We start from the raw sequence: 121,896 nt of genomic DNA, 5'->3' as shown, positions 1-121,896 counted from the left end.
TGCCCTTTCGTGCCGTCACTGGGCCAGCGCGAGCCAATCCGGAAGCACCCAAAGGCTGTCACACTAGCCCTGGGACGGCCTCATTGGCCGGCGCCTTCCTGGTCCGAGCGCCGCGCGGCTTCCGAGCTCCCTATCAGCCCAGAGAGTCAGGTATAGTGTCCACTGATTGGCTGCTGCTAAGGGACGCCTTTAGGGGCGGGAGGGGGAAAGAAGAGGAGGAGAAGAGAGACGGTTTTAGGTTGTTAGGAGCATCTTATAACAGAAAGGCTTGTAGAAGAAAGGGCACCATCGCAGATAGGTATAGACAGAGGTCCTCAAAGGGACTAGAAACTCTGTCTGGGGAAGGTAAGGAAGATAGAAGGGGTGAATTAAGCCAGGAGACCGGGGGAAGGGGGGGGAGAAGAGAAAAAAATAAGATATATAGGAAGGGGAAGACCTCAAAGGGACTAGAAACCTCTGGAGTAAAGAAGGGGACTTGAGGGGTTGAATTAAGCCAGAAGACAGGGGGAAGAAAAGAATACTGTCAGAGGGGTAAGGAGAGGACCTCAAAGGAATTAGGAGCCTCTAAGGAGGGTAAGGGGAATAGAGGGAGCAAATTAAGGGAAGAAAGTGGGGAAGTAGGCTCAAAGTAGGGTGACTGAGGACCTCAAAGGGACTAGAAACCTCTAGGGCAGGGTAAGGGGAAAAGAGGGGCCAAATTAAGTCAGGAAAGAGGGGAAGTAGGCTCATAGATAGGGAGAGGGTGGATCGAGGACCTCAGAGGGACTAGAAACCGCTAAGGAGGGTAAGAGAAAAGAAAGGTGCCAGAGAGAGCAAATTACGCCAGAAGACAGTGGGAGGTGAAGAAATAAGAAATTGGAGGGGGGATCTTGATTAGTGGGGATAGGAGAGGAAGAAACGACAAGGATCCGGAGAGCGTGGGGAACAGGAAAGGCTGGGGTGGGGTGGGCTTCATTAAAGAGCATCACTATCTACACACACACAGGTGCAAATAGACAGGAATGGAGCTGTTCAAGAACTGGCTGGGTCACCCAGAGGAGCTCTACAACCTTGTGAGGTTTAAGATGGGAGCCTGCAAGAAGGTGATGCCCAAGATGGATCAAGTGAGTGAGCAGCGGTGCATTTGGTCAATCAGCCCAATCGTACTGCTTTTAATGTGGTCAGTTGTAGTTGCTGTTTTGTTGTTAGTGTTTGTGTGGAGAGCCCTGTAGCTCAACCATAGCGCATCTCCTTTGGGTGCAGAAGGTCCCAGAAAGCCTGGAGAGTCGCTGCCAGTCAGTGTAGGCAATACTGAGCTAGATGGACCAACGGCCTGACTCAGTAAAAGGCAGATTCCTGTGTTTTCATGGCAATGTCTTCAGAGTAAACCTGCCTTAGGGATATGGGAGATACAGCCCAGCAACATCTGAAGGGATGAAGGGTGGGGTGGGGGAAGAAATGGGGACTCTGCAGGGCGGGCATCAGCACCCTTGGGCAGCTCCAGTGCCCAAACGCCCCAGCATGGATGCCTATCTTAGCTCTCCCAAACACAGGTTTGTCTGGCAGCAGTGGCTGTGCCTGGGAAGCATATCTGTCCATACAGAGATTGTTGTTGTTATGTGTCTTCAAGTCGATTATGCCTTATTTTATTGATTGATTGATTGAATTTATTAGTCGCCCATCTGGGAGGTTGTCCAACCACTCTGGGCGATGTACAGCCAAGAATATACAATTACATTAAACAGTAACATAAAAACATTAAGAGATTAAAATCACAACAGATCTTTACAGAGCCAACAGAACCTAACCCATCTCAAAAGCCTGTTTGAACGGCCAGGTCTTCAACACCCGGCAAAAACTCAACAGAGAGGGGGCCTGGCGGAGGTCATTTGGTAAAGAGTTCCATAAGGTGAGGGCTACAATTGAAAAAGCTCTCACTCTAGTCCTCACCATCTTAGCTACTTTGACAAGTGGGATAATGAGTAGACCTTTGGAGGCCGATCTTGTTGAGCGGCACCCATAATGGTGCTGAAGGCGTTCCTTTAAGTAAGTTGGACCGGCACCATATAAGGTCTTAAAGGTTAAGGCTAATACCTTGAATTGGGCCCGAAAAACTACCGGTAGCCAGTGCAACTCCTTCAGCACTGGAGTGATATGATCTCGGCGGCAGCTGCCTTTAATCAGGCGAGCCGCGTTCTGTACCAATATGGCGACCCTGTGAATAAGCCACCTCCAACACCATCTGTCGTAAACCACCCTGTTCAGATCTTGTCAGTTCAGGTCTGTGGCTTCCTTTATGGAGTCAACCCATCTCTTGTTTGGCCTTCCTCTTTTTCTACTCTCTTGTTTTTCCCAGCATTATTGTCTTTTCTAGTAAATCTTGTCTTCTCATTATGGGTCCAAAGTATGATAACCTCAGTTTCATCACTTTAGCTTCTAGTGATCTGGTTTAATTTGTTCTGACACCCAATTATTTATCTTTTTCGTGGTCCATGGTATGCGCAAAGCTCTCCTCCAACACCACATTTCAAATGAGTTGATTTTTCTCTTATCCGCTTTTTTCACTGTCCAACTTTCACATCCATACATAGAGATCAGGAATACCATGGTTTGAATGGTCCTGACTTTGGTGTTCAGTAATACATCTTTGCATTTGAGACCTTTTCTAGTTCTCTCATAGATGCCCTCGCCAGTCCTAGCCTTCTGCTGAATTCTTGACTATTGTCTCCATTCCCTGATGGACTCTTAACCCTAGAGCCAGCCTTGGGATTCAGCAGGCTTTTGCTGGTAGAACTTATACGCTAAAGCAGGAGTGAGGAACCTCAGGCCTGGAGCCAAATGTGGCCCTCCAAGCCTCTCTAACTGGCCCTCAGGACTCTCGCCAGCCACACCCCCTCTCCTCAAGCCTCACCAAGCCTGCCTTGCCCCCTCCTTGCGTGTCCCCCCTCCCCTGGAACAAATGTGTCCTTGAACTCTGATAATGGATGGAGGTCAGACAGGGGTCTGCCACTGTACAAAGGTAAAATTTCCATGTATTGCTGTGCCTACTTGTTGCCTCTGGCACTGCCCACCTCCGACATGCCCCCCTACAAAGGTGCCCAGGGGCAGTGGCACCTGTGGCAGCTTCCTAAGGAAGAAAGGCTGGATATACAAAGGAAATATAAAAGTACCAAAAGCCAGCACAGGAAGCTGCTGCAGACCTGCCTGTAGCTTCAGAAGTGTGGAATTTTATTTAATTTCTATAAAACATTGCTGTTACTGCTTGTGTGCCTTTGTTCCCACCCAACCCCTTCCAAATCCTGCATGTCTGACATTAGAAGGCGGACTTTGGGAAACAGTTTTGATCCGCTGTTTCTGGCTGAATGGCAGAGGCAAGTGTTAAATATGTCTGAAAATAATAAGCAGATTTTCAGAGTCCGTCCAGCCGTCCTCTCCTTTGAAACTATGATCTCTCTTTTCCTTGATAAGGTACAGCCGTGGAAGGGGAGGAATAGGGTGGGAATAGAGAAAGTCAGACTCCCCCCCTCCTCTAGCCAGCATCGCCGCAGGCCAAACAAGAAGGCCAAACAAGAGATGGGTTGATTCCATAAAGGAAGCCACAGATCTGAACTTTCAAGAGTGGTTCATGACAGATGCTCTTGGAGGTCACAGATTCAAAGGGTCTCCGTAACTCATAATCGACTTGAAGGTACATAACAACAACAAAAGGAACCTCACCACCAATCCAAAGAAAGTACAAAAGTTATGAATGATAAAAACACCATAGCACGAAGATGCCTTACACCAAGTCCATCTAGCACAATATTGTCAACACTGACTGGCAGCGGCTCTATGAGGTGTCAGGCGGGGGACATTCTCAGCGCTAACTGGAGATGCCAGGGGATTGAACCAGCAACCTTCTGCATGCAGAGAAACTGCTCTGCCACAGAGCTGCAGCCCTTCTGCAAGCCAGCATGCACCGGTGCTAACTTAGCAGATACAGAAATCCTGCTGGGGACAGATGGCAGCTTTATGCCTTCTTAACCTGGCAATAAGCCCCAGGACACTCAGTGGGACTTGCTTCTTAGTAGACATGCGAGTGGGGAGGCCAGTGTGGTGTCGCCGTTAGGGTGTCGGACTACGACCTGGGAAAGCCAGGGTTCAAATCCCCACTCCACTATGGGCCAGTTTCCAACTCCCACCCTCGCAGGGTTGTTGTGAGGATAAGAGAGTTGGAGGAAAGACGGGCTACAGCGATGCAACAGTAAATAAAATGGACAGGAAAAAAATGTCTAGGATTGCGCCGCCAACCTCACTGCGCTTTTCTTCCCACCGCTTCTGGCGCCTGGGATTGGCTATGCAAAACAAAAGCACCCCCACAAAAATCCTGGGAACTGTAGTTTGCCGTTCACAGAGCTACATTTCCCAGACCCCGTAACAAAAACTGCGGCGCTCAGGATTCTTGCTATGCAGGCAGTACAAGACTGGTGCGTCCGAAGCCCAGTCCGGAGTTTGGGACCGGCGCGGTCCTCGGTTGGTCTGCAAGACTCCTGGAGCGCACGGGGTTAACGCGCAGGGCTCGGGGCGGCCTTTCCCTCTGCGCTGCCCCCGGGGAGGCGTGCCTGGCTACGGGGAGCGCGTAGGGAAGGAAACCGAGGGGGAAGGGGCGGTGGGTGTGCCTCCCCCCCCACGAGCACCACTTCGCTAGCAGGGGGAGGGGAAGGCTCCGCTGCTCCTGCCAGACCTCTTTCCCCGCGCCCTATGGCGGGCCAGCCCGCGGGCGCCCTACTGGCCGGCTAAGCCGTGCGCCTCGCCTCTTCATGGCTAGCTGCACCTCCAAGGCCGCCGCGTCCCTGTTCAAGCGCACTCTGGCCCGCGCGGGAGGAGGTGCTGGTGGTGGAGGAGGAGGATCTGGAGGCGGCGGCGGCGGCTGCTGCTTAGGCGGGGGCCGGGCGCGTCCCGGATCCGGCCCCCAGCGCCTCCCCCAGCCGCCGCCCCCGGCCTCTCGGCCCCGCTTTCTGACCGCTCCGCCGCCGGGGGTGCCGGCGCCTGCTCTCCTCTTGCAGGACTCGCTCAGCGACAGCCTCCGCGTCTGCTACAAATACTTGAACCAGACCAGCCGGAGCTTCGCCGCCGTCATCGAAGCGCTCGACGGGGAGCTGCGGTGAGTCGGAGGGGGGCTTCCAGGAAGCTGGGGGGCGAGGGAGAGCCAGGAAGCAGAAGCTGCGTCTGGCCTGGAAAGGCAAGAGCTAACGGGGTGGAAAGAGTTAATCGCTCCAGATGGAGTTTTTTAGGGAGGGGGAGAGGAATGAAGCACGAAGCTGCCTTCTGCTCCGACTGGGCGGGGGAGGCCTTCTGGGAGTGGCACTGCCCCAGCTCTAGCCGGAGATCCCAGGGGTCGAACCTGGGACCTTCGGTGTGTGTGTGTGTGCGTGTGCAAAGCCTAGCACCGTGTGCTCAACCGGGCGACCTCCGGATGTGGCCGGGTGTAAAACTGCCATCGGCCCAGACCACTGAGCCTGCTGGCTGATGGGGAGTTTGGACCCCCAGCGCACTTTGGAGGTGCCAGGTTCCAAAACACTGGCATAGAATATAAGAATGCACAGTGGCTTCCACTAGGTCAGGTTGTTTGCCCACTGGTTCCCCCAGGGCTGTCTGCTCTGACCGGCAGTGGCACTGCAGGGTCTCGGGCAGAGAACGATCTTTTTGCACCTCCCGCTACCTGGCCCGAGTGAGGGTGGGGATTGGACTGGGCCCTTCTGCTTGCAAAGCGCCTTCACCACTGAGCCCTCCTCCCGAAAGGATGTGCTCCGCCAATGAGAGATGGCTCCTCCCAAAAACAAGGCACTGGATTGGCCAAGATGGGGGGGCGGAAGAGAGTGTTTTCTTCCTGTGGCTTTTGGCGTGCAAAACATGTGCTCTGCCCCTCAGGGGTGGCTTCTTGCTGCCCTTGTTATTTTGACTTCTGAGGCTCTTGCTACGAAAAAGTATCTGGAGCAACTTGCAAAGGGTTAAGAGCTGCGTGCATCTGATTGCTTTGTTCCCCAGACAGAGAGAGGTGTTTCCTAGTTCAGCTGCCTGTGATTTTAGGAGACTGAACTTGGCGCATTCATAGCAGGCGTGTATGGGCTCTGCCACTGACTGATGGACCCATGCCTTTGCCAACCTGGTGCCCTCCGGACTCCCAACTAATGGGAGCTGTAGTCCAAAACATCCAGAGGGCACCGGGTGGTTGGCGATGGCTGGGCAAGAGTTTCTTTTCCCAAGTCTGCATCGTGGGCAGAAAATAAATAGGTAAAGTTCTTCTGCAGTCCCCCACCCCCAATATGTAGAATGAAGGTGCAACAATGAGAAAAGAGCATTTAAAATAAAGTGCCTGTATGCCACACCTTTTTTTATCCAATGGCACAATAGCCCTTTTATGTCCAAGATAAAGACATGGCATAAGCAGGTTTTTTCCTCCTTAGAGCAGAAGCTCGTATCTGTCTCCGAATTTGGCTTCTTGGCAATGCCCCCTTGTTGCCTTTTTTGTTATTTTTGTGTTGCAGTTCTTTAGTTCTGTGATTGTGAAGCAGCGTTAGGAGATATCCTTTGAACATTAACAGCTTGAGAGAAGAACAGCTCTCATAGGAGCTCACCCTAATATAAGAGTGTGCATGAGCTATTGTCATCCATAGTTGTACTTTTCAAGTCTCCTTTCTGCACGTGCGTTCATTTTTTCCCCTTTTCAATATATCAGTAGCCAATTAGCTCTTCCTTGTTTGTTTAAAAATGTCTGTGTCGCTTTTGTTTTTTAAAGTCCAAAGCAGTCTAGAAAGATAAAAATTTTGAAGCACATAAGACCGATTGGAACAAGAGTCAGTGAAGCAGAAAACAAACAGCAGGTCAGTAGACTGATCCGCTGGTGAAGAGAGCCCTTGACCCTCCTTTGACATGAGAGTGGGAACGGGCCATGTGAACCACACGGGGGGGGGGCGGTGTATTCCAACGGACTGGGGCCACAGTGGAAACTGCAGGTATGCCTATGGGGAGGGAGGGCTTGTGTGTTGCATGGTTCCCGTGGGGAACCTGGTGTGTGAGATTTCTGCGTGCAACCACACACCAATGACCTTCTTGCCAATGACAGCCCACCTCACTTTTTTGGCATTGCCGATTGATACGGCAACAGCAGCTACGTGCCCTGTGCTTTTCAAGAGGCCAAGGTGCCTGCCTGAAGAGGCTTACAGTCGAGGATTTGACACATGCATGGCATTCCTGCAGAGGACAAGATCCCTACCTTAAGGAGCGATAGCAGACAAATAGTTGCAAAACCGTCTTCAAGGCAGACCTCAGTGGTAGAGCATCCGCTTTGCATGAAGAAGGCCCCAAGTTCAATCCCTAATGGCATCTCCAGGTAGCGCTGGAAGGCAGTCCCTGCCTGAAAGCCTGGAGAGTTGCTGCAATGTGGAGTAGACAATAGATGGACTGATCGTCTGACTCAATATAAGGCATCCTCATATGTTCCCATCTTCTCTCCTTGTTGGAACCCAAGTCACAACTAAGCCCTCTTTTCCCCGTCCTCCGCAGCCATGCGGTATGCATCTTCTATTTGGTGCTCCGAGCCCTGGACACAGTTGAGGACGACATGACAATCAACCTGGAAACCAAGGTCCCCATGTTGCACAACTTCCACTCCTACCTGTATCAGCCGGACTGGAAATTCATGGACAGCAAAGAGAAGGACAAGCAAGTCCTTGAGGATTTCCCAACAGTGAGCAATTGCCAGACCTCGCGTTTATATATTTTTTAAAAAATTCTGCCGTGTGTCCCTGTGGACTCAGAAGTTCAGATGGTATAGTCTAAAGCAGCCTTTCCCACCCTTTGTGTCACCAGGTGTCACTGGACTACAATTCTCATCATTCCTGACTGTTGGCCGTGCTGGCTGGGGCTTGATGGGAGTTGTAGTCCAACAACATCTGGGGACCCAAAGGCTGGTCTGTGGCGACTCTGCTCTCACTTGGGTTGTTTGATACTGTCCTTGTACAGTAGGGCCCTGCGTTTTGGCGTTCTGCTAATACGCCGGCTTTCAATTAGAGTAAGGCCCTACTGATACAGCGCTTGTTCACCTTTTACGGCATTTTTTGGGCGTCAGGCGGCATTTTATTGATGTCCCTCTTTTCGGCGGGTTTCGCTTTTCGGTGGGGGTCTGGAACGTAACCTGCCATATGAGTGGGGCCCTACTGTATCTGTAGAATTGGCATTTGGCTGGCAGTAAATAGGAGCCTGATTTTTATTTCCGTATTTCTTTTCTGAGCCACCTTTTCTAAAGGTGGTTTGGCAGCTGTGTTCACAGAAAGAAAAATGACAATGTTACACCCAAATTAAATATTTCCAAGGACTCTTCGCTCTGCCAGGGATAGCGAATATCGCACACTAGTTTTCTCTTTGGAAAGTTTCGTTATGTGTTTGGACACCCCTTAAGATATTGTCACCAAATTTTGCGTGATGGTTCCTGAAATCAAAGGAAGAGGTTTTCATCTGTATTTGGACACGGATGCTTTGAATCAAGATGGTGGACTGGACCTTTTCAAACTGCACTGATTTCAAAAGTGCAATGGTTTCTTAAAATTCCCGAGCAATGCCGAGTGTGAGGGTGCCAGTTCCCTAGAAGCAAAGTTATTATAATTCCTGCACTCCTAAGGTGGTATTCAGTGCTAGTCCCACTCAGAGTAGACATGGCTAATTTAGGTTCTTTAAGGTGTTGGACTATGACCTGAGAGACCAGGGTTCGAATCCCCACACAGCCATGAAGCTCACTGGGTGACCTTGGGCCAGTCACTGCCTCTCAACCTCAGAGGAAGGCAGTGGTAAACCACCTCTGAATACTGCTTACCATGAAAACCCTGTTCGTAGGGTTGCCATAAGTTGGAATCGACTTGAAGGCAGTCCATTTTCCAATTTCAATGGGTCTTAGGTTCAACGTGATCTTAGGTGTATTAATTTCAATGGGCCTACTCTGAGTAAGATTTAGCTGAGTACAACCTGAAGGCTGCAATCCCATGCCCACTTTCCTAGGAGTAACCCCAATTGAACTCGGTGGGACTTGCCTTCATAGAATCATAGAGTTGGAAGGGGCCTTGTAGGCCATCGAGTCCAACCCCCTGCTCACAGCAGAAAATCCACAGCTAGAGCATCTCCCGCAGATAGCTGTCCAGCCTCTGCTTGAAGACATCCAGCGAAGCTAGTAGTTGTTTGGAGGATTGCGCTGTCAAATCGGTTTGGTTTTGGCCATGGAGAGACAAGTGTAGATCTGTTCCCCTTAACATTTGTGAGTTTCATACTTGCCCCTCTCTTTGGATTAGCTTATTTTTCTTGTCGGTTTGGGATTATTGCCTTAGATCTCCTTGGAGTTCCGCAACTTGGCAAAGGTCTACCGGGATGCGATTGCTGAAATTTGCCACAAGATGGGACTTGGGATGGCTGAGTTTTTGGAGAAGAAGGTGGATTCTGAGAAGGAGTGGGACAAGGTGAGTGCGATCAGAAAAGGATGACGTTCCCCAGCTTGTGGTTGTATAACCTTTGAATTCAGTAAACGGGCCAGAATGATCATCATGAGGTGATGTTCTGTTTGATGTAGTATGAACTACCCGCCCTGTGCTGTTGCAGGTAGGAAAAAGGTATCCTAATGTCAGTAGAAACCGTAGTTATTATTATTTTTTTTTAAAAAGCATACTAAAATAAAAGTGCACGTTAAAATTTATATGTATGTGTGTGGAGCGTTGTCTCATCAGTTCAGAGGGGTTTTGATTTCTGTGAGGGTTTGCTCCCTGTGGGGGTTTGATTTCTGTGAGGGTTTTGCTCATGGAGAAGAAGCGGCTTTCTGTAGAGTTCTGTTACTGAGTGTTTCTTGCTAGGAGGAAAGTGAAACTGCTTTGTAAGCGTGCATGCCTTAATGTCCAAGTAAAGGACTCTTAAACTATCTCTTGCCTCTGGAGTTTCTTGACCGTCTCAATCTCAAGTGTAAGCTGCGCTGATCACGCAAACATCCTCAAACACCAACAGTATTTGTGGAAGAACTTATAAAAGTGAATGGCTCCCTCTGACTTCTACCAGATTTTGTAAAAGTGTTTCAGCTGGAAATTCCCAGACTGGCGTTGGAGGCTGGTGTCTTTGGGCAGCTGCTGAGGCCCCTGTATCCTGAAGGGGCCAGCTCCTGTTGATCTTTGCCGCTTTCTCTGTGAGCAAGCACTTGGCCAATGGACAAGCAAGCAAGCTCTCTGGGCACATTCAGAAGGCAGCAGCTTCTGAATGTCAGCTGCTGGGAATCACAAGCGCTGATGCAGAGGTGCGAGCTTTGAGCTTTGCTTTTGGACCCAATGCCCTTCTAGTGTGTGATGATGTGTGCAGTCTTGGCGGAGGGCGTGGGTAAATGCAAACTATCTGAAAGAGCGCCTCCAGCATCATTAATGTTGCCGCCCAACAAGATCAGCCTCAAAAGACCTTCTCTCCGTCCCCCCAGTTAAAACAGCTGGTGAGAACAAGGGAGAGGGCTTTTTCAATTGTGGCACCCACTCTATGGAATTCCCTCCCAAATGACATCCGCCGTGCCCCTTCCATGATGAGCTGCCGCCGGACGCTGAAAACCTGGCTCTTCAGGCAGGCCTTTGGGGTGGGTTAGATTTTAGTGTTATTGTTGGAATTTTAAGGGTCTAATGTGAATTGTATGTTTTTATGTTGTGTGTCGCCCAGAGTGGCTGGACAAGCAGCCAGATGGGCGACTAATAAATTAAATAAATAAATAAATAAATAAAACAAACGTGGGCCCATGCAGGATCACTAGCCATCCTCTGTCACGTGCACCTTCGCTCACTTGCTGAAGTTGCCTGGAACGTAAGAAGAGCCCTGTGGCTGGATCATCTTGTTCTCACAGTGGCCAACCAGATGCCCTGGGGAAGTCCGCTAGCAGGACCCGAGGGCAACAGTGTCTCCCCACTTGTGATTCCCAGCAGCTGGCGTTGAGAAGCTTCCAACAGGAAGCTCCCCTTGGATTAAAAGTGCCTGCTTGCCACCTCCCTCTGGCGTGGAGCACCTTAAACAGCATGCTGCAACTTCAATTGGAATGTAACCTGTAGTGGTGAAAATACAGGAATGATCCTGCCTTGGGTTAGGGGCTAGGCATGCATGCCAAAGATCTGGGGGGTGAGCTTGCTGCTTCTGGGTGAGGAGGACAGGAGGTCTCTCGTTGCTAGAGCTGGAATCTTCCTACACTAGCATCCACCCATCAACGCTCACAGCATCAAGTAATAACAAATCTGCAAAACAGCGGCTGCAGATCAAGCGCTGCATGGTAGAGCTTTGGCACAACTGTTTGAGTTTTAAGCCTGTGTGTGTGTGTGTGTGTGTGTGTATATATCTATATCTATATATATCTATATCTATATATCTATATATATCTATATATCTATATCTATATCTATATCTATATATCTATATCTATATCTATCTATCTATCTATCTATCTATCTATCTATCTATCTATATATATATAGCTGGTATAGCACAGTGGGGAGGAGAGCCTCGCTGGGAGTCCAGAGTCTGTGAGTTCAAATCCCCGCTCGTGTCTCCTGGGTGTCAAGGGCCTGCTCAAGATCACCTCCAGAGGGAGTGGCTCAGGGGTGATGTGCCCTGCCACCTGTGCAGCCCTGGACAAGCTGCATAGTTCCAAGGAGCCCAGTTGCCCCCCAGCTGGCAGTTGCGGTCTTGGAAGGCGCTGGCTTGTGCAGCTGGGGCAGGACTAGCCTCAGAGGGAGGCAATGGTAAACCTCCTCTGAATACCTCTTACCATGAAAACCCTATGAATACAACCAAAAAAAAGATTCATAGGGTTGATAAGTTAGAATTGACTTAAGGGCATATAACAACAACAAATATATGAGTATACATGTAACTGTGATTAACAAAACAGGTTTTGATTGTATTACTAAAATGTTTCGTCTTGTGCCTTCGTCAGCTGCCAACATACAAATGCTGTTACCAAGGTGGCAGTTATAGAGCTTTGAGGATGGAATGCTCAGAGGTGATGCTGGTACTGTCCTCCAGGTTCAGGCCATGAGATGCCAATGTGTCCAGAGAGTATATCCAAAAGTTCTCCCTCTTGGGCAATGCTGCTGGATCTGTTGGCATCTCTATAGCTGTTGTAGGCAAGTCTGTGGCCCTCAGTGTTGAAATGTCTTACAACTGGTTGCTCCACTTTTTTAGTCAAGATTGCTGATTTGTGGTTTCTGAAGCGCGTGCATAAGTCAGTTGTGGTTTTTCCTACATATTGGATATGACATCCTGGTCTTCTGCATTGGATGACATAAATTATATTTATGTCAAAACTCTATCTGTAAATATATATGTGTGTGTATGTGTATATATATTAAATATAGTATATATATATATATATATAGAATATTGAATATTGAGTATGTATATATTCAATTCACTCACTGCTGGTAGCCACCAAGTGACACGTGTGCTTGGGAGCCCTCCTTAGGCCTGTGCTAGGCTGGTCTGGCATGGGCTCTCAAAAAATGTATTTTTGTCTTGTTTTTAAAAAACCCTCCCTAGTATTGCCATTACGTTGCTGGCTTGGTGGGGATTGGTCTTTCCCGGCTCTTCTCTGCATCCAACCTGGAAGACCCCATTGTCGGCCAGGACACGGAGCTTGCCAACTCTTTGGGGCTTTTCCTGCAGAAAACCAACATCATCCGGGACTATCTGGAGGATCACCTCGAGGGCCGAGAGTTTTGGCCCAGAGAGGTAAGGGAAGTGGTGATGTGGAGGGTGGGTAGTGACATTTGGGGGGCATGGGGATAGCAGATCCTATAGAGAGCCTGCTTTGCGTCCAGGTGGCTCCCTGGCATGTGCAGTTCTTCTTTTGAAGAAAAGAGGCTGCAGTGTCATGAAAGGCCTCTGCATGAGTCCCTGGACAGCCGCTGCCAGTCAAGAGTCGACAGTACTGTGCTAGGTTGGGGGAGAGATCTCTCAGAAATGCTGTAGAATGCAGATCCTGTGTTGATTGGACTAGATGACCTCTGCTGTCCCTTCTGCTTCTATGAAGTAGCATAGCATCCTTGGCTGCTTCCTGCAGAGAACAGGGAAGGGCCATAGCTCAGTTGACAGAGCATCTGCCTCATGTGCAGAAGGTCCACGCTTCAGTCCCTAGCCGCTCCAGGTAGGGCTTGGTCCGTCCCCTGTCTGAAACCCTGGAGGGCCGCTGCCACTCTGTGGGTAGACCAGGTGTTCCCAAACTGTGGTCCGTGGCTTTCATTCAGGTGATCCACCGTATGCCAGTAAAAATACAGTTAATTTTTGGGAACCACATGGACTTGATAGAAGACGACTTCCTATGTTCCTAATGCCATTGTTTCTTTTAGTACTCACTCCTGCAGTCATGAGGACTAGAAGCTTGTTGGTTTTGTTCAAGGAAAAAAAGTGACAGGAGGGTTCCAATTTCTAGTGCCATAATTTATGCATCTCTTGTACTTTCAAACTTGGCTCAGCTCCACCCTTGAAATAATTGAGTTTCTCCCCAGGCCCTGAGGTTGGTAATTGGAACAGAAGCTGGCTGTAACTGATCCTCAACCTGTTTCTTTCACACTCTGGCACAGTTATATTCTGTCAGTTCTTGCAACATTTACGCCCGCAGCCATTCTGCAGAGCACAGGATATGATTTCTTAATCCGGGAACGGCAGCGGGATTTCCGGAACACCAGCTTCTGCTGGACGATTGAAAGTTTCTTGGACTGCAGCATTGCGGGGGGCGGGGGAGTGAAAATAATCAGGCAGGGTTCGGGTTGCTAGACACCAGTGGGGTACATGGGCAAAGCTGCTGTGCCTCCTCCTTCCCCAGTTGGGTGAGGTTCAAAGCTTCTTTTCCCAGTCCATGACAAAATAGTAGGATCAGAGTTCTAGTTTTCTTCCTTCTCGTTGTAGCTGCCTATGTGGCTCTTGGCTAGCAAGTATAGAATGTGGGTTTTCCCAACGGTGTCGCCTAGTTGATAGTCAGGCTTCTGCCAGCAGAACAGGTACCGACGTTCAGCAGTTGCCCCTCCCCTGAATCTGCAGTGGAGGGCCCTCCAACCCTCTGGAGCAGATTTTGGGATGGGGGGACCGCAGAGAAAAGGGGGAATTGCCAGAAATTACTTCCTGTCCCTTACAGTTAACTGAGTGATGCTGTGGGATACAACCCTGCGCGTGTGTGAGTGAGCGGGGAAAGAGAGTCCTTGCTACAGAGTTGCAAAGGTGCCCTCAGCAAGCCTGCCTTGTCTCCTTGGTGTTCCCAGGTTTGGAGCAAGTATGTGAAGAAGATGTCTGATCTGGCTAAGCCAGAGAACCTCGACAAGGCCGTTCAGTGCATGAACGAGCTCATCACCAACGCCCTGCATCACGTTCCTGACGTCTTGACATACCTGTCCCGCCTGAAGAACCAGAGCGTCTTCAACTTCTGCGCTATTCCGCAGGTGGGCTGAATGGCTGGCCAAGTTGCCTCTACGTGGAAGGGCCTCTGCTATTTCCCTCAGAACGCCCTTGAGGCAGAGAGGTCATAAGGTCACCGGGGGGGGGAACGAGGACATGTGCTTTGCATCCAGAAGTTAAAAGACTGCAGATGACAGGAAAGCGCTCTGTCTCTCCCTCCCCAAAATTCTGGCCAGGCATGGTACCCAGTCCGAGGCTAGATTGACACATAGGCACTTTGTTATTTTAAAGTTAGCTCACTGGGTTGCATCCAGCTATGTCGCTGCACGGGCAGAACAACTTATCCCCCCCATGTGCTCTCCTGCATCCCCCCCAATCCGCTGTGAGAGTTCCCCCAACCTTCCAGAGCCCAGTTTCCAGGCATTGCAAAGTGAGGGACGGGAGGTGCTGTTGCGCAGGTGAAGTTGTGCAGCGACTCTGCGTTTGGTCATTCCCGAGCGGTAATGGTAAAGAAACTCAGAGCTGGCTCTGTAGATTCTCGGCTGTCCCCAGTGAGGCTTATGGGGAAGGCATGATACGGGTTGTAACTTCAGGGGGCCTAATGTCTGTGGGATTTTATTTTCTTTCCTGTGCCAGGCTGCAAACAGCTAGCTTGGTGATCATGGAGGGCTGGGGCAGACACTGTTCCACATTTCTGTTCAGGGCTGGTGCTTGCCCCACACAAATGACACAATCTGGTGTTGGGAGAGTTGCGTCTTGAGAATCCTGGCCATAATTTTTCTTTAAAATAAAAGGAATGTGGAACAAGTTTCTCATTCATATGTTTGTGTGTGTGTGTATGTGAATAAACTTTGTGGCAGAGCAGCTTTTAAACTGACTGAGGGGGGAAACCCGACAGGAGCTGAGAAAGGTCCGGTTCGGAATAAACCTCCCCCCTGGGATAAAAACCAAAGAAATGATGAAATTTTAAAAGGGGTAGGCCTAGAAGTAGGCATTGTGAGAGCAGGGGCACAGGATATAAATTCAGAAGAGCAAAATTACCGCAGGCCTAACCACAAGTGCCAAAGACACTTGAAGAGAGACACTGCTTACAAGTGCCTGTACGCTAATGCTAGGAGCCTCCGAAGCAAGATGGGAGAACTGGAGTGCTTGGTCTTAGAGAAGAGCATTGATATAGTGAGCATAACCGAGACCTGGTGGAATGGAGAAAACCAGTGGGATACGGTTATCCCTGGATATAAACTATATCGGAAGGACAGGGAAGGACGTATTGGTGTCAGAGTCGCTCTATACGTGAAAGAAGGCATTGAATCCAGCAAGCTCGAAACCCCCAAAGAGGCAGACTCCTCCACAGAATCGTTGTGGGTGGTGATACCGTGCCCCAGGAGGGACTTAATACTGGGAACGATCTATCGTCCCCCTGATCAAAATGCTCAGGGAGACCTTGAGATGAGATATGAAATTGAGGAAGCATCCAAACTGGGAAATGTGGTAGTAATGGGTGACTTCAACTACCGGGACATAGACTGGCCGCATATGTGTTCCAGTCATGACAAAGAAGCAAAGTTTCTAGATATTCTAAATGACTATTCCCTAGATCAGTTGGTCATGGAACCGACCAGAGGGACGGCAACCCTGGACTTAATCCTCAGTGGGGACCGGGACCTGGTGCGAGATGTAAGTGTTGTTGAACCGATTGGGAGCAGTGACCACAGTGCTATTAAATTAAACATACATGTAACTGGCCAATTGCCAAGAAAATCCAACACGGTCACATTTGACTTCAAAAGAGGAAACTTCACAAAAATGAGGGGATTGGTAAAAAGAAAGCTGAAAAACAAAGTCCAGAGGGTCACATCACTCGAAAATGCTTGGAAGTTGTTTAAAAACACTCTATTAGAAGCTCAACTGGAGTGCATACCGCAGATCAGAAAAGGTACCGCCAGGGCCAAGAAGATGCCAGCATGGTTAACGAGCAAAGTCAAGGAAGCTCTTAGAGGCAAAAAGTCTTCCTTCAGAAAATGGAAGTCTTGTCCGAATGAAGAAAATAAAAAAGAACACAAACTCTGGCAAAACAAATGCAAGAAGACAATAAGGGATGCTAAAAAAGAATTTGAGGAGCACATTGCTAAGAACATAAAAACCAACAACAAATAATTCTATAAATACATTCAAAGCAGGAGACCATCTAGGGAGACAATTGGACCCTTGGATGATAAGGGAGTCAAAGGTGTACTAAAGAACGATAAGGAGATTGCAGAGAAGCTAAATGAATTCTTTGCATCTGTCTTCACAGTGGAAGATATAGGGCAGATCCCTGAACCTGAACTAACATTTGCAGGAAGGGATTCTGAGGAACTAAGACAAATAGTGGTAACGAGAGAGGAAGTTCTAAGCTTAATGGACAGTATAAAAACTGACAAATCACCGGGCCCGGATGGCATCCACCCGAGAGTTCTCAAAGAACTCAAAGGTGAAATTGCTGATCTGCTAACTAAAATATGTAACTTGTCCCTCGGGTCCTCCTCTGTGCCTGAGGACTGGAAAGTGGCAAATGTAATGCCAATCTTCAAAAAGGGATCCAGAGGGGATCCCGGAAATTACAGGCCAGTTAGCTTAACGTCTGTCCCTGGAAAACTGGTAGAAAGTATGATTAAAGCTAGATTAACTAAGCACATAGAAGAACAAGCCTTGCTGAAGCAGAGCCAGCATGGCTTCTGCAAGGGAAAGTCCTGTCTCAGTAACCTATTAGAATTCTTTGAGAGTGTCAACAAGCATATAGATAGAGGTGATCCAGTGGACATAGTGTACTTAGACTTTCAAAAAGCGTTTGACAAGGTACCTCACCAAAGGCTTCTGAGGAAGCTTAGCAGTCATGGAATAAGAGGAGAGGTTCTCTTGTGCATAAGGAATTGGTTAAGAAGCAGAAAGCAGAGAGTAGGAATCAACGGACAGTTCTCCCAATGGAGGGCTGTAGAAAATGGAGTCCCTCAAGGATCGGTATTGGGACCTGTACTTTTCAACTTGTTCATTAATGACCTAGAATTAGGAGTGAGCAGTGAAGTGGCCAAGTTTGCTGACGACACTAAATTGTTCAGGGTTGTTAAAACAAAAAGGGATTGCGAAGAGCTCCAAAAAGACCTCTCCAAACTGAGTGAATGGGTGGAAAAATGGCAAATGCAATTCAATATAAACAAGTGTAAAATTATGCATATTGGAGCAAAAAATCTTAATTTCACATATACGCTCATGGGGTCTGAACTGGCGGTGACCGACCAGGAGAGAGACCTCGGGGTTGTAGTGGACAGCACGATGAAAATGTCGACCCAGTGTGCGGCAGCTGTGAAAAAGGCAAATTCCATGCTAGCGATAATTAGGAAAGGTATTGAAAATAAAACAGCCGATATCATAATGCCGTTGTATAAATCTATGGTGCGGCCGCATTTGGAATACTGTGTACAGTTCTGGTCGCCTCATCTCAAAAAGGATATTCTAGAGTTGGAAAAGGTTCAGAAGAGGGCAACCAGAATGATCAAGGGGATGGAGCGACTCCCTTACGAGGAAAGGTTGCAGCATTTGGGGCTTTTTAGTTTAGAGAAAAGGCGGGTCAGAGGAGACATGATAGAAGTGTATAAAATTATGCATGGCATTGAGAAAGTGGATAGAGAAAAGTTCTTCTCCCTCTCTCATAATACTAGAACTCGTGGACATTCAAAGAAGCTGAATGTTGGAAGATTCAGGACAGACAAAAGGAAGTATTTCTTTACTCAGCACCTAGTTAAACTATGGAATTTGCTCCCACAAGATGCAGTAATGGCCACCAGCTTGGATGGCTTTAAAAGAAGATTAGACAAATTCATGGAGGACAGGGCTATCAATGGCTACTAGCCATGATGGCTGTGCTCTGCCACCCTAGTCAGAGGCAGCATGCTTCTGAAAACCAGTTGCCGGAAGCCTCAGGAGGGGAGAGTGTTCTTGCACTCGGGTCCTGCTTGCGGGCTTCCCCCAGGCACCTGGTTGGCCACTGTGAGAACAGGATGCTGGACTAGATGGGCCACTGGCCTGATCCAGCAGGCTCTTCTTATGTTCTTATGTTCTTAACTTTGAAGTGTGTTCATTGATGAAATCTCAGCTAGTTGTGGGGTCTGAGCAGTGGGGTGAGAAGGAGATACGGGTCTTTCGTACTCTTCCTACAGGTCTCTGCTGCATCCCAGCTACAAGTAAATAAATTAGGCAGAGTCAACTGTTTTTGTGGTTGGTTTTTAAAAATGTTACACTGTTTTATGAGTTAATTTTTCTTTTCGTTGTGACTTTTTTTTAAAGATAATTGTCAAAGGCCAGGGTAAAGAGATGGGTTTGTGAACCACAGAGTTAAATAAATACTTTGCACACAGTTCTGGGATTTTATTTTGCAGAGCAGTGGGGAGGGCGCCTCTTGATTTGATGTGGCTCTTGCTGTTTACATCACGGGTGAGGGCCTCCTGCAGATACCATCTTTTCAGGAGGTTCGTTCTGCACAATATAGGAAACGGGCCTTTAGTGTGGTGGCACCTACCCTGTGGAATTCCCTCCCTTTGAATATTAGGCAGGCGCCATCTCTGTTGTCTTTTCGGCGCCTATTGAAGACCTTCCTCTTTCAACAAGCCTTTTAAGTTGAGACCGATCCCAGTCTGCGTCTGTGTTGGAATTGCTTGTTAATATCTTTTTTAAATAATGTTTTTAACCCTTTTTTGAAATACGTTTTTAAAGCTTTTTTAAAAAATGTTTTTAACATTGTTTTGTTTTAATGTATTTTAAGGTCTGTATTTATGATGTTTTAAAGTGTGTTTAGTGCTTGTTTGCCTCCCTGGGCTCCTGCTGGGAGGAAGGGTGGGATATAAATCCAACAACAAATAAATAAGATAAAAAGGGCCCTGCTGGGTCAGACCATATGTTCATCTAGTCTAGCATCTTGTTTTTGCAGTGGCCAACCAGATCCCCCAGTGGGAAGCCTGGAAGCAGGACCTCAATGCAACAGCAGTCTCCCCACGTGTGATTCCCAGGCACTGGCATTCAGAAGCATATGGCCTCCAACAGCAGAGGGAAAACATAGCCATTGTCGCTGCTAGCCATATGATAATAGCCTTACCCCTCCATGAATTTGTCTAATCCTCTTTTAAAACCATCCAAGTTGGAGGCCATCACTGCATCTTGCAGGAGCAAATTCCATAGTTTTCCACTATGCGACGTGTGCAGAAGGACTTTTGTCTATATGTCTTGAATATTCCAACTTTCAGCTTCGTTGGACGGTGCCAATTTCTAGTGTTATGAGAGAGGGAGAAAAACTCTCTGTCCACTTTCTCCTCGCTATGTGTAATTTTATGCTGCTCTGTCATGTCCCCTCCCCTACCTAACTTGACCCCGTAAATTCCTATCTCCTTTGATAGCTCAGAATCAAGGAGGATTGCTTTTGTGACTTCTCTTCTTCCTCCCTGGTCCCCAGGTGATGGCCATAGCTACCTTGGCTGCCTGCTACAACAACCAGCAGGTCTTCAGAGGCGTGGTGAAGATTCGGAAGGGACAAGCCGTCACTCTGATGATGGATGCCACCAACTTACAGGCTGTGAAAGCCATCATGTACCAGTATGTGGAAGAGGTGAGTTGGGTAGCAGGACCCTGAATAATTGGGCATATCTGAAAGGTAGGTGCCCCTCAGTGGGAGGGTCTTGCTGTTCAGATCTCACCTCCAGACATAGAAGTTACTAACCACAAACACCTGCCTTTTGGCCTCATCTCTTGCATGCAGGCTCTCCACATATACATATACACCCCTTGAATGTGGGAAGATAACACTGGCCAGTGTATGATAGGCTGGACCAGGGAGACCTCTTTTCAAATCCCCGTTTGCACAGAGTTCAAGGCGTGATCTTGGGCTAGTTGTGTGCTCTGTGTTGCCTACCTTGCAGGATTGTTGCGAGGATAAAGTGAGAGCAAGCCAGTGTGGTGTAGTGGTCAGAGTGCTGGACTAGGACCTGGGAGACCAGGGTTCAAATCCCCACTCTGCCATGAAGCTTGCTGAGCGACCTCAGGCCAGGCACAGCCTCTCAGCCTAACCTACCTCACAGGGTTGTTGTGAGGATAAAATGGAGAAGAAGGAGAATCATATGTGCCACCTTGAGCTCCTTGGAGGAAAGGTGGGATATAAATGTAATAAATAAAATTTACTTATTAACAGAATACATAGAGTGGTAGAGCTTTGGCTCTGCATGAAGAAGGTCCCAGGTTCAGTCCCCAGCATTTCCAAGTTGGGCTGGGAGAGCCCCCCCCTCTCAAATGCTGGAGAGCTGCTGCCAGTCAGTGTAGGCACTACTGAACTACATGGACTGAAGGTTTGACTCTGCATAAGGCAACTCCATATCTTATGCATGGGTGGGGACCCGGATCTGGCCAGTGGATTGGATCCTTACTCTCCCTATTCCCAATGGGCCAGCTTTGACAGTGGGTGGGGCTGCCCAGCTGTCAATCACTTGATGTCACAGGGAAGTCAGGCGATCTTTCCTCTAGCCAGGCATTTTGACATCAAACCATGCAGGCTTTGCAAGCACCACCAATTAGCTGATCGTTGCCCCTTGCAAAGCCCTGCTGTGTCCTTGCAAGCACCGCCAATCAGCTGATCATCAGCTCTTGGAAAGGGACAGGGTTTGGGCACTGCTGACTGGCGATGTCTGCAAACTCCGTTTTCAGCGGGGATCGGCATCTTTATCTGTCCCACACCTGACATCATATATGACAGCAGGTGTAAGGCAAGTGAGCGTGGCCTTAGGCGAAAGGGCCTCATGTGTTACGACATGTGCTCTTGGGAACCTGAGTGTGTGCATTTGCCACCCTCATGTCCCATGAAACACACCTCCTTGAGAGGAGGGGATCTTTTGCTAAGGATAAAAACAAGTGCTTTGCCCTGAAATGTGCTTAAATGGTGTATATATTTAACCCAAGAAATGCAGGTCCAAACCAAAATAAAGCAAAGCTTGATTTTATTGAGAGAAAGAGTAGGAAAGCATTACAGAATTACTTGGGTGCGTGGCAGCATTTATCATTAATATCCTAACCCATTCATAACTTTAAACTAAAGAAATCAAAGGACCCTATTACTATAAGAGGTGAAAGGTAAGAGAGATTTCCTATCCTATGCCCGGAATGGGCGGTTGAATACAGCTGAAGCTATGTGGAAGAGCTCTGATCCAAAACCAGGAAGGAATCTCCTGGTCTCAAGGTTTTGCACCGAGACCCAGAGTCTCCCTGGTTCTGTCCCTGCAGTCCTTGATGCGTTCCTTGAGAGCGTAGTACATGTGTGTGTGAGCTCTGATGTTCCTCAGCCCCCCTTCCTCTTTCTTCCTCCCTTCTTTTTCTACCTTCAAGCCTCGGTTTTAAAATACTTTTTCCTCTCTCCCCCTCCTGCCAAGGAGGGTATGAAAGTCTGGTGATGTTGTGTATGTGTGTGTGTATCTGTAACTGACCCTGAAAACTAAGGCTCCTAACAAACAATGGGATTCACTGTGGGTGAGGGAAATTTGCCAAAGAACAAGATAACAATTATGCAGAACATTTATGCCGTAGCTTTAGTTTTGAATCTTAATTTCTGCCGTTGTTACTCTTCGCACAAAACCTCGTGGGAAAGCATAACCAGCCATACCATTAGGTGTGGGGTGTGGGGTGGGAATTGTAGTTTAGCAGGCTCCATGGCCCTGCCTCGTAACAATCTCCCCCTGTTGGAAAGCATCTGTATATACTTATTCAGATGTCTTTTCACACCTTAGACTTCTTAGTCTTGCCTTGGCTCTAATGCATACTTCCCTCTGGTATATCTGTGCCATTTGGGATCGGATCCATATTACAAGGGCCATTAAGACGAAGACCAGAATTATTTGAAACATCAAAATCACCACAATGGGGTGCATTATAAGGGTTAAACCTCCTTTGGCGCCTTCTCCCCAGCCAAAGAGAGAATCCCACCATCTATGTGCCCCTATCTTTTTAATTTTAGCTGCGATATTAGTGATTGCATGACGATCATGTGTTATCTGGAGTGTAGCTTGCTCTCCCATTTGTTTAACTGCTTCTAATTGTCTCTGCAACATAGGATGAGAAAGTAACTTCTGAAGATCAGCTAGGCCATAACCTAATGCAATGGGTTTGAGGTGTTGAAACAAATCTGGATTAACTAATATTCTCTGGATCGTCCATACAGGGACTTTAAATGAAAAATCACATCCTACTATTTCCTCAATACCACAAAAGCATCTGTTGATATATCTTAGCATAGGTTGTATATAATACTTATCAATAACAACATAATCACAAAATGTTCTAAGGAACATGCACCCATGTCCAGAATATACAATAGTTGAACTTGATTCATTTCTTAGCATGAAAGAGCAATAAGATACATTAATCATTTTGAGAGAAAAGCAATCTTGATGGGATTCCAAACTATCATCTTCACAAACAAATCCTAGATTCTTATGGTGTTGACATCCTTTCACATTAATTGTTACTCATCTTGCATACTTAATTATAGCCCACTGGTGCACTTCCTGGGCATAAAGAACTAAATCTTGATCTACAGTGATTCCCAATGGAATAACAGGATAAACAGTAATAATTTCAGATGTTTCTACCATTACAATAAACAATCTTAATGCATGATCTTGCCTATCATATGTGGCATTGACAAGGCTCCACCAATCTTCCAATTTTCTTTCCCCCTTGGACACCTGATGTCGAATTAAGGACCTAATTTCCCTGGGTATGAACCCACTATCTGTCATGTGAATAAGTTCCAAAGCCACTGTATGGGCCCAATTCTGCATTTGGGTGCATGTAATGGCCAAGGAAATATTCTGTTGTAAGGACTGCATGGTGTTTACCATGTCATGATTATCTTTTTCCATTCCCTGTTCCCACATTGGGAGTAAGCTTGCTATAATTTTAGGAGTTTTGGTAGCCTTATCCAGCGCCCTGTTGATAGGTTCTGTCATTTTACTTATTTCTTCAGTGGTATAATGCAATTTGTTGGCTAATATTTCAATATTGGTAGCATCCAAAAAAGCAGCTCCAGTTCCCAGCCACCCTGACAAATCCTGCTTATTTCTCTTCCCATTCTCTCCCTCCCATAATTTAACCCAATTATCCCATCCCCTATTGCTCATCTCTAAATAGGATGCACAGACAGGGAATTCCTTTGCAATATTTAATTTCTCAAGTGAGACTACCACTTCCTTAAGTGCAGTCCCTGGTTTTATCAATAATTGCTGGGGGTGGTTCAATTTAATCACATGAGATCCAACAAGAGGGCTTCTCAAATGGCTTAATTCATTTACCTTTTCAATAAGAGGATTCAATATTATGATTTTCTTAAATGACAAACCTACTTCCAACCTATAAGACCCTGGGGTGCTATATTTCTCAATAATAGAAACATAACCTATTGACTTAAAAGGAATATGATGTTGTCCATAATGGCAGTACTTTTCCTGGATTGGCATTATCCAGTCTGGAGGACCAACAGTATGTATTTTGGTCACATCCATAAGGCCATTGAACCTCTTCCAATGCGTTATAGTTCTGCGATATTCTTGCCCTTTTGATGAAATCAGGACAAGAGCCAGTTCATCGGTGGTTCTTCTTTTCTTGGCACTTGCCATAAAAATCTGGAAGTGTAAAGGTGATCCCTCCCCCCAAGTGACCATAGAAATCCATAAAATGTTGCAAAATTCTTCATGTATCATGTCGCTGCTTTGGGACATTTCACCAAATTGTGGGGTGCAAGAAATCTTGGTGTCAACAGAAGAATCATGGCAAAAATGAACTTGCTGCTTCTGGGGACCTTTGGTGCATTTAATTAATCGTGACTCCTCACAAGCTGCACTCTGTGAGACAGGTGGCTGATGGAGGATATCTTTTTCCAACGTTGTCTCCTGGAAGCATTACTTAGTAACCCTGGAAATCGACAGGCCATCTCCACCTCTGGGTCCTGATAACAGATCCAAGCATTTGTGGGGATGGGCTCGATGCCAGTATTCTCCAGGACACCTGCTTTCCACTCTGCACGTGCTCCTAAGATTCCACATACCATCAACAGGAGAGTGGGCATGTTCTGGTGCTTTAAGAAAATAACACAGAAATTATTCTTTTCCCTCCCCCTCCCATTTTCTTTCTCTTCGCTTTGCTAGATGCTATTTCTTCCAGTCTGTAATGCGCAAGAATGTAAGATGAAATAGGTCACCTTACTGAGAAGCATTTGGAGGCTTTCCTTTCCATTGCTTCAACTGAGAGCAGTGAAAATATTTCCTCCAGGGCTTTCCATTTTTCCCTTGAGGAATTTCCACCTGATATACTGCAGGACTAACTCTGTTTGTTAGTCTTACCGGACCTTCCCATTTGTGAGCCAAAGCATGTTCTTTGACTGAGAATTTTTGGTACATTACAGCTTGTCCTACCTCCCACAGACAAGGGTTACGAACCCACCCCAGTCTCTTGTCCACTGCTTGTTGAGCCAGTCCCAGGTTTATGGCTGCTTGTTTATGGTATTTGGCCAATTCCTCGACCAAAGACTGCACCCATGCGTCAGAGACAACCTTAGCTTCCCAGGAATTGGGCAGTTCTACTCCCAGCCACCAGACTTCTGGCATTCTCATCTGCCTCCTTGTCATGATTTGAAAAGGAGAATACCCATGCACTGCTTTAGCACTGCGCATAGTCATTAGAATGAGGGGCAATTTGTCATCCCAATCCTTTCCTGATGCCTTAATCTGTTTGCGTAAGGAATCTTTCAACACCCTGGTAACGCGTTCGACGCCCCCTGAAGAGGCAGGATGTCGTGCAATATGATATCGTTGTTTGATCCCCAATGCCTTACGTAATTGTTGCATAACCTCCCCTACGAAATGGGAGCCTAAATCTGAGTCTATGATCCTGGGCAAACCCCACCTGCTAAAAACATTATTAAATAATATTTTTGCAGTAGTGGCGGCAGTTGCATTTCTGCAGGGAATGGCTTCCACATATTTACTGAAAGCATCCACAATGACCAGACAAAAGCGATTTCCTCGGGTTGACGTTGGGAGTGGGCCAATGAAATGAATCTGCAATCTCTCCCATACCCCAGTTATTCTCTGATGTTGGATAGGAGCCTTAGTGCCTCCCTGATCTGCATTTACCATAGCACAAGAGAGACAGTTCTCACACCACTGATCTATATCCTTCTTCATTTGAGGCCACCACCCAGTATCCTTAACTCTGACTAGAGTATCTGCCTTGCCTTTGTGCCCCTGTTCGTGAATGAACTGTATAAGATCTCCCCGGGTAGTTTGGGATACGATCCAATGTTTCCCTTGATTTTCACCCACAGCCCACCAAATGCCATCATGCTGTTCTATTTTCAATTTTCCTGTAGGATCCTTCCCCTGTTTCGCTAGCTCTTCTATCTCCTTATCTCCTTCCTGTAGTACAGCCAGATCTAACATAGTGACATCTATTCCCAGTTGTTCCCCACGTGTGATTACAGGTGAGATGGGCTCCTTAGCAGCTTGCTTGGCTATAGAATCAGCTAGCTTGTTCCATTTTGCTGGTTCATCCCATTTTTTAGAGTGGCCTGGGACATGAGCAATCCAAGTATCTGCCTGCCTGGATTGTATTCACTGTAATATGTGTTCCCACTTAGCTACGTGTGCTGCTGGTTTCCCATCAGCTGTGACCATACCTCTGGTTTTCCAGATTGGGAGCCACACAGCTACAGCCCGTGCCACCCAGTCTGAATCAGTAAAAATAGCTAAGGGAGTGTCAGGGGGTTCCGCTTCCAACCCTTCCAAGATTGCCTGTGTTTCTGCAGCTTGGGCCGAATGTGGAAGAGCAGGCCCACTCAGGATCTGGTTATCCTGCACACGTACTGCCCCAAACCCGGTCATAAAATGAGCCATCGGTGTACCACACGGAAAGTCCTTCCTGTATTGCCACTGAGTGTGATCTACCCCACTTTACTGGCCATTCCTCATATTTGGTAATAGGGAGAGGGCAAATATGTTCCTCTCCTTCTACCACCAACCCATATGGAACCGGGGGAACCTTGGTTTCTTTCTGAAAGCTAACTCCCCTATTTACCAATGCCAATGTCCACTGAGCGATCCTGGGATTACTAACTTGTCCATCCTGAATCTTCCCAGAAATGATGTACTTTAAGGGAGAATGTGTTGTCTGGACAATTACTTTAGCGCCACCTATGATGAACTCCCAGTGTTTTAGACTCCACACTAATGCCGGGCATGCCTTTTCACAAGGGCTGAACCCTTGTTCTACGTCATCCAGAGTTTTGGATGCATAGGCAATGACTCTTTTTGTTCCTACCTGTTCTTGCAACAAGGTGGCACCCACACAGGTTTCTGAAGTAGCCAATTGAATAATGAAGGGGACCTTGAGATCAGGGTATGCTAGAGCAGGAGCTGAGGCCACATCCTGCTTTAGTGTCCTAAAAGCCTCCCTTTGTTCTGTTCCCCATTCCCACTTTCTATCCTTCTTGAGCAATTTTTATAAGGGCTTGGCCTTTTCTGCAAACATTTCAATGAAATTGCGGGAAAAGTTTAAAGTTCCCAGCAAAGCCCTTAAAGAGTGCACATCTGTGGGAGCAGGAAGTTTTGAGATTATCTCTACCTGTTGAGCATCAGGAGAATGTCCTTCTTCCTCTAAACAGACTCCAAGATATTTCACCTTGGTCGATACTAACTGAGCTTTTTCTCGACTAGCTTTGAACCCAGTGTCTTGTATGATGGAAAGCACTTCTCGTGTGATCTCCCTAGTTAAGTCCTCTGTGGGTGAATGGACCAAAACATCATCCACATAAGAAAGCACATGACTCTGTGATTCTGTTTTTAGCTTCTCCCACATGCGTGTCACATAGGAGTGGCAGATGGAAGGTGATGAGTTGAACCCTTGAGGGGTCCGACTAAATGAAAATTGTTGCCCTTTGAAACTGAAAGCAAATTTGTACCAACAGCTTGGGTGCAATGGGATAGCAAAGAAAGCATTGGCCAAATCAATTACTGAAAACCAACGGGATCCTGCTGCCACGGCGGCCATTATTTCATTATATTTGGCCACTACTGGTGCAACAGGGGGAGTATAAGAATTCAAAATTCTATAATCCACCGTGAGACGGTAAGTGGGGGTGGAATCCATGGTTTTTTTCAAGATGGGCCGCAGGGGGGAGTTGCATACTGACTGCATTTTTACTATCACCCCTTGCTCCAATAAGGCCTCAATGGTTTTCTGAATGCCTATTTCCGCCTGTATTGGGTATTTATACTGGCGTTGAGGGGGAGGATCAGCCCCTTCTATCAATACACTGGCTTCCACGTTTCCACACTCCGTTTTATTTTTGGTCCACACCTGTGGGAAATCCCATATCCAAGGGTCTTCTTCCACCAAAGCCAGTGGGCATGGGGCCTTAATGGCTGCACACCGTTGACTAGCAGACATTTCCAGTGGACCATTCAAAATTTGCCATAAGATTCCATTAGCCAGGTCCACTGTCAGATGATGTGAACGTAAGAAGGGGACTCCCAAAATGCCTCCCTCTCTACCCCTGTGCACTGCACTCTCCATTTTTCCTTTTAATGTTCCTAATGTAAAAGGAACATCTTGCCAGATAGTTGCTTCCTCTGACTTTCCCCCATATCCAATGAGATTTATTTTTTTCTGTGTGGGCCTGCCATTCGTAACCCAGTCTGGGTCTAGTATATTTACAGAGGCCCCTGTATCAATTAAGAGATGGGCTTCACATCCTGACTCTCCCACTGTAGCCTTCACACTGGGTCTACCCCATTCATCTGGCACTAATTTAGCCACAATTTTTGAGGGGCCAGTGGATGTTTGTGCATGTTCTTCTTTAAGTGCATTAACAGGACTTTTCTCAATAACAGGAGCCCTTTTGGTTCCAACTGTTTCTGGAGTTTCAACTTCTTTAGTCAAAGAAATCTTTTCCTGTGGCGCTCAAGATGGTTCTGCACTGTGATCCATGACACACTGTTCTAGGAGAGAATCACCTCCTCCCGTAGCTACAAAATTTGTACCAAAGACCTCTGGTTTTTGCAGGCTGGATTCATTCAAAAAACCCAAGCCTGGTTTTCTGGCCACTGTTCCCAGTTCCCAAGTGGTAGCCTCCACATTCATTCTGCCCCACAAAGCTGGCGCTAACATTGACACAGTTGTGACTGGAGCAGCAGGAACTGGGCAGCCCAAGGTTCGATCATGAACATCTTGTATGGCCTGCCTCTGCTCTTCTGAGCGAAGCTGGATAGGAGCAGTAGGAGCAAGGGGGGCAGTAGGGGGGGAAACAGAAGCAGAGGTGGAAGGGGCCTGTGTCTGTGCTCTCTTGTTTAAAGCATTCAGCAAAACTTCAGTGGGTTGCTTGTGAAATTGATCCATATTTTCTCCCAAATTTCTAAGTATGGACCAAAGCTGATTACGGAAGGGATCCCCAAAATCCACCAGTTCATTCCCCTGTTGGGTTTGAGTAGGGCCTTGATGGGAGGGAGAAAAGTTGCTGTGATTGTTGCTGGAGTTATTGAACCCAGATCTCCTGTCTCCCCCCGTTGATGTGAAATTACCCCGATTGGAACCAGGGGCTAAAAAAGGGCAATAGTTTCCTCTTCCCTGGGCCCCCCGATTTGCATTGGGTACAACAGATGAATGAGGCCCCTGATTGGTAATATGGATTGGGCTAGGTGGGCCCCTTTAGGCCCACAAGCCACAGGTTCCCTTTCACGGTCCTACGTGTGCTGCCCTGAGCCCCTCGGAAGAAGGTGTGAGAGGAGAGAGAGGGTAGAGTACAAATGCCCTCTGGATTCTGTAATAAATTGTGAGGATAATGTATTGCATTGGTTCCCAAACCTTTTTAGTCCCTACGGACCACTTGAAAATTGCTGAGAGTCTTGACGGACTCCATTGCTTTTTCTGTCTGTTGTAGCAGTTGTAATGCACTACCCTCGATGCTGTTAATATTTTTAATTCTATTTTATTGCTTCTTTTACTTCTTACATTGTATTGCAATGTGCATTCCATCGAATTGGAAGTGTAATGCAATAAAATACAATATTTTATCACTGGAGGCCCTTCGACATGTGCCTCTACCATGGGAGGTTCGAGGGTGGCAACACGAGAAAGGGCATTTTCAGTAGTGGCCCCCCTGGCTGCGGAATCCTCTCCCCAGGAAGGTGCACCGTCTTTATCCATCTTTAGGCACCAGGCAAAGACCTTTTTCTTTTCCCTTGATGTGTAGCATCTTGGCTATGGATGACCTCTTCTAGTCGGGCGGGACCTTTATACCTGCCCTTTGTTTGTAGTGATAGTGTTTTAACTGGTTTTTACTTGTCAGAAGTGTTTTTAGGTTTTATTGACTCCGTTGTTTTTGACTTCTTAACGTAAGCCGCTTTGGGTCGACTTGGTGAGAAAAGTGAGCAACAAATACCATAAATGAATATGAGAAACGAAAGAAGCAATGAAATACAGTTCAAAATCAATATGACAATTTAATGCAGATACGCGTTGGGCCATCGGAATGAAACTTGCGGAAACACTCGTGGCCCACGGATGTAGTGTGCTTGCTCTTTGGACTGGCGCATGGATTGCTGGTCTCCAACTCCTGTCAGACCCACCCAGCATGGCCAGTGGTCCAGGATGAGGCGAGTTGAGTTGCAGTCCAACAGTATCTGGGCTCTGTTCCCAGACATTGCTCCTTGCACCTGGTGAAAAGGGGCCGAACTTATAGAAATTTGGGGTGAGGGAGGGAATGGCCAAAACTCAGTGTCACAGCCCATGTTTTGGATGCAGAAGGCCCCATGTTCAGTTCCTGACATCTCTAAGCAAAGCTGGGAAAGACTCCTGTCTGAAACCTTGCGAGAGCTGCTGCCGGTCAGAGTAGGCTGTTTTGAGCTGCAGTTTGACGGAGCATAAGGCACTTTTCTGTCTTCGGAACAGAGGTATAGTGGTCCAGGGTCTTGGGGGATCTTAGACCCTTTTTGGGGAGCAGGGTCCCTGTGTCTTCAATGTCCTATGAGACAATCAGCATGAAAGGGGAGTGTGTTAGCCACTGAGAAGAGTCTTCTAACACGCTCCCTTGTCCTTCCCTGCTGATTGGAACCAATTGGTGTGAAAGGAGGTGAGTCAGCCACTGAGAAGACTCTTCTCAGCAGCTAACGTTCTCCCCTTTCATGCTGGTTATCCTAGGGATATCTGTTGTTGTGGGAGAAGGCATTAACAAGGATCTCATTCTCAGCCCAGCAGCAAAAAAAGGCGTGCGTGTCCGTGACTAACATGAAGGGACCCTGCACTTCTGAATTTGCCACTGTACTGCTGGTTTTGAAGCATTTTGAGCACATCAGGACACTGCTCTTATAAATGAGAGGTTGGCAGGCCTCAAGTGGTTGATGGATTGGTGGGGATGGAAATCAAGGGTGCACCAATTTGAGGTTTGCCTGTTTTATTTGTTTTGAGGCTACTTCGTTTCCTGTGTATTACAGGCCACACCCACAGCATATATTTAAAGCACTCTTGTGCCACTTCAACAGTCATGGCTTCCCCCAAAGAATCCTGGGAACTGCAGTTTGTGAAAGGTGCAGAGTGCTGCGAGGAAACAACCTATTCCCCTCGCAGAGCTACAGTTCCCAGAGTGATTTAACAGTCAGTCTCTCTTCCCAGAGACACTCTGGGAATTCATTTATTTATTTATTACATTTATACCCTGCCTATATTTGTTCATGGAACCCAAGGCGGCTTACATATGGTTCCCAGGTGGTCTCCTGTCTAGGCACTGACCAGACCTGACTGTGCTTAGCTTCCGCAGGGAGCTGGCCTCATATGCTGTCAGACCACAGCCTGGGAGTTGTAACTGTGGAAGGAATAGGGGGTCTCCTAACAACTCTCAGCACTCATAAACGACACTTTCCAGTATTCTTTGGGGGAAGCCCTGCCTATTTAAAGCAGTATGATGATGCTTTCAGTGTATGGTGCGGATGTGGCCACTGTAATTAAAATAAGCATGGAACAGCACTGTAATTAAAATAAGCATGGAAGCATGCACATATGATCTCGGAGTGAAAAGTTGGTTCTTCTCTCATCAGATCCACCAGAAGATCCCAAGTACGGATCCTTCCTGCAGCAAAACTCAACAGATTGTCACCTCTGTCCGATCCATGAGCTTACCCAGCGGCGCCCTGGTCTCCCGGATCCATTTCTCTCCCATCTACCTGTCCTGCGCGATGCTTTTGGCTGCATTGAGCTGGCAGTATTTGAGCACCGTCTCAAAAGCAGCCGAGGAATATGTGCACACTGGCGAGAACTGAGAGCCCAGCTTCCAGGGACATCGTGCCGTTCTGAAGGGGAAGGGTCTGTTGCTGGTGCTGGTGTTTTTTCCCCCCCCCCAATCCCGTCCTTGCCCTTTTGGAATGGGTGAATTCATCTATATCCCAGGACTGTTAGGAGCAGAGCTCAGAATTGTTAATTGCAAGATTTCACTAGCAATTGCTGCTAGCTTTGAAGCATCTAACAAATAGCAGTTTCCAGATGAGTCACACATGCACACAGTCTCCCTGCCCCCCTTTTGGATGAACTGGTTACAGACAAGTCTCCTGTTTGAGTCTGTCTTAATATTCCCCCCCCCCCGGCCAGGTTATTTTCTGCAGTCTGTTTTGATCTGCAAAGTTTTTTGTTGTTGTTGGGATGTTTTAACTAGGAAGTTTAAAGGTGCCTTTATTGCTTGTAAATGTTGAAAGTAAAACATAATAATGCTGTGATTAAGCCTCCTGCTCTCTCTTTCTCTGCTTTTTAATTTGCTCAGATTCAACAACCAAAGGAGATGACTTTTGTGTTGTTCCATAGATAACAAAGTCCAAGGTGATGGTGGTATCTCCAGCTGGGCTAATTTAGAAGCAGAAACAAATGTGAACAGACCTTCTGACACTTTTTTTCTCCCCAAAACACTCCCCCGGCAAACTTCAACACAGTGACAGCAAAGGTTAGATTTCTGTATGGTAACAAGCTAGGTAAGGGATTTTGTGGTAGTCATGTCAGTGAGTGGCTGAGTGGCCTTATTTTCAAAAGAGGTAGGGGTTGAAGGACCTTCCACAAGCTGAAGTAAATAATGGTCACCAAACTGAACGGCTTTAAAAGAGGAGTAGACAAATTCATGGATGGCTATGTTTTCCTCTTCCCCCCTTATCCCTTTTCCTTTTGTGGCATGTCTTTTTGTTATAATTGTAAACCTGAGAGCAGGTGCTGAAGTTTTTAAACTGCTCTGGTAGCATTATTTGTCTGAAGAGCAGGATATAAATGGTTTATATTATTATTATTAATAATATGATGATGATGATGATGATGATGAACTTGGTGCCATGGAATGTGGAGGCAGGTGTCACGGGCCTAAGATGGCTTTATTTATACAGCCACAAGAGTGGCTGTATACTATAGCCAGCATGGATTTTTCACATTCTGCAATGTTAAATGGAAAATATCCCCATGCCATTCTTAACATTGGCGTCTATGACAAGCGCAGGCATGCTCAGTAAGAACCAACTGTCAGTGTTCTAAAAACCAGCCTCACAGCTACTTTGTTTGGCTAATTGGGACCACACCCAGGCAGCCATTTATTCCACTTTAGACAGTCGTGGCTTCCGCCAAAGAATCCTGGGAAGTGTATTTTATATGTTGTATTTTATCCTACTATGTACGCCGCCTAGAGTCGCCGTTAATTCGGCCAGATAGGCGGCTAAGAAATAAATTATTATTATTATTATTATTATTATTATTATTATTATTATTATTATAGTGTTTGAAGGGTGCTGAGAGTTGTTGTTATGTGCCTTCAAGTCGATTGAGTTGTTAGGAGACTCCTGTTCCCCTGGCAGAGTTCCAGTGGCCAGAATGGTTTAACAGTCAGCCCCTCTCCTGGGGATTGTTGCTCTGTGAGGGGAACACGCATCTCCTAGCAGCTCTCAGCATTCTTCACAGACTACACTTCCCAGGATTCTTTGGGGAAAGCCATGACTGTCTAAAGTGAAATATAGGTCTGGTGTGGATGTGGCCAGGGACAGCTTTGGTTTAAATGTAGGTGGGAGGCTACATGTGCCTGCTGTAGAACAAAAATGTGGAAACGCTGAAAAACAATGATACAGTTCGTAGTGTTTTCCTTTTGGAAAGGAAAGGGGATTCTGCCCAGTGCCCACCGACTCACCTAATCCCCTTCTCTCCTCCCCCATGGTCAGTTTCACTTATCCTAAGCATGACCGCACAGGAGTAAATCCCACTGAACTCAGTAAGTATGTGAATTATTAAACCTGCCTGCCTGCACCCATCCCCCTCCTCCTCTCCCATGGTCAGTTTCACCTATCCTAAGCATGATTGCACCTATCCTAAGCATGAACTCAATAAGCATGCAAATGATCAGTTTATTTTCAGCAAATTTGCACAGGATCCCATTTCTTAATTCCCGGATTAAAAAGCAGAGAAATTCATTAATAGGCAAAAAAGCCCCTTGTGGTTTAAGAATGTACCTATAGCCCACAGATATTTCTATCAAACTTTAAAAAGCAGGGAAATTGGGCAGCTAAAGTGAATGCACCAGGGGAGCAGGAGACCTGACCTGCTCTCTGAGATATTGTACTGCCCTACAAATTTGTCAAAATGCAAACACAATTTGGGTTGGTCTTTCACAGTCCAATTCACTTCCTGTGTAGCTTGGAAGAATTTGGTAACATGTGTCTCTGAGCGTATGGCGAGTGGTGGCAACATCTGCAATCAGCCTGAAAAGGAGAAACATGACATGTGCTGTGCTGATTTTGCAGGGAGGAAGCAACAATATTAAGACAGTTGATATAGTTCCGATAGTCACTTTAAATATGTTTGATTTACTTTGCAATTTACTTAACTCAGCACATAGTTACACTAGAGACTTCCCCCCCATAAGAGTTAATGATGGCCAGCCATCAACTTGAATGGCTTTGTAAGAGGATTAGATACATTCATGGAGGGTAAGGCTATCAGTGGCTAGGTTGTATCTCCACTGTTGGAGGCAGTATGTCAGTTGCTGTGTATCACAGGTGGACAGAGATGCTGTTGTGCTCCTGTCCTTGCAGGTTTCCAGTTATGTACTGGCAAATTCAGAAGTGCAGGGGCCCTTCATGATAGTCACAGTCCCCCCTTTTTTCTTTTTCTGCTGGGTTGAGAATGAGATCCTTGTTAATGCCTTCCCTAGAGTTGACAGGTCTCCGGTTTTCGCCTGGAGACTCCAGATGTTGGTATTCTTTCTGGGTGTCCGGAGGTGAGTCATCTCAATCTCCAGACTCTCAGCTTTCATTTTAATTTTTTAAAAAAAATTCTAGGTGGTCTAGTTCAAGATATATACTCCAAAATGTCAGCCACCACTCCCCACAACTTCTGTTAAATGAGCTCGTAGCTGGCTGCTCTTACCCGCCCTTTCAGGTTTGTATCCAGTAAGTGAAGTCGGGGTTGTGATTGACAAGGGATTTGTTGACCTCCAAGCAGTAGCTAGAACCCATTGCATGTCCAGGAAACTTGTTTTTTCCTGCTTGTCTGAAAATCTCATGAACTGTGGAGGTTTATAGCTTTCAGCAATAGTAAAAGTCTCTCTTTTGTGTGCAGGAGATCTAAATGCCATTATAATGTTTTATGCTTTTCTAATTAAGAGGAGTCAAATAAGTTTAGATTTTCCTGGGCTGTTGAAGAGGGAGTTGTTTTGAAAACCTTCTCAATATGAAGCTTTAATCCTGTACTCGCTTTTCTGGGAGTAAAGCTGCGATGTTAATCCCACATACCCGGAGTGAACCCCATTGAATTCAGTAGGACTTACTTTTGAGTAGACGTGGTTCGATTGTGCTGTAAATTAATGGAGTTTTGAGTGAACATAGCAAAAGATTGTGTTTGTGTTATAAATCTTTCTCTTCCCCCTCCAATCCTATTTTTAAAGCAATTAGGCAGGGCTTACCTAAGGTGTCACTGCTTTTATTTTGTAGGAAACTAATACTAATTTTATTTTATTTTTTAAAAATGTTCTGCAATGACCAACTGGTTTTGACAATAAACTATTATATGGGTTGTATGTCTTTTTACATCTGGGTGTATGTAGGTGTGTGTAGGTACGTAGTCTTTCCACATCCTCCTCACAAGGCTCCTCACAAGAAGAACTAAATCCCTTTAAAATCCAGTAACCATAAAGACAAATATAAAACAGTTGCAAAACAGCCTAAAGTGGCATGGTTTTGAATTTTGGGTTGGGTAAGTGAAGTTCCTTATCATTTGAGGTTGCAGGTCTCTGCATGCTTCCCTATTTGAGTAAGCCTCATTGAATACATTGGGACTTGCTTCTGTAAACATGCATAGGATTGCACTATAAATATTTGAACAGGTTGTGTAAATAATAAACATCTTTTGACAGTCATGCTTATATAAATATTTCTTCACGCTATGCCCCAATAAACACCTGATTTCACACTATGGTCGTACATGATTACTTTCTCTACATTTTAAGTGTGCCCTTCTTCCTTGGGGTGGTCATGGTTCCTCTCTGTTGTTTTCATCCTGAGGGGCAGATAGGCTGAGAGTAGCCTATAGTCACCCAGTAAACTTTGTAGCTCATTTCCATTTTTTAAAAAATAAAACAATTTACATGCAGGCAAAAATTAAGTAGATCCACACAATACATTTAAAGTACATGTAACTCACATTTAAAGCACATGACTTCTCCCAAAGAATCCTGGGAAGTGTAGTTTTCCCCTCACAGTTATAGTTCCCACCACCCTTAACAAACTACAGTTCCCATGATTCTGTGTTGGGATTCATGTGCTTCAAATGTGTGTTGAATGTGCTTTAAATGAATGGTGTGGATCTGCCCTATAGGTATGGTGTGCACTCATTAGTGAATTTAAAAGTACAATTTTAAAATGCATGTTTTTAAACGGAAAGGGCTGTAGCTCAGTGGCAGGGCATATATTCTGCATGCAAAGGTCCAAAATTCAATTTCTGGGGGAAAAAACGATTGCCTGGAATTCTGGAGAGCCAATGCTAGTCCATGTCATCAGTACTGAACTCTATGGTACCAAATGGCCTGAGTCACTATCAGGTAGATTCCTTTGTTCCTAAAAGTGGAAAGAGACCCAAGGGCCACAGTGACTCCAAAATTTATTTTATTTACAACATTTATATACCGCTTTATTGTAAAAAAAAAAAGGCAGTTTACAGAAGGTATGAAAATAACATTGGCAAAAACAGTTAAAGACATTTAAAAACATTCAAAATAATAAAACCAACAATGAGTTAAAAACAGATAAAAAAACATTAATAGCTTCTCCATGCCTGGGTAGGCTTGCCTAAACGAGAACGTTTTTAGCAGGTGCCGAAAAAGACTACAACGAAGGCTTAACATAAGAAGGGCCTGCTGGATCAGGCCAGTGGCCCATCTAGTCCAGCATCCTGTTCTCACAGTGGCCAACCAGGTGCCTGGGGGAAGCCCGCAAGCAGGACCCGAGTGCAAGAACACTCTCCCCTCCTGAGGCTTCCGGCAACTGGTTTTCAGAAGCATGCTGCCTCTGACTAGGGTGGCAGAGCACAGCCATCACGGCTAGTAGCCATGGATAGCCCTGTCCTCCATGAATTTGTCTAATCTTCTTTTAAAGCCATCCAAGCTGATGTCAATGTCAATAGGCAGGGAGTGCCAAAGTAGGTACTGCCACACTAAAGCATTGATTTCAAGAGCAAAACAAGTATTATGTGGAACACAGAACATGGAAAGTGCACCTTGAACTTTGCTTGGTAGCAAACTGGCAACCAGTGCAGATTTCAGAGCAGTTATGTGCTAATAGGGTCTCGTATCAGCAATCATGCTATTCATGCGTCATTGCTCCTACCTTATTTGCTATCTTCATTGCTATGATTCTACACGCCGTCCAGTGGAGCTTTTCCATATTGTCAGGAGTCTGTTGACATCAACGTCAGGAAATGGACCCTTGCCCTTCTTGGCTTCTTAAAGCTCGCCAAGGGGGGTTGACCGAGTGGATCCAGGGTGTGGTCAACTCATCATTGCAGGAGGGAGTGGTTCTGGGCGCCTTGAAAGAGGTGGTGATCTGACCACTCCTGAAAAAGCCCACCCTGGACCCATTGGTTTATGACAACTACTGACCGGTTGCAAATACCCCCTTTTTAGGGAAGGTGACTGAGAGGGTTGTGGCGCAGCAATTGCAAGTATTCTTGGATGAAACACATTATCTTGACCCATCCTAGTCTGGGTTCAGGCCTGGGAATTAATTGGCCTTGGTTGCCCTGATGGATGACCTTTATCGGGAGAAGGACAGGGGAAGTGCGACCCTGTTATTCTTAGGTGATCTCTCTGAGCCTTTTCATACCATTGACCATCGTATCCTTCTGGGCCGACTTGGTGAGATGGGTATTGGAGGAACTGTTTTACAGTGGTTCCGATCCTATCTCCAAGGTCACTCTCAGAGAACAGCATTGGGTGACTGTCTTTCGGCCCCCTGGCAGTTGTGCTGTGGGGTGCCGCAGGGTACCATCTTGTCCCCTATGTTGTTTAACATCTATATGAAGCCCTTGGGAGCAGTCATCAGGAGATTTGGGGCAAGGTGTCAGCAGTATGCTGATGATACCCAGCTCTATTTCTCCATAACATCTGAATCGGGAGAGGCCGTGCAAGCCCTGGACGGCTGCCTGGACTCGGTGGTGGGCTGGATGAGGGCCAATAAACTGAGTCTGAATCCTAGCAAGACGGAGGTGCTGTGGGTTGGTGGTTCCCGAGTTTGGATAATTGGTCAGTTGCCTGCTTTGGATAGGGTTGTACTCCCTCTGAAAGAGCAGGTCCATAGTCTGGGGGTGCTCCTGGATCCATCTTTGTCGCTAGAGGCCCAGGTGACCTCTGTGGCTAGGAGTGCCTTTTACCAGCTGCAGCTGATAAAACAGCTGCGGCCGTTTCTCGACCAGGATAGCCTGATCACGGTTGTCCACGCACTGGTAACCTCCAGGCTGGATTACTGTAATGCGCTCTATGTGGGGCTGCCCTTGAGGTTGGTCCAGAAGCTGCAGATGGTGCAAAATGCAGCGGCGCGACTGCTCACTGGGGCAGGGTATCGCCAACATGTCACCCCGCTGCTGAAAACTGCACTGGCTGCCCATTTGCTACTGGGCCAAGTTCAAGGTTCTAGTTTTGGTGTACAAAGCCCTATACAGTTTGGGACCAGGATACCTGAAAGATTGTCTTACCCTTTATATGCCCAGTCGATCCCTGTGCTCTCTAGGTGAAGGTCTCCTGCAGATACCATCTTATCAGGAGGTCCGTTCACAACAGAGGAAACGGACCTTTAGTGTGGCGGCATCTACCCTGTGGAATTCCCTCCCTTTGAATATTAGGCAGGCGCCATTTCTGCTATCTTTTCGGCGCCTATTGAAGACCTTCCTCTTTCAACAAGCCTTGTAAATTGAGTCCTATCCCAGTCTGCGTCTGTGTTGGAATTGCTTGTTAATATCTTTTTTTAATAATGCTTTTAACCCTTTTTTAAAAGATGTTTTTAAAGCTTTTTAAAAAAATGTTTTTAACGTTGTTTTGTTTTAATGTATTTTAAGGTCTTTTTGTGATGTTTTAAAGTGTTTTTAGTGTTTCTGTTTGCCGCCCTGGGTTCCTGCTGGAAGGAAGGGTGGGGTATAAATAAAATAATAAATAAATAAAGGAAACAAGTTAGAAGACTCTTCTCAGTGGCTAACATACTCCCCTTTCATACTGATTGGCGACACTGACATTGGGACCCTGCTCCCAAAAAAGTAAGGTGTCTAAGAACTCCCAAGACCCTGGATGATTACACCCCTGCAAGCTTCCCATTGGTACCTGGTTGGCCATTGTGGATATTGGACTAGGCCTCATCTGCAGTATCCCTGAGAGAATCCTGGGAACTGCAATTTGTTGAGGCTGTTGAGAGCTGTTAGGAGACTCCTGTTCCCCTCGCAGAACTACAATACCCAGAGCTCCCTGAGAAGAGGGACTGACTGTTAAACCACTCTGAGAATTATGCTTTTGGCCTGATCCAGCAGAACTCTTCTTAACTTCTGCCTCTGAACCTGTAATACCAGTTGCTGGAAGAGTTCGGGGGAAATGCCACTGGTATCAGCTTTACGAGGGTCCCTGGGTTGCCACTACTGGAGGTAAGAAAAAAGAGGTGAACATCCAATTGTGAAAAGGGTGTGTGTGTGTGGCAAACAATCATCATCAGATGTATAGGAGAAAGCTTTGCACCTCTTTTGTTTTGAATTCTTGAACATAATCGCTCTCAGACATAGCCAGTGTGGTGGCATCTAGATGTTGTAGACCAAGTCTTGCCATCCCTGGTCTTCCTAGCTGTTCAGGCTGATGGGAGTTAGCATCTGACAGCAGCATCTGGAGTGCATTTCCTTGGCTATCCTGACTGATCCCCAGGAGGAAAAGGTGCTGAGCACCATTGCCTCATTCTAACGCCTTATTTTGCCATTTCTTAGGCAAGACCAAAATTTGTCAAGAAATATGGAAAACTAAATGGCACACAGACTGGAAGCATTCCATATACCACCCAATTCCAAAAAAGGGGATAATGCAGTAATTATCGAACTATTGCCTTAATATCCCATGCAAGTAAACTAATGCTCAAGATTCTACAACAACGGCTCTTACCATATATGGAATGAGAAGTGCCAGCGTCCAAGCTGGATTTAGAAAGGGAAGAGGCACCAGAGATCATATCGCAAACATACGTTGGATAATGGAACAGAGCAAGGAATTTCAGAAGAAAATCACCCTGTGCTTTATAGATTACAGCAAAGCCTTTGACTGTGTAGATCATGAAAAGCTATGGAATGCCTTAAAAGAAATGGGGGTGCCACAGCATCTGACTGTCCTGATGTGCAACCTATACTCCGGACAAGAGGCGACTGTAAGGACAGAATATGGAGAAACCGATTGGTTCCCCATTGGAAAGGGTGAGAGCAGGGCCGGCTCCAGGCATGCGGGGGCCCTTGGGCATCAGCTTGCCCTGGCCCCCCGGTGTGTGTGTGTGTGCATGCGCGTGTACGCATGTATGCACGTGCACATGCCCCCCCGCACATGCCCCCCGCGGCCACCCTACCTGTCTAGTCTTTACCAATGCCCTTAATGAAGATGGCGGCCGCGGTTTCCCTAAGGGGAATGAAGCCTCCACCGCCATCTTTGTTGATGGCACACGTGTGTGCTACGCGTGCACATCTCTGCCATCAAAGATGGCGGCAGCGGCTTCAGTACCTTAGGGAAGCTGGGGCCGCCATCTTCATTAAGAGCAATTCTAAAAAGCCGGCTGACAGGTAAGTGGGAGGGCGTGGATCACGGAAGGGGAGTGGAGCGGGCTCCTTTAGCTCCGGGGCCCTCAGGCCAGTGCCCAACCTGGCCACCCTTTAGAACCGGCCCTGGGTGAGAGACGGGTGTATTTTATCACCCTATTTGTTTAATCTAGACACAGAACATATACAGAAAGTGGGATTGGACCAAGATGACGGAGATGTGAAAATTGGAGGGAGAAATATCAATAATTTAAGATATGCAAACAATACCATACTACTAGCAGAAACGAGTAATGATTTGAAACAAATGCTGATGAAAGTGAAAGAGGAAAGCACAAAAGCAGGACTACAGCTGAACGTCAAGAAGACTAAAGTAATGACAACAGGTCAATGGGGACATTGAACTTGTCAAGGATTATCAATACCTGATTGTGCCCTCTAGTGCAATGAGTTTCTGGAGCCTGTTGGCACATTCCAGGAAACGAAATATACCTGGGTGTGGGCCTTGCGTGTGTTCTTTCCATTGTTGCACAGTCTGGTGTTTGGTTGCAGAAGTCAGCACTGATTTCCTTAAGCTTCTGCAGTGGCATGGCTACCTAGAGGGAACGGATGGCGCAATAAGCCTGTAGCAATCACAGTCGCTGAGAATGGCTTCAGTTCCTTGTGTGGGAAGTCGCTTAGTCCATTTGGGAGGTGGAACTGTAGATGAAGCATGTATGAGTTCAAAAACAGTTTGCAGTGGTGGAATCCTTTGGGGTAGATCTTTGACTGCAAAATGTACACTACCTCAAGGAAAGATCTTCAGTTCTGGCTGGTGCCAAAGTATACGAGTTTGAGGATTAGTCTTTAAGAGGCAAACTCTCCTGTGTCTCATTTCGTTGTTGACATACTCGTAAAGCATTCTCTTATCACCTCACCTGTAGAAGAAACCTCTACAGCAGTACTTCTCAAACTTTTTTTCCCACTGGCCCCTTGCGACTTGCTGGAGGTCCCAGTGGATCACTTAAGACTTCCTCTTTTCAGGACCAACATAACTGTCAAATTTCATATGTCAAAATCAATGCTGTAGCACGGTTTTGTAGGACCTGTGATTTCCTACAGCAGACTGCTAGGAGAGGGCACTCTAAGTGATATATATCTCTGGTAGGGGAAGGAAAAGACTGCATCAACACTATTATGAAAATCATGGACTCTAGGATCAGGGCTGTTAGCCTGCTCAGTTACAGTAATACCTCAGTTAACGAAGTCCATGCATTCCTGGACATTACTCCTTTAACAGAAACTTTGGTACCAGAAGTAGGAATAACATGGAAAGAATAGGGATAGATTCCTACACCACAAAGAAGAGCAGTTCAACATATTTCAGCAAACTTTTCATTCAGAACGAACAATGCGCATGTCTGAAGTGAAACAACCAGGTCGGGTAAGCCTTGCATACAAACCACTTGAAGGCTTCTTCCAAAACGCATCCCGGGATGCCTGCCTTGCCTTTTTTCTTTTATGTAGCATCTTGCTATCGCAATCTCAAGCCTTGAGCCCAGTTCTCCTCTCTGTACACTTGACCAGGCAGGCAAGGGGCAGCCGCCACCACCACCCTGCACTTGGTCTCTGCCTCTGCCACCCTCCCCTACACTCAAGCAGACGCGTCTGCAGTAAACACTGCTTCCAGGGCACCCAAAGCACTGTTTACTGTGGAGGTCCCTGCGCCACTTGGCAAGGAGCACCATTTCAACCATGCGTGAAAGAGCTGCTTGCAGCAGCTGCAGTCCAATAGGCAAGGAGCCAAAAAACACTTTGTTAAAAGGAGTTTCTTTCTTGGAGGATTTGTTAACGGAGGTATTACTGTATATATGCATGCAGGGCAAGTACAGATATTCTGCAGCCTTACTGCAGACCACACAGTTTGAGCACTTCTGCTTCATATCTTCCATTCCAGGCACATGCAGCTGTTTTGTACTACAACTGCCGTCATGGCTGTGGTGGTTGGGGTTGAAGCAAGTTGCAGGTTCAAAATAGCTGGAAGGCTGCTGTAGAGGAAGCTCTCCATCAGATGTCATTGGACTCCCAGCAACTCCAGCCAACATGGCCAAATGATCAGGCAGGATGGGAGTTGTAAGCCAGCATCCAGAGAGCCCTCTTGTGGGCTGAAGATGATCTAACCTGGTCCTGATCACACTTAATGGCTACTTGCGTTCAGCTTTTTTGACTGTTGCAACTTTATTTTTTTTTAAGGGGGTGGTAGGAAGAGTACTGAAATCAGTTTCTCTCTCCCCAAAATGGGGGATCAGATTGTTAAAGCTGGCTGCCGAAAACTTGACTGATTTGGCCAGTTTCCCAGAACTTAAATATCTGCTCTGTATACCTTATCCCTATTTTCAAAACAAAATGGGAAGCACGCAGTTCTCCAAAACTTTAAGGTGCTTTTGATGACCAGCCAGGTAAAAGATCTTCTGTAATCTTTAATGGTTTAGAATCGGAAGTTGCATAAGGGAAAAAGCTGTAGAGTTGCATAGATGGTGAAAGAGCTACAGCCACAGACCTTGTGACATTGAAGGAGTTGCCTTTGAATGTAATGCTACCTGAGTCTTGATTTTTATGGCCCATGAAGGGCAATGGGCAAGTTAAGAAATTTAAGCTTAAGCGTAAACAGACTGTTGACTGTCTTGTCTGCTGGGATTATTGCAAATAATGCTGAACCAAGCAACCACTTATCTGTTCCCAACTTTTGTTTACATCATATACAGGGCAAGTGGCACCTGCAACAAAATGTTGCAGCATGGGGATGCTGCTGTTCAGGTTTCCAGTCATTACATTCTTCCTTCGTTTATTTCATCCACCCCAAAAGTCAGTATTACATCAGCATGTTAAGCTTGTTTTTTAATGATACTATTTTGGCTTACTTCTAATTTCCTAACCCTAGCCATAAGTTCAGTGGTAGAGCATCTGCTTTGAATGCTGAAGGCCCCTGGCTAAATCTCTGGCCTCTCCAGCTAGGGCTGGGAGGGACGCTTTGTTTGAAACCCTAGCAAGCCGCTGCCAGTCAGTGTTGTCCAAGGGTAGCCAACATGGCACCCTCTCTAGCTGGTGCTAGACTTCCATCTCCCACAATCCTTGAGGTCTGTCGGCCATAGTGGATGGGGCTGATGGGAGTTGTAATCCAGCAACATCTGGTGTAGGCAATGCTGAAGTTATGTTACCAGGTGCAGTTCAAGCTTTTGCACTTATAGCCTTGAACAACTCGGGGCCAGGATAGCTTAAGGAACCACCTTGCCCTCTATCTCCATGACCACTAACTGTGCTCCTCAGATGCCAAGTACCATCAACTGCCCCAGAAGTCTGCTTAGCCTATAGTAGAAACCAGGCTTTTAGTGTTGCAGCTCCAGCCGTTTGGAATTAATGACCCTCCGGAATCAGGCACCAACAGAATACATTTTTGTTCAGGAAGGCTTTTGCCTACGTGTAGCCTATGGAAGATAAATTCTATGTCTAATAAAATGGTTTCTGAGTTTGTTGAACTGCATTTTTCTTTCTTTTTAGAGTTTGTGTTCATGCGCTCTATCTTGTATGCCACTTTAATGGCTTTATGCTGTGAAGCGGTCTATAAACTTTTACAATAACAGATGGCCCAAATGGCATGAGACTGCTTCCTGCGTTTTCCCCCAAACCTACTTCCTCCTCTTGTGCATGAGACAACCACACATGCAGGCAGAACCTTAGCAACGAAAGGGAAAGGAGTGGCACTCCTGGAGTGCTTATCTGTAAGCAACTGTACTTGCTTTTTGCCTTCTAAACTGAAAGCAAACAGCCAGCGGGCACAGGGATTCAAGCAAGACAAAGACTAACCTGGCAGAGGGAACGTGGCCACTGCTTAATGAGAACACACAGAGATCTAAAACGGAGGCTGCCAATTAACAGTCAAAACGCCAGTGGCTGCAGCCTCTTCACTGTATTTACTGAACAGACTTGGTTTTTGCTTGCGATATTTTGAGTTGTTCAGCCTCTGCCAATCTGCAGCTGTCTGGGACGATGACTCCCACCAGGCCCAGCGGGAGGTGTATTCCAATATGGCTCCAGGTTGGCTTAGTTCATTCAAGAGCCTTCTAGGCAAAATGCAGGCAAAAACCCTGCTTGAAGCACGAACTATATTATTCTGCGTGTATGGAGCTGCCGCCACCATAGCCCCCCCCCCCCCAAAAATCCTGCAGCTGTGAACATTCAGGAGCAACTTCCTCATGCCAGAATTTATTAACATACCAATTGCTGCACCTGCACCAGTTAACTGGGCAGATACACGCCCAGGCAAGTGTGCCTGAACATTTTAGCCCAGAGTTGCTGCTGAATGCGCAACTTCCCAGAAAAATACCACAATGCTATTTCTGGCCACTAGGGGGAACAGTAAGAGACCTTACTATACAGTCAATTGCTGAGGCCTTTATTGATGACAGAAAAGACATTGATAAAAGTTGTGATTGCAACAGCACCCAAATCTAAGGACCTTTTTGCATTTAACAAGAACCACGTTTTTGAAATTGGAAGCCAGTGAAATAACCGAGTTGCATCTATTTGCTTTATTCCCTAACGGCAGGCTGCATGCTTGGATCATATAGGCTTTTATTTAACTATTGGCTGGTCATATACCAGCTCTCCTCACAGAATAGGAGGATAAGAAAAACAAATTGAATGTCATCACAGAGGTCTTTGCTTTTTTTTTTTTAAAAAAAGGGGCAGACACCTTTGGTTGCTGTCCGTTCCTGCATTTGTTAAATGCAGTTATGACAAGTTGGTTTCAGACACCAGTGAACATGATGTCACTGCACTCCAATAAAGCCAAACTAAAATAAGGAACTCAAATAAGAGTTTAACACAGAGGCAGTCTCCGCCAGAGAAGCAGGAGTGTGCTTGCCTGTCTGTTGCACTGTTGGGGTTGGATCAGTTTAAAAACAAGGCCCTGCTTTGAAACCTCTCCTGTCCTTCCTGTGCTCAATTCAGGCACATGTTGAGACGGAAGAAGAGGACCAAGGATATGATGTTCTGCCACTTGGCACTAGGTTATACAGCCGACCAAGGAATTGCCACTCATGGGATCAACTATATTGGCTCTGCAGCATTACTTAACTCAAGAGAAACTCCAGAGGATCATGGCAATTAAGGCTTGGAGGAAGCTTCAGGTATCACAGAGGTGGTACAGAATGACTGGGGGGTTGTATTCGCTTCCACTCATAGAAGACTCCTTGATACCTTTTGAAAACCATCCCCAGTCACCCCTGCACACGGCCTGCCATTTGGCCTAGCAGCCCTGGAAAGGTTTGTGTTGAACACACGCATCTCACACTTCTCGTGCAAAGGCAAACTGCTAGAGGGGGCAGGGCGACACAAGGTGTGTCTTGTTTTGCTTTTTAAAAAATTTTTTTAGAAGGCTTTAATGAAAAGCTGAAGTCTAAAATGTCTTGCATGGAACTTTTGCAACCGCAGCTCCACAGTCTCCACAGGTATGATTATTTGTAGGACAGGCAACTGGCTGGATTTAGAACAGTGTTACAGCTGCTTCCAGTATTGGCTTGTCCGAGGGATTCCAGCGACGATTTCAGATTCAATCCCACAGTGATCCTGCCCACGGAGGATTCTGAATAAGCCTAGGAGAAATGGAGAGGAACGCCTTAGTGAAATTTCTCCAAGCCTGGGAGCTCTTGGCTAGGCAAACAAAGGCAATAATTTAAGCCCTCAAGCCTTTTCATGCACAAAGAGGTAGACTTAACATTAGCAGTGTTTGCTAGTAAAACCAGACCTGCATATGCTGGATCCTGCAGGATGCAACACTCTGAATGGAAGCTAGCTCCAAGGATTTCAGGTTTTGTTGTTTTTTAAAAATCACCCTGTTAATTAAGTCAAGTTTCTAGTCCTTATGGACTGCAAAGAGTTGTTTATATAAAAAAGGGGGAGGCAATACCCACTGTGATTTTCAGAAGTCATTGAGTAGCTGTGTTTCCACTGACAGGCACTTGTGTTCTGTACAGCTCTTGGCTCCATCCAGGAAAATGCCAAAATTATGCAAAACAACTGTGTAAATCTGAAGTAACTGACACAATAACTTTACAGTGCGAAGTTTACACACAGATGCCAACATTCCATTTGTGTTGGTGCAGGGTTTGAATTTTATTTATTTGTAAAAATATTTGTATACTGCTATTTCTTTAAAAGAGAGCCAGTGTGGCGTAGTGGTTAAGGTGCTGGACTATGACCTGGGAGACCAGGGTTCGAATCCCCACACAGCCATGAAGCTCGCTGGGTGACCTTGGGCCAGTCACTGCCTCTCAGCCTCATGAAAACCCTATTCAGAGGGTCGCCATAAGTCGGAATCGAAGGCAGTACATTGACATTTTGTTTTGTTAAAAACATCAAACGTTTAAAAAAACCAACCATCACAGAATAAAAACATTACAAGTACACTAAAAAACAAAGGTCAACTGTTGCAAAAAAGGCACCTTCTTAATTAATTGATTTATTTATTATTAGATTTTTATCCCGCTCTTCCTCCCAGTAGTTGCTCTGGGCAGCAGACACATTGCCTGGGTGCAGACGTGTTGGCACCATGGATTCAGGCCGAAGCTCTGGCAGTTCAGGATCTGTGGGCCAGGCATTCTCATAATGGTCTTGGGCACTGAACAGTTTATAAGGAGTGGGGTACTAAAGACCTCCCTTTGAAATTCAGCCTAAGTTTGTCTCCGCACACACACGTTAGCCTCTGCAGTACATCGATCTGGCAACAGGTGAGACAACCCTGTGGGGTTAGTGTTCTCAGCGCAGAGAGCATGGGTCTCTTTCATGGATGGGAAACCTGTGGCCCTCCAGATGATGATGTTGGAGTCCCAACTCCCATCAGCCCCAGCCAGCTTGGTCCATGGACAGGGATGCTGGGAATTGGAGTCCAGCAACATCTGGAGGGCCATATGTTCTCCCCATCACTGGTCTACACGTACTTGCATATATCTACACTGTATGCTTTAATCTGGATTCCTGTATTGAGCAGGGGGTTGGACTAGATGGCCTTATAGGCCTCTTCCAACTCTATGATTCTATACAACGTAATCGCCTTAATTAGCCAGCCCTAAGCTGGCCACCTACCATCCTCGCCCCAGTCTGTGTTCCAGGAATTGGCTACCAGCCAGTAGGGGGTGCCATTGTCAACGCCCCAGCCAAGGATTCGGATTGCGTGACCTCCGACTTCCTCTCCGGAGACATGTTGGTAGACACCTGCAGCGAAGAAAAGGAAGAGAGCACCAATGGCGACGTCGAACGACAAAAGGGGCGACCCAAAATGATCAAAGGGAAAGGAGCAACTCCCCTATCAGGAAAGGTCACAACATTGCAGGGGGTTCAGTTCAGAGAGTAAGAGGAGACCGCCCCCTCCCCTGCAGACCCCCTCGGGTGCAGAGAGGGCCGTCTTGGCAGCTCCGCCACCCTCCGAAACTCAGGGGTGGCAGCCTGGGAGAGGGCTTTCTCTGTGGTGGCCCCTAAGTTGTGGAACTCCCCACTGAGGTGCGCCTGGCAACTTCACTGTACAACTTCTGGCGAATGCTGAAGACGCACCTCTCCACCCCGGCCTTTGACACCTGAGACGTGTCGTTTTTAGGACTCACCCTATTTTCTATGATGTTGTTTGAGTTGCTTTTAAATGTTTTTAATTATATGTTTTTAAATTTTTGCGACCCACCCTGGGACCTTTGGGTGAAGGGCAGGTAATTCTAGTACTACTGCTATAAGAAACAACGTAAGAAGAGCCTGCTGGTTTAAGCCAATGGTCTATCTAGTCCAGGATATAGATGCCTACCAGACTGTGCATGGTGTGCAGAAAGGGGAGAGACAGAAGCTTCTCTCCTCACGCTAGAACTCATGGACATCCAACGAAGCTGAATGTTGAAAGAGTCCGGGCAGACAAAAGAAATAAAGGACATCTTCACACAGCACAAAGTCATGCTGTGGAATGTGCTCCCACAAGAGGCAGGGACATCTACCAACTTAGAGGACTTTAAAGGAGGATTAGATAAATCCGCAGAGGGCAAGGCCATCCCATGGCAAGCAGCCACAAGAGCTACTGTCGGAGGCCGCATCCCTCCGAATACCGTCTGCTGGGCATCACAAGTGGAAAGAGCTGCTGTTGCACTCAGGTCCTGCTGTAAAGAAATAGCGTGCGGCATCTGGTCGGCCGCTGGGAGAACAGAGTGCTGGACTTTTGGCGTCATCCAACAGGGCTCTCATGTTCTCCTGTTATTTATTCAAGTTATATCCCGCCCTTCCTCCCAGAAGGAGCCCAGATACTAAAAGCACTCTAAAACATCTTAAACACAATTTTAAAAAAAATATATTAAAACAAAACATCCCTCTTTTTTAAAAAAATAAAAACATCTTCAAAAGCAATCCCAATACAGATGCAACCAGGATGAGGTCTCTACTTAAAAGGCTTGTTGAAAGAGAAGTCTTCAGTAGGCACTGAAAAGATAACAGAGCCTGTCTAATATTTAAGGGGAGGGAGACCCATTCCTGTTGGAGCCCCCATTCAAATGAATATGCCTACACGGGATGGGACCGCAATACGTGGTAGAACGCCTCTCCCAATATGAACCTACCCGTACACTGCGCTCAACATCTAACGCCCTCCTCCGGGTGCCATCCCATCGAGAAGCCCGGAGGGTTGTGACTAGAACTAGGGCCTTTTCGGTAGTGGCCCCCGAACTGTGGAATAGTCTCCCCGATGAGGTACGCCTGGTGCCGACGCTGCTATCCTTTCGGCGCCAGGTGAAAACCTTTTTATACTCCCAGGCATTTTAAAGTGTATTTTAAATTGTATTTTATAGTGTATTTTATCAGTATTTTCATTATTGTTGTATTTTGACGTTGTTGGTTCTTTGTTATTGTTTGTTTTGATCTTTGATTTTGTTATACTTATTGTATTTATATATTGTGCTTGTTTTATCTCTTATGTACACCGCCCTGAGAGCCTTTTTGGCTTAGGGCGGTATATAAATTAAATAAAATAAATAAATAAATGAATATCAGGAGGGCAGGGCCAGTGCCTAGTGTGTGTGCGGGGGGTCAGCACAGTGCCAATGATGGCCTACTCATCAGCCATGTTTTCTGGGGCTGATGAGCACTGTAGTTCAGCAGCAGCATCTGGAGGGCCAAAGGCTCCTGAGACCTGCTCTAGCCAGTCAAGCAAGAGGCACCATCAGAGTTCAAGGAGACATTTCAGCTAGGCAAAAACACTATGGGTGCAAAGCAGAAGCAGTGAGGGGGTGTGGCCTGGGAAAGGGGGTGTGGCTAGTGAGGTGTGGCCTGAATAGACTCCCAAGGGCCGCATAGAAAGGTTTGGAGGGCCACATTTGTTCCCCACCCCAGTTATAAGAGCTGAAAATGTCTGGAAATCCACGGCATTTTTCACATGGGAGTTTAATCTTAAAAAAAAAAAAAAGGAACAGCTAAAACCAAAATAGGCTTACCTGACTTGTACATGAGGAAGTCTGAGAAAACAACAAATGCTCCTTCCACGGGGCCGTTCTTATAGATTTCAGCCATTATCTCCTCCTCGCTGCGAGGGACACTGTAGGAGGTCACTCCTGTACAGACAGAGGAAGTGAAGTCAGCAAGCGTTCCAATGATTTAGAAGTCACCAGATATGCTGAGTTCCCACTAGGCTCTGCCTCCATGGTCCAAGGCAGCATCTTCAGAATACCAGCAGCTGGAAACCACAGGAGAAGAGAGTGTTTTTTGCAGTCAGGGCCTGCTGGCCACTGTGAGAACAGGATGCTGGACTAGACGGATGACTGGCCTGATCCAACAGGCTCTTCGTATGTTCTCCCTTCTTCAGATGGCCACATAAGCAATGGTGTAACAGCTTTGTTTTTAAGCCTTTTTAAAATCACAGGGACTAGAAGCACATTTAAAAAAAAAAAAGGACAGGATGCCAGGGATAGCCAACGTGGTGTTCTCTGGAAGTTGTTGGATTGCAATTCCCAATTCCCATCAGCCTCAGCCAGCATGGTCAATGATGGGACAACATCTGGAAGGCACCAGATGTTGGCTACCCTGGCCTATGGACTGCATGTAAGATCAGCTGCTCACCATGCAAGATTGTGCCCCGAAGGGGGAAGCCCACGTGAGCTCTAGCTTTAAATTAAAACTTCAGGTTTTGTAATAATTGACAACTAGTCCACATTAGGAAGACCAAGTTCTCTTCCTCGGGCTGCTTTCATTTTGAATAAGCTGCCCTGCAAATCTATCCAGGATCCTAAAATGGGATACAAATCTTATAAAGCATATTGCACCCCTTTAAAGCTGCCGTGCCTCTTATAAAGCCAAAGCATGCCATTTGCAAGAGCCTTTTTAAGTTCCCACCATCTCTGCTGAGACACCAGCTATTTTTTTTTCTTTTTACTTCCTCTCCTTTAACTCCTTCTATTCCAGCTGGTTATTACAAGAAATCTGCTAAGAACTAGAAAAGTCTGGCCTTCCTTTCTTCCTCCTCCCTCCAAACCCTTTTCCTTTTGTGCCATGACTCTTAGATTTCAAGCCAGAGAGCAGGAATTGTATTATGGATTTTTGTTAAGAGGAAGCCCAAATGAATGTTGTTACCGTAGTGTTTGTCATCCTGATAGGAGGGAGAATAGCCCGCTTCACATTGTTTTGTGCATTTTGGGGTATCACCGCCTTCTCCAGTGCACGGGGGTCGAGTTCCATTGGTGTGGTGCTCACAGGGAGGGATGGAATAAGGCCTACAGCCTGTTGGGGGCAGGAGGAAGCCAAGACATGAGAATCAAAGACCATACAAAAATACCTTTTCACAGGAGAGTAAGCCAAGAAGCCTGCAGAAAGTACACCTGAACATCTTCCATTTCATGCACATCTATAGAATTTTTTTCCCGTCCCTCGATTCCAGATCAAAACCATATTTTTGGCAGAAAACAGCAGAACAATTTGTTTTTAAAATATTTATAGCCCTTCCCTTAATAATAATAATATTAAAAAAACAGCCAACAGTACGTTAACAGATAAATAAAACTCAAGAGTAGTTTAACAATCAATCCTTCTTCCTAGGGAGACCATGGCCATGGCACAGTCAATCCTCAAGCAATCGTTTGTGACAAATGAAGGGTCTGGTTTCCAAGAAAAATCCCTGGTAGCATTCAACGTCATTTATTACCTCTAGTGGCTGGAGAAGCAGTATACCTCTGAACACCCATTTGTTGGAAATCACAAGTGGAGAGCACACAAGAGGGAGAGAGAGGAGGGACAATGACAGACCCGGGGTAAGGTGGAGGGCTACCACAAGGTGCCACAGAGGACATTCAAACCCCACCAAATGCCATCTTGATATGGAAGACCACTTACCGATGTGCGAGTCATAAAGTCCACCAGATACCAGGCCCTTTTCAGTCCAATATCTCCATGCAGCTGAAGGGTAGCCCCCATTACACCTGCAAGGAAACAAGGATTACCTGCAAAGCTACCCTCAGAACGAGCGGGGAAACGAAAGGCAAGGTGGAGATTGTCAGCGATGGAGGTCTGCAAAATGTTTGGGGGGGGGAGGGGAGGGCAGGAAGAGAATGTCCTTTCAAAGGACCAGGATGCTGAATGACTGGTAGAGGGCTGTTCTGTTTTTGTTTTGGCCAAAGACTGCACATCCCATGCCCATCGTACTTAATGTACAATTAGTCATCCTTCTCCATGCTTGTGTCCTTAACAAATGGCTGAACAGAGAGACTTGGGCAAACTCCTGAATGGAGAGACTTCTGATGCAGAGGGAGGCCTGGGTCACTATTCTGAAGAGTCAAGACGCAGGGGCCACTTACCCCATCCCGCACTCAAAGCCGCAGCAGGACAGCAGGTCTTCCGCAGAGATTTCCACATTTACTTTGGTGTTGGTATGAATGCAAACCCGGTCTGAAATGGCTTCCACTGCACCAAATGCCTAGAGATCGCAATCCAAAGCGTAAGCTGTGGCACAGGCAGCTCCGGAAGTACAACCCCTTGTGCTTCACCCCAAAACCAGACCGTAATTAAGCAACTGCAATTGCATCCATTCTCCATTACTGTCACCTCTCCTGTCCCTCTCCACTTCTCATTAGAAATTTCTCAGGGAGAGACTTATTTTTGCAGATGTACACAGATGCTGCGTAAGGAGCTAGGATCTGTTCCAAGGGTAATTACGCACTTGTTAAAGCACCACTGGCCATAGAAGAGTACAGTTGGAAGGGGCCTATAAGGCCATTGAGTCCAACCCCCTGCTCAATGCAGGAATCCAATTATTATTAGGAGAGGTTCAGCTGGCACTTACCCTCCCCAAGTCAGATCTATGGAACTTTATAAAAATAACTTCAGTTTTGTTTGGACTGTACCCAAACAAAGTACTAGGGAATTAAATGAAAGTGGTGTTTTCTTAAAAAATGAAAGCGCAGAGGCCATGTTGTACCACACGCATCTCCAAGGTTCAGTTCATGCACCAACTTCTGTCTCCAAGGCCATCCATTAATTTCTATGAAATCTGAAGAAACCACTTTGTTTTCAGCAAACATTTTAAAAGAACGCAAGAAGAGCCCTGCTGGATGGGGCCAAAGGCCCATCTAGTCGGGCACCCTGGTCTCACTGCGGCCAACCGGATGCCCTGTTGAAGACCACCAACCAGGCTTGGGCACAACAGCGCTCGCCCCTCTTGCGATTCCCAGGAACTGGTATTCGAAGGCATACTGCCTCCGACCGCGGCCTGCAGACTCCATGAATTCTCTCTTAAAAGCTATCCACGTTGTGGCCATCAAGTAGATAGGCCCTTGGCCTGATCCAAAAGGGCTCTTCTTGCGTTCTGACCCAAACGACTTGCCCTTCAGCAGACAGGGGAGAGGCAGACCCTGCTGCTAATCCTTCCAACCTCCTGTCTGCTGTCCTTGAGGAAGGCTGTGACAGGACCCTCCAGGCCAAACTGGACATTCATGCACATCAGCAATTGTGTGACTAGCATTACTTTTAGCTTTTTAACCCATCAGCACAGCAGAGGACCAGAGAGAGAGAGTCCCGTCCCCCAACACAGACTGGATGGATGGAGTTGGGAAAAGGCAGGCTCCTAAAGGAGAAAAATACAGGCATACCCTGCTTTAACGTTCACAATGGGACCGGAGAGTATACTTTAAGTGAAAATCTACTTTAAGTGAAGCAATTGTTTTCACTTGTACTGCACGCAATCACCAGTAGATGGCAGCGGCGTCACGCCAATAAAATGTACCACACACAAAACCAGGGACATTTACTTGTATCCAACTAAATCCTTACGCTAGCAGAACTAATGCAAGAATGTAGAGCCCCTCTCCCAAAAAACTTAGCAGAGATTGGGGGGGGGGGTCTTTAACACTTGGCCTTACCCAGCAGGAGCCGCAAGATCCCTGGTCTCTGATCTCACTGATGGTTGGACAGCCTGGCCACTGCTTCCGCGAGTCAAAGCTTTTGGGTAAAACCAGGTCGTCAGCAAAGTTGAACCTTTTTGCGTTTCAGGATTGGGAGCGCAGGAAGAGAAATGACAGATTAATGCTCAGGTTCAGTGTTTGTTGCTTTTTCCAGACCAAGCCACAAAACGGTGTGATGCTGTACCACAGTGGTTCCCACCCCAGCCACCCCAGTCCACATGAAAATTGCTGAAGGCTTTGGCAGACCACTTCAATGATTTTTCTGCCTGTTGTAAGAAGTGGGCTCCTACTAGAAGAAAGGGCGGGGCATAAATCTAATAAATAAATAATCCAAAGAATTCAGGTCATAAGACAATAAAAATACAATGTGAGAGATAAAAGCAGCAATAATATACAATTATTTCTCCTTTTCATCTTCTTCAGGTGAGGCGGTCAATGTGCTGAACCGGTGCCTGGCTGCGACAATGGACTGGATGAGGGCTAATAAACTGAGGTTCAATCCAGACAAGACTGAGATGCTGTTAGTGAGTGGTTCTTGTGGATGTCCAACCTGTCCTGGATGGGGTTGCACTCCCCCTGAAGGAGCAGGTTCATAGCTTGGGGGTTCTCCTAGAACCATCTCTGTCACTTGAGGCTCAGGTAGCCTCGGTGGCACGGAGTGCCTTTTACCAACTTTGGTTGGTAGCCCAGCTACGCCCCTATCTGGACAGGGATAACCTGGCTTCAGTTGTCCATGCTCTGGTAACCTCCAAGTTAGATTACTTCAATGCACTCTCCGTGGTGCTGCCTTTGAAGACGGTTCGGAAACTGCAGCTTGTGCAAAATGCAGCGACCAGATTGGTAAAAGGGACCAGACGATTCAAACATATAAAACCGATTCTGGCCCACTTGCATTGGCTGCCTGTATGTTTGCGTGCTCGATTCAAGGTGCCGGTTTTAACCTATAAAGCCTTACACGGCTTGGGACCACAATACCTGATGGAACGCCTCTGCTGATACGAACCCAACCGTACACTACGTTCAACATCAAAGGTCCTCCTCCGGGTGCCTACTCCAAGGGAAGCTAGGAGTCTGGCAACAAGGTAAAGGGCCTTTTCAGTGGTGACCCCCAAATTATGGAATGATTTCCTTGACGAGGTGCGCCTGGCACCCACAGAGTTATCTTTTCGGTGCCAGGTCAAGACTTTCCTCTTCTCCCAGGCACTTTAGCATGTGTTTTAAATTGTTTTTAAAAGATGTGTTTTTAAAATTTGTTTTTAATGTTTTTAGTCATTGTAAACCACCCAGAGAGCTTCGGCTATGGGGCAGTATATAAATACAATAAATAAGTAAATTAAAAATCAACATGAATATTTCACGTGATGGATGTGCTGTCTCTTATCGCCAACCACAAATCCACAGGCATGCCACAAACCTCCTGCACACAGCGCAAGGACTACTGGTGGCCTGTGGACCACATTTCGGGAACCCCACCCCTAGCAAGTCACATCAAGGCTTTCAAGAATGACTTCCTGCACATGCAACCTGCCTTCAGAACAGGGTTGGTGAACCTGCTTTCCCTCCAGATGTTGTTAAGACTCCCAACATCATCTGGAGGAGCACAGATGTTCCTCACCTGTGCTCTAAGAAGAGCCTCCCCAGATGTTTCTAAAGCAAGAGCGGCTCTCCAGATTATGCCTGTTACTCCAGCTTGTAAGCATGGCCAATAATCAGGGACGATGGGAGGTGTAGTCTAGCCACATCTGGATAACGTTGTCGCACTGCAATTCCTATCATACCTGACCAATGCTAAGCTGGCTAAGGATGATGGGAGTTGTAGTCCAACAACATCTGGGGACCCAAGGTTAAAGAACACTGGCTTAGACATTTTCTGTCAAGTAAGTGGCATCCAAGTGTTAGCAATACCGGCAGTTTCTTATTTAAGAAGACAGTTTTCTAGAACTTACTAAGTGAGCAACATGAAGTCGCTGAGAGAAGCTGTTATTTTTTACATCACCACACAGTTTTCTATTAGTTGAGATTAGCTACGCTGACATCAACTATGTCTTTAGAATTCACTCCCAGCAATCTGTAAAGCCAGGAAAACCCAGGCGGTTCCCCCACCCAACCGTTAGGGTAAAGGGCCGCAGCTGGGTGGCAGAGCATCTGCTGTGTGTGCAGAAGGTCCCAGGTTCAATCCCCAGCACCTCCAGAGAGGGCTGGGAATGTCTTCTGCCCGAAATCCTGGAGCGCCAATGCCAGCCAGTGTAGGCAATCTAGAGCTAGATGGATCAAAAGGTCCGATTCTAGGCAGCGTTCCTATGAAACCGCCCTACAGAGTCAAACAATTGGTCCAACTAGTCTAGTAGGGTTTATGCCGACTAGTTTCCTGCACTGAGCAGGGGGTTGAACTCGATGGCCTTAGAGGCCCCTTCCAACTCCACTATTCCATGACGGGCAAGAGCTCCACAATGTTTTGAGCAGGGGTGTAGTTGTGTAGGGTCTCTGGGGGTCTTAGACCTTTTACTTCTTTGGGAGCAGGGTCCCAATGTCTCCAGCATCCTACAAGCCAATTAGTCACTTAGAAGAGTCTTCTAACATGCTTCCTTGCCCTTTCCTGCTGATTGGTGCCAATCAGAGTGAAAGGAGGTCAGTCACACACTGAGAAGACTCTTATTGAACTCAATATTGAACCAGCAAACAGCTTCGCTGTAATAAATGCCTGTCGCCCTTTTGCCTCTCGAGAACTGCCGCCCCTGCTAACACCACCTCCTCTTTCTGGCGGTGCAGATAATGATCATGTTGTTTCCATTTAATTTAATTTTTGTATATTGTATTGTTTATATTGTATATTATTGTATTTTTATACCTGTGTTTATTTTTCTTGTAAGCCGCCTTGAGGGCCTTTGGCCGAAAGGCAGAGTATATATAAACTAATAATAATAATAATAATTCTCAGTAGCTAACACTCTCCTCCTTCATTGCTTATTGATTCCTAGGCATTATTTATTTATTTATTTATTTCATTTCATTTTTAAACCGCCCATAGCGAATAGCTCTCTGGGCGGTGTACAAAAGATTAAAAGTACAGAAATACAAAATATCACAATAAATAAACTGAAACAAAGAGATTTAAAATTGTAACATTAAACGCTTTAAAATGCCTGGGGGCATAGCCAGGTCTTAACCTGGCGCCGAAAAGATAGAAGCGTCGGCGCCAGGCGTATTTCTTCGGCGAGGCTGTTCCACAATTCGGGGGCCACTATAGAAAAGGCCCTAGATCGAGTAACTGTCCTCCGGGCTTCCCGATGGGTTGGTACCCGGAGGAGGGCCTTAGAGGATCTCATTCTCAAACCCACAGCAAAAGAAACCGGCAAAGGGGGCATGGCTGTGATTAATAGGAAGGGACCCTGCACTTCTGAATTTGCCACTACACTACTGGTTTTGAGACAAAGGATCTTGCCCGGCACTACCTGGGAGATGCCATGGATTGGATCCTGATGTTTTTGCACGCAACCCGTGCTCTACACCACCGAGTCGTTCACCAAACCTCCAGCAGTAATTTAAGAAGATGGTAGCAATCAGGAAGCCATCTCCAATATAGACGCTGCCTGGAAAAGTCCAGAATTGCAGTGAACACACGCAGCAGGATTAACAAGAGCAGCAAAAAGAAATCTCCTCACCTTTCTGGTAGCCTGGGGCCATGCATGAACGTGCCACACAGTTTTTTCACGTAACTCATATCCACGTTGTAGAAATTGTGCCCCGCCTTTAAGCAAAGAAAAGGTACAATTAGACCCACAACACATGCCGGCCCCGCTGGAAGGTTTGTCAGACAGACCTTGCAATGGGGACACAGCCCACCTCTCCCCCCACCCCCAAGTTTAATTCACAGTTGAATATTTTGTGGAAGGGCTGGTATCCTTGACCGAGAAGCCTCAGGACTCTGGAGAACAAACCTTGCAGCTGGCTGAGTCAAGGTTTGTTTTTCAGCTCAGCCATGCAGCCTTTCAGATGTTGTTTGACTCCAGCTCTCACCAGCCCCAGCCAGAGGGACCAAAGGTCAGGAATGATGTGAGTCGTAGTCAAGCAACATCTGGGGAGGGGGGACTCAGATGTTCCCCATCTCTGGTTTAGCTATCAGCAGTCATAAGAACATAGGAAGCTGCCTTACACTGGATCAGACCATTGGTCCACTTAGCTCAATATTGTCTACATTGACTGGCAGCAACTCTCCAGGGTTTCAGGCAGAAGACGTTCCCGGCCCTACTTGGAGACGCTGGGAACTGAACCTGGGACCTTCTGCATGCTAGCCAGGGGCTCTGCCCTTGAGCTGTGGCCCTTCCTTTGCTGCGGGTAGTAGAATTAACACTGCACCGACCGTAACCCCAACGCAAGATCCAGCCCACCACAGATGAATTTAACTAGACAGGGAACACAGTAACATAACCTGCCAGCTAAGCAATTAGCTTCACTTCTAATTTAGACCTTCATGCACACAGAAAATCACAAGGCACCCACAACAGATCACACCAGCTATAAGCTTTACATATAGTTTGTCAAGCGGCAACTCAGCATCATGTGTTAACTGTTCCTCTAGGATAATCTATGGCAGGGGTGTGCAGCCTCGGGCCAGTGGCCAAACCTGGCCTGCCAGGCTTCCCTAGTTAGCCCACATGGCTATTTGGGGTAAGCCCCACCCACCAACCGTACATCTGGCATTGTACATGGCATCAGGTGTGGGGCACGGCTTGGCTGAACGGGGCTTTACAAAGTCCCCTTGTGCACCTTCTGAAGCACTGAGCAAAGATGTGAGGGGAGGCCAATCCTCCTCAGTTCAGGTGCACAAGAAAGGTCCCTGCAAGGAACCCTTTTGTGCAGCCAAGCCAAGCACAAAGCAGGATGGTAGCCCCTGCTTAAATGAAGGCTTTCTTCCTTTGTTTTAGCAGCGGTTTCCATGAAACCTCCTTCCTGAAATCCAGCTGAGTTGGTCACGCTTTGAAGTCCTGAAGTCGGGACTTCAAAGCACCTCAGAGGCAGCACAGCAGCTGTTCCAATGCAATCCCCTTTCAAGACCAGGAGGAAGCTGACCACCAGCACGCTGGACTGGTTATAAGTAAAGAGGAAGGTAGGTGGGGGCAGGATGAGGGCAGAATGAGGCTGGTGGGGCAGTGCCCCATTCACTGTAGTGGCCCAGCCTTCACTGGTTGAGAAGTAACAGCTAAAGAATGGAACACTTGACTTGTTATCCCACTGGACAAATTAACATCTCCCTCGCCCTCTCTCACCATACACCCGGCCCCCACTGGCCAGCCAACAGTTTCTACTCACCTGCCAGGTGGTGTTCAGCTTATTGATGTAGTTTATCATGTCGTGAGAGAGAGGGGGAAAGTTGTGTACATAACGGGCACTTGTGAGGGCCACCAGGAGACACAGAGAGGCCACTGACTGCCACATTTTGGACTGGATCCCAAAAAGCTACCTGGAAAAAAAAAAAGAACAGAAAAAGACTTTGATTTCTATAATTGCAATAAGTTGCCAAATATGTGTTAACAAGAAAGCTGTAAACTCCTACTTTTATAGAACTGTATTTAAATATTAAAAAGTCATCGCTGACAAGTGGAAAGCACCCCATTTTGAGTAAAGCTTTGCTGCCTGGGAGCAGTTTTAGATATTAAAACCAGGCAAGCGAGTGATCTTAACGATTATTTACTAGCCAGAGTTTTCAGCTCATTTAAAGCAAAAATGCATCGTGTAATTTGGACAGGTAACAGAGCTTTCATTTTCGTAGGTTTAAGAAAGGGTCCAGAACAAGACAGTTCTAGGTTCTTCAATAATGCATCCAGGAAGCCAGCCAGACCAGCTGAGAAAAAAAGTGATGTCAGATCAAGACGCCCCTCTGGCCTACAGAAGGTGTGCATGGCAAAGTATGGCTTTGTTTGCTCTTCCTGCCCAGTGCTTGATTTGCACTGGCTTCGCCTCTGCTACAGTGAGCACGCCCCCTCAAACATGCCCACATTTCAATGGATGCCATCGTTGGATACCTGCCCTCCCTTTCGTTCTGAACAGAGGAGAGGTTGGGTGTGGCAGTGGCTGATGCAAGTGCCGATCCCCACCCCGCCACTGATGGGAGGTGTGCCTGTGCCATTTTGTGGCCCTGCCTCTTCCTGCTCTTGAGGACATGGCAGCCATTCTGTGTCAGGCCACGGCCCCAGAGCCACCATGTCGTGTTACGCCACACAGCACTTCTTGCAAGAGAAGGATGCACAAGGGTGCTAATCCTCTCTAGTGCTGAGCTCTGAAGCAGAATCTCACCGCCCCCAGAAACAAGTGTTTGCCCTCCCTCCCTGCGAAGACACCAAGAAACACTCCAGCCACTCAGAATACTTTTTGGCTTGAGGGGTTCTCTTCCATCAATTTACATTTCACAGAAGTTATATGCCACTTAGTAATCAAAACCCTTCAGCAGGATACATAAAATTGCTGATAAAAATCAGATGTTAGAAGAACGTTAACCTAAAAATGCCCTGTAAAATAAAATTACATATTAAAATCAGTGTCAAGTTTACATGTCTGGGTAGGCTTGCTTAAAACAAAAAAAGATTCTCAGCAAGCGCCAAAAACAATTCAACGAAGGTGCCTGCCTAATATCAATGGGCAGGGAGTTCCAAAGTGTAGGTGTGGCCACACTGTAGGATCAATTTGTTTAAAAAGTGCCTGTTCTACAGATCAGAGCAGCATATATAAGGGTAAGATGATCCTTCAAGTTAACTTAAAGAAGATAGAACATTCATGTACATTTCAACATTAATTTTAAAAAAAATGGACTGTACACCTGAAATGCAGGAGGAGTTCACATGCAATTATGTTATTCTGCACCCACAGGGCTGGTCAGGGCTGTAGCTCAGTGGAAGAGCATCTGTCTTGCAGGCTTGACAGTCCCAGGTTCAATCCCCACTGGCATCGCCAGGTAGAGCTGGGAATGTCCCCTGCTTGAAATCCTTGGAGAGCTGCTGCCAGTCACTGTGGACAATAAGGAGCTAGATCAGCCTTTCCCAACCAGTATGTCTCCAGATGTTGTTGGACCACAACTCCCATCAGCCTCAGCCAGCATTGCCAATGGTCAGGAGGATGCGAGTTGTGGTCCAACAACATCTGGAGGCACACTGGTTGGGAAAGGCTGAGCTAGATGGACCAACAGTCTGGCTGAGTGTAAGGTGGCTTCCGATGTCTCACTTCCAAAGAGCAGATGGGGGCTCATGTGACTGAATGCTCCTCTACACACAAAAAAACTCTCCATGTAGGGAAAAAAGCCAGCCACATGCACCAAAAGGCCTGTGGGCCAGAGAATTTTGTAGGAAGGACCATTCAGTTAAGCGAGCCTCCAGCCCAGAATGGTTCAGCTGAGACACCGATTTACAGCCTCAGCGATAACAAGGCCAAGACCACTCCGCCATGGGAGTTCTGTTTGACCAGCCAATTCTCACGAGCATTTGAGCATTTGTAGTCAGGCAGCAAGGAATCTCTTTCCCACACAAGATGAGGTGCGGTCTTGCTTGTCTGGCGTAGGGACCAGGAAGTGGTAACTGCAGGCCTCGTTGTGGCCAGAGACGCTCTTATCTCAAAGGCAGGCACATTTTGCAATTCCACCGGCTATCAGCTGAAGCACCTTGGGCTTTGTGTTATCGCAAAACCCAAGTCACATGCAGGAAAAGAGCCTCTTTTTTTTAAATGTCTGACTTGACTGTACCTGAATGTAAGTACAGACACCAGAGACCAGTTTGGATATGACGCAGGTTGTATGTTTTCAGCACTAGAGGGTCTCAACAGTAAATGGAACATGCAACACCTGTGCCCGCCATGCATGCTTTTCCATGGCTTTAAAGGCATTTCTGCCTTGAGCCAGACTAGAAGTGAGCCTGGTGGGCGAAAGATGCCTTAAAAGAAGTAGAGTCCTGGGGGGTAATTTGGGGAGGGTTTCCCGGTGCCCCCCTGCACGTTCTGCTTAGTACTGGAACTTAGCCCTCACCACCTGTACTTCACAAGCAACCGGCAAGGGAACGCTTCAGTGAAATGCAGACGTCTGGTTTTGGCCGTTCAGTTTTGCACCCCTATTAGAGCAATGGGGTCCAGAAGTGCCAATTCCTCAAGTACTTTACCGCTGGGGTGGGGGAGCCTGTGGCCCTCCAGATGTGGGTGGACTCACAACTCCCTCTGAAAAACTCAAACAGGCTCTGTGACATATCTCTGAGAACACCTCAAGGATTAAATGTGATTTAAATATACAATAGCTAGCAATCATAAAAATAGAAATAGCATGCCTTCAAGTCGATTCCGACTTATGGCGACCCTATGAAAAGAACTGTCCCTGCTAGCGGCTATCACTTGGCCTGTGTTCAGGCTGTTCTGGAGATGTGCTTTCGCAACTGGGCACTGTGATGTCCCTGTATATGGAAATGGACAGCCTTCAAGTCGACTCCGACTTATGGCGACCCTATGAACAGGGTTCTCATGGTAAGCAGTATTCAGAGGGGTTTACCATTCCCTTCCTCTGAGGCTGAGAGGCAGTGACCAGCCCAAGGTCACCCAGTGAGCTTCATGGCTGTGTAGGGATTCGAACCCCGGTCTCCCAGGTCGTAGTCCAACACTCTTACCACTACACCACACAGGCTCTCAATCATAAAACATTATTAAAAACCATCATATATGGCAATAAAATATTCTTAATACATCCCTTGCATTTTATTTAGGATAAAATAAGTAATTCTATTGAATTTGAGAGGCCTGCATCATCAAGGGTTCTTATTATACATTCATCAGTCCAAATTAAAAGACTGAGCAAGATACACATCTGTACAATATATGGTGTAGATCAAATTTATTATTTACCAAGATCTAAAAATGCCAAAGGATCTCAGGAACATCCAGCCAACAGAAATCCAAAGTACCCACTGAAAAAGACCTTTACAAGTTGAAACATGTTTGGGAAAGATCTAGTACAAGATTTGAATTCAAGGAATGTATTAAGCACATTTTATTGCCATAGATGATGGCTTTTAATAATGTTTTATGATTGCTAGTTATTATATATTAAAATTACATTTAATACTTTAGATGTTCTAATACAGTGCTTCCCAACCTGGGGGCCGCGAAGTAATCCAGAGGGGGCCGTGAACAGTAAAGAAATGAATTATGTATTAATTTTTTTAAAAAAGTTTTCACTCCCTCGACACTGTCTGCTTCCCACTGCCGCTGCAGATGACACCTCCCCCTTGCTCCAAACGAGAGGGGAGGCCTTTTCTGAAGCTCCAGAGCGTCTTTCAGGAGCACTAAGGGCAGGCATCTGCCTATAAAATACATGGCAGGTGCCAAAGGAGGCTCAGGGTGGAGCTACCAGGAAGAAGAGGGGATTACTATCACTGATTCCCGTCTCCTTGCACTGCCACTACTGACAACGCCCTTGCTTAGAATGAGAGGAGAGAGCTTCTTGTGAAGCAAAAAGAAGCAAGCCTGCACAGAAAGGCTGCTTTCCCCCTTCCTTCCTGGCAGCCAGCCTGCCTCCCTGGGGGGAGGCGGTCACAAAAAAATTTCAGCTTATAAAGGGGGTCCCGTGCTCATAAAGGTTGGGAACCACTGGTCTAATAGATACATTACTGAGCCCATTTGAGTTTTCCAGAGGTTGTTTAGGTTGGTTTTCTACCCTTTTTGGTTGCAGGACTCACAACTCCCATCAGCCCCAGCTGTCTTGCTCAAGATGGTCAGGTGTAGCCACTATCAATTTCCCCATTTGCCACACGTTAATGAGCTACGGTACCGGGGGGGGGGGGACACCTCCGCAAGCAGCCAAATAAAAGAAACTCTCTGGCCACAAGATCAAGAACATGAAAGTTGTACAGCCTGCCAGTTTCATTTCTTCTTTGGAGAGGAAATCTTCTTCCTTTTTCTTAAGCTAGGGACTTGCTCAACTTTGCTATGATACTTTAAGCAGCCAAGATCCAACACAGATGGAGAAACTCTGGCTGTCCAGAGGTCATTGGGTGCCATCCTTGGTATTAACGAAGAATCGTCACCAGAGGTAAAGGGGGCTACTAAGCTAGCTTTAATTGTTACAAAAAACTAAACACCTCTGTGGTTTGGTGGGCAAGAGCTTTTTTCTCATCTACCCACCCCAGATCTGTGCTAACTCTTGCATAGCTAGACACACAGCTGCCAGCTGTTTCATCCACCCACATCCCTGAAAGCTAGATTCTCATGACTAAAAAACCCCCACACTTTAATGTCACGCAGGCTTACCCTTGCACCATGGTCCTGAATGTGCTTACAAACAAGTACGTTCACAATAAAACCAGTAGTTGCATTGGGAGAGTGTCTTATCCAGGCGAAACAGGTATGTTTCGAATGGAGGCCCCAACTTAATTCTCACCTTCCTCAAATGAAAAGGCAACCTCCATCCCACATTTCTACCTAGGCCTTCCCCCCCCCATCAGCCCCCATCTCTCTCTCCTCTTCCACAGTATCTCTACTGCCTGACTTCCTCTCCATCAGTTTCTGTGTCACACAACTAAACCACGATTCACGAGTACTAGAAACTTGTCTCCCACGGTGCGCTAGCTTGATTTTCTCTTCCCATGCTGTACACGTCGAAGACGCAACATCTCTTCACCCTGGCTTTTGACACTTGAGAGAGGCACATTTGTAGGCCCCTATCTAGTTGCAACTACGACCATACTACCCTGAACATGCCCGATCTCGGAAGCTAAGCAGGGTTAGGCCTGGTTTGTACTTGGATGGGAGACTGCTTGGGAATACTGGGTGCCGTAGGCTTAGAAGAAGGCAATGGTAAACCACCTCTGAATACCTCTTACCATGAAAACCCTATGAATATATCCAAAAAAGATTCACAGGGTTGCCATAAGCTGTAATCGCCTCGAAGGCATGTAACAACAGCAGCAACATCTAGCTGAGATTCCAATTTGTTTTAAACTGTTTTTAATAATGTATTTTTATATTGTCTTGACCAGGCCTGGGACCTACTGATAAAAGACAGGTAATAAATTTAATCATAATCATCTGGACAGTCACCTGTCGAGGATGCTTTAATTTGGATTCCTGCGTTGGGCAGGGGGTTGGACTCAATGGTCCTGTGATTCTATTATCATCGTCTCAGTAAGTATTGTATACACCTCAATTACAATATTCCATGTTAATATAAAGAAGACTCTCTCACCTTCCCTGCCCCCAATTTCTGAGTTCTGAAGAATGTTTAAATCTTGCGTGTAATGCCCAACTCAAATCCTTACTCCCAGAGAAGGGACCACCCACCATCTGCTCCACTCTGAAGTCTTCTCCCTCACCTAGCCAAGAAGTCTGAACAGAAGGTGACAGCTCCCTGCTTATCTAGCCATCACAGGCTGTAACCTATGAAGCTTAACAGTCTTCCAGGCACATACAGTGCTCTACAAGAGACCCAGATGACCTCTGTGCTTTTGCTGTCAGCTTGGCACTCCCAGAGCGTGGTTTGTCAGGAACCTGGTAGACCTCAGAATTCACCAACCTGCTCTTCCAAATACCTCCCATTTCTGTGTAGGGCGGGCTACATCTTGCATGAAATCTGGATCCAAATCCCACCTTAGCCGACATTCAAAGATGGTTGTCTCCTAATCTGTCCTGCAGTATGCAGGGGGAAACTAGTGATCACATGAGAGGCAAGTAGCTATGATCTGAAGGTTCCCCACACTTGCACCCTACACTGTATTGCATGGAAGAGTCCCTAAGCCCCACCTGCACTACAGATTGAAAGCAGCAACATACCGTTTTAAAAGCCACGGCTTCCGCCAAAGAATCCTGGGAACTGCAGTTTGTGAAGGGTGCTGAGATTTGTTAGGAGACCCTTGGGAAGAGGGAACAATTGTTAAACCACTCTGGGAATTGTAACTTTGTGAAAGTTTGCCCCAGCTATGATGAACTTCCGTCGGGCCTTGAAGACCTGGTTCTTCAGACTGGCTTTTGGGGTTAGGTTTTATTACTACTGTTTGAGATTTTAATGTATGTGTATGTCCTTATTCTGTACGTCGCCCAGAGTGGCTGGACAACCAGCCAGATGGGTGAATAACTCTAATAAATAAATAAAATAAAAGGAACAAAGGCCTCCTGATAACTCTCAGCACCCTTAAACTTTAGTCCCAGAGAGAAGCTCTGATTGTTACTGCTTTAAATGTATAGTCCGGATGTGGCCTACCTGTGGGCTCCAGAAAAGTCTCACCCTAACACACTAACGCATCACCGGGACCTTTAGCCAGTTTGTTAAGCGTTTAGAGCATTTGTTAAGCATTCCGAGTTCATCATAAACATGTACTTGGGATGCCCTCTTTTTGCACACAGAAGTGGTCAAGACCCATCCAAAGCTGCACCAAAACAGCAGGAAAGGGCTGTGACTTGGTGGTTCTGCTTTGCACGCAGAAATTCCCAGGTTCAATCCCTGGCAACTCCAGGAAGGGCTGGCAGTGTCCCCCATCTGAAACTCTGGAGTCAGCACAGACAGTAGCAAACTGGATAGACCAACGGTCTGATTTGGTACAGGGCAGCTTGCTAAATGTATTATTTGCCAATGCCCACCGATGAAAATAATGCAATCAGAACTCAAGGTCATTTTCTTAAAAAGCTCCAGTTATATGCAGGGCTGCCTGTGGCCATACTACCCTGAACACGCCCAATCTCATCTGATCTCAGAAGCGAAGCAGGGTCAGGCCTGGTTAGTACTTGGAAGGGAGACCACCTGGAAATACCGGGTGCCATAGGCTTAGAGGAAGGCAATGGTAAACCACCTCCAAATACCTCTTACCATGAAAACCCTATGAATATATCCAAAAAAGATTCATAGGGTCGCCATAAGTCATAGTCGACTTGCAGGCATATGACAACAAAATATGCATAGTTAACAGGGTTGAGGTGGGATGGGGGGGGGAGTTGGGACAAGAGAGACAAGACACAAAGCTTTTTTTAAAAAATATGTTTTGGTTTTAATACACTTTAAAGTCTGTTTTTAAGATGTATGAGAGCGTTTTTAGTGTTTTCGTTTGGGGCCCTGGCCTGCTTCTGGGAGGAAAGGCGGGATATAAATTTAATAAATAAAATAAATAAATAACCATCAACACAAGCCTCAGGATAAGGCGTGCAAAGCCTCACACAAGGGATCCAGGAAGAGAAGCAGTGCAGCACACGCCACAAGGACTCTCTCTTCAAACCTCATTCCTCTTCCCAGGCTCAGTCACAGCCAACTTGTGACTCTGCCACAGACAACAGGAGCAAGAAAACTTTGGACTGTGCTTGCAGTTGTGGGTGATCCTTCCAATAAGGCAGTTGAAACTGGTCTATGCAAGCCTCTCTCTTCCCTACTCCATTAAAAAAAAAGAGCATAAATCCTTCTAACACACACACACAAACACACAGAGAGAGAGAGAGAGAGAGAGAGAGAGAGAGAGAGAGAGAGAGAGAGAGAGAGAGAGAGCTCTTCAGAAAGCAGACTGAGCTGGAAAGGCAGCCAAAAACTGGGTCAGAGTCCAGACCAGAGGCCCTTGGAGACTCTCATAACAAGTTTGTTCCCTACCCCACCATAAATTTATACGATGCCATTATGATATCAGCAGGTTTATTTTCAATACCTTCACAGGGGTTGATGGGGGGGGGGAAGACCTCTTGGACTACGACCTGGGAGACCAGGGTTCGAATCTCCACACAGCCATGAAGCCCACTGGGTGACCTTGGGCCAGTAACTGCCTCTCAGCCTCATGAAAACCCTATTCATAGGGTCGCCATAAGTCGGAATTGACTTGAAGGCAGTCCATTTACATTTTACCTTCATGGGGATTGATGGGGGGAAAGACCTCTGACAGTCTCAGCAGACAATATTGAGCTATACAGGACAATCAGCCTGGCTCGATATTACGGTATCCCTGGGTACAGTTCCTATTAAGGGATGGCATAGAAAGCACCTTAAGTTGATGCCCGCAGGCATTAAACACAGATCAGCATTGGCCTTCTGTTGTTTTTTACTTTGCTGTGGGAAGCTCCAGCCAGACTTTTTGCAGATAACATCCCCCACACTTTTCACGTGCACTTCTTGGAAAATTACATCACAGCTTGTGTGCTTGGCAGAGGACCAGATCTACCCCTAATTCAAGTCTCTTTAGCGCAAGCAAAGACAGGCCACACAAACTCCCACTTAGGACACAGGAAGCAGAGTCAGATCACCGGTCCATCTAGCTCAGTACTGTCCACACTGACTGGCAGCAGCTCTCCAGAGTTTCAGAAAAAGACATTCCCTGCCCTACCTGGAGATGCCTGGGACTGAACCTGTGACCTTCTGCAAACAGAGCAGATGCTCTACCACTGTATGACAGCTTCCCCCACCCACCCCCACTTCTCCCCTACTTATCAGTCCCTTGCAAAACTTTCCACAGAGGGCAGAAGCATCTCTTAACTATATTGATGAAAAGCTGACATAAGCTCCTCTTCCCCCATATACTTCTGTTGTACCCATCTCTAACACCAGCCACCAGAGTTACCTGCCCCTAGAAGTACCATGCAAAGGGTTACATCCCCTTTGGCCTGCATTTTTTACCCTGGCTGTTTATGGGGAAACACCTGGCTGGGAATCCAGAGCCTGTGAGTTCAAATCCCCGCTCGTGTCTCCTGGGTGTCAAGGGCCTGCTCAAGATCACCCCTACAGTGAGTGGCTCAGGGGTTACGTGCCCTGCCACCTGTGCAGCCGTGGCAAGCTGCATAGTCCCAAGGAGCCCAGTTGCCCCCAGCTGGCAGTTGCAGACAAGGAAGGGGCTGGCTTGTGCAGCTGTAGCAAGCTGAGCAGGCCCTAGCCAGCTGGGGAGGACTAGCCTCAGAGGGAGGCAATGGGAAACCCCCTCTGAATACTGCTTACCATGAAAACCCTATTCATAGGGTAGCCATAAGTTGGGATCGACTTGAAGGCAGTCCATTTCATTTTCACCATGTGGACTAGCATGCCTACTTTGCTTTTAGCTTTACAACATCAAGAGCGGACAAGGTTTTTCCATCTCCACTATTAACTGTCCTGCTGGCACATATGAAAGAGCAACCGAAAAGTTCTTGAAGGTGACATAGGGACAGAATTTGGTTCTCAAAGTTAACCCCCCCCCCAAAAAAAATAAGGACTGCACTGGATAAGTAAAGACAACTCAATCATCTGGCTAGAGTTGCAAGCCTACAAAAGCTTATCAGCACACGGACAAAACACCACTGAGACCTTCTTGTAAGTAGACCCATTTAGGAGCAGGCCCATTTGTTGCACATTCAGAAACATAACAAGCCTCACCCTTGGATAAATTTCCCCTTCTTCCTTATTTGAGGAGGACAGGAGTCACTTTTCCCTTATTAAAGCATCTCTCTCTCCCTCTCATACCCCTTGAACACACATCTTCATAAAGAGAGCCCTCTGTGACAATAATGAAAATCCAGTTTGTTTGTTTTTCCATCCAAACATGCCTTCATTTATTTATTCATGGAAGTGTACGTAGGGAGTGGCACTAGTGACCTCATCTAAAACCAGCTCACACAAGCTGATTACGGGGTCCCTGCCTGCAAGTTGAAGACCGATGCCCAGAGCAGTGGGGGCTGTCCAGATATTGCTGGATGCGCAAGTATGAGTTGTACTCCCGCCACATCTGGAGGGCCGCTGCCTGTGGTCCACAGGCAGAAAGGACTTCACAATATTGGTGGGATGCGGGTAAGCGAGGCAGGCATGGAAAGGTAGGCCACGAAGGACAGCCAAGTTGCACAGCCTAGGGTCTCACCTACATCATCCTTTAGCAGCCGTGGCTTCCCCCAAAGGATCCTGGGAAGTGTAGTTTGGGAAGGGTGCTGAGTAGGGTTGCCAGGTCCATGGCCTGAGACTGATCCTGTATCTTTAGGAGAAGAGAAAGTCAGCCAAGTGCATGTGTTCTTGCAACTCTGTAGTGAGAAAAACCACAAGGTGGAATTCTCCCTTCCCCCTGCACAACTTTTAAAGATACAGAAGTCCTCTTTGTTGCCAGGCCCGGCCTCTAAGAGATCTTTTATATCTTTAAAAGTTGTGCAGGGGGGAGGGAGAATTCCACCTTGTGGTTTTTCCCATTACAGTCTTGCAAGAACACGTGCACTTAGCTGACTTTCTCTTCTAAAGATATAGGATCAGTCTCAGGCCATGGACCTGGCAACCCTAGTGCTGAGAGTTATTAGGAAACCCCTATCCCCCTCAGAGCTACAATTCCCAGAGTTCCCTAGGAAAAGGGATCACGTCTTAAACCACTCTAGGAAACAGGGGCCTCTTAACAACTCCCGGCACCCTTAAACTATGGTTTCCAGCATTCTTTGGGGGAAGCCATGGCCATTTAAAATGGAATAATAGTGCTTTAAATCAGTGGTTCCTAAACCCTTTCCTCCACAGACCACTTGAAAATTGCCAAGGGGTCTTGGCTGACCATTTAATATTTTTTTCTGCCTGTTGTAGGAACTGCACTGCACTGTGGTAGCGGTGGTACAATTTTTAATAGTATTTTTACATACATACCGCAGACCACCTGAATGAAGTACACAGACCGCCGGCGGGTCCACGGACCACAATTTCGGAACCGCAGTTTTAAATATATGGTGGAGGTGGCACATAGAAACCTGTGGCCCTGCACAAGATGCCACTGGACTCCCAACTCCTTTCAGCCCCAGCCAGCATGCCTAATGGTAAGGGACGATGGGAGCTGTTGTCCAACAAATATGGAGGACCACAGGTTCCCCACCACTGGTTTAGAAAATGAGAAGGTTCATGTTATTATGAGCATCATAAACACTCCTTTAACCAATTGATAGGTAGTAGAGTAGGACTGGCCCCACCCATTCAAGATTAGGTACACATGTATGGACTGCGTACACACCATGCATTGAAAGCGCATCATTTACCAATAAAGCACCCTGGGAACTATAGCTCACCATTCACAGAGGTACAATCCCCATTGCCTTGAACAAACTACATTTCCCAGGATTCTCGCAGGGGAGGATCCACATGCTTTCAATGAGCTTTAAGCGCATCGTGTTCTAAACAGAAATCCTGGCAGACGAGAGCGCCTGGAAAGCCAAGCCTGCTGTGTTCGTGCGCCAGAGTGGGTCGTTATTCCAGATTAGTTGCCCCCAGGCCGGAGAGAATCATCCGGACCCCAAGCGCCCCGCTCTCTGACCCATCCCCCAGATCCGTCGAAACCTGCCCCACAACTCAATTGTTTCCTCTACGGAAGGAAGCCGCTCGGATTCCGCAAAGCGCCTGCAACTGTTGCAAGCAAAGAGGGCTTCCGATCGAGACAGGGAGCCTCACGCCGCCTGGCTCAGGTCCCGAGAAACGCACCCCAGGACCGGTTTTGGTCTGGCCACTCCCGCGGCGCGATTGGCATCTTCAAAAGGTCACCGATCCACGCCCAGGCTTTGCCAGTGAGCAAAGAAGCGTCCTAGGAGAGACCTCACCGGGGCTCGCTTGAGAGAGAGAGAGCGCGCGCGCCAGAAAGGCCCGATTCTGTGCGCAGTGGAATGCCCTTCCAGATGCCAGCCAGCCCGCCCTCCCTAAAGGGTAGGAGACTGCTCCCTGACGCCCGGCGAAAGCGCTTGGAATCCGAGCCAGGCGCCCGCCGTAAAGGTGCAGCCTCCTTACCTGAGATGAAGCAGCTGTCCTGCCACGACCCTCTGGCCTCCGTCTCCGAGTCCCCCCCCTTTTATGGACAGCATCCGTCAGCAGCCTGGCGAGGCTCCTCCTGCTGACTCACCCCGCGTCAGTGCGCCTCTCCCCACCAGCTGCAAGAGCAGCGGCTGACCCAGCACCACGTGACTTCTCTCCCCCCCCCCGTCCCATGCCCTGCCCCTCCTTTCTTCCGCCCCCCCTTCCCAATAGCTAAAGCTAAATCATGTGATTCGTTTCCCTGGTTGGAAAGCCGAGAAGAACCAGACCACGGGGTTGGGCTTTTTATTTTACTCCCAAGTAAATCCTGATGTGTGCAGAGAGGTTTGCTTGGAGGGAGAGGCGAGGGGTTGCAGCTGCGGAGCCCGATCCGAAGCATTCCTCCTTCCCCTCCCCCCCAGCCTTTTTAAAATTTTATACATGCATTTATTTCTTTATTTCTTTGGTTCCGTTTATGAATCACTTCCCATAAAATAGCTCAGAGATTTCCTAGCAAAAACGTCTCTGCAAAAACGATTCGATATATAAACAGCAGTGAAAAAGAATCCCAGATATACAAAGGCTGCAATGTAATACACAAGTAACCTGAGAGTCAGTCCAAGTTCTTCTGAGTAGACATGGATTGCAGCCAAAAATCACATCCATATTTACAAACGCAATTAATGCTTCCATGAGCAACAACAATTTCAAATCCAGTACAGGGTGGGCTAAAGGTCTCTGCTTACAAGGCTTGTGGGAGGTAGACTGCAAAAAGGAGAATGAATAACCAGTGGCCTCCTTTGAAAACTGGATGATGATATATTTCAAGGCTTGTTGGAGATGGAAGGCCTTCAACAGATGTGGAAAAGACAATGTAGACGGTTCCTGTCAAATAATGTGAGGTGGCTTAAAAAGCTAGGTTCTGCCACTACAAACTGAAGGCCTGGTTCTGGACATCTTACAGAACAGACCTCCTCAAGAGATAGTATCTGTCTGTCTGCGAAGGATGCAGTTCTGTAGGCACAGTTACTTGGGAGTAAAACAACTTGTATCCAGGAAAACTTACTTCATGAGAACATCAGCAAAGCTCTGCTGGGTCAGGACTAGGATTGCCAGGTTCAGGGCCTGAGACTGTATCTTTAGGAGAAGAGAAAGTCAGCCAAGAGAAAGTCCCACAAGCAGGACCTGAGCGCAAGAACTCTGTCCCTTCCTGTGGTTTCCAGCAACTGAGATTCAGAGGCATTACTGGAATGTAGCCATTATGGCTGGTAGCCATTGATCATCTTAGGCTCCATGAATTTATCTAATCCTCCTTAGATGGCCACCATTCCATCTTGTTGCAGGGAGTTCCAACTATGCCCTATGTGGAAAAGTCCCTCTTTTTTGAGGTCCTGAATCTTCCAAAATTTAGCTGCAGGTAAGACAGCATGTAGCTGCCAGGGACTTACTTGCAGCATTTGCCTATTCAAAAGTACGGCTCATTAAGTTCAATGGGACTTACTGCCAGGTAAGTGACTGCTGTATAGGATTGCAGCTTTCACTTACTCCTTAGCAAGGATGTGTGGAACCCAGTGCATGTTTACTCAGAAGTATGCTCCACTGTGATAAATGGGTCTTATCCTCCAGCAACTGCACTCAAATTATTAATTTTTAGGCTGTATGCTGATTAATTAGCTCCATATCTTCTTATATATATATACACACAGGCTTGAACTGCAAATTATTACAGTTATTCCTCCCAGGACACAGAAGTTAATCTCCATTTTATTCACACTTTCTTGGCAGTAAGTGCCACTGAACTTAATGGGACTTGTGTCAGAGTAGACATACAGAGGATTTGCACCGTTGTAGCGCACTCCTGTTGAGCTCAGGGGGACTTACCCCTAGGTAAGCGGATACAGAGTTGTTGTGTAACCTTAGCCTTACAACAACCTTGTGAGGTTGCCTGGGCTGCAGTACAGCAGCTGGCCCAAGGTCACCTTGTGAGCAACTGGGGAAATTTTATCTCAAGTCTCCCCAGTCTTACCTAGTACATCACATTGTCCCCAAATTGAACAGGTTTTTATTCCCTGATAAGATTGTGTAGCATTGTGCTCTCCTGCAATCTGTTTGCCTGCCACCCCCTCTGCTATCCTCTAGACATGAGGTTTAAACTCTCTGCAAGCTTTTGAAGGGATGTTGCGACACAGAATTGCTTTATTGTGTTCAGTGGCTGCCTATTGTGCAGTTTCACCTGTTTGTGGCTTTCTTTTTATCTTAGATTTATTTTAAAGCTGTTGTTTTTTATCGTTAACTTACTTTGACATTCATTTTAGCATGTGTTTTATACTGTTTAAATTTTTAAATTGTGTTTTAAATTGTTTTTATAAGATCTGTTTAAAATTGTATTTGTTTTAATGTTTTCAGTTACTGTAAACCGCCCAGAGAGCTTTGGCTATGGGGCGGTATACAAGTACAATAAAATAAATAAATAAATCTGTAAGCCACCTTGAAGACAGATTGGTGGAAAGGACTGACAAGGTGGTGTGGGTGTGTGTTAGACATAAATAAATGAAAATACATCAGATTTCCTGGATCTCTTAGGCTGCAATCCTGTGCACATTTATTTACCTGGAACTACCATGGAACTCAATAAGGGCTTACTGCTGAGTAGAGTAGACAGGTATAGGATAACAGTTGGAAACCATAGGAGGGGAGACTGCTCTTGTACTCAGATGCCCATTGGGGCATCTGGTTGACCACTGGATTGACTGGATTTTTTCCCTCCTGGTCAGGACAATAATAACAATATTTGTGGCCACCATTTTTGCAATTTCCCTCCTTTCTGCACTATGTGCCTAAAAAGGAAATGATTCTACTTTGCACATGCCCAAAGGTATTTTGTCCTGAACTGATTCTTCATAAAGTGCCCCGCAGGGGAAAGGAAAGGCACTCTGCATATGGTCAGGAATATCTGTGGTAGTTCCACTACCCTTAGAAGCTCAGGGGGTGGCAGGAGAAGGGATTCCCTGTGACATCTGCTAAGCGGTGTAATGCCTTCCCCACAAAACTATGAAAGCTATTCATTGTACAACTTTCATAATACTCAGTAGATGCTTCTCTTTCTCCTGGCCTTCGATATCTGAGAGAGATATTTTTAGGACTCAACATATTCCCTTGATTGTGAATTGTTTTAACGGATTTTAATATTGTGCTGTTGCACTAGCGTGACTTGCCCTGAGACCTTGTGGCGGAGAGCAGGTAAGAAATAATAAATAATACTTTGTTCCTTTCAAACAGATTACACTCCTGCAAAGCAAACTGGGAAGCACTCAGTAATCTGACACGCTCAGAATTTTGGAACCCAAAAAGTAGCATCCATCCGAGCATCTCCTTGAACTCTCTCCCCCAAATGGATACTGTGTTGCCAACTGGTCCAAACCCATCATGGTCCTGTGTCTTTTAAGAGCAATTTGATAATACAGAAATGGAATCCTTGCACTAAGTAAGCCATATTGACCTTGGTGGGGGCTTGTTTCTGAGCTGGCAAGCACAGGATTGCTCTGTGAGCCTCATTTGCGCAGCACGTGAGACTGTTTGTGCAAATACGCACTTCCTGCTGACCTAGTAGAGTGCCGGCATGTCTTTCAGAACATAAATGGAGCAGTTATGACCTCAGCAAGGTTCTGTTCACACCAGCTATTTCCTACAAGAGCTGTCCTTTCCTGGGGGAGACTCTGCTGTGGTTAAACACGGGGTCAAGGAAAGGCAGACTCCCAGGGCCCCACCAAGTGGACTATGTTCCATTTAGCAAAGCATAATAAAATGTTCCTCCAGCTGGTATAGCACAGCAGGGAGGATAGCCTGGCTGGGAGTCCGGAGTCTGTGCGTTCAAATCCCTGCTCGTGTCTCCTGGGTGTCAAGGGCCAGCCAAAGATCACCCCTACAGTGAGTGGCTCAGGGGTTACGTGCCCTGCCACCTGTGCAGCCGTGGGCAAGCTGCATAGTCCCAAGGAGCCCAGTTGCCCCCAGCTGGCAGTTGCGGACAAGGATGGGGCTGGCTTGTGCAGCTGTGGCAAGCTGAGCAGGCCCTAGCCAGCTGGGGAGGACTAGCCTCAGAGGGAGGCAATGGGAAACCGCCTCTGAATACCGCTTACCATGAATACCCTATTAGTAGGGTCGCCATAAGTCAGGATCTACTGGAGGGCATATAAGAACAACAACTCTTTAAATGATGGATGACACTACTTTATGACTCAGCAGAAATTGGTTTTGCATTCAAAGTGCAAAAGGCCATGTGATTCCTTTGTAGCATTTCCACACACATGGGCGTGTACATCCCTTTTCTATTTTCAAATTTTTTAAAAAAAACCAACGTTTTGTAAGACTTATTTTTCAACTTGTCCCTCTAGCTATGACTTTAACATGGCAGCCAAATGTTTTGTCTCTGTACTGCAGATCGCTTCATCTGCGGATCTCTGCAGACCGAACTGCTGCTGAAAGCACATAAGCAGCCCTGGCTGGGTGTGTTGAAGGGTTGCCTGGCAACCTGATGTCAGAAGAGCAATACCAACCCTGGAAACTGCAAGGGCAATTAGTTTCTGTTTTGGACTTTAGAAAGAAAGAAGATTGTAACTGAGGCTGCAACCCTTCACCTGCTTACCTGGGCGTATAAAATGGAAATGGACTGCCTTCAAGTCGATCTCGCATTTGAGGACCTTTTCTAGTTCTCTCACAGCTGCCCTCCCCAGTCCTAGCCTTCTTCTGATTTCTTGACTATTGTCTCCATTTTGGTTGATGACTGTGCCAAGGAATTGATAATCCTTGACAAGTTCAATGTCCTCATTGTCAACTTTAAAGTTACATAAATCTTCTGTTGTCATTACTTTAGTCTTTTTGAAGTTCAGCTATCCTGCTTTTGTGCTTTCCTCTATAACTTTCATCAGCATTCGTTTCAAATCATTACTGTTTTCTGCTAGTAGTATGATATCGTCTGCATATCTTAAATTATTGATATTTCTCCCTCCAATTTTCACACCTCCTTCATCTTGGTCCAATCCTGCTTTCCGTATGATATGTTCCGCATGTAGATTAAACAAATAGGGTGATAAAATACACCCCTGTCTCACACCCGTTCCAACGGGGAACCAATCGGTTTCTCCATATTCTCCTTACAGTAGCCTCTTGTGCAGAGTATAGGTTGTGCATCAGGACAATCAGATGCTGTGGCACCCCTATTTCTTTTAAAGAATTCCATAGTTTTTCATGATCTACACAGTCAAAGGCTTTACTGTAATCTATAAAGCACAGGGTGATTTTCTTCTGAAATTCCTTGCTCCGTTCCATTATCCAACGTATTGTTATGAGCATGGGTGTTAGAATGGATGATCTCTGGATGATCCAGCCCCTGATTTGGAATCTTATGCCTTGTAAATGAGGAACTCACTCTGCTGGTCAGATGAATCTCTCCTCTGTTAAACAAATAGAGTGGCCAGGTAAGATAATGGGCCTATGAGTTGCCCAGCAATGGTGAATGGGCCAGGAAGACCCTTTTGTCATTGAAACTCTTCAGGAGAGCTGACCCCCCCCTCCTGGAGCCCAGGAGAGGCTTGTAGTTTTTAGTTGTGACTGGAGAATGCTTGGAGACTGGAGGCAGGCAGAGAGGCTGGCTCTCTGTATCATGGCTATAGGATGCCTCCTGTAACACTGCTGGAAAAGCTGGATATTGGATTGCTGATGCCTTGAACCCCTCCATCCTAAACTCAGGTTGGAATGTGTGTAAATAAATAAACCATATTTCATAAAGACACTGCAGTCTCTGCTGACCTTTTTCCCAAAGGAAACCAAACCCTGGAGGAGTGCAGGGACCCCTGAAATCTCACCGCTTGGAGATTGGAGAGGCGCGCAACAGTGTGTTTGCAATATGGTCTCTGGTGCCCCTTCCCTTTCTAAATCCAGCTTGGACTCTGGCATTTTTCACTCCATATATGGTAAGAGCCTTTCTTGTAGAATCTTGAGCATTACTTTATTTGCGTGGGGTATTAAGGCAACAGTTCAATAATTACTGCATTCTCTGGGATCCCCTTTCTTTGGAATTGGGATGTATATTGAATGCTTCCAGTCTGTGGGCCATTGTTTGGTTTTCCATATTTCTTGACAGATTTTTGTCAAAATTTGGACAGATTCAGTCTCTGTAGCTTGTAGCAGCTCTGTTGGTATGCCGTCTATTCCTGATGATTTGTTTCTTCCAAGTATTTTAAGAGCAGCTTTTACCTCAGATTCTAAAATTACTGGTTCTTCATCATATGGTTCTTCCATGAATGAATCTGTCATCCTAGCATCTCTTTTATAGAGTTCTTCAGTGTATTGCTTCCATCTTCCTTTTATTTCATCTCAGTCAGTCAGTGTGTTCCCCTGTTGATTATTCAACATCCCTACTTGTGGTTTAAATTTCCCTTTCATTTCTCTAATCTTTTGGAATAGGGCTCTTGTTCTACCCTTTTTGTTGTCCTCTTCTATTTCTATACAATAACTACTGTAATAGTTCTCTTTGTCCCTGCGTACTAGTTGCTGTATTGTTGCTTTTAGGGTTCTGATTGTTTCTATCCCCTTTTGCTTTTGCTTTCCTTCTCTCTTTAACCATTTTAATAGTTTCTTCAGTCATCCATTGAGGTCTTTCTCTCTTTTTAACAAGAGGTAAATTTGTGGATAAGGAATTGGTTAAGAAGCAGAAAGCAGAGAGTAGGAATAAACGGACAGTTCTCCCAATGGAGGGCTGTAGAAAGTGGAGTCCCTCAAGGATCGGTATTGGGACCTGTACTTTTCAACTTGTTCATTAATGACCTAGAATTAGGAGTGAGCAGTGAAGTGGCCAAGTTTGCTGACGACACTAAATTGTTCAGGGTTGTTAAAACAAAAAGGGATTGTGAAGAGCTCCAAAAAGATCTCTCCAAACTGAGTGAATGGGCGGAAAAATGGCAAATGCAATTCAATATAAACAAGTGTAAAATTATGCATATTGGAGCAAAAAATCTGAATTTCACATATACGCTCATGGGGTCTGAACTGGCGGTGACCGACCAGGAGAGAGACCTCGGGGTTGTAGTGGACAGCACGATGAAAATGTCGACCCAGTGTGCGGCAGCTGTGAAAAAGGCAAATTCCATGCTAGCGATAATTAGGAAAGGTATTGAAAATAAAACAGCTGATATCATAATGCCGTTGTATAAATCTATGGTGCGGCCGCATTTGGAATACTGTGTACAGTTCTGGTCGCCTCATCTCAAAAAGGATATTCTAGAGTTGGAAAAGGTTCAGAAGAGGGCAACCAGAATGATCAAGGGGATGGAGCGACTCCCTTACGAGGAAAGGTTGCAGCATTTGGGGCTTTTTAGTTTGGAGAAAAGGCGGGTCAGAGGAGACATGACAGAGGTGTATAAAATTATGCATGGCATTGAGAAAGTGGATAGAGAAAAGTTCTTCTCCCTCTCTCATAATACTAGAACTCGTGGACATTCAAAGAAGCTGAATGTTGGAAGATTCAGGACAGACAAAAGGAAGTACTTCTTTACTCAGCGCATAGTTAAACGATGGAATTTGCTCCCACAAGATGCAGTAATGGCCACCAGCTTGGACGGCTTTAAAAGAAGATTAGACAAATTCATGGAGGACAGGGCTATCAATGGCTACTAGCCGTGATGGCTGTGCTGTGCCACCCTAGTCAGAGGCAGCATGCTTCTGAAAACCAGTTGCCGGAAGCCTCAGGAGGGGAGAGTGTTCTTGCACTCGGGTCCTGCTTGCGGGCTTCCCCCAGGCACGTGGTTGGCCACTGTGAGAACAGGATGCTGGACTAGATGGGCCACTGGCCTGATCCAGCAGGCTCTTCTTATGTTCTTAGGTATTCTTTTTGCATTCTTCCGTGATAATGTCTCTGACATCACTCCATAGTTCTTCTGGTTCTTTGTCAACTAAGTTTAAAGCCTCAAATCTGTTCCTTATTTGATCTTTTTATTCTTCTGGAATGTTATTTAAATTGTATTTTGGCATTATGATTGCTTTGTTCTTCTTCTTTAGCTTTACACTGATTTTTGATACGACCAGTTCATGATTTGTACCGTAGTCTGCTCCTGGTCTTGTTTTTGCAGAAAGTATGGAACTTCTCCACCTTCTGCTACCAATTATATAATCAATTTGATTCCTATATTGACCATTTGGTGATGTCCACGCGTACAGTTGTCTTTTTGGTTGCTCAAAAAATATGTTTGCAAGAAACAAATTATTGGCTTCACAGAATTCAATAAGTCTTTCTCCTGCTTCATTTTTGTCTCCTAGGCCCCATTTTCCCACAATTCCTTTTTCTTATCTGTTTCCTACTTTTGCATTCCAGTCCCCCATGATTATCAGAACATCTTGTTTTGGTGTGTGATCAATTTCTTCCCGTACTTCTGCATAAAATCTTTCCAATTTCTCTTCTTGGTCCGCCCCCGGAGACTCATGGATCCAGATGGTTTCCTGAATGCTCTGGGGGATATTCCCAGCATGGCTGACGATACTGCCGAAGCCCTGGTCAATCTCTGGAATATGGAGGTGACCCGGGCGGTGGACACTATTGCTCCAAAGCGTCCTCTCCCACCAGGAAAGGCCCATAATACACCTTGGTTTACGCAAACCTTGGGCCTGATGAAACGGCAGGAGCGACGATGGAGAAAAACTCAGTCCGCTTCCGATCAAACACAGGCTAGAGCTCATTTTTGAGCCTATCATGTGGCGGTGATGGCAGCGAAGAAAGTGCACTTCTCTGCCTCCATTGCGTCTGCTCAGTGTTGTCCGGCGATGCTTTTCCGGGTGGTCCAGGGTCTTTTGGGCTCTGGCCCTACATTAGACTCTGAGCCCTCAGTCGCTCGCTGTGACATGTTTATGAGGCACTTTGCAGATAAAATTGCTTGCATTCGGACTGATTTGGACTCCTCATTAACTACAGTTGTGCCAGATGTCCTCGAAGCGTCCTCTGGTCATTTTTCTATGGATACTTTTCAGCTTGTAAAGCCTGAGGAGGTGGACAGGATTCTGGGAGAATCGAGGGCCACTACTTGTTCCCTTGATCCTTGCCCATCCTGGTTAATCAAATCTGCCAGAGGGGGAGTGGCTGACTGGTTGGCATATTAACACCTCCCTAAGGGAAGGTTCTATGCCAACATTGTTGAAGGAGGCTGTGATAAGACCTTTGTTTAAAAAGCCTTCATTGGACTCTGTGGATCCTAACAACTTCCGCCCAGTCTCTAATCTCCCCTTTCTGGGCAAGGTGATTGAGAGGGTACTGCCCAGCTCCTGGATGAATTGGATTATCTAGACCCTTTTCAATCAGGCTTCAGGCCTGGTCATGGGACAGAGACTGCCTTGGTCGCCCTTGATGACCTACGCCATGCATCAGACAGGGGGAGTGCATCCCTGTTGGTGCTGCTGAACCTCTCGGCAGCCTTCGATACGATCGACCATGGTATCCTTCTGGGCCGTCTAGCTGGGATGAGATTGGGAGGCATTATTTTACGGTGGCTCTGGTTCTACCTGACAGACAGGACCCAGAAAGTGGGAGACTACTGCTCGACCACCTGGCCGTTGGCCTGTGGGGTACCGCAAGGTTCCATTCTGTCTCCCATGCTCTTTAACATTTATATGAAACCGCTGGGAGAGGTCATCCGGAGATTTGGAGTACAATGTCATCAATATTCTGATGACACTCAGCTCTATCTCTCCCTACCCACTGATTGCAGGGAGGGAGTGCTCATCCTAAACCGGTGCCTGGATGCTGCGAAGGGCTGGATGTGGGCTAACAAACTGAAACTTAATCCAGACAAGACAGAAGTACTGCTGGTCAAGGGAAAAACTGCACCAGGGACGGGGTTGCAACCTGTTCTGGATGGGGTTGCACTCCCCTTGAAGGAGCAGGTCTGAAGTTTGGGAGTCCTCCTGGATCCTGCCCTGCTGCTTGAATATCAGGTGGCTGCGGTAGCCAGGAGTGCTTTTGGCCAACTCAAACTGGTCTACCAGCTGCATCTGTTCCTGGAGGCAGTTGACTTGGCCTCAGTGACACATGCATTGGTGACATCAAGGCTTGATTACTGTAACACACTCTATGTGGGGCTGCCTTTGAAAATTACAGTTGGTTCAAAATGCAGCAGCCAGAATGTTAACTGGAGCACGGCGCAAGGAGCATATCACCCCTGTGCTTTATCGACTCCGCTGGCTCCCAATTTGCTTCTGGGCCCAATTCAAAGTGAGCATCCTTGATTGGCCTTGCTGGGCCTCAAAAGCTGGCCCACCGTGCTGTTTGGAGTCAATGCCACCCACTTTTCCTGTGCCTGATGTCACGTGTCCCTGATAAGGCCCATCAGCTAATTAGGTCCCCCGCCATTGCAGTAAACAAGCCTTTTAAAAGCACCTCATGTTTATTTTTCTATCCCAAAGCACCACAAGTATTTAACATGAAATGTTTGTGGTTAAAATAAAAATAAAACAATGTGGTTTAAATGTTTTGTAGATGTATTTATTGGAATACTTGTTAAAAAAATGTTTAACATGTACTTCGCTGACATTGTTTAAATGTAAGAGTTTATACCCGAATAAGGCGTAGGCTTGTTGAAAACAAAATATGACTAGACTGTGAAGTGCAACGAAGTGGGAAGCATGTTGATTGAGGCTTTCATCCGCTTGAAAAGACAGCGAGGAAAGAAAGCATAATTGTATGCCATGACTCAGTGTGAAAATGCACCTTCAAGAGCCAACTTGACATTCAATACATATTGGACTGTCTTCACTCTTCATTTTTGACTGATGTCTCTTGGTGCATAAGGAGGCTGGATTTTGAAGCCACAGCTCTGCTTGCCAGCTTTCTGTGACATCATAAACTCAACCAATAGCTTAAAGGCACCAAGGTAACTTTCTGGCCATGTTTCCTGTCATTATTTGGTTCAGGTCTATGGAAAAATGTTTTGGCATGCTTGCAAAACCAAGCTGATTGGCTGGAGATTCAGGACAGAGGAAAGGACAGGGAAAAAAAACAAGGGTAGCCATGTTCATCCACAGTAGAAAATAAAAATCCATATTAGGGCAATACTTTTACAAGGCTATGCAAAATATCACAAAGTAGTGTGTAAGCTTTCAGGTTATCCAGAACTCTTCATCAGGATAGATGATAAACAGCACAATTGAGGGTGGAGGCAAAAGTGTTTGGCGGTTGTTGTTGAAACTACAGAGAAAAGAAAGCCTTTCTTCACATAACCCATAGTTAACTTGCAGGATTTGCTGTTGCAACATGTGATTGTTATTAATTTAGACAAATCAGTGAGGGATTAGTCTATCAATGGATACATAGGGATTGGGGACAAATTCAATTCAGCTGGCATTTAACAGTGAATTTACCTAATTTGCACTTTCCAAAGCAATATGAGAAGTGAAACACAGCCATCCTTCAGTCTTCACACGTCCACAAATTTTGCAATTTTGCAAAGAATGTTGTACAAAACTGCGGATATGTAAAGTGTTCACGCAAATTGCATTTATTAGTGAAAATAATATACAAAATGTATGATATGAGGGAGAACCGCTTTGGAAAAAAATGTATGTTAGCCAAAACTGCGTGCAAGGACATGCCTGCTAGGAGAAAGTTGCACCAAAATGCGAATTATTTTTTAAAAAAAATGCTGACTGATATGGATATGTGAACTGAATTTAAGATTGGGAAAGCGAGGAAGGGAGACAGACTGAAACTGACATATTCTCCCAGCATAGCTCCTGGTCATGACACCCATATGCTACTTACAAGACCAGAGGCAGCTTGCCTATACCAACTACTGAGACACAGCAGCAGGATACGGCTCTAATTTATTTTTATTTTTATTTTATTTTATTTTATTTATTTATTTATTTATTATTTGATTTATATCCCGCCCTTCCTCCCAGCAGGAGCCCTGGGCGGCGAACGAAAATGCTAAGTACGCTTTAAAACATCATGACCTTAAAATACGTTAAAACAAAACAACATTAAAAACAAATTTTTAAAAAAGCTTGCCCTCTTCTCCTTCTCACAAGCTTCCTGTAGGGTGACATCTGGTTGGTCATGGCGGGAAACAGAATGCCAGACTGGACCGGACACATCTTTGGTCTGATCCAGCAGATATGCTCTTACGTTCCCTTGGAGGCCTCATTCATATATTGGCGACAACAGTAAGTGCCTTAAAATGGGGCTCACAGTATAAACCCCAGGTCTGTTCCATCTGGGCATATCCTCAGTGGTTTCTTTATCCTTTGCTAAAATTAATGGAAATGCGTTTCAAGGTTAGTTCTTTGTAACTCCTCCTGTGCTTCTATGCCCTGAAACTAGGGGAAGGAATTACTGAATTGTGTATTTGGAGGGTTTTTTGTAGGCAATCTAGTCCAACCTCCGCTCAGTGCCCCTGCCAGAAAATTAGAGCTAGACCATCCCCAACAGATGGCCCTCTGTCTCCTTCCTGTTAGGCAGTGAGGTTTTAGGGTAGGAAGGGGAAGATGCACAGAAATGGAGCATGAAATGGCAAAGATCCATGCCATATATTTATAGCACATTTAAAGCACATGGCTTTCCGCAAAGTATCCTGGGAGCTGTAGTTTGTTAAGGATGCTGAGAACCATAGCTCTGTGAGAGGGTAAACCACAGTTTCCAGCATTCTTTGGGGGAAGCCATATTTGTGTAGTATCCTACTTTGTACACACACACACACACACACACCCCTCTTTCCTGCATCCACACAAACAACGCAAGATTGCAACACCTGGCCACCCATTAACTGACAATGTCAAACAACCCTGAGAGGCTACTTTTCTTCAAAGCTAAGCACACCCATCCAGAGTTTTATGATCCCTTTCAAAGAAGAGATCATCTCCACCCCTTTTTGTTTTTCCAGAACAAAAAAAAAAAAACACTTCACGCAGAAACACGGAGGACGCTTCCAGGCTGTCGGTATTTTGCCGAAGGGATGCAAGCACATGCCAGGAAATTTTGGGTTGCAAAATTAATTAAAGCTCACTGTTGCCCCAGTGCAACAAATCCACTAAAAAAAAAAGAAAACCCAGACTTTCAGCGGTTAGGAAAGTGACGGGGAAAACTATTGAAAAGTGCAAGATGAGCAAATGATTAATGGAAAATTGTATAAGCACCCAACAAGCAAATCAAGATGAATGCAGGATGAATGCTCATTGTCATATGTGACCTCCCTGCAAACAAGTTAGAATGAATGCTCAGTGCAGACTGGATATAATCTCACCTCTGCATGAGCTTTATGCAAGAACATCAGGATGAATGCTCAACAAGTAAATAAATAGGTCATCTGGAGGAACCCTGAATTTTGTTTCTTCATGCTATACCTTCTGGGGATGCTATACAAATCAGGCACCCAAAGTTACCAATGCTGTACTCCTGTTAATTTGGAAATCGTGCTAGTTTCTTGACTATCTCAACCAGACTGATAGCAGTCTATTGTCCAGGTAAAATACAAACAGAGACCACAGAGGGAAGAGTAAACCTTGGTGTGGAGAAGTCCTAAGTCCAGCATCCTGTTTTCACTCTAGTTAACCAGATACCTCTGGGAAGCCCAGAAGGAGGTCACAAGCACATTAGCTCTCCCCCCCACCACTTGTGACCCCCAGTGGCTGGTATTCAGAAGCATAGTGCCTCCGATACTGGGAGTAGTGAGCAACCATCATGGCTAGTAGCCATTGATGGACTTAGCCTCCATGAGTTTATCTAAACTCATTTAAAATGAGTTTAAAATGGCTGCAAAAAAGGCAAATGCTATATTAGGCTGCATTAACAGAAGTATAGTTTCCAAATCGCATGAAGTATTAGTTCCCCTCTATTCAGCACTGGTTAGGCCTCATCTTGAATACTGCATCCAGTTCTGGTCTCTGCACTTCAAAAAGGATGCAGACAAACTGGAACAAGTTCAGAGGAGGGCAACGAGGATGATCAGGGGACTGGAAACAAAGCCTTATGAGGAGAGACTGAAAGAACTGGGCATGTTTAGCCTGGAGAAGACTGAGGGGAGATATGATAGCTCTCTTCAAGTACTTGAAAGATTGTCACATAGAGGAGGGCCGAGATCTCTTCTCGATCGTCCCAGAGTGCAGGACACGGAATAATGGGCTCAAGTTACAGGAAGCCAGATTCCGACTGAACATCAGGAAAAACTTCCTAAGTGTTAGAGCCATACAACAATGGAACCAATGACCTAGAGAGGTAGTGGGCTCTGCAACACTGGAGGCATTCAAGAGGCAGCTGGACAGCCGTCTGTCAGGAATGCTTTGGTTTGAATTCTTGTATTGTGCAGGGGGTTGGACTTGATGGCCTTATAGGCCCCTTCCAACTCTACTATTCTACGATTCTATGATTCTAAAGCCATCCAGATTGGTGGCCTTTTCCGCATCTTGTAGGAGTGAATTCCACTACTGCGTGAAGAAGAAGTACTTCCCTTCATTTGCCCAGAATCTCTCACCCTTCCGATTCAATAGATGACCCTGAGTCATGGCTAGATTGCAGCACAACTAACCAGTACCAGTCATAAGCTTTAAAAAATAAAATCTTGTGATGTGCAATAGATTTTGCCTCCTCAGCTTTCTTTCTCCCTTTCTGCTGTTTTGCTTGTGTGTCCCTTAAAACTGCAAAGTCACTGGCAAAAGCCAGCTGAAAATCCTTCTCCCTGCGCCCTGGATGTGGTTTAAAGCTGCACTTGTGGCTCCTCATCGCAGTCTCAGTGCTGAGATGGCAGTCATGAGATGCAATCAACTTGTACATTTGACAGAACACGCAAGCGAAGCATCAAAAACTGCGCGGTAATCACTGATGGACATCACAATGCATATTAGTAGTAGTATTTATTTTGAAACTGCCTTTCCACCTTAAACGGAAAGGAGGACTTGTCTGGCAGGCAGGGCTTGGATATGATATATTTCTATTGCGCCTTTCCTCCAAGGAAGCTGTGTTTCACCCATTTTGCACTAGCAGCAGCTTCTGAATCAACCTCAAAGGCTGCCCCCCAAGAGCACATTGCAGTAATCCAGCTCTGCTCATTACCTCTCCAGAACGTCCCACCACACATCTTTTCTTAGGGCTCCTTCCAGGTTTTTGCTGAGTCCGCATAACCCTCTTAGTTCTCAGTTGTCAGCATCAGACCAGGGCAGCAGATCTTCAAATCATCGACCCACGGTACATCACCCATGCCTTCTTATGTCATATTAACTTTGAGGTTAATTTGCTACACAGATTCGTAAGAGTTGTTATTTTATTTTATGTATTGCTGTTGTTATTTTAATTGTATTTGAAAATGAGGACATTAAACTTGTCAAGGATTACCAATACCTTGGCACAGTCATTAGCCGACATGGAGAGAATAGTCAAGAAATCAGAAGAAGGCTAGGACAGCTATGAGAGAACTAGAAAAGATCCTCAAATGCAAAGATGTATCACTGAACAATAAAGTCAGGATCATTCAGACCATGGTATTCCCGATCTCTATGTGTGGATGTGAAAGTTGGACAATGGAAAAAGCAAATAAGAGAAAAATCAACGCATTTGAAATGTGGTGTTGGAGAAGAGCTTTGCGGATACCATGGACTGCAAAAAAGACAAGTAATTGGGTATCAGAACAAATTAAACCAGAACTATCACTAGAAGCTAAAGTGATGAAACTGAACTTATCATACTTTGAACACATAATGAGAAGACATGATTCACTAGAAAAGGCAATAATGCTGGAAAAAACAGAAGGGAATAGAAAAAGAGGAAGTCCAAACAAGAGATGGATTGACTCCATAAAGGAGGCAACAGACCTGAACTTACAAGATCTGAACAGGGTGGTTCACGGCAGATGCTGATTCATAGTGTCACCATAAGTTATAGTCGACTTGAAGGCACATAACAACAACAACATTTTAATTGTATATGTTTGGTGTGCCGCGCTTTGGTGGAAGGGGTGATATAAATAAACACTGTTATTGTTATTATAGCAATGGCTTTGTTCTTGCCAGTCCAATGAGGCCTTCTCAATGGTGGCCCCTAAATGCCATAGCTCAGTGGTAGAGCATCATGCTTTGCATGCAGAATGTCCTAGGTTCAATCCCCAGCATCTCCAGGTAGAGCTGGGAATGTCCCCTCCCTGAAACTTGGGAGAGCTGCTGCCGGTCAGTGGAAACCATGGACAGCTGCTGCCAATCAGTGTAGATAGTACTAAGCTAAATGGACACCAATGCTCAATGTAAGGCAGTTTCCTATGTTCCACTGCAAGATGGACAAATTATTTTGTCGAATGGGGGGACGGACCTCAGGCATGAGGTCCTAATGTGGCCCTCTAGCCTGCCTTATCTGGCCCTCAGTACTCTCTCGAAGCCACATCCCTTCTTCTCAGACCTCTCACCAGGCCTGTTCTGCACTCTCCTCAAATGTTTTCCCCCAACTGGATTATTAGTATTAGTATTATTTGTTAAATGCTCTTCTCAGTGGCTCAAAGTGACTCACATTAATAAACCAGATAAGAACACAAACAGTTGATAAAATCTAAAACTCATCAATACTGTAAAAAACCAAACTAAGATATACATGCCAATAAAAGCGTACTGAACTTTCTGAAAGCTTAAAACCCATTGAATACAGAAAGAGTAGCTGGGATGCCACACATAAGCGACAAAGGCCAGGGTTGAAGAGGAAGGTCTTTGGCAGCTAAAGATGGCACCAGGCGTGCTTCCCTGGGGAGAGCATTCCACAGTCAGGGAGCCATCACTGAAAAGGCCCGTTCTCGTGTTGCTGCCTGGACCAAGCCCCCCGTGGAGGGAGCAGACGAAGAAGTGCCTCTGTTGACAACATGTCCTTGACTGTGAAGAGCCTCTTCCTTGCCTTGATGGAGGATGGAGAGAGGTCTGTGTTGCTCTGTGTCTGCAGAAACCTGACTTAATGCGGCTGGAATACAGCTGGCTGTTTTTTTAAACAAATGAAGCACATCTGTTACCCCGCCCACTTTTTGCCTCTGGCTCCGCCCACCTCTGGCATGTTGCCCTTGGAAGGCTCCTTACAAAAGAATGCAGGCCTGAGGCTGAAAAAGTTTCCCCAGCCCTGTGGGAGAATCAATTCACTGGAAGGTGTGTGTGTTCACAAATGGTTGTGATGATTTAAAAAAGCTCACCCCATTTTCTCTTCTAGGAATGGAAAGACCTGTCAGTTTTCTGGTTCTCTCCGTTTCTCATTTTTTCCAATCTTCACTTTAGTATGGTAGCAATTTGTGAATTTCTTTTTTTAAAAAAAATCCTCATGAAAATTCTTCATTATTTTAATGCAAATTTCTCCTACTAAGCGTTTTTGTATGTTTTGACTAATGTACACATTTTTGCAAGCAATTTCTCCTAATATGATGCATTTTCATATCTTACTTTCACTAATACATTCATTTTTATGCACACTTTCCCTTAAAATATGCATTTTTGTTAACATTGGTGCTTGGAGAAGTGCACAGGAAATTTTGGATACGTGCAAATTTAGAAGGATGGCCGTGTTTTGGTTCACAGATTGTTTCGGAAAGTGCCAATTTGATAAATTTGGCATTAAATGCAAACCACACTGAATTTCTCTGCCAGCCCTACTCTCTTCTAACAAAGCCGTTTATAAATTACACTTAGTGCAGCTACTAAGAAGTGTTTTGCACCCTTTACATTATCAAGTCACCTGACTGGCTCCCTCCATTCCTGTGAAGAAGATGACTTTTCCATTCTTTCTGGGGGAAGTACTCTGTGTACTTTGAAAGCTTGCATACGCATGCGGAAGTATGACCTGGCACTGCAAAACATAGCTGGGCACCCATTTTGGATGTTGACAATGTAGTACAATTTTCTCTCAGATTGATTTGCAGTACCATCTAGTGGCCACATTGGGATTGGATACCTGTGATTCAGTCCTCTCCTCAGCTCTACATCCTCAGTTGTCCCAAGCCATCAAAGCAGTAGTGTAGTGGCAAATTCAGAAGTGTAGAGTCCCTTCATGTTAATCACAGCCATGTCTCCCCCCACCTTTTCGCTGATGGGTTAAGAATGAGATCCTTTTAAAACCTTTTCCCACAACAACAGACATCCCTAGGAGCCAATCAGCATAAAAGGGGAGTATGTTAGCTGCTGAGAAGAGTGTTCTCAGTGGCTGACTCACCTCCTTTCACTCTGATTGGCTCCAATCAGGAGGAAAGGACAAGGAAGCATGTTAGAAGACTCTTCTCAGTAGCTAACACACTTCCCTTTCATGCTGATTGTCTCATAGGATGCTGGAGACGCAGGGACCCTGTTGAGACCCTGCTCCGAAAAAAGTACAGGGTCTAAGACCCCCCCCGAGGCCCTGGACGACTACACCCCTGCATCAAAGATATAGTACAGTGTGGTGTTCTGCCGCTCTGCTTGTGGATGAGATCTGTGAGTTGATAGTGTATCTGGATAGAGCTGAAGTGAGGACCCTTTTTTTCCTGTGGTAGTGGCAAACATATTTGAACAGCAAGGGACTTGTGGCCCTCCAGATGTTGTTGGATTACAACTCTCATCAGCCCCAGCCGGTATGGCCAGTGATCAGCGATGAGGGGAGTTAGAGTCTAGCCCTATCTGGACAGTCACAGCTTACCTATGCCTGGTTTAAGTCCACATCTGGTTTTGGCTCACGGCAAGAAACTGTGTCAGCAACGTTTCCAGAATTTGGGACTCATGTCTGCTTTGGGGATGCTGGTCACTGGCAGACAACCTGTTTATTGAGCATTCAAGCTAATTTCTTTGCATGGAGGTTATAGGAGGATGTCAAGCAATTTCCAATGCATTTCCTTGTAACTTACCTTATCACAAAAAGTATGATTTTGTGGGGTAGTGAGTTTGTTGCACAAGAACTCCAAACCAACTTGATTGATTGATTGATTGGATTAGATTAGATTAGATTAGATTAATATCCCGCCCTTCCTCCCAGTAGGAGCCCAGGGCGACTTTACTTGCACAACCAGAATTTGCCGGTATGTGATTGAATCCCGCTCGAAAGTAGTGACAGACTGGGGGATCTGTGGGTTTATTTATTTTTCTGTAATATGCCCTTGATGCAATTGTAGTGCATTAGTGATGGATTTATACATCATTCTGTTTCATTAGTTCTTCTGCAATACTTCTCCAGTGTTATTGCATTATTGCCATCTGGAGGATCACTCTTGCATGACAGCGCAACAAACATGGAACAAAAAATATACTGGAACATTTGAGGTATAAAAAAGTTTTGGCAGGAAGTTACAGGACATGCACTGATTGGAAATGAAGCGGTGTGCCTGCCGTGAAAGGTCTGCAAACTGTATTGAAAGTGGGATCACATCTAACTGCCCTGTTATCATCATGAGCACAAGTCCTCATGAATGCACAATTGAAAGGGCATCTGGAAGGGCCCTGGAAGCTTCCCATAATTCCTGTCCAAAGTCCTCCAGACTCATTCCCTTTTTTCAGGGAATCAGATATTTTCAGACAAAAACAACCAGCTCATCAGCACAACCTTGTCAGAAAAACACCAAGGCTGCTTTCACAGCGCACTTTATTCTGTTATTTCAATGATTTCTTACCTGGTAATTTGTGCATTTTATTTATTTATTTATCTATCAATTAATTGATTGATTGATTGATTTCCCGCCCTTCCTCCCAGCAGGAGCCCAGGGCGGCAAACAAAAGCACTAATAACACATTAAAACATCATAAAAACAGACTTTAAAATACATTAAAACATCTTTAAAAACATTTTTAAAAAACGCTTTCAAGACATCTTTTTTAAAAAAGGTTAAAAACGTATTGTTTTTTTAAAAAAGGTTTAAAAACATATTAAAGTGCAATTCCAAAACAGACGCAGACTTTGACCTTTCACACAATGTAAAAGCTACTTCCAAAAGTGGAATATAGTGAAAGTTTAGTGCTAATTTTCATGCTAAATAATATCAGACACAATCCGTTTGCAAGCCTGGGAACCTGGAAGATCGCAGGAGCTTTGCGTTAACTGCAGCAGCTCATGACAGACATCCTGGCATGCAATGCGTCCCTGCCCTTTGGGTGCACACCAATTCATTTTGCCAGATGAAAATTGTACTGGTATTCTGCCGTAGGTGTGGGTAGGAGAGCTCCCTTCCTCCTTTTCCCACACAGGCCCCTGTGTCCAGACACTAAGTCAAGCAGTGCATTACGGGGGAACTACAGTCTGCATATGTATAACTGTTGAGGGACGGAAACAAGGCGCTGCTTGTTGTAGCTGTGTGAAAGAGAGTTGTGCGAGTTGCACAAGTTACACGAAATGCCAGTATATCAGCCAAAAAAGCCACGGTTCCTTAATGCAACAAGTACTGCAGAGCAAAAGGAATTTTAGAAATTGGGAAAGAGGCGCTACCATTTTAATCCATACGACAATGGAACCAATGACCTAGAGAGGTAGTGGGTCCTCCGACACTGGAGGCATTCAAGAGGCAGCTGGACAGCCATCTGTCGGGAATGCTTTGGTTTGGATTCCTGCATTGAGCAGGGGGTTGGACTAGATGGCCTTATAGGCCCCTTCCAACTCTACTATTCTATGATAATCTGTTAAACAAATGCAAGAAGCCTCATGTCTAAATGCAGGCCAGGGCATGCTGAGAAAGAAAGAGGACACAGTGAAGCCAAGAGATGAACAAGCAGCTGACATTAACCCCCTCTGACCTCCCCCAAAACGGTATTGTTTTCCTCCTGTTACTTATCTCCAGTTATATTTTTATATGTTGTTTGCCTCTCCGCAGGGATATTCCTGGCTTCCAAAGCCTTTAACCTCATCTGTTTGGCTTTCCCATTGACGTGGCCCTTGGCCATAACCCTTTTCCTCCAGGGCTGTGTCAGCGGCCAATGGCATGTGGATGGAGGGATCCCTGGAAATTTGTCCTCAGACTGCCTGTCGGTTGCTGTATCAGGGAGTTCATTCATCCCAGGAGGAAATGTGTCGGAGAAAGAGCCAATGGGACCCCACGCACATCAAAAAGGGTGCTTGGTTAAGGAGGAAAACAGGAAAGTGGAAGAAGATAAGGAAAAAGTGCCCGGAAGGGAAGGTTTTAACAAATAAAGAGGACACCAAAAATCCGGTATTTTGCAGAACAGGCATCATGCTGTTGGTGGAAACAGCCAAGACGGATTGTTTAGCCAAGGAAACATCTTTGCCCTCCTGAATCTCTGTCTCTCAAAGTAATGGGAGCCAAGCCTTGGTTTCTAAAACTATGACAATTTCATAAGTGCCTTAATAATTGGGTAGGCCAATACTTACATTGCAGGTATAGGAATAGGGGCTGAGAGACAGTGGCTTGCACGTTGCCTTGGAACAAGTTTGCTGTTGAGGCAGGAATGGAGCATCTCACATTCTTAGCTGCTGTGTTGTTCTGAAACTTCTGTGGGGATCTGGTATGCCATGACGCTATGCCACTAGCAAAGACAGCTTTCCTTTCTCTAAACTAGGGATGGGGAAACTGTGGCCCTCCAGATGTTGTCAGACTGACTCGCATCAGCCCCAGACAGCCTGGCCATTGTTCAGGGATGACGGGAGGTAGAAATGGAACGATCTGCCAATTTTTCCAGTCTTAAATTCAGTCCTCCAAGTTTCTGCAGTGATTTGTGATTATTATTTTTAAAGAAAACTCCTCATGAAGATACTTCTGCATTTTAGTGCAAATTTCCCCTAAGAAACGCCTTTTTATTTTCAGTTTTGACTAACATACACATTTTTGCAAGCAATTTCTCCTAATATTATGCATTTTTGCCTGTTGCTTTCAGTAATATATTCATTTTAATGCACACTTTCCCCTAATATATGCAGTATTGTAAACACTGGTTGGTTGGACAGCTGCATTTCAAAATTTGGATATGTGTGAATTTGGAAGGATGGCTGTGTTTTGGTTGTCATATGGTTTCAGAAAGTGCAAATTTGATATATTTGATTTTAAATACAAACTGAATTTAATTTTTCTCCCTCCCTGATGAGAGGCACAGTCCAGCAACATTTGGAGGGCTGCAGATTCCCACTCGCATATCTGTCTGTCCGTCCGTCTAATCTATCTATCGTCTTTATGCAGAAGGTGTAAAACAGGCTTTCTCCTAATTACCTCCAAACCATTTGTTGTTGTTATATGCCAGGGGTGGGCACTCTGTGGCTGTCCAGATGCTTCTGAACTACAGCTCCCATCAGTCTCAGCCAACACAGCTCATGGTCAGGGATGATGGGAGCTGTAGTCCAGCAGCATCTGGACAGCCACAGAGTGGCCACCCCTGTGTATGTGCCTTCAAGTCAATTACGACTTACGGCAACCCTATGAATCAGCGACCTCCAATAGCATCTGTTACAAACCGCCCTGTTCAGATCTTGTAAGGTCAGATCTGTGGCTTCCTTGATGGAATCAATCCATCTCTTCTTTGGTCTTCCTCTTTTTCTTCCTTCTGTTTTCCCCAGCATTATGGTCTTTTCTAGCGAATCATGTCTTCTCATTATGTGTCCAAAGTATGATAACCTCAGTTTCATCATTTTAGCTTCTAGTGATAGTTCTGGTTTAATTTGTTCTATGACCCAGTTATTTGTCTTTTTCGCAGTCCATGATATGCACAAAGCTCTCCTCCAACACCACATTTCAAATGAGTTGATTTTTCTCTTACCCGCTTTTTTCACTGTTCAACTTTCACATCCATACATAGAGATCAGGAATACCATGGTCTGAACGATCCTGACTTTGGTGTTCAGTGATACACCTTTGCATTTGAAGACCTTGTCTAGTTCTCTCACAGCTGCCCTCCCCAGTCCTAGCCTTCTTCTGATTTCTTGACTGTTGTCTCCATTTTGGTTAATGACTGTGCCGAGGTATTGATAATCCTTGACAAGTTCAATGTCCTTGTTGTCAACCAAACCATATGTATTGCTTTTTAGATTTATTTATTTATATACTGTCTTTGTCACACAGTTAAACAACAACAACGCCTCTATGTCTTAAGCAGCTTTGAGCATTTCAGAAAGACAGAGTTGATATTGTTGTGCGCCTCCCCCAATCTCCGAGCAGTGAGATTTCGGGGGTCCCTGCGCCTCTCCAGGGTTTGGTTTCCTTTGGGAAGAAGGTCAGCGGAACCTGCGGTGTCTTTATGAAATATGGTTTATTCATTTACACACATTCCAACCTGAGCTCAAGGATGGAGGGGTTCAAGGCATCAGCAGTCCAATATCCAGCTTTCCCATCTGGGTTGCAGGAGGCACCCCAAATGCCATGGTGCAGAGAGCTAGTCTCTCTCCTGCCTCCCAGTTCCCAGCAATTCTCTAGACACCCTCAAACTGCAAGCACACTTCTGCTAGCTCCCAGGAGTGGGGGGGATGCTCTCCTGTAGAGTTTAAATGACAAAAGGGGTCTCTCTGGCCCATTCACTGTTGCTAGGCAACTGATCGGCCTATTATCTTACCTGGCCAAACTATTTGGTTAACAAAAGACTCATTTTGCAGAGAGTTCCTCATTCCAAGGCACAAGATGCCGAATCAGAGGCTGGAAAGGGGACCCACAGGAATCATCCATCCCAGCCCTCATGCTCATAACAATATGGTTTTACACAAATAAGGAACACAATACATTTAATTGACTCAAAGACACAATGTTAAATTGAAGAAAAGCTCTTTAAGCAGTCAAAGCTCCACCTTTTTTTCTTTAAGAAAGGAGCCTGAATTAGCCCTTGCAGATCAGTGATGTACAGTTGCTGTGGTAGATGGTGGTCCCCACGGCCTTATGCTGGGGCCCACTCAAGGCCATCTCCTGAGCATCCCGGCAACACCACAAGAGACCGTGGGAGTTTTGCTACCATTTTTCCATTCTTATCGCTGCTTAAGTGCAACTTTTCACTGCTCCTGCTCAACACAGCGACTGAGGTGCGACCTGCAGGTCAAACCTGTCTCCAGAGAACCGGCACTATCTCCCTGACCTTCCAGGATGCTGGCAACAATCCCAGTTTTCTGACGACAGAGACCTCCCCCTTGTCCCCCACTCCCTAGCCTCCTCGGTGTCTGGCATGGGTTCAGGGGAAGGCTCCACTCTTACTTACTGAAATAGCAAACCTGATAACTGAAGTGCCCTAAACAGAAACGGCTGATAACTTTCCGTTCAGAATCACCCCTCTGCCCCCAACCCTTCCAGCCCCAACTCTCTGGGCACCTCATAGAGCCATCCATCAAATTCACAAGAGGCACCATCTCCAGTAATCACAAATAGCGACTGTGTGTGGGGGGTGGGTGGGCCAAAGTCTACAAAGTCTACGAAGCCGACAAAAACAGCTAGATTGGCGGGAACTAGAGAGAGGGCATTCTCAGCGGCGGCCCCCACTCTTTGGAACTCCCTCCCACAAGATCTACGGCACGCCTCTTCCCTAAATGCATTTTGCAAAGCCTTAAAGACCTGGCTCTTTCAACAGGCCTTTGGGACCCCCGGGGAGGGTTACCTCTTATGATTAAATGCCTCGTACCCTGCATTATTATTACTTGCTGCTGCACTGTTTTATTTGTAATATTGTATTTTACTGTATTGTATTTTAATTCTTTTATGTACGTCGCCTAGAGTGGCCATTGGCCAGATAGGCGACATATAAATTAAATTTATTATTATTATTATTATTATTATTATTATTATTATTATTATTATTATTATTATTATTATTATGCAGGTGAGACGTCTGGAAATTAAGGCAAAACAGCACAAAACCCTAAAAGCAAGGTGTTTAAATCAGAGCTTGGAAAAGTTACTTTTTTGAACTACATCTCCCATCAGCCCAATCCAGTGGCCATGCTGGCTGAGGCTGATGGGAGTTGTAGTTTTAAAAAAGTAACTTTTCCAAGCTCTGGTTTAAATTAAGTATTTAATGGTATTAAACATACTGAATACCTTTCTGAAGTGCTCCACAGCAATATTATTGAATTTCCCCTGCAAAGCACCATGGAACTGCTTTAAACAGCCATTGCTTCCCCCAAGGAATCCTGGGAACTGTAGTTCATTCAGGGTGCCAAGAGTTGTTAGGAGACCCCAATTCCCCTCACAGAGCTACAATTCCCAGAGTTCCCTGGGAAGTAGGACTGGCTGTTAAACCACTCCACGCACCTGAGGCAACATGCTAGTTTCTGGCGGGGGGTGGTGGTGGACAGGCTGTGGGGCATATGCATCTCTGTCCGCGGACAGAGTGGAACGGCTGGAGCGTTCAAGAGGAATGGCCAGGGGTTGCCACTGCCTCATCTCAGAATCTGTTTCCTGAGGTGGTTGCCTCATTCTGCCTAATGGCGGGGCTGGCCTTGACTAACTGCAATGGAAAAGGGGCTGGTGGGGTTTCATTATATGTGGTTGAGGGTGGCATGTAGGTTCCCCCTTAGCATCCATCCACAAGGCAGCTTTGCAACCTTTCTAGACTCTGTATTGGCAAAATCCTTGAAACTTGGGGATGCTCATGTACTTTTAAATTATACTCCTGTTGTATGGGGACTGACGGCCAGGATTCTATGTGCCCTTATGGTCACAAAGAGCCTGGAAGGATAGATATCCACCTTAAAGTATGCAATAGTCTGAAGACCTTAACACCTTTGCTGCGTTTGATCACACATTCTGTAAACATCAACTTCGCTTGGATACCTATTCGAACATTTGGATGGCATATATTGATCGATATGTGCAAATTAAGATTGATGCATTGATGTTTCATGGACTGCTAATGTGAGCTGGTAGGGTTTCCCCCCTCTTTTTCCCCTCTAATAAATTTGTAGTCAAAAATCAATAATAATAATAATGATAAGACTCCTTTCCAAAAGAAACCAAGGAGATAAAGAACAGTTCATTGCGAGGAAAAAAGCATAGTAGACACAATCATTAAAAATAATAATGAAAATGGTCTTAAAAAAAACCCAGTCAGATATTATTTATTTAATTTATTAAACTGTTCATATACCACCCTTCATGATAAAAATAAAATAAAATCTCAGGACAGTGGGATAGTTCAAGGCTGTACTGCTCTAAGCTGGAAGTTTGTGCAGTTTCGAAATGGCTTACCTATCACGTCAAGCAGGCAAGCCACTTGGAAGTTCTGGGAGCACACCTGTCTCAAGCCAGTTGCTTAAAAAAGAGGAAATGCATCACACAACACACAAAAAATACTAAAGAGTTGCATAAAATTTGCATATGCTAACTGATATGCCTAGAAGCAAATTTAGCAATGATTGCTATAACTTTAAATCAAAATACATCTCATGATAGCAAGGAAGACGGTCACCAGGTGACTTGCATGCAGCGGTGGCTCAGGGGAGTGGGGGGAACAAGTGCATAAAGGCAGCAGTGTCTTCCTGGTCATAGCACTGTCCCTGGCAGGACAGGGATAGCTGAGGCCACGGTGACATTGGGGGAGGTCTGGGTTGGTGGTGGCTGCTTGGAGGCCCCAGGGCCTTACTACCATTTTGTCAGAGCCAGTGCTGGGAGGATGCCACTGCCTTTGCCTGAACCCCCCCCCCTCCGCCCCATGAGCTATTGTTGCTTGTCTAGCTGGAAACTGTTAGCTGGGCAACATCAAAACCTCTGTTACTCTTCCATTTTAGGATTCTTTATCCCAGGGGGTCCCAAACTAATCTGCAGACCACCAGTGGCCCCCAAGCGTCCGTTTGGCAGTCCACGGCATGTCTGTTAAAATACACTTTAAAATCATACAGCATTTAACACAGAGCATTACCACTGCTGCAATAGGCAGAAAAATCATTAAGTGGGCCACCAAGACTATCAGCAATTTTCAGTGGCAGGGAGTTTGGGAGCCACCTTTTAACCAGGCATAGGCCAGGCAGCTCTTCAAACAGAGGACTGTCTTCTGTAAAACAGGCCACCAGCATCATCCCACAATCGGAGAGGCGTGTTTCCAGGTTTCTTGCAACATTGCACGCTATTCTGGAGTGCAATTCCTGCATCCTGCTGAGTTGGAACATGTCTGCTGCTGAGCCAAGGCTGTTGAGCCCTGGCTTAAATTAAGCCCAGTGAAGAGTTTTAAGATTGCTGAATTCATCATCTGGCTGGTCCTGGACCAATGCCTGAAGACAGTAACGGGCAGGATGTGGGCCAAAAAACAAACCGTGACAAGACAGAGGCTCTGCTAGTGGGTGGTTCCTGGATCTGGGAAGTGGAGAGAGGAGAGAGATGGCCTGTTATGGGTGGGATTGCACTCTCCTTGAAGGAGCAGGAATGTGGCTTGGGGGATACTCCTGGATTTAGTTTTGTCACAGGAGGCCCAAGTGGCTGCAGTGGCTTGGAGTGCCTATTTACCGCTATGGCTGGTTCACCAGCTATGGCTATTCCTGGCCTGGGACAGGCTTGCTCCAGTGATCTATGCCCCGGCAACCTTGTGTCTAGATTACTGTAATGCACTCTGTGAGGGGCTGCCCTTGAGGATGGTTGCAATTGCAACTGGTAGAGCCTGGAAAGGTTTTGGTGGGTCAGAGGGTGGCTGGCAGCAGCTGTTCAGGTTTTCTGGCAGGGGACTCTCCCAGGCCTACCTGGGGATTGAACCTGGGACCTTCTGCATGCAAAAGAGATCCTCTCCCCAGTGAACTTTTAGTGTATTTTTAGGTATTTTTAGGTGATGTTTAATTGTTTTAATGCTGTAATGAGTTTAATTCTATTTTAAATGTAGATTTTTATATGTCCAAATTATATGTACCCATTTTTAGTTGTAAGCCGCCCTGAGTTCCAGTTTTGGAAAAAGGGTGGGGTATAAACAACAACAACAACAACAAGTAGAGCCATTCCCCAATGTGACTTGCTTTTGAGCATCTGGAAGCATCTGGCTGTCCATTGTCAGAGTCGATGTGTGGGGTTTGAGGGACTTTTATTCTGAGACAGCATGCTTCCCATTTGGTAAATATTGTGCAGGCTGAAAGTAATTTAAAAAATGGGGCTGATGCCTGCCTGCCTTGTTTTTTTAACACAATGCCTCATTTTGATATTATTATTATTTATTTATTTATTTTAAGAATCACTGTTATTAAATGAGCAGCCCTTGTTATTTCTAGCCCACTATTTTTCAGGGCTGTTTTCTATAGAGAAGCGATAACTTGTGCACTAAACCTCTTTCAAAAGGAGCAGAATGACTTTGTTTTGCCACATGGGATAAATTTGGGTGGAAATGACAAGAAAATAAATAACTTCTTTCTGTCAAAAAAAGGAGGGGGTGAGAGCCGGGATGCCGCCGCCTGCCGGAATGTTAATAGATTTATCTCCCTTGAGGAGGACAGTTACAAATCAGCCTTCCTTCTCAGCTGACATACGCTGAAGGGTGCATGCGCGCATGCGTATATGTACATAACCCTCACTGTGTGAGAAGGAAATCTTTCAAATGTTACATTTGTCGCCAAAGCAGATACAGAGATATCATTTTTCTGGGAGCGTCTGGGAGTTGAAATGCCCCAATACTTTTTCTGTGTGTGTGGTAGTAGGCCTGTTTTTGTCAGGCAAACCAGTCATTCTTAGCGGCTGACACGGGGTTGCCGTATGACAACCAGAAGGCGGCAGGATGGCACCCTCAGCCATGAGATTAATGTGTGGGGCTGATCAACGGGCGCCGTTCCAGGTCCCTTGGCCAAACCCTTACAAAGCCTGGGCAAAGGCCTACACAGGCCTTTCTTCTACAATGGCTTTATCTGTTCATGGCTGACGAGCCTCAGGAACAGTTCATTTGTATTGTCACGAAGGCAGCAATTTGCCTCCTCGGTGTAACCAGGCCATCCTCTCACAGCCCCCATCTCCGCATCGCCATGGAGACTCTGGAGCTAGAAACTTCCATATTTTCCAGTGTTGTCGATGGTATCTATCCCAGTCTGTAAATGTAGTCCCATCTGTACATTTGAAGCAGTATCATGCCACTCTACACAGACATGGCTTCCCCCAAAGAATCCTAGGAACGGTCATTTTCCAAGGGTGCAAAGGGATGTTAGGAGACCCCTATTCCACTCACACAGCTACAATTCCCAGAGTGGTTTAGCAATCAATTTCTCTTTCCCAGAGAACTTTGGGAAGCCAGGTTTTAACTGGACATCAGGAAAAACTTCCTAACTGTTAGAGCCATACGACAACGGAACCAATGACCTAGAGAGTAGGGTTGCCATATTCTAGTTCCACAAATCCGGGCAGGTTAATTTGCATATTATGTAAAGTATTTGCATATTATGCAAATATTTGCATATTAATACTTGGATTGTCCAGTTGTTTTGTTTTTGTGCCTAGGAATTACCACCAAAAACTGGGGAAAGATGTGAGAAATCTTTTTTTTAAAAGCAACATTTTTAGCCTTAAATGCCTAGACTCTAGTTTCCAACACTATGGAGTATTTATTGATTAAGAGAATTTATATCCTGCCCTTTTGCTGTTAAAAACAGAGCTCAGCACAGCTTACAAATATAATAAAAACAATAAAAATACACAATCAATATAAAAACATAATAAAAACACAAAATAGCAACAAACATAAAGTAAGTCAGGGCAACAGTACGGTTAACCATATACGATATATTTCAAAGATGTGGTGGGTGGAGAAAAACAAGAAGCCAAAATGTTAGGAAAAGGAGTCTTTCACACCACATGCTCAGTTGTAAATACTGTTGCAGCAAGCTTTACAAGTTCCTCCAGTATTCCACTGGTGCAGGCACTCAGACATTCAAAGTATCTGTATGTTTCTTAGGTTTTATAAAAGCAGAGCTTTGCTTAACTCAAAATTTCTTCTCCCTTTGATCAACCACATCTACACAGGTTCCACCTCCATACTCAAAATGAAACTGGGCCTGGAAGTGTGCAACAACCCCACACATACCTTGCTAATTAGATTACCAATGCCAGGATGTCTGTCTTATGGACTACTCTCCTGCTCCCCCCCCCCGGGCATCATGAAAGACCCAGTCCTGGGCTCAGAAAGAAAATAAATATCTGGTCCTCTTCAAAGTATTGATACGCCTCTTGTTTTAATTGAAATAATAATTATAAATTCTTGTTCTTATCACTAATGGGAGTTAATTATGTTGCATATGCTGCTGTTGCTTCTATGGCTGTAACGGAGTGAGGTTAAAGATAAGTGAAATGCAAGTAGGAAAAAAACAACACAAAAGGCAGTAACACTTTCCTAAGTGTAACACCATACCAACCACAACAAGATTCCTGTGAGTAAGGCAGAAAACTAAGCATCTCACAACCAAAAATATGATAAATGAAGAAATATTTATATAAAAGCATGACTATCAAATATATTTATTATTTACACAAACTGTAAAGATATTTATAGTGCAATCCTAAGTTTATTTATTCAGAAGCAAGTCCCAGCGTATTCAGTGGGGCTTACTCAAACAGGGACAGAAATGCAACTTCAAGTGATAAGCAACTTCATTCACACAACCCAAAATTCCGAATCATGCCACTTTACGCTGTTTTGCAACTGTTTATACTTGTTTTTATGGTTATTGGATTTTAAATGGCTTTATTTCTTGTTGTGAGCTGCCTTGGTTTCCAACCCTACCTCGCAAGGGTGTCGGAAAGATTCCATACACGCACACGCAGACACTGCAGATGTACAAATACATACAGCCCATATAATAGTTTATTGTCAAACCAGTTGGTCATTGCAGAAAAATCAGTATTAGTTTTAAAAAAATCAGTATTACTTTCCTACAGAATAAAAACTGTAATACCTAAGTAAGCCCTGCCTACTTGCTTTAAAATAGGACTGGAGGGCACAAACACAATTCTTTTTTACATTCACTCCAAAGTCCCATTGATTTTCAGCACATTCATAACCATGTCTACTCAAAAGTAAGTCCTATTGAATTCAATGGGATTTACTCTGGGCATATGGGATTAGCATTGCTTTTACAAAAAGCAAGCATTGGGAAAGTTTTCAAAACACTGCCCAAGATCTGACTCCTGCACACAAGAGGAAAAAAAACTGAAATGTATATACTTACCCAATTTATGAGATTTTCAGATAAACAGGGGGTGAAACCACCATTTTGTTTTCTAGACACTGCCTCAGGTCAATGAAACTGAAACACAATCCCTGATTGGCTGCAATCCTGAACGGGCGGGGTTAAAGCTACCAAGTGCTATAAGTACTGTTTAAAGAAAGATTTAACAGTCGGGGGGGAGCGGCTGACGTTTTTATGTATATCTCGAGAACCGGACCACCTAGAAACTTAATTTTTTTTTAATTAAAGCTGAGAATCCGGGCCACCTAAAGGGCTAGCCGGGCGCCGGGTGGCATGCATAGAATCCGGGTAAAACCCGGCTAACCGGGCAATATGGCAACCCTACTAGAGAGGTAGTGGGCTCTCCGACACTGGAGGCATTCAAGAGGCAGCTGGACAGCCATCTGTCGAGAATGCTTTGATTTGGATTCCGGGGTTGGACTTGATGGCCTTATAGGCCCTTTCCAACTCTACTATTCTATGATTCTATAATTGTAGCTCTGTGAGGAGAATAGCGAATGCTGAAGAAGCACCGCTTTACCCCGGCCTTTGACACCTGAGTCATGTATTTTTAGGATCCATCCTATTTTGGGATTTTAGGTTGTTTTTAAATTGTTTTTAATGTTGTATTTTAAAATGGTTGTAACCCACCCTGGGACCGTCTCCTACTGGGGTATAAATCTAATAAATAAATAAATAAAATAGTAAATAAACAATAATAAATGATGGTGATGGTGATGTTAACAACAGGAGCAACAACAACAATAGTCTCCTAATAACTCCCAGCGTAAACAACAACTCCCAGGATACTTTTAGGGAAGACATGACTGTTTAACTTTTCATGGTACAGTTGTAAATGTGTAGTGTAGATGGGGCCTGTACTGGATTTGGATTGGATCTTAATCGCAGTGTGTCACAGGCTGCGTATACACCATACATATAAGCCCACCCCCAAGTCCTGGGAATTATAGTTTACTCCTCACACACCTACAATTCCCACCACCCTTAACAAATTACAGTTCCCCAAATTCTTTGTGGGGAGGGGAATGTGCTTTACAGCAGCAAGAATCCCATTAGACTGGGTTGGAAATTTATCACAGTCTATATCTGTACTGGATATGGAATGGTTTTAACATATGAAATTGTTTTTGATTGCTTTTAATGTATGGGATTGTTTTTAATTTCATTTTAATGGTTTTGGTTGTTTTTCTACACGGAATAGCATTTAATTGCTTGGCTATATACGGCATTGTTTGTATATAGGGAATTATTTTGTTGTTGTTCTGACATATGGAATTGTTTCTCATTGCTTTTATTGTTGCAAAATCACTCTTGAGGAAATGTATGGGAAGCGATGCATAAATGGAGTCAGATAAATAAACATTTTACCTGAACCCATTTCATTCATAACTTTTGCTTCAAGTTCTTTACTTGGGAGGCTTTGCTGGGCAGGTCTGAGTGACAGTGACCATCACAGGGTCATCCTGTCTACCTCATGGCTAAGTAGGGATTCTAACGCAGGCCTTCTGGCCTGCTTAAACTCCAACTACTACAACACACTGGCTAGGGCTGCCAGGTCAGAAGCATCCCAAACCCTGAGATTTCAGGGGCAGGTCTGAGTGATGTCATAGGGGGTGGGTCTGGTAATGTCATAGGGGCCAGTGCCCTAGTGATGTCATGGGGCAGGCTATAGTGATGTCATTAAGCATGACACATTAAGCATCAACCACAGTTGCTTGGAGCATACCTCTCAAACAAAAAAAAATTCTCTAATTGAAAATTAAGATAGAAATGACGGTATCTCCAGGACGAGCTGAAGTGACGGGTTCATTCCTTCTTACCTGCTTAGAGATCCTGGATAAGGAACATTTAATCTAGCCTACTTGCTTCTGGCAAGAAGGGGTTAAGTGCCCTCAGGCCAGAAGACTGTTGTAGGAAGAAAGCCTAGTGTTGTGGAGATGTTAGATGGGAGCACTCAGGAGTAAAGATGAATGCCCCTGAAGGCTGCAATTCTAAACGCACTTATAAACAGACTAAGCTCCATAACAGGGCTTACTTCTCAGCATATATTGTTAGGATTGTGCTGTTGGTAAGGCTTGACTAGGAATCTTCTGCAACAATACCTATATCAAAGCATGGTTGGCAACCCCCTGCTGGAATGCCCTGCCTGCCTTTTAATGTGGCTGCTCCAAACGTCTTTATAGACTTGATCCTTCACTGCAGAGAGAGGTTTGAGAAATGAGAAAAAGTTAAGAAGATTGTCTACTCTTTCCTGCCTACTCTGTGGGCTGCTATAAACTCACTTTGACAGCCAGCCAACCCAATTCCAGGGAATAATAATTGACAGAGAGAAAACAAATATGGTTTGGTCTACCTTCACAGGCAGTCGATTGGGAACAACAGCAATCAAGCCATATTTTCCAGTATGTGAATTCTCTTTTACCACTTTTGGGCAATAATAATAATAATAATAATAAATTTAATTTCTTCGTCGCCTATCTGGCCAATGGCCACTCTAGGCGACTTACAAAATTATTAAAATACAATTAATAAAATACAGTAATACAATAAAAACAATAGATCTACAAGAACAATATTAAAACTGGGTAGGAGGCATTACAATTATATCGATTAACCCTCCCCGGATACCCTGAAGGCCTGCTGAAAAAGCCAGGTCTTTAAGGCTTTCCGAAATACATTTAGGGAAGAGGCATGCCGGAGATCTTGTGGGAGGGAGTTTCAAAGAGTGGGGGCTGCCACTGAGAATGCCCTCTCTCTTGTACCCACCAATCTGGCTGTTTTTGTTGGCGGGATTGAGAGAAGGCCCTGTGTGGCCGATCTTGTTGGGCGGCATAATTGGTGGCGTTGAAGGCGCTCCGTGAGATAAACTGGGCCGAAACCATATAGGGATTTAAAGGTCAATACCAACACCTTGAATTGGGCTCGGAAAACAACTGGAAGCCAGTGTAGGTCGAACAACACCGGTGTGATGTGATCTCAGCGGCGACTATTCATAAGTAGTCGAGCCGCCGCATTTTGTATCAGTTGTAATTTCCGGACCGTTTTCAAGGGTAACCCCACGTAGAGCGCATTACAGTAGTCCAAATGAGAGGTGATCAGGGCGTGTACCACCAGTGGGAGCTGATGAACAGGAAGGTAGGGTTGCAGCCTTCGTATGAGGTGTAGTTGGTACCAGGCTGCCCGGCTCACTGCCGAAATCTGAGCCTCCATGGACAGCCTGGAATCAAGCACAACCCCAAGGCTGCGGACCTGGTCCTTTAGGGGTAAACTCATCCCATTGACCTTCAGGTCAATGTCACCTAACCTTCTCTTGTCCCCCACAAGTAGTACCTCGGTTTTATCAGGGTTCAACTTCAGCTTGTTCCTTCCCATCCATCCACTCACGGATTCCAGGCAGTTGGACAAAGTCTCCACAGCCAACTCTGGTGAAGATTTAAACGAGAGATAGAGCTGAGTGTCATCCGCATATTGATGACACTGCAGCCCAAATCTCCTGATGATTGCTCCCAGCGGCTTCATATAGATGTTAAATAGCATGGGAGAGAGGATAGAGCCCTGTGGCACACCACAATTGAGAGGCCAAGGGTCTGATACCTCCTCCCCCAACGCTACCTGTTGGTACCTGTCGGAGAGAAAGGAATGGAACCACTGTAATACAGTGCCTCAGTAACAAACCATCATGCAAATAACAAGGTGCATCATCAGTGGGTTTAAGGGGGTTGAGCTGACCACATGGAACCACTGTTGTTGCTTCTATGGATATAAGGGAGTAAGGTCAGAGGTAAATTAAATGCAAATAGAAAAAGAAAAACAAAAGATAGTGATGATTTCCTAAACGCAATACCGTATCAACCACAACAAGATTCCTATGAGTGAAGCAGAAGACTCAGCATCCCACATCCAGTCAGGTTTCCTAACCAAAACTAAAAAAATCCTAGCAGCCAGTCAGCCAAGGTCAAAGAAATCTCCATGCAGCACACCCTGACACCAGGGCTGTAGTTAGTGTAGAATGCTGCAGCGGATTGCTGACATGAGTCAGACCCTCTTAGCACATAATATCTCTGCTCTGATTTGCTACCAGGCCAAGTTCAAGGTGTGCTTTCCATGTTATGGGTGCCACATAGTACTTGTTCTGCTCTTGTAAAAAATTGATCCTATATGCTGGCAGTACCTACGCTTTGGAACTCCCTGCCTATTTACCTTAGGCACACACCTTCATTGTACTCATTTTGGCACCTACTAACAACATTTTTGTTTAGACAAGCCTACCCAGGCAAGTAGAAACTATTATATTTTTTCTGTTTTTCTCATTGTTGGTTTTATTACTTTGAATGTTTTTAAATTTGCCCCTACCTTCCCAATCATCTGCTCCCATCAGTGGTACATGCCCTGGTCTCCTCTCGGTTAGACTACTGTAATGCGCTCTACGTGGGGCTACCCTTGAAAACAGTCCAGAAGCTGCAACTGGTACAGAACGCGGCGGCGCACCTGATTAAAGGCAGCCGCCGGCGAGATCATATCACTCCAGTGCTAAAAGAGTTGCACTGGTTACCAGTTGCTTACCAGGCCCAATTCAAGGTGTTGGTTTTGACCTTTGAATCCCTATATGGTTTCGGCCCATTCTATCTAAAGGAGCACCTCCAACATCTTTAGCTATGCTGCCCAACAAGATCAGCCTCAAAAGATCTTCTCTCCATCCCATCAGTCAAAACAGCCAAACTGGTGAGGACTAGAGAGAGGGCTTTTTCAGTTGTGGCCCCCACCCTGTGGAACTCCCTCCCAAATGATCTCCGCCATGCCCCTTCTATGATGAGTTTCCGCCGGGCCTTGATGACCTGGCTGTTCAGGCAGGCTTTTGGGGTGGGCTAGGTTTTATCCTCATTGTTTTTAGATTTTTAATGTCTATGTATTGTATGCCTATTTTGTACGGCACCCAGAGTGGCTGGACAGCCAGCCAGATGGGCGACTAATAAATTCAATAAATAATAATAATAATTAAATTGTTGTTTTTGTTATGTGACTTCAAGTCAGTTACGACTTATGGAGACCCTATTAATCAGCAACCTCCAATAGCATCTGTTATAAACCACCCTGTTCAGATCTTGTAAGTTCAGGTCTGGGGCTTCCTTGATGGAATCAATCCATCTCTTGTTTGGCCTTCCTCTTTTTCTACTCCCTTCTGTTTTTCCCAGCATTATTGTCCTTTCTAATGAATCACGTCTTCTCATTATGTGTCCAAAGTATGATAGCGTCAGTTTCATCATTTTAGCTTCTAGTGATACCTGTCTTTAACTGTTTTTGCCAATAATTTTATTGTTTTAATTCCTTCTATAATCTGCTTTGAGTTTTTTTTTACAATAAAGCAGTATATAAATGTTGCAAATAAAATATATAAATAAATAGAGTCACTGTGGTCCTTGGGTCTCTTTCCACTTTAATACTGAGTCAGGCGATTTGGTCCCACCTAACTCAGTACTGCTGACATGGACTGGCATTGGCTTTCCAGGATTCCAGGCAATAGTCTCTTTGGGAGATTGAATATCTTTTAAAATTGTTCTTTTCATTTGACTAATGAATGGACAGCATACTAGGGCAAATCCACACAATACATTTAAAGCACATGAATCCCACCACAGAATTGTGAGAACTAGGGTTGCCAGGTTCAGGGCCTGAGACTGATCTCAGCATAGGAGATTCCCTTCCACACCAACTCCAAACCAGGAAAATGCCCATTCTAGACGTTTGCCCTTTGGGCTCTGGGAGCACACAAGGGTGTCTGCAGGGTGGGGGCAAGGGGGTGTCCCCCCAGAAGTCTGAATGTAGTGATGCGTGGAGTTCATAGACCTTACTCCGCCTGAAACATTTCTGTGGACACTCTTGGGAGCACCCCTTTCCCCCCATTATTTTCATAGCTCTAATATTTGGAAAACAAAATGTCTCCCCCTGATGAAAATCTGTACTGTTTCCCTTTTCAGCAACTCGCGAGGGATGAATTCTTCCTCTTCTCCTTCCTATGGAGCTGCGAGGAAGCCTGGGCGAGGGGCCAGGACACCCTCCCCTTTCCCAAGGGTGCTGCAGCCCATGCGATTGGGGTGAGTGAGTTGCAGGAGGAGAAACCCTGTTGGGGGGGTGAGGGAGCCCTGGGGATGGGATTTGGAGGACGTTCTGTGGGTCTGGAAGGGAGGAGGCCTTTGCAGGTCTGGTATCTGGAAAGACCAATGGCCAAGGAAGTCAAACCCTGCATTTGGGGCTGGAGCAGCCGCCCTGAAGTCCCTGGAGGAATGACTTTGTCTCTTCTGCTCTCTTCTCAGGACATCCTTGACAGATCCCAAAACTCAGGTATATTGCGGCGGCGGGGGTGTGTGTGTTTGTTATGGAACAGTAATTGGGGTTTTCTGCCATTGTGGGGAGGGGGGTGTTTTTGGGGGCCAGGGAAGGTCAGTAACTTGTCTGTGATGTTGGAAGTAAGTATGTGGCCAGCCATGAGGGAATGTCTCATTTAGGCAGGCTCTGGCAGGTAGACTCCGTGGCAGGGGCTGCCAGTCTGTGTCTGTAGCCCTTGATGCTGAGATACTCTTTCCCTCCACAGGAGCTGAGTTTTCATGTTATTTCGGAGGAAGAGAAGGAACGGGATCTGGCTGCCAGCAGCATTGAACGGATGCTGGCGTACGCCATCAAGCTGCCCAAACTGACCGTAAGTATCTCACCTTTATTCGTTTATTTTGAATATTAGATGCCGCTTTATGGCCCTGAGGGGCTTTCAGAGGAGCTTAAGATACATTCTCATCAGAAGAAGAACACTAATGTCTTCTGTCAGGAACAGAAATGAATCTCCTGATGTCTCTGTGGGGCCAGGATGATCAAGGCGCCATTTCCTGCCCTCTTTCTTGGGGTTGTCCTTCGGCCTCTGCCTACTAGGCAGCAGAGCCCACAGAGGTCCTCTGAGGCAAGGGAGAGGGGCTGGGCAGCTGGATCTCGCTTAGTTCTGATGCAGCATTTTCTTTCCTCTACAGCTGGATTCCATCGAAGCTGCTCTGCCCCCCAAAGAGAGAAGGTAAGATCTCCATCCTGGAGCCACAGGATGAGCCCACAGGTCTCACTGTCCACATGAAATCCACGATTTGTAGCCTATCTGAGGCCTGAGAAGGGTTCACCTCTCGGCTTTAGCACACCTGCCTCAGGCCAGGTCTTGAAATCCCTGCCCTGGAGAGGGCAGAAAATTGGGGTAGGGGGAGGAGGGAGGGAGTAGCCGGGCCTAAGTGGGAGAGGCCGGTGGCCACAGCAGGAGGGGCCCAACGGTCTGACAATGGTAGTGATGAGGGGTGATGGGCAGCAGCCCCATTGGGCTGTACCAGGGCATGCCCCCCCATCAGCTACCTAAGTGTGCCGGGTGCCGGGGCCAGGCCTGGCTAAGTCACAGACTTCGATATAAGCTTAAGTACGTATATTGACTCACAAATGTTTAATTTAAGATGAATGTAATTATGGTTATTCTGTCCTTATTGTGAGGTGATGCAGTTTTTTGGTTTGTTTTGCTCTCCTTCACGTTTTTCTTTCTTGGTTTTTCTTTTTCTTTCTTTGCTAAATTTGCTAAATAGTTAATAAACCTTTGAAAAGGTCAAATGAAGCAGCTGTAATGGAGACTTCACTTGTCTTCCTTTCTCTTCCATGCAGAGGAACTCCAGGTAGAGGACTTGGAATGAGACAGTGTGAGAGAGGAGTTCTAAGAGAGGAGTTCCTCTTCTCGAACCCGGATCCAGGCATTTTGTGGACAGCGATGATGGAGGGACCACTGCGCGTGGTTTATGCTTGTGTGGTTTTCTTTGTTTTGAGGGTTTTGTGTGTGTATGTATACTGGTATGTAATTTTGTGTGTGTATGTATACTGGTGTGTGTATGTATAATGTCTTTATGTAATTAAATGTATAAACAGTTCTTCTGAGTCTATATTTCTCATTTCTTAGAATACAGAATCATAGAATAGAAGAGTTGGAAGGGGCTGGTAAGGCCATCCAGTCCAACCCCTTGCTCAGTGCAGGAACCTAACCTAAAGCATCCCCGACAGGTAGCTCTCCAGCTGCCTCTTGAATGCCTTCACTTTTAAATGAGGGAAGGACTGGCTATTTGTCCTGAGCCCTGCTGAGAACTCCTGGCAAAGTGGGCAGGGGGAGGGTTCAGGGGAGGGTCCCAGTTGTCTGCAATGGGTGGGGGTTGAAACCAGAGAAGACTACAGTAGCCAGCAACAGTTTCCCCCCCCCCGCCGCCCCGGTGAGGTGCGACCTGCAATAGAGGAGATGGCAACTGAGGGTGAACGTGCCATGTCCGTGCTTGCAGGCTCTGCTTTGCGGTGAAAAGTTGTCACTGCCCGGGATACTAGCAATGGAAGATCAGCTATTAAACAATAATATTTGTATGCCATTTCTAATGCTTTGCAGTTCCGTTTTTCATTCAACATACTGTAAAGTTCAACACAATGTTACATAACTGAGAGAGAGTGTGACTGGGCCAAAGACCCATAGGAAACCCAATGATGAACAGAGACTCAAATCAAAGCCTTCCAGCTCCAAGACGCCTTGAATTCCATGCAAGCAAATGTAGAACAGTTATCTTCAACCGTTTTAGACAGACAACCCAACTTTAATCCAAACATGCACTTAGGGACCCATCTTTTTTTTTTAACAAAAATTTGAATGGTGCTAGTGTTCCTGTTGCAACCCACTTTAGTTCAGGCTGCAACCCAGTAGTAGGTCCCCACCCAATATTCAAAGACAAATCAATAACCAGTTTATTGCCTTATTCTGTAAGCACAATTCCTAATGCCTATTAGAACACATAATGAAGCATAATTTTACATCAAAGAACAAAGCAGGATCCGCCATTCTCCGTGCATCTTTCTGACATACTTTCTTGGAATAATAATAAAGATACTATAGCATAGCAGGAACAGAGATTGTAAAATGAACCAGCGGCGTATATGTAATATGTAGTGTGTGTAAGGACATATTCAATTACCGCTTGAAGCAAAGCACATGAAGTCTGTAAACATATTAATAAATCTTAGTCATCAATAATACATGTTGATTAGAAATACTAACATATGGATGCTTGTCCGGTTTCATTGGTTTCAGTTGTACTTGCTCTGTCATTCCTGGAATATGAATGGTTGGATAATTATGGCAGTGAAGTCATTTTCACAACTTATATTTTCAAATTATTAATGAGAACTAGATAATCATTGAAGATTGCGGCATGTTTGCAAGATCACTTGATATGAATTAGGTGCTTCTTTAAAAAGAGTTGAAGCTCAGTGTGTGACCTTGCGCAAGTAACTGCCGCTGTCTCAGAGGAAGGCAATGTTAAGTTCCCTCGGAATAACGCTTACCAAGAAAACACTGGGTGAGAGTGCTGGCTACATTTTGAACCCTTTCGACATGACCCAAGAAAAAACTAAAAAACCTGTCCTTGTCCGCTGGCTGGCTGGGGAGTGGGCTGCTGAAGAATTCAGAAACCAATGGCACCTCCAAGGGTAAATCACCTATTAATGGGCAATGCATGGGCCCATTCAGTTACCCAGCCACTCTATTTGATCAACGAAAGGTGGAATCATAGCACAGTGATGGTTCCTTTGTCTATCGCACTGCCAAGGTTCCATATGGCAGGAGACTGTTTTATACTTGTTTTACGGTTATTGGATTTTAAATGGCTTTATTTCTTGTTGTGAGCTGCCTTAATTTCCAGCCCTACCTCACAGGGTTGTTGGAAATATTCCATATACTCACATACTGGAGATGTAAAAATACATACACCCCATATAATAGTTTATTGTCAAAACCAGTTTGCCATTGCAGAACATTTTATAAAAAGTATTAGTTTCCTGCTAAATAACAGCAGTGACATCTGAGTAAGGCCTGCCTAACTGCTTAAAAAAAAAAGGATTGGAGGCGAAGAAAAAGATTTACAACACAATCCTTTTCTATGTTCACTCAAAAGTCCCATGGATTTTCAGCACAATCCTAACCACATCTACTCAAAAGTAAGCCCTACTGAATTCAATGGGGTTAGCTCCCAGGTATGTGGGATTAGCATTGCAGCTTTACTCCCAGAAAGGGAAGGTTTTCAAAACAGGTTATGAATAAGACAAACTGCCTTCTTTAACAGTCCAGTAAAATTCAAACTTGTTTGACTCCTTAATTAGAAAAGTATAACACTGCAGCATGTATACTCTTTAAAATGTCTGTTCAAAAATTATTGGAAAGATAGAATGTATAATGCAGGCATACCCTGCCTAACGTCGCTTCACTTAACGTTGCCTCATTACCCATACCCCGCTTAATGTTCGCGCCCTTCGCAATAACGTACACTTTATTGGCATGACGCCGCTGCCATCTAGTGGTGATTCCGTGCAGTACAAGTGAAGACAATTGCTTCACTTAAAGTTTATTTTCGCTTAAAGTATACTCTCCGGTCCCATTGCGAACGTTAAAGCGGGGTATGCCTGTATGCCATTTTTGCAACTAATTAAAAAAACCCTGCATGTATACTTTTATGCCTACCAAGATCCTGCTGTGATCTTCTGTTGTAGTGCAATCCTATGCATGTTTTCTCAGAAGCAAGTCCTAATCCTGTATAGAGAAAGTACTCTTTATGGTGGGGAAAGCTATATATTTACTGAATTCCTGATGTGAGACAAGCAGGAAAAGGAAACTGTGAGTTTAGCTATTGCCTAGGGTCAATGAATCTTGTCAATCACAACCCTGGCTTCACTTAATGGCTAAAAACCTGAAAGGGCAGGGATTAGAACAGTTGGTAGTATCAGAAGTTGCGGGGGCTGACATTTTGGTGAATATTTTCTGAAACAGACCACCTAGAAACTTTTTTTAAAATTAAAGCTAAGTCTGGAGATTAAGGTGATTCACTTGGAGACCTTGGGAGGATCCCCAAAAACTGGAGTCTCTAGGCAAAAACCGGACACCTGGCAACCCTAACACTGGCATGTGAAAGCTTTCTATGCAGTGGCAAATCTGTGATGGCTCTTCACACATGCAAGCCATCACCTGATCCTGTAGTCCAGGTGCGGGGAACCCTTAAGCCCTTCAGATGGTGCTGAACTACGACGCCCATCAGCCCCAGCTAGCAAGAACAGTGGGCAGGAATGATGGGAGTTGTAGTTCAGCAACATCTGGAGGGCCAAAGATTCCCTACTACTGCTATAGTCAACATCTCAGTGGGAATCTGCCACAAATTACATGGATTCTCTATTTTCTGTAAAGCGGAAAGACATTTGTCTTCCTTTCAGGCTCAGCACCAGCATGCACCTGAGCGGGGAAACTGCCAAGGCACCCACTGTGGCAGATGTGGGCAGCATCCCTTTTAAAAAGTGCCAGGTGCTTAGAAAAATGTGTCCTGCACGGGGTGGGACCTAGAGTCATCCTGGGCAGGGAGATGGTGACAGATGCAGCCACTTCACCCAGGGCTTCTCTTTTCCTCTGTCTGTCCCCATTGCTATCTGTTCCCTGTTATCATCCATCTTCATCACCCACCCCTCTGTCTCCTAGTAAGGCTTTAGGGGAGTAGTCATGTGCATGTGGGTGCTATTCCTTGCACAGGGCCCCCTCAGACTTGGCACCGACTCTGCTTCTTTTAGCAACCATGATGAACTTAGGAAAGCAGGATCATCAGTCCATCTAGCTCTATTATTATTATTATTATTATTATTATTATTATTATTGTTATTGTTATTGTTATTATTATTATTATTAGTAGTAGTGGTAGTGGTAGTGGTAGTGGTGGTAGTGGTAGTATATCCCAACCTTCCTCCCAAAGGGGCCCAGGGCAGCAAACACATCAACAAAACAATTTAACACCAAAATAAGAAAAGCATTCTGAAAACGGTTAAAAACGCTCCAAAACCATTTCTCCATCCAGTGATCTCTGGGTTGCTGCCAGCAGCTCTCCAAAGTTTCAAAATGGACACTCCCCAGCCCTACCTGGAGGTGCGGGAAATTGACTCTGGGACTTTCTGCATGCAAGCCGTGTGCTCTGTCACTGAGCCACAGGGCCCGTTCAAACGACTGTATAATCCACAATGTAATTGTGATTCATTCTCCGTGGTTCATACGACGTTGCAAGGTGTTGCGGATCTTTGTGCTGACAAATCCGCATTTGCAATTCCTTGGGAAAACCGATTTGCTTTCCCAAAGCAAAAATCAATCGCATTACCTTCATGGAGCTTGGGTGCAATGCTGCGGACTTTACTTAAATGGGCGTTCCAGGGGCGTTTCCCTGTCATTTTCCAAGCCCCTTCTCTCCTTCCCAGCCAATAGCGCATTTGCAAACCTGCGCATACGCGTGAATGTCTGAGACAGCGCATGAGAACCAATTGGCTCATATGGGTGGAGTGACAGGTGGAGCGATGGGGAAAGCTGAAATGAATGTATTTCATGTCTGGGTGCGAAAACAGCAGATTTGTTAATATTGAAAATAGCAAACAAACAGCCAAGGTGGGGACTCTCCAGTTACAAAGCGAATATGGAAAATGTGGATTATTGAGGTAAGTTTGGACGAGCCCACAGCCTTTCCCTAGCCCATTTACTTGGAAGATAGGAAGCTGCCCTGGGTTCCTACTGGGAGGAAGGGCAGGATATACATCTCATAAATAAATAAATCTGTGTCAGACCATTGGTCCATGTAGCTCAATACTCTTGGGACCTTTTGCACGAAAGGCAGATGCTCAACCACTGAGCCATGGTCCTTCCCAGGGCAATGTGGCTATTAAAGAAAGCAAATGAACCTTAGACCATCTTGTGTCCACAGCATGGGGCACGACATCATGTGGAATGCTCTTCCAACAGAGATTAGGGATGGAATGATCAGTCAGTTCTCTCAGTTTGTCATTTTTCCAGTCTGAAATTTAGTTCTCCACATTTCTGCACAATTTGTGAATTTATTTTGGGGGAAAATCCTCATGTAAATTCTTCAGCATTTTCATGGGAATTTCTCATGACACACACATTTCTGTGTGCAGTTTTGACTAATGTACACATTTCAGCAAGCAATTTCTCCTAATATAATGTAGTTTTGTATGTTGTTTTCACGAACATCTGCATTTTATGCACATTCCCCTGATATGTGCATTTTTGTAAACATTATTTGGTTAGAGAACTGCATTGCAAAATTTGGATAAGTGCAAATTTCCATGGCTGTATTCCAGTTTTCATACTGTTTTGGAAAGTGCAGATTTGCTTCGCTTTTACGTGCAAACTGAATCAAATTTCTCCCCTACCCCCAACACAGATTCAGCAAGCACCTTCTCACTCTTCAAACAGTTGCTCAAAACTTTTCTTTGCTGCCAGACAGTTAAGAAAAACATTTTCCTGCAATAGTCAGCTGGTTTATATGTTTTATTTCTTGTGGTTTTTAAAATTGTATTGTAATTGCTGTCAGACACTTTGATTTTTTTTAAATGAAATTGTGGGATACAAATATTTTTTATAAATAGATAAATGCAATAATTGACAGTTCCAGTCTATTCTGTACTGTTGAGATTACATCTATTGTCCTGTGTACTGTTCTGGGTGCCACATATTAAGAAGGACATTGACAAGCTAGAGAGTTTGCTTTCACAATAAGTGACATCTGCTGGCATCTAGTGGTAGATGCAGATTGTTGCACCAGAGGCTAATTATTTTATTCTATTTTATTTATAATATTTCTAGACCACTTTTCACTAATAAGGGATTTAGACCACTTTTCACAAAAGGTCCCAAAGTGATTTTCAATCATCATCATCATCATCATCATCATCATTGGCGATCACTCGTGGCCGAGTAAGATTGTCTTCCAGGGTAAAGTCTTTAACAGTGGGTCCGTAAGTGACTGTGGAGGCTGATTCTGGATCCACACAGCCTCCCACGGTGAGGACATAGGTTTCCAGATGGAATATGGTCGCGATGAGGATTTGCTTGATGTGCCTTCCGCTTAGCTCGTTTGTCCCTTTCGCCCTGTACTCGTGCTTCTTCAAAGTCCATAGCACCTTTGATAATGGCCGACCTCCAACTGGGATGCGCATGGGCCAAGGCTTCCCAGTTCTCAATGCTTAATAATAATAATAATAATTATTATTATTATTATAATAGATGAAATCTGAAATCAGATCATGCAATGTAAGCAATACATAATACAGAATAAGGTGACCTAAAATCACAAGGGTGGCTAAAAAAACTCTCCAAAAGCCTGGAAGAACAGACAGGTCTAGATAAAATGCTGGAAGGTCAACAGTGAGGTTGCTGTCTGCACCTGTTGAGGGACAGAGTTCCAAAGTTGGTGTGCAATCACTGAGAAGGCCCTGTCCCACATCTCAGTATGGTGTGAGTGATAGCTGGCAGAACATCGAGCAACCCCCCCCCCCAGTTGATCTCGGAGAGTATGAGCTGGATGATATGTGGAGAGACACTCTATCAGATATCCAGGTCCCAAGTCAGTCTGGGATATATCTGCCAGCACCTTGAACAGGGTCCAGTAATATGCAAGCAGACAGTTCCAACATCCAAAATAGGTTTAATGTGGCTCCTCATTAGAGCACTTTCTAAAACTCTTAACAGCAGCATTGTGCACTAGCTGGAGTTTCCAGACTGTCTCCAAGGGTAGCCCCAGCTAGGGCAAATTATAGTAGTCAAGAAGGGGGAGGTGGTTACCAGAGCATGCAAAACTGTGGCCAGGCTATCTCAGTCCAGGAAAGACTGTAGCTTGTGAACCAGCCATAGCAGGTAGTAATTGTCTAGGCCTCTAGTGACAATTACGAATGTAGGAGTACGTGCAGACTATGCACCCACTCCTTCAGGAGCCCACCGAACATAAGAAGAGCCTGCTGGATCAGGCCAATGACCCATCTAGTCTAGGATCCTATTCTCACAGTGGCTTGGATACTACCTCCCGTATGAGAGACAATGTGCTTCTGAGTGTCAGTTGCTGGGGATCAAGTCCAACTGAGGATATTTTGCTGCCTTAGGCCATGGACAAGATGGTCACCCTCTCTTTTCCTTGTACAGAAGCCGACTGTACTGGAAGGTGAGTCTTACTTCAACACTGGTGACGGGTCAGGATCCTCCACCACGCCTGAGTGTAGCAGGGTAGAATAAAGGGCACAGAACAGACTGTGTGACAGATTTGCCCTCCATCAGAGGGTGCTCCAGTTGACATGCAGTCTACCTCCTCCGCAGTCTCCTTCTGCCGTCTGTCCTCTTAGGGCAGGGCAGGACGAAATCAGCCGGGGGCGCTTCCATCCCTCCGATTTTCCTTCCCATCGGCACAGGGGTGAACCTCCAAACGGGTGGGAAAAATGTTGTCACAAATGATCTCATTTCCCCCATGTGAGAGTCACCGATAAGAAGCAGATCTGGACAATAAAAAAGTCCTCCAGACAGCTTTTACATCAGTCCCGAGAGATGGAGATCAGGAATGTGTGTGTAGGGGCTCAGAGAATAAAGAACCTGATTCCTTGAGATCAGCTGTTAAAATATATAGCAGTAGAGAGAGGTTTATCTCTCACTGACAGCAGTTGTCTCAGGGCACAATCCACCAGGTGCTTCTCATGCACAAGCCCCAAGTACCATGGAGACACTTGTTTCCACTGTGCTTGCACAGGGAAGGTTTGTGGCTCAGTGGGAGAAGCCCGTACTTTGCACGCAGAAGGTCCCTGGTTCAATCCATGACATGCCCAGGATGGGCTGGGGGAATCCTCTTTCTGAATCCTGGAGAGCCATTCCCTTCTGGCCAACCCTCCAGAGGCCACATGGCACTGGTGGGCGGGGCCAGAGGTTTGTTGTTGTTGTTATGTGCCTCCAAGTCGACTACAGGAGGCTATTTTCATAAGAACAAGCATGAGACATTAGAAGAGTTGAAGGAAACATTCCCTACAATCAGCAGATGAAGCCTTGGTGCTGCCACCATCGAGCACTGTCCAACTGGCGCTGACCCACAAAAGGTCCTTTTCAGTGGTGGCTCCCTGTTTGTGGAATGGCCTCCTTGGTGAGGTGTGTCTTGTCTCCATCACTATTGATTTTAAGGAGGAACTTGAAAATGTTCCTGTTTACCCAGGCATTTGATGGCTGAAGGGGACTGTTCCTGGCAACCCGAAGATCACTGATGAAATAATGTTCTTAACTGTACTTTAGAATAGTTTAACTGTGTTTTAGAATATTTTTAATATTTTTAGAATTTTTTTTGTGCTGTAAGGGTGTTTTGGAATGTTTTAAACTGTTTTTAGTATGCTTTTCATTTTCTTGTTAAATCATTTTGTTTATGTTTGCAATCCTGGGCTCCTTCGAGAGGGAAGGTGGGATTTAAATTCAATAAATAATAACAGGAGCAACAGCAATTGCGGCAAACATAGTGATGTAGCTGCAAAAAAGGCAAATGCTATTTTAGGCTGCATTAACAGAAGCATAGTTTCCAACTCACGTGAAGTATTGTTTTCCCACTATTCTGCTCTGGTGAGGGCTCATCTTGAGTACTGCGTCCAGTTCTGGACACCACATTTTAAGAAGGATGCAGACAAACTGGAACGAGCTCAGAGGAGGGCAACAAGATGATCAGGGGACTGGACACAAAGCCCTGTGAGGAGAGACTGGAAGAACTGGGCATGTTTAGCCTGGAGAAGAGAAGATTGGGGGGAGAGATGATTACTGTTCAAGTACTCGAAAGGTTGCCACACAGAGGAGGGCCAGGATCTCTTCTCGATCGTCCCAGAGTGCAGGACACAGAATAATGGGCTCAAGTTTCAGGAAGCCAGATTTCGGCTGAACATTAGGAAAAACCTCCTAACAGAAGTATGACAATGGAGTCCATGACCTAGAGAGGTGGTGGGCTCTGCGACACTGGAGGCCTTCAAGAGGCAGCTGGACAGCCATCTGTCGGGGATGCTTTAATTTGGATCCTTGCATTGAGCATGAGGTTGGTCTTGTAGGCCTCTTCCAGCTCTATGATTCTGCAATTCTACAAATTTTCAAGTGGCCTATGGGGAAAAATATTTGGCTACTACTGATTTAGGATTTTCTCCTCGCTGCTGCTAACAGGGAGCTTCTTTCAACCAGGAGCTGAACTGGAGACCTTAAACACAGGAAGCTTGGCCTCTCCTGCTGAGGGCTGTTTCCCAAGTGATGTGACCATTTCTTAATGCATGCAAGAGCGGCAAAAATAGGAGCTTCTGCTTCACTGCTTGTCTTGCCTTCCGTTAACACAAACTTGGCTTTCCCTCCTCACGTGTCAATCCTCTCCCCTCAGTGCATAACCCCATTGCCCAAACCATTCACCTCCCAAATGCTTTATAGCTCCTCCTCAGATCCAGACACTGCCAAATCACTTCAAAAACTTGCAAAATCCACAAAGTTGACAGTGGAATGAGAGAGTCACATCCCATGCCAGGATACACCACTTTTAGCTCTTTGGGGAATCTGTCTCTAGCCTTACGGGCTGGTTCCAGAGGATGGCAAGTTTGGGCACTTACCAGGGCCTCAACCCCAGTAGAGGGCCCATTGCCCATACAGTGTGCTACCATATCCACTTTGCAGAGTATCCAAGAAGATGAGATGCAGAATTTTCTTGCGTGTTTGTCTCTTCTACATTACTGTTGTTGGTGGTGGTGGGGTCAGCGGGAATCTGAGCCTAAGAGCCCTCCGAAACTGTGGAGCCAGTATTGGCCTGATTTATACATGCGTGGTGGTTCAGTGGGAACCTCTCCTTAAAGCTCATGGAATGAGACCCATGTTGAGGGAAGAACACAGGAACAGAAGACGTTGCCTTATACTGAGTCAGACCGTTGATACATCTAGCTCAGTCCTGTCTACACTCCCTTGTAGTGGCTCTCCAGGGCTTCAAGCAGGAGAGTCTCCCAGCCCTACGTGGAGATTTTGAGGATTGAACGTTGGATCTTCTCCATGCAAGGCAGATGTTCCACCACTGAGCTTCGGCCCTTCCCATATGCAGTGGGATGCGCAGAGAGAGCAGTAATGGGGGATTTTATTTATTTTTATTTAATTTTTTAAACAATATTTATATACTGCTTGATTGTTCGAAAAGCGGTTTCCAGATAAATAAGGGCGTAAGAAGAGCCTGCTGGATTATCTGGTCCAGCATCCTGTTCTCACGGTGACCAAGCAGTTGCCCATGGGAAGCCCCCATGCAGGACCTGATTGAGAGAGCACTCTCTCCTCCTGTGATTGCCAGCAACCAGCATTTGGAAGCATCCTGCCTCTGCCTATGGAGGCAGAGAACAGCCGTTATGGCTAGTAGCCACTGATAGCCTTTTCCTCCATGAATTTGTCTAATCCAAGTTGGTGTCTTGTCACTGCCTCTTATGGGAGCGAATTCCATAGTTTTGACTATGCACCGTGTGAAGTCCGTTCTTTCATTTGTTCTTCAGCTTCGTTGGATGTCCATGAGTTCTAATGTTATGAGAAAGGGACAAGAGCTTTTGCTATCCACTTTCTCCATCCCATGCATAATTTGATAGACTTCTATCGTGTCACCTCTGACTTGTCTTTTCCCTAAACTAAAAAGCCCCAAATGTTGCAACCTTTCCTCACAGGGGAGTTGCTCCACCCCCCTGATCATTCTGGTTGCCCTTTTCTGAACTTTTCCCATCTCTACAATGTCATTTTTGAGAGGAGGCAACCAGAACTGTACACAGTATTCCAAATGCAGCCGTGCTGTAGGTTTATATAACGGCATGGTGATATCAGCAGTTTTGTTTTCAATACCTTTCCTAATGATCCCTAGTGTGGAATTTGCCTCTTTCACAGCTGCTGCACACTGGGTTGACATCTTCACTGAGCTATCCGCTACGACCCCAAAAGTCTCGTTCCTGGTCAGTCACTGCCAGTTCAGACTCAACGTGCGTATACGTGAAATTAAGTTTTTTTGCTCCAATATGCATAA

The 121,896-nt window shown here is 45.7% G+C and overlaps 2 protein-coding genes, 1 long non-coding RNA gene and 2 pseudogenes across 6 annotated transcripts; 4 read left to right on the top strand and 1 right to left on the bottom strand.

The window, feature by feature from the left end:
- Nucleotides 1–239: 239 nt before the first annotated feature.
- FDFT1 (farnesyl-diphosphate farnesyltransferase 1) lies at nt 240–32,222 on the top strand. 3 transcript variants are annotated; one of them, XM_061625795.1, is made up of 9 exons: nt 240–345; nt 986–1,103; nt 5,025–5,122; nt 7,525–7,708; nt 9,336–9,464; nt 12,550–12,741; nt 14,268–14,444; nt 19,883–20,035; nt 31,551–32,222. In XM_061625795.1, the coding sequence occupies exons 2-9, from the start codon at nt 1,002–1,004 to the stop codon at nt 31,770–31,772; spliced, it is 1,257 nt and encodes a 418-aa protein (XP_061481779.1). In that variant the 5' UTR covers nt 240–345; nt 986–1,001; the 3' UTR covers nt 31,773–32,222. The 3 variants fall into 3 exon arrangements, with proteins under 3 accessions (XP_061481779.1, XP_061481778.1, XP_061481780.1); XM_061625796.1 differs by lacking the exons at nt 240–345; nt 986–1,103 and adding an exon at nt 4,608–4,627; XM_061625794.1 differs by lacking the exons at nt 240–345; nt 986–1,103 and having other exon boundaries at nt 4,577–5,122.
- A 12,976-nt stretch (nt 32,223–45,198) lies between these two features.
- CTSB (cathepsin B) lies at nt 45,199–72,017 on the bottom strand. Of its 2 annotated transcripts, none has more exons than XM_061625797.1 (10): nt 71,911–72,017; nt 59,538–59,688; nt 57,890–57,975; nt 54,186–54,300; nt 52,626–52,744; nt 52,165–52,250; nt 51,409–51,555; nt 50,277–50,393; nt 47,905–48,033; nt 45,199–46,415 (listed from the first exon to the last, which is right to left on the bottom strand). In XM_061625797.1, the coding sequence occupies exons 2-10, from the start codon at nt 59,661–59,663 to the stop codon at nt 46,318–46,320; spliced, it is 1,023 nt and encodes a 340-aa protein (XP_061481781.1). In that variant the 5' UTR covers nt 59,664–59,688; nt 71,911–72,017; the 3' UTR covers nt 45,199–46,317. The 2 variants fall into 2 exon arrangements, with proteins under 2 accessions (XP_061481781.1, XP_061481782.1); XM_061625798.1 differs by lacking the exon at nt 71,911–72,017 and adding an exon at nt 66,018–66,042.
- LOC133384679 (5S ribosomal RNA) lies at nt 64,922–65,030 on the top strand (annotated as a pseudogene).
- Nucleotides 66,888–67,006, top strand: LOC133384586 (5S ribosomal RNA; annotated as a pseudogene).
- A 37,561-nt stretch (nt 72,018–109,578) lies between the features above and the next one.
- On the top strand, nt 109,579–110,685 carry LOC133384555 (uncharacterized). The gene is made up of 3 exons (XR_009762626.1): nt 109,579–109,658; nt 109,978–110,018; nt 110,639–110,685. It is a non-coding gene; the product is annotated as an uncharacterized LOC133384555 (long non-coding RNA).
- The last annotated feature ends 11,211 nt before the right edge of the window (nt 110,686–121,896 follow it).

This window comes from Rhineura floridana, chromosome 4 (assembly GCF_030035675.1).
Source record: "Rhineura floridana isolate rRhiFlo1 chromosome 4, rRhiFlo1.hap2, whole genome shotgun sequence".
Lineage (NCBI taxonomy): Eukaryota > Metazoa > Chordata > Lepidosauria > Squamata > Rhineuridae > Rhineura > Rhineura floridana.
This window is presented reverse-complemented; position numbering and strand designations above follow the sequence as displayed.

Excerpts from the sequence above, each read along its gene's own strand:
- FDFT1 (XM_061625794.1), top strand. The coding sequence starts at position 4,779 with ATGGCTAGCTGCACCTCCAAGGCCGCCGCGTCCCTGTTCAAGCGCACT. Across the intron at positions 7,709-9,335 it reads TCCTTGAGGATTTCCCAACA|ATCTCCTTGGAGTTCCGCAA; the intron begins GTGAGCAATTGC and ends TTATTGCCTTAG. Across the intron at positions 12,742-14,267 it reads GAGAGTTTTGGCCCAGAGAG|GTTTGGAGCAAGTATGTGAA; the intron begins GTAAGGGAAGTG and ends TGGTGTTCCCAG.
- CTSB (XM_061625797.1), bottom strand. The coding sequence starts at position 59,663 with ATGTGGCAGTCAGTGGCCTCTCTGTGTCTCCTGGTGGCCCTCACAAGT. Across the intron at positions 52,745-54,185 it reads GATCTTGCGGCTCCTGCTGG|GCATTTGGTGCAGTGGAAGC; the intron begins GTAAGGCCAAGT and ends TGCGATCTCTAG. Across the intron at positions 50,394-51,408 it reads TCAGGATGACAAACACTACG|GAGTGACCTCCTACAGTGTC; the intron begins GTAACAACATTC and ends CTGTCTGTACAG.